Source organism: Lonchura striata, chromosome 31 (assembly GCF_050655825.1).
Source record: "Lonchura striata isolate lonStrDom1 chromosome 31, ASM5065582v1, whole genome shotgun sequence".
NCBI classification, from domain to species: Eukaryota; Metazoa; Chordata; class Aves; order Passeriformes; family Estrildidae; genus Lonchura; species Lonchura striata.
Window position 1 is genome coordinate 1,294,659 of NC_140733.1, and position 141,048 is coordinate 1,435,706.

The 141,048-nt window shown below is 50.1% G+C and overlaps 9 protein-coding genes across 9 annotated transcripts; 3 read left to right on the forward strand and 6 right to left on the reverse strand.

Moving 5' to 3' along the window:
- Nucleotides 1–19,852: 19,852 nt before the first annotated feature.
- LOC146764727 (olfactory receptor 14I1-like) lies at nucleotides 19,853–21,089 on the reverse strand. Its single transcript, XM_085563627.1, has 2 exons — nucleotides 20,560–21,089; nucleotides 19,853–19,897 (listed from the first exon to the last, which is right to left on the reverse strand). The coding sequence occupies exons 1-2, from the start codon at nucleotides 20,998–21,000 to the stop codon at nucleotides 19,853–19,855; spliced, it is 486 nt and encodes a 161-aa protein (XP_085419753.1). The 5' UTR covers nucleotides 21,001–21,089.
- Nucleotides 21,090–48,897: 27,808 nt separating this feature from the next.
- Nucleotides 48,898–76,469, reverse strand: LOC144248414 (uncharacterized). The gene is given in 3 exon segments (XM_077790588.2): nucleotides 48,898–51,549; nucleotides 63,453–63,455; nucleotides 69,174–76,469. Coding segments are annotated over 3 exon segments (2,322 nt in total). The 5' UTR covers nucleotides 70,322–76,469; the 3' UTR covers nucleotides 48,898–50,378.
- On the forward strand, nucleotides 60,352–61,260 carry LOC144248408 (uncharacterized). The gene has a single exon (XM_085563696.1). The coding sequence runs from the start codon at nucleotides 60,460–60,462 to the stop codon at nucleotides 61,258–61,260; it is 801 nt and encodes a 266-aa protein (XP_085419822.1). The 5' UTR covers nucleotides 60,352–60,459.
- A 16,860-nt stretch (nucleotides 76,470–93,329) lies between the features above and the next one.
- Nucleotides 93,330–93,986, reverse strand: LOC146764728 (inositol 1,4,5-trisphosphate receptor-interacting protein-like 1). Its single transcript, XM_085563702.1, has one exon. The coding sequence runs from the start codon at nucleotides 93,738–93,740 to the stop codon at nucleotides 93,330–93,332; it is 411 nt and encodes a 136-aa protein (XP_085419828.1). The 5' UTR covers nucleotides 93,741–93,986.
- Nucleotides 93,946–94,485, reverse strand: LOC146764729 (inositol 1,4,5-trisphosphate receptor-interacting protein-like 1). Its single transcript, XM_085563701.1, has one exon. It carries the CDS (start codon nucleotides 94,483–94,485, stop codon nucleotides 93,946–93,948), a length of 540 nt encoding a protein of 179 aa, XP_085419827.1.
- A 482-nt stretch (nucleotides 94,486–94,967) lies between these two features.
- Nucleotides 94,968–95,768, reverse strand: LOC146764730 (uncharacterized). Its single transcript, XM_085563697.1, has one exon. The coding sequence runs from the start codon at nucleotides 95,766–95,768 to the stop codon at nucleotides 94,968–94,970; it is 801 nt and encodes a 266-aa protein (XP_085419823.1).
- A 16,594-nt stretch (nucleotides 95,769–112,362) lies between these two features.
- Nucleotides 112,363–118,319, reverse strand: LOC146764731 (uncharacterized). The gene is given in 7 exon segments (XM_085563628.1): nucleotides 112,363–113,387; nucleotides 113,390–113,503; nucleotides 113,882–113,903; nucleotides 114,116–114,354; nucleotides 116,273–116,386; nucleotides 117,976–118,069; nucleotides 118,284–118,319. Coding segments are annotated over 7 exon segments (1,644 nt in total).
- Nucleotides 118,320–127,909: 9,590 nt separating this feature from the next.
- Nucleotides 127,910–132,725, forward strand: LOC146764732 (uncharacterized). Its single transcript, XM_085563698.1, has one exon. The coding sequence runs from the start codon at nucleotides 131,928–131,930 to the stop codon at nucleotides 132,723–132,725; it is 798 nt and encodes a 265-aa protein (XP_085419824.1). The 5' UTR covers nucleotides 127,910–131,927.
- Nucleotides 132,726–132,821: 96 nt separating this feature from the next.
- LOC144248413 (inositol 1,4,5-trisphosphate receptor-interacting protein-like 1) lies at nucleotides 132,822–134,068 on the forward strand. The gene is made up of 3 exons (XM_085563629.1): nucleotides 132,822–132,913; nucleotides 133,009–133,600; nucleotides 133,685–134,068. The coding sequence occupies exons 1-3, from the start codon at nucleotides 132,822–132,824 to the stop codon at nucleotides 134,066–134,068; spliced, it is 1,068 nt and encodes a 355-aa protein (XP_085419755.1).
- Nucleotides 134,069–141,048: the final 6,980 nt, after the last annotated feature.

Here is a 141,048-nt window from a genome sequence, read left to right on the forward strand (position 1 = left end):
GCAGGTTTTGCTCTGCAACATCAGTCTGCCCAGACTCTGCTCGGTGTTTCACAAATGGAGAAGACAATGGATATTGTGCCAAGCTTCCTTTCAAACAGCCAAAACTGCAACTGCATGAGAGAAAAAAAGAAAAAAACAGAGACTATATTCACCAATTAGTGCAGAACCAGTGTCCCACTGTTTTGACCTCCACTGTTATTAATTTTGTACATTGAGAGGCAAAGCTGGGCCTAAAGCTTCCATCTCTCCGTTCCTGATGCCATTTGACTCCAGCCTGGACTCCCCCTGATCACACTGCCTGCTGTCCACGTGGGGCTGGGGATGCTCAGCCTGGAAAGAGGAGACCCTGGGGAGGCCTCAGTGCAGCTCTGCAGCACTGCAAGGGTGCCACAAGAAAGACTGGGACAGAGTGTTGCACAGGGCCTGTGGCACCAGGACAAGGGGGGACGGCTTTCAGCTGCAGGAGGCTGATTGAAGCTGGATCTGAGGAAGCTGCTCTTTGCCACTGAGGGTGCTGAGGCACTGGCCCAGGCTGTGGATGCCCCATCCTTGGGAACAGGGCTCTAAGCACCATGCTCTGGGGGAACGTTGCTAAGCATGGAACCAAAGGCTCTCTAGCTCAATGGTCATGTCACAATCCATGTCCCATCTGGAACTGCCAGCAGCCAGCAAGCAGCACAACACAACCGCTGGCCCTGGGCTCAGCACACGCTGCACGCTGCTCCTGCTGCTCCTGTCACCCTTCTTGTTCCTGCCCAGATACCTCATCTCTTCAGTCTCCAAAGCTGCCTAAGGCCTGGGTTGTGTCATCCATCCCTGCAGGATGCTGACATTTGTCCTGAGGAAGGTACGGTGCCATTCCATGGAGGTGGATCCCCCCAGCTGCCCGGGTGGGCTGGAGTTCTGGGGGGATGGGGTGGGACAGGGACCCCACTCTGAGGTTTTGCTACCTCTGCAGGCTGTGACAGGCAGAGAGGACAAGATGGAGGTGGACACACAAACTGATAGAGAGGAGAAGATGGAAGTGGAGGGAGAAAAGACAGGAGAGGAAGAGATGGAGGTGGACACCCCAATTGATACGGAGGAGGAGATGGAGGTGGATGGAGAGCAGACTGGAGAGGAAGAGATGGAGGTGGATGTGGATGTGGAAGAGGAGATGGACGTGGACATGGAAGAGTACACCGAGGACATGGACATAGATGAAAAAGATGAAGAGGAGGCCATGGTCCTGGGATGAAGACCGATGCCAGCAGCAGGACAGGCATGTGGTCCCCACAGGCACAGTGGGTTCCCTGCAGCCAGGCTGGGGCGGGGCTGGGCTGGGTGGTCTCTGCTCAGGCCCGTGGTACCCAGTGCATTGGATTCTGGTGGCCATGCCCAGCCTGTCCTGTGCTTGCTTTGGGCCACACAAGCCCCATGGCAGTGCCTGGGGCCCAGCCCCCAGACCCAGCCAGCCTCAGCTCTGGCAGCAGAGTCCCGCTGTGCCAGCCTGGGGACACACGGAAGAGCCCTCTGTGCCTGACTGCAGTGACCATGGCACCTGCTTTTCTTCCTGACTGATGGAGATACCGGACAGAGATGGCACCCTTTTGTACATAGTTTTTAGAGTTTGTTGTTGCCTTTAGGATATAGGTTTTAGGGCTTTGTTTTGTCTTCTGTAAATACATTTCAGATATTGTTGTTATATATGTTCTTAGGTATATACCTTCTATAAACTGTTGTTATTACAAATATTCTTACAAATCTGGATGTGTTCTGTGTTTTCATCGCTGTTCTTCTGTAAATAAACAACCGTGATTTTTCCCACCCCAGTTCTCTTTCCATTTGCTTCAGGCACCGGCTGTATTGGCCAAGTTGCGGTTTCCACTTGCTCCAGGTTCCCAGGGCTGGAGGTTCATGGAGGAGCTGGCACAGCCACCCCAGGAGGGGTTGTCCCACTCAAAGGGTCCCACTGACAGAGGTCACTGTCTCCTTGCAGTCTCTCTGGACACACTGGGTAGCTGCAGGGGCAAATCCCAGCGTGCCCTGTCCCATGGGATCCCATGTTGGGACTCAGTGTCTCAGCCAGGGTGAGCACTGCTTGTGGCCCTGGGCTCAGCATGGCAGGCCTGGTGCTCACACCAGTGCAGACTTGAAGCTGGCCGTGCACAGCTCCGTGTTTCTCCCAAAAATATCACTGCTGCAGCACCTGGGGTTCCCCAGTGCTCGGCTTTTTATCCCCACTGCATGGAGGATCACATGGCAAGGCAAAGGATGGATCCCATGTGGCATCCAAGCTGCCCTGATCCAGGCTGGGCACAGCCTGATGAACAATGAACACATCTCGCAGGGATATGGAAACGTCCCCTGAAAACCCAGTTCAGGGAGAGCCTGAGCTCTTTTGTGGCTCTAGGCAGGAAGAAGCTCAGGATCTCCCAGAGAGGCTCAGCAGGCAGTAGGATTGTTCCTGCATCTCGCTCTGGAAATGCCAGTGGCTCAAGTGAGAGCTGTGGGAATGATTTAGAATGCACTGAGAGGGGCCACAGTCCTGCAAGGCTCTTACATCAGGAGCAAAGAGCAGCCTGGAGGCTGGGGAAGGCTGGAGCTGTACCACTGTGTGCTCATCCCTCACCTTCATGGGGAGCTTCCCCCAGAGTTGCTATGTACCACTTTTATGGTTCTCCTGTTGGGTGTATTTTGGAGCAGCTGTTATCTGTGGCTTTTTACGGTGATCCCGTGGAAAGCAGCCACTTGCCTGCTGTGATGAACTCAAAACTAATACTAATACCTCATTCCCTTTGGTTTTATTTGGCTTTTTAAATCTATTTGTTTGATTGGTTTGCGTGGGTTTGTTTGTTTCTGGGTTTTGTCTGTTTTGGTTTGAGTTTTTTGTTTGCTTTTTCATAAGACTCAGGTGAAGTTGGCAAAGCCAAAGTCAAGAGAATGTACATCAGGCTTGACTTTCCAGAAATTACTTTTGGCTGGGTTTAATGGAAACCTCCAGGCTCAGGATCACCAGTACTTTGGCAGGTTTTGCTCTGCAACATCAGTCTGCCCAGACTCTGCTCGGTGTTTCACAAATGGAGAAGACAATGGATATTGTGCCAAGCTTCCTTTCAAACAGCCAAAACTGCAACTGCATGAGAGAAAAAAAGAAAAAAACAGAGACTATATTCACCAATTAGTGCAGAACCAGTGTCCCACTGTTTTGACCTCCACTGTTATTAATTTTGTACATTGAGAGGCAAAGCTGGGCCTAAAGCTTCCATCTCTCCGTTCCTGATGCCATTTGACTCCAGCCTGGACTCCCCCTGATCACACTGCCTGCTGTTCACGTGGCGCTGGGGATGCTCAGCCTGGAAAGAGGAGACCCTGGGGAGGCCTCACTGCAGCTCTGCAGGACTGCAAGTGTGCCACAAGAAAGATTGGGACAGAGTGTTGCACAGGGCCTGTGGCACCAGGACAAGGGGGGACGGCTTTCAGCTGCAGGAGGCTGATTGAAGCTGGATCTGAGGAAGCTGCTCTTTGCCACTGAGGGTGCTGAGGCACTGGCCCAGGCTGTGGATGCCCCATCCTTGGGAACAGGGCTCTAAGCACCATGCTCTGGGGGAACGTTGCTAAGCATGGAACCAAAGGCTCTCTAGCTCAATGGTCATGTCACAATCCATGTCCCATCTGGAACTGCCAGCAGCCAGCAAGCAGCACAACACAACCGCTGGCCCTGGGCTCAGCACACGCTGCACGCTGCTCCTGCTGCTCCTGTCACCCTTCTTGTTCCTGCCCAGATAGCTCATCTCATCAGTCTCAAAAGCTGCCTAAGGCTTGGATTGTGTCATCCATCCCTGCAGGATACTGACATTTGTCCTGAGGAAGACACGGTGCCATTCCATGGAGGTGGATCCCCCCAGCTGCCCGGGTGGGCTGGAGTTCTGGGGGGATGGGTTGGGACAGGGACTCCACTCTGAGATTTTGCTACCTCGGCAGGCCGTGGAAGGCAGAGAGGACAAGATCTTGGTGGACACAAAGACTGATAGAGAGGGGAAGATGGAAGTGGAGGGAGAAAAGACAGGAGAGGAAGAGATGGAGGTGGACACACCAATTGATAAGGAGGAGGAGATGGAGGTGGATGGAGGACAGACTGGAGAGGAAGAGATGGAGGTGGATGTGGATGTGGAAGAGGAAATGGATGTGGACATGGAAGAGTACACCGAGGAAATGGATGTTGATTAAAAAGATGAAGAGGAGGCCATGGTCCTGGGATGAAGACCAATGCCAGCAGCAGGACAGGCATGTGGTCCCCACAGGCAGAGTGGGTTCCCTGCAGCCAGGCTGGGGCGGGGCTGGGCTGGGTGGTCTCTGCTCAGGCCCGTGGTACCCAGTGCATTGGATTCTGGTGGCCATGCCCAGCCTGTCCTGTGCTTGCTTTGGGCCACACAAGCCCCATGGCAGTGCCTGGGGCCCAGCCCCCAGACCCAGCCAGCCTCAGCTCTGGCAGCAGAGTCCCGCTGTGCCAGCCTGGGGACACACGGAAGAGCCCTCTGTGCCAGACTGCAGTGACTATGGCACCTGCTTTTCTTCCTGGAGTGATGGAGATCCCGGACAGAGATGGCACCCTTTTGTACATAGTTTTTAGAGTTTGTTGTTGCCTTTAGGATATAGGGTTTAGGGCTTTGTTTTTTCTTCTGTAAATACATTTCAAATACTGTTGTTAGATATGTTCTTAGGTATATACTTTCTATAAACTGTTGTTATTACAAATATTCTTACAAATATAAATGTGTTCTGTGTTTTCATTGCTGTTCTTCTGTAAATAAACAACCGTGATTTTTCCCACCCCAGTTCTCTTTCCATTTGCTTCAGGCACAGGCAGTATTGGCCAAGTTGCGGTTTCCACTTGCTCCAGGTACCCATGGCTGGAGGTTCATGGGGGAGCTGGCACAGCCACCCCAGCAGTGGTTGTCCCACTCAGAGGGTCCCACTGACAGAGGTCACTGTCTCCTTGCAGTCTCTCTGGACACACTGGGTAGCTGCAGGGGCAAATCCCAGCGTGCCCTGTCCCATGGGATCCCATGTTGGGACTCAGTGTCCCAGCCAGGGTGAGCTCTGCTTGTGGCCCTGGGCTCAGCATGGCAGGCCTGGTGCTCACGCCAGTGCAGACTTGAAGCTGGCCGTGCACAGCTCTGTGTTTCTCCCAAAAATATCACTGCTGCAGCACCTGGGGTTCCCCAGTGCTTGGCTTTTTATCCCCACTACATGGAGGATCACATGGCAGGGCAAAGGATGGATCCCATGTGGCATCCAAGCTGCCCTGATCCAGGCTGGGCACAGCCTGATGAACGATGAACACATCTCGCAGGGACATGGAAAGCTCCCCTTAAAACCCAGTTCAGGGAGAGCCTGAGCTCTCTTGTGGCTCTAGGCAGGAAGAAGCTCAGGATCTCCCAGGGAGGCTCAGCAGACAGTAGGATTGTGCCTGCATCTCGCTGTGGAAATGCCAGTGGCTCAAGTGAGAGCTGTGGGAATGATTTAGAATGCACTGAGAGGGGCCACAGTCCTGCAAGGCTCTTACATCAGGAGCAAAGAGCAGCCTGGAGGCTGGGGAAGGCTGGAGCTGTACCACTGGGTGCTCATCCCTCACCTTCATGGGCAGCTGCCCCCAGAGTTGCTATGTATCACTTTGATGGTTCTCCTGTTGGGTGTATTTTGGAGCAGCTGTTATCTGTGGCTTTTTATGGTGATCCCGTGGAAAGCAGCCACTTGCCTGCTGTGATGAACTCAAAACTAATACTAACTCCTCATTCCTTTTGGTTTTATTTGGATTTTTTAAATCTATTTGTTTGATTGGTTTGCGTGGGTTTGTTTGTTTCTGGGCTTTGTCGGTTTTGGTTTGAGTTTTTTGTTTGCTTTATTATAAGACTCAGGTGAAGTTGGCATAGCCAAACTCAAGAAAATGCACACCAGGCTTGACTTTCCAGAAATTACTTTTGGCTGGGTTTAACTGCATCCTCCAGGCTCAGGATCACCAGTACATTGGCAGGTTTTGCTCCGCAACATCACCTTGCCCAGACTCTGCTCGGTGTTTCACAAATGGAGAAGACAATGGATATTGTGCCAAGCTTCCTTTCAAACAGCCAAACCTGCATCAGCAGGACAGAAAAAAAGAAAAAAACAGAGACTATATTCACCAATTAGAGCAGAACCAGTGTCCCACCATCTTGCCCTCCACTCTTATTAATTTTGTACATTGAGAGGCAAAGCTGGGCCTAAAGCTTCCATCTCTCCGTTCCTGATGCCATTTGACTCTAGCCTGGACTCCCCCTGATCACACTGCCTGCTGTCCACGTGGGGCTGGGGATGCTCAGCCTGGAAATAGGAGACCCTGGGGCGGCCTCACTGCAGCTCTGCAGCACTGCAAGGGTGCCACAAGAAAGACTGGGACAGAGTGTTCCACAGGGCCTGTGGCAACAGGACAAGGGGGGACGGCTTTCAGCTGCAGGAGGCTGATTGAAGTTGGATCTGAGGAAGCTGCTCTTTGCCACTGAGGGTGCTGAGGCACTGGCCCAGGCTGTGGATGCCCCATCCTTGGGAACAGGGCTCTGAGCACCATGCTCTGGGGGAACGTTGCTAAGCATGGAACCAAAGGCTCTCTAGCTCAATGGTCATGTCACAATCCATGTCCCATCTGGAACTGCCAGCAGCCAGCAAGCAGCACAACACAACCGCTGGCCCTGGGCTCAGCACACGCTGCACGCTGCTCCTGCTGCTCCTGTCACCCTTCTTGTTCCTGCCCAGATACCTTCTATCATCAGTCTCCAAAGCTGCCTAAGGCCTGGATTGTGTCATCCATCCCTGCAGGATGCTGACATTTGTCCTGAGGAAGGTACGGTGCCATTCCATGGAGGTGGATCCCCCCAGCTGCCCGGGTGGGCTGGAGTTCTGGGGGGATGGGGTGGGACAGGGACCCCACTCTGAGGTTTTGCTACCTCTGCAGGCTGTGGCAGACAGAGAAGACAAGATGGAGGTGGACAGACAGACTGATAGAGAGGAGGAGATGGAAGTGGAGGGAGGAAAGAGAGGAGAGGAAGAGATGGAGGTGGACACACCAATTGATACGGTGGAGGAGATGGAGGTGGATGGAGGACAGACTGGAGAGGAAGAGATGGAGGTGGATGTGGATGTGGAAGAGGAAATGGATGTGGACATGGAAGAGTACACCGAGGACATGGATGTTGATTAAAAAGATGAAGAGGAGGCCAAGGTCCTGGGATGAAGACCAATGCCAGCAGCAGGACAGGCATGTGGTCCCCACAGGCAGAGTGGGTTCCCTGCAGCCAGGCTGGGGCGGGGCTGGGCTGGGTGGTCTCTGCTCAGGCCCGTGGTACCCAGTGCATTGGATTCTGGTGGCCATGCCCAGCCTGTCCTGTGCTTGCTTTGGGCCACACAAGCCCCATGGCAGTGCCTGGGGCCCAGCCCCCAGACCCAGCCAGCCTCAGCTCTGGCAGCAGAGTCCCCCTGTGCCATCCTGGGGACACACGGAAGAGCCCTCTGTGCCTGACTGCAGTGACCATGGCACCTGCTTTTCTTCCCGGACTGATGGAGATCCCGGACAGAGATGGCACCTTTTGTACATAGTTTTTAGAGTTTGTTGTTGCCTTTAGGATATAGGTTTTAGGGCGTTGTTTTTTCTTCTGTAAATACATTTCAAATACTGTTGTTAGATATGTTCTTAGGTATATACTTTCTATAAACTGTTGTTATTACAAATATTCTTACAAATCTAAATGTGTTCTGTGTTTTCATCGCTGTTCTTCTGTAAATAAACAACCGTGATTTTTCCCACCCCAGTTCTCTTTCCATTTGCTTCAGGCACAGGCAGTATTGGCCAAGTTGCGGTTTCCACTTGCTCCAGGTTCACAGGGCTGGAGGTTCATGGGGGAGCTGGCACAGCCACCCCAGCAGTGGTTGTCCCACTCAGAGGGTCCCACTGACAGAGGTCACTGTCTCCTTGCAGTCTCTCTGGACACACTGGGGAGCTGCAGGGGCAAATCCCAGCGTGCCCTGTCCCATGGGATCCCATGTTGGGACTCAGTGTCCCAGCCAGGGTGAGCACTGCTTGTGGCCCTGGGCTCAGCATGGCAGGCCTGGTGCTCACACCAGTGCAGACTTGAAGCTGGCCGTGCACAGCTCCGTGTTTCTCCCAAAAATATCACTGCTGCAGCACCTGGGGTTCCCCAGTGCTTGGCTTTTTATCCCCACTGCATGGAGGATCACATGGCAGGGCAAAGGATGGATCCCATGTGGCATCCAACCTGCCCTGATCCAGGCTGGGCACAGCCTGATGAACGATGAACACATCTCGCAGGGACATGGAAAGCTCCCCTGAAAACCCAGTTCAGGGAGAGCCTGAGCTCTTTTGTGGCTCTAGGCAGGAAGAAGCTCAGGATCTCCCAGGGAGGCTCAGCAGGCAGTAGGATTGTGCCTGCATCTCGCTCTGGACATGCCAGTGGCTCAAGTGAGAGCTGTGGGAATGATTTAGAATGCACTGAGAGGGGCCACAGTCCTGCAAGGCTCTTACATCAGGAGCAAAGAGCAGCCTGCAGGCTGGGGAAGGCTGGAGCTGTACCACTGGGTGCTCATCCCTCACCTTCATGGGCAGCTGCCCCCAGAGTTGCTATGTATCACTTTGATGGTTCTCCCGTTGGGTGTATTTTGGAGCAGCTGTTATCTGTGGCTTTTTATGGTGATCCTGTGGAAAGCAGCCACTTGCCTGCTGTGATGAACTCAAAACTAATACTAACTCCTCATTCCCTTTGGTTTTATTTGGATTTTTTAAATCTGTTTGTTTGATTGGTTTGCGTGGGTTTGTTTGTTTCTGGGCTTTGTCGGTTTTGGTTTGAGTTTTTTGTTTGCTTTATTATAAGACTCAGGTGAAGTTGGCATAGCCAAACTCAAGAAAATGCACACCAGGCTTGACTTTCCAGAAATTACTTTTGGCTGGGTTTAATGGAATCCTCCAGGCTCAGGATCACCAGTACATTGGCAGGTTTTGCTCCGCAACATCACCTTGCCCAGACTCTGCTCGGTGTTTCACAAATGGAGAAGACAATGGATATTGTGCCAAGCTTCCTTTCAAACAGCCAAACCTGCATCAGCAGGACAGAAAAAAAGAAAAAAACAGAGACTATATTCACCAATTAGAGCAGAACCAGGTTCCCACCATCTTGCCCTCCACTCTTATTAATTTTGTACATTGAGAGGCAAAGCTGGGCCTAAAGCTTCCATCTCTCCGTTCCTGATGCCATTTGACTCTAGCCTGGACTCCCCCTGATCACACTGCCTGCTGTCCACGTGGGGCTGGGGATGCTCAGCCTGGAAATAGGAGACCCTGGGGAGGCCTCACTGCAGCTCTGCAGCACTGCAAGGGTGCCACAAGAAAGACTGGGACAGAGTGTTCCACAGGGCCTGTGGCAACAGGACAAGGGGGGACGGCTTTCAGCTGCAGGAGGCTGATTGAAGCTGGATCTGAGGAAGCTGCTCTTTGCCACTGAGGCTGCTGAGGCACTGGCCCAGGCTGTGGATGCTCCATCCTTGGGAACAGGGCTCTGAGCACCATGCTCTGGGGGAACGTTGCTAAGCATGGAACCAAAGGCTCTCTAGCTCAATGGTCATGTCACAATCCATGTCCCATCTGGAACTGCCAGCAGCCAGCAAGCAGCACAACACAACCGCTGGCCCTGGGCTCAGCACACGCTGCACGCTGCTCCTGCTGCTCCTGTCACCCTTCTTGTTCCTGCCCAGATAGCTCATCTCATCAGTCTCAAAAGCTGCCTAAGGCTTGGATTGTGTCATCCATCCCTGCAGGATACTGACATTTGTCCTGAGGAAGGTACGGTGCCATTCCATGGAGGTGGATCCCCCCAGCTGCCCGGGTGGGCTGGAGTTCTGGGGGGATGGGGTGGGACAGGGACTGCACTCTGAGATTTTGCTACCTCGGCAGGCCGTGGAAGGCAGAGAGGACAAGATCTTGGTGGACACAAAGACTGATAGAGAGGGGAAGATGGAAGTGGAGGGAGAAAAGACAGGAGAGGAAGAGATGGAGGTGGACACACCAATTGATAAGGAGGAGGAGATGGAGGTGGATGGAGGACAGACTGGAGAGGAAGAGATGGAGGTGGATGTGGATGTGGAAGAGGAAATGGATGTGGACATGGAAGAGTACACCGAGGAAATGGATGTTGATTAAAAAGATGAAGAGGAGGCCATGGTCCTGTGATGAAGACCGACGCCAGCAGCAGGACAGGCATGTGGTCCCCACAGGCACAGTGGGTTCCCTGCAGCCAGGCTGGGGCGGGGCTGGGCTGGGTGGTCTCTGCTCAGGCCCGTGGTACCCAGTGCATTGGATTCTGGTGGCCATGCCCAGCCTGTCCTGTGCTTGCTTTGGGCCACACAAGCCCCATGGCAGTGCCTGGGGCCCAGCCCCCAGACCCAGCCAGCCTCAGCTCTGGCAGCAGAGTCCCCCTGTGCCAGCCTGGGGACACACGGAAGAGCCCTCTGTGCCTGACTGCAGTGACCATGGCACCTGCTTTTCTTCCCGGACTGATGGAGATCCCGGACAGAGATGGCACCTTTTGTACATAGTTTTTAGAGTTTGTTGTTGCCTTTAGGATATAGGTTTTAGGGCGTTGTTTTTTCTTCTGTAAATACATTTCAAATACTGTTGTTAGATATGTTCTTAGGTATATACTTTCTATAAACTGTTGTTATTACAAATATTCTTACAAATCTAAATGTGTTCTGTGTTTTCATCGCTGTTCTTCTGTAAATAAACAACCGTGATTTTTCCCACCCCAGTTCTCTTTCCATTTGCTTCAGGCACAGGCAGTATTGGCCAAGTTGCGGTTTCCACTTGCTCCAGGTACCCATGGCTGGAGGTTCATGGGGGAGCTGGCACAGCCACCCCAGCAGTGGTTGTCCCACTCAGAGGGTCCCACTGACAGAGGTCACTGTCTCCTTGCAGTCTCTCTGGACACACTGGGTAGCTGCAGGGGCAAATCCCAGCGTGCCCTGTCCCATGGGATCCCATGTTGGGACTCAGTGTCCCAGCCAGGGTGAGCACTGCTTGTGGCCCTGGGCTCAGCATGGCAGGCCTGGTGCTCACACTAGTGCAGACTTGAAGCTGGCCGTGCACAGCTCCGTGTTTCTCCCAAAAATATCACTGCTGCAGCACCTGGGGTTCCCCAGTGCTTGGCTTTTTATCCCCACTGCATGGAGGATCACATGGCAGGGCAAAGGATGGATCCCATGTGGCATCCAAGCTGCCCTGATCCAGGCTGGGCACAGCCTGATGAACGATGAATACATCTCGCAGGGACATGGAAAGCTCCCCTGAAAACCCAGTTCAGGGAGAGCCTGAGCTCTTTTGTGGCTCTAGGCAGGAAGAAGCTCAGGATCTCCCAGGGAGGCTCAGCAGGCAGTAGGATTGTGCCTGCATCTCGCTCTGGACATGCCAGTGGCTCAAGTGAGAGCTGTGGGAATGATTTAGAATGCACTGAGAGGGGCCACAGTCCTGCAAGGCTCTTACATCAGGAGCAAAGAGCAGCCTGCAGGGTGGGGAAGGCTGGAGCTGTAGCACTCTGTGCTCATCCCTCACCTTCATGGGCAGCTGCCCCCAGAGTTGCTAAGTATGACTTTGATGGTTCTCCCGTTGGGTGTATTTTGGAGCAGCTGTTATCTGTGGCTTTTTATGGTGATCCCGTGGAAAGCAGCCACTTGCCTGCTGTGATGAACTCAAAACTAATACTAACTCCTCATTCCTTTTGGTTTTATTTGGATTTTTTAAATCTATTTGTTTGATTGGTTTGCGTGGGTTTGTTTGTTTCTGGGCTTTGTCGGTTTTGGTTTGAGTTTTTTGTTTGCTTTATTATAAGACTCAGGTGAAGTTGGCATAGCCAAACTCAAGAAAATGCACACCAGGCTTGACTTTCCAGAAATTACTTTTGGCTGGGTTTAACTGCATCCTCCAGGCTCAGGATCACCAGTACATTGGCAGGATTTGCTCTGCAACATCAGCTTGCCCAGACTCTGCTCGGTGATTCACGAATGGAGAAGACAGTGGATATTGTGCCAAGCTTCCTTTCAAACAGCCAAAACTGCAACGGCATGAGAGAAAAAAAGAAAAAAACAGAGACTATATTCACCAATTAGTGCAGAACCAGTGTCCCACCATCTTGCCCTCCACTCTTATTAATTTTGTACATTGAGAGGCAAACCTGGGCCTAAAGCTTCCATCTCTCAGTTCCTGATGCCATTTGACTCTAGCCTGGACTCCCCCTGATCACACTGCCTGCTGTCCACGTGGGGCTGGGGATGCTCAGCCTGGAAATAGGAGACCCTGGGGAGGCCTCACTGCAGCTCTGCAGCACTGCAAGGGTGCCACAAGAAAGACTGGGACAGAGTGTTCCACAGGGCCTGTGGCAACAGGACAAGGGGGGACGGCTTTCAGCTGCAGGAGGCTGATTGAAGCTGGATCTGAGGAAGCTGCTCTTTGCCACTGAGGCTGCTGAGGCACTGGCCCAGGCTGTGGATGCTCCATCCTTGGGAACAGGGCTCTGAGCACCATGCTCTGGGGGAACGTTGCTAAGCATGGAACCAAAGGCTCTCTAGCTCAATGGTCATGTCACAATCCATGTCCCATCTGGAACTGCCAGCAGCCAGCAAGCAGCACAACACAACCGCTGGCCCTGGGCTCAGCACACGCTGCACGCTGCTCCTGCTGCTCCTGTCACCCTTCTTGTTCCTGCCCAGATAGCTCATCTCATCAGTCTCAAAAGCTGCCTAAGGCTTGGATTGTGTCATCCATCCCTGCAGGATACTGACATTTGTCCTGAGGAAGGTACGGTGCCATTCCATGGAGGTGGATCCCCCCAGCTGCCCGGGTGGGCTGGAGTTCTGGGGGGATGGGGTGGGACAGGGACCCCACTCTGAGGTTTTGCTACCTCTGCAGGCTGTGGCAGACAGAGAAGACAAGATGGAGGTGGACAGACAGACTGATAGAGAGGAGGAGATGGAAGTGGAGGGAGGAAAGAGAGGAGAGGAAGAGATGGAGGTGGACACACCAATTGATACGGTGGAGGAGATGGAGGTGGATGGAGAACAGACTGGAGAGGAAGAGATGGAGGTGGATGTGGATGTGGAAGAGGAAATGGATGTGGACATGGAAGAGTACACCGAGGACATGGATGTTGATTAAAAAGATGAAGAGGAGGCCATGGTCCTGCGATGAAGACCAATGCCAGCAGCAGGACAGGCATGTGGTCCCCACAGGCAGAGTGGGTTCCCTGCAGCCAGGCTGGGGCGGGGCTGGGCTGGGTGGTCCCTGCTCAGGCACGTGGTACCCAGTGCATTGGATTCTGGTGGCCATGCCCAGCCTGTCCTGTGCTTGCTTTGGGCCACACAAGCCCCATGGCAGTGCCTGGGGCCCAGCCCCCAGACCCAGCCAGCCTCAGCTCTGGCAGCAGAGTCCCCCTGTGCCATCCTGGGGACACACGGAAGAGCCCTCTGTGCCTGACTGCAGTGACCATGGCACCTGCTTTTCTTCCCGGACTGATGGAGATCCCGGACAGAGATGGCACCTTTTGTACATAGTTTTTAGAGTTTGTTGTTGCCTTTAGGATATAGGTTTTAGGGCGTTGTTTTTTCTTCTGTAAATACATTTCAGATATTGTTGTTAGATGTGTTCTTAGGTATATACTTTCTATAAACTGTTGTTATTACAAATATTCTTACAAATCTAAATGTGTTCTGTGTTTTCATTGCTGTTCTTCTGTAAATAAACAACCGTGATTTTTCCCACCCCAGTTCTCTTTCCATTTGCTTCAGGCACAGGCAGTATTGGCCAGGTTGTGTTTTCCACTTGCTGCCGGTCCCCAGGGCTGGAGGTTCATGGGGGAGCTGGCACAGCAACTCCAGGAGTGGTTGTCCCACTCAGAGGGTCCCGCTGACAGAGGTCAATGTCTCATTGCAGTCTCTCTGGACACACTGGGTAGCTGCAGGGGCAAATCCCAGTGTGCCCTGTCCCATGGGATCCCATGTTGGAGCAGGGCTGAACCTGCGTTGTCCTGCAGAGCCTCATCCATGGCTATTCCTTGGTTAGCCCCAGTGATAGTAAAAGGGTTTTTAAATCTTAGGGATTTAGGTTTAACAGGAAAAATAAGCTTAGTAGGCCCTGGAAAATTAAATACCCTATGCACCAGAAGATCTTGTACTCACTAGAACTGCACCTGTGTATCTCGTACATGATAAATGATAGAATAGTTAGATGTGACGATTGTTTAGTAATTAAATATAATTACTCTTTAATCATTAGAATAATAATGAGAAACTGTGGTCAGGGACCTAAGAAAGATCACAAGAAACTCATGTCAATGTATATAATAGAACAATATAATTTTAATAATAAATATGTGAGTTATGTAACGATAGAATATAAAATACTTTCAGCTCGAAAGCCATGTTGGAGTCAGATTTGGGTCTGTACCCCTGACTCCCAGCGCTCTTAGTAAATCACCTGCATATAATCATATCCCGTGATTATGTGTGTTCCAGAACGCTAACACCCAGGCCAGCCAGGGTGCACTGGGCTGTGGGCAACCCCTGTTCCTGGGCATCCTGAGGGGCTGGAGCAGCCTGGAGGCAGCCTCAGCACAGGGGCCTTGGTCCTACATGGACCGAGATTTCCTTTGGTGCCACGTCCCCGCCCCAGACCACTGTCCTCAGCCTCAGCTAGCTCTCCTGCAGGGTGAGTAGGGCGAGTGGAAGCACCCTCTGCTGTACCCGGCTGGGCTTTGGAGAGTGCTTTGTGGGTCCTGAGGTCGCTGCTGATTCCAACGGCGAGGAAATGAGTAGAGACACTCGTTGGGGGCAAAAATCCCTCATCCAAGCCCTGGCACTCAGAGCAGCTGAGGAATGGAGTCACATCCAGGGGTGTCCCCAGGGCTCAGGACTGGGGCCAGGTCAGTGAAATCTCTTTATTGCTGATCTGGACGAGGCCATCGAGGGCACCCTCAGGCAGTTCCAGGTGAGCCCAGGCTGGGTGGGAGTGTGGCTGTGCTGGAGGGCAGGAAGCTCTGCAGAGGGATCTGGACAGGCTGGAGCCATGGGCCCAGGACAATGGGATGAGGTTCACCAAGGCCAAGGGCAAGGTCCTGTCCTGGGCTCACCACCACCCCAAATCCCTGGCCGTACCCTGCCCCTGATCCCCACAGCCTGTCCTGTTCCCTTCATCCCTGCATTGCCAGGGACTTTCTGGGACAAGGGTGCTCTGCTCTGGGGATGGAGGGAGGGCCAAGTGCCACCACTGGAGTGGGAACCACAACTCATCAGGTTTGTGTCCTTTCCGGTCAGGAACTGGTGAGACTCAGAGGCACAGAAAGTTTCTCTTCATGGCCAACAGACCATGGTTGAACAGGACACAATTTAATAACAATCACGCTCTTCCGCGAGCTATGTGCAATGTCCCAGAAGAGTCTGATGAGTCTACCATCCACAAGTGATTTTCATGCTAGAATGAATTTCCGACAAACGTGGTTCTGTGATAGATATAAACACAGTTAGGTTCTTGTATCAGGATGCTCATCCTGAAGTGGGGGAAAAACAGCTCAAACAATTCCTGATTTGCAAAGCTGTCAGTGGTGGATGGAGAAGGGAGGTCAGGCTGCTTTTGGTGCTGAGGAAATGCTGAAATCAGCCTGACTCATTTCATCTCCTCCTGGCCTGGCTGATCTCCCCTCTTTCCCCTTACACCCATTGGCTTCTGTCTCCCACCAGGCCCCCGGTGAAGAGCCTGGCTCTGTGTTCTCCATCCCCTCCTTGCTGGCACTGCCAGGCTGGGATGAGGAGCCCCTCAGCCTTCCCTGCTCCGGGCTGGACAAGCCCAGCTCCCTCAGCCTCTGCTCACAGCCCAAGGGCTCCAGCCCCACCTTGGAGGCTCTTCCCTAAGCCTGCTCCAGCTGCCAGACATCTTTCCTGCCCTGGGGAACCCAACCCAGGCCACAGGGACCTGGATAATCCACATCCTTGATGTCCTGATCACTCAGCCCTGGCCCCTTGTCCCCATGTCAGGCTCTGGGGTGGATCCTGTGGAACATCCTTTGGTGGAGGCTGTGGCTCCAGGGGGACCGGGGGGATACCAGGGGACAGGGACCCCACTGGGCATGAACAGCATTGGACTTGTTGGGAGAAACTGTGAGGGGGAGCTGGGGTGGAATGACCAACCCAGTGACCTCACAGAGCCCACCTGGGACGTCACACAGCCCCTCTGGGATGTCACAGAGCCCCTCTGGGATGTCACACAGCCTCTCTGAGATGTCACAGCCCATTCTGTAATGTCACACAGCTGGTCTCTGATGTCACAGCCAACTCTGTGATGTCACAGTCTGCTCTGCAATTTCAAAGCTCTGTCCTGTGATGTCAAAGCCTGCTCTGCAATGTCACAGAGATGGCCTATGATGTCATAACTTCTTGATGGTCTCACATAAACCACTCTATGATGTCATAGACCATTCTGTCATAGATTACTCATGAGATGTCATAGCCCACTCTTTGACCTCATATGACCAGATGATAAATTGTCTTCACCAGGTGAGCTGACACCTGGAGCTTGTTCTCCAAATCCCAGGCCTATGGAAACCACACAATGCCCATTGTGGGAGAAGGGGAACTGGAAGTTCACCAGCCTCAGTGTCCTGCCAGCTCAGCCAAGCCCACAGGAACATTTGGGTCCACGACCACCAGAAACCACCAGAGAGACCCCCAGGACAGAAGAACACATGGGTAAAGGGGAGGGGAAATATGTTAATGATTCTGGGCAAATGATTATCAGATGTGTGTTTAGTCCAGCACAATCAATGAATATGTGTGCAAAATACAGAATATGAACAGAAACTTTCCTGTACCCAGCATGCTCGGCTTTGGGGGGAGCTATCCCCCGTGCATCCAGCTGAATAAAGAATGCTGCTTCTTAATGTTGCACTGGTGTTAAGGAGTTTTCTGTTTTACTGAATTTTTGGTAACACTCCCACTCCCAAGGAAAGCTCTGTCTGCTGCTGCTCACAACCAGAGAAGGGCTGGTGGCAGATGTGGGGGTCGGAGGCTGCCTGGGGCACAGTGACCATGAAATAATCAAGTTTTAAATGATCTGTGACAGAAGGAGGGGCAGCAACAAAACTTCCACACTGGAATTAGGAAGGGCAGCCTTGGGCCTATTTAGGATGCAGATTTGGGGAGTACCAAATCAGGTACTGATTTTTTAAGGGAAACAGCCTTTAAAAATAAAGGGGTTCAGGAAGGATGGACACAGTTCCAGAAAGTAATCTTATGGGGGAAGGAGCAGCCTGTCCCAGTGTTGGAAAAGACGAGTTGGTGAGGAAATTTACTGTCCTGGCTGCCCATAGAGTTTTTGTGGTAATTCGGGGGGAAAAGGTACTGTCAACTTAGCAAGTGTTTAAGGGTGTTGTTAGGTCATTCAGAAAAAAAGGAATGAGATGAAAGCTCAATTAGAACTTAACCTGGCCACTTCTGTTAAAAGAACAAAAAATGTGTTTATAAAAAATATTATAGCAAACGGAAGGAGAAGGAGAAGTTCTACTCTTTATTGATTCAGTGGAGAATATAGTAACTGAAGATAAGGAAAAGGCCAAACTACTTAACACCTTGTTTGTCGCAATTTTCAACATATGAACAAGTTGTCCTCAGGACAAGAGTTCTCCTGAGCTGGTAGATGGGCACAGGGAGCAGAACAGCTCCCTGTAATCCAGGTGGAAGCAGCTGCTGACCTGCTGAGCCACTCAGATGCTCACAGGTGGATGGGATCAGATGGGATCCATCCTAGGGGGATGAGGGAGCTGGTGGATGAGCTCCCCAAGCTGCTCCCCATCATTTACCATCAGTCCTGGCTCACCAGGGAGGTCCCAGAGCACTGGAGGTGCCAGTGTGAGCCCCTCCCCAAGAAGGGCTGGAAGGAGGATCTGGGAAGCTCCAGGCCTGTCAGCCTGACCTCGGTGCCCAGCAAGGTTATGGAACAGATCACCTTGAGAGCCACCACAGGGCACCCACAGGATGGCCGAGGGGTCAGAGCCAGCCAGCGTGGATTTAAGAGGGGCAGGTCCTGCCTGAGCAACCTGATCTCCTTTTATAACCAGGTGACCCACCTGTGGATGTGGGAAAGGCTGTGGATGTTTCCATCTGGACTTCAGCAAAGCCTTGGACACTGTCCCTGACAGCATTCCCTGGAAAAGCTGCAGCCCATGGCTTGGGCAGGTTCCCTCCTGGCTGGGAGATGGAAGAGCTGTCTGGAGGCTGGGCCCAGAGAGGGGTGGGGATGGTGCTGCACCCAGCTGGTGTCCAGTCCCTGGTGCTGTCCCCAGGGATCTGTGTTGGGCCCAGTCCTGTTTAACATCTTCACCGATGATCTGGGTGAGGGGATCGAGCCCACCATCCCCAAATTTTCAGATGACACCAAGCTGGGTGTGAGTGTTGATCTAGTGGAGGGCAGGACAAGAAGACACAGCCTTCAGCTGCACCAGGGGAGGTTTGGGCTTGACAAGAGGAAGAAGTTCTTCACAGAAAGGGTGAGTGGGCATTGGAATGGGCAGGCTAGGGGGGAGGTGGCAGAGTCACTGTCCCTCTCCAGTGGCACTCAGTGGCATATCTGGGTGACAAGGTGGTATTAGGGCATTGGTTGGACTTGATGATCCCAAAGGTCTTTTCCAGCCTATTTGATTCTGACATCCTGTGATGACTGGGACACTCTGGGGCCATTGTGACCCTGCAGGGCCTCGTGGAACTAAGAGGACCATGGTGACACTGTGCAGCCCCATAGAACCAGGGCTCCATTGGGTGCTCTGGGGCCCAATGGAACCAGGGAGTCCCCGTGACACTGGGTCCTGGTGGAACCACAGAGGCCATGCTGACACTGCGGGGCCTCGTGTGACCGAGGGGTTTCACCACTGTGACACTGCCAAACCAAGGAGAGCATTGGGAGAGTCCGGGGCCCAGTGGAACCAAGGGGCCGTTCTGACACTGCGGGGCCTCATGGAACCAAGGGGACACTGTGACACTGCAGGACCTTGTGTAACCAAGGGGCCACTGTGACACTCTGGGGCCTCAGGGATTTTGGAAGGCCGTTGTGACACTGTGTGGCCTCGTGGAAACAAGGAGTCCATTGTGACACTGAGGGGACTTGTGGAAGCACAGAGAGCATTGTGACAGTGTGGGACCTCCTGTGACCATGGGGCCTTTGTGACACCCTGGGGCCCCCATGGAACCAAGGGGCCACTGTGAAACTGCGGCACTAAGGAGAACATTGTGACACTGTGAACCCCATGGAACCAAGGAAAACATTGTCACATTTTGGGGCCCCATGGAACCAAGGACAATTTTGCAGATGACACTAAGCTGGATGTGAGTGTTGACCTGTGGGAGGGTAGAAGGGCTCTGCACAGGGCCCTGGACAGGCTGGATCCAGGGCCCAAATCCAACAAGGTGAGGTTTAACAAGTCCAAGTGCCGGGTCCTGCACTTTGGCCACAACAACCCCTGCAGCGCTACAGGCTGGGGACAGAGGGGCTGGACAGCAGCCAGGCAGAAAGGGACCTGCAGGGACTGATGGACAGCAGGCTGGACATGAGCCAGCTGTGTGCCCAGGTGGCCAAGAAGGCCAATGGCTCCTGGCCTGGATCAGGAATGGTGTGGCCAGCAGGAGCAGAGCTGCTGTGCCAGCACTGATCTGCCCCAGCTCTGCACACAGACATTGCTGCTGCAGCTCCAGAGAAGGCAATAAAAGAGCATCTCTGCAGAAAACTCTGCTGGGAGATTCTTTAGTTTCTTGAAAGCCACCGAGAGCGCATTGACACAGTCTGCGGCTACAGGGAAGGTGGAGAAAAACAAAATGACAAATGGCGCAAAAATTACATTTATTGTGGACAATATTTAAAAAAGTAAAACACAGGAAAAAAAATCCCCACAACTAATTTGACAAGAAGTACTAAAGATGACTTTTGTTACAAGTGATTTCAAGAAATTGGCCAGCATTTTAATGTTTCTGAAAGTATTCAGTCACCAATGTCCACACTGCAGTCTTGAGATCCTGGTTCCTCAGGCTGTAGATGAGGGGGTTCAGGGCTGGAGGCACCACCGAGTACAGAACTGACAGGGCCAGATCCAGGGATGGGGAGGAGATGGAGGGGGGCTTCAGATAGGCAAACACTGCAGTGCTGACAAACAGGAAGACCACGGCCAGGTGAGGGAGGCAGGTGGAAAAGGCTTTGTGCCGTCCCTGCTCAGAGGGGATCCTCAGCACAGCCCTGAAGATCTGCACATAGGAGAAAACAATGAACACAAAACAACCAAATGCCAAACACACACTAACAGCAAGAAGCCCAAGTTCCCTGAGGTAGGATTTAGAGCAGGAGAGCTTGAGGATCTGTGGGATTTCACAGAAGAACTGGCCCAGGGCATTGCCATGGCACAGGGGCAGGGAAAATGTATTGGCTGTGTGCAGCAGAGCACTGAGAAAGGCACTGGCCCAGGCAGCTGCTGCCATGTGGGCACAAGCTCTGCTGCCCAGGAGGGTCCCGTAGTGCAGGGGTTTGCAGATGGACACGTAGCGGTCGTAGCACATGATGGTCAAGAGGGAATACTCTGCTCCAGTAAAGAACAGAAAGAAGAAGATCTGAGCAGCACATCCTGTGTAGGAGATGTTCCTGGTGTCCCAGAGGGAATTGTGCATGGCTTTGGGGACAGTGGTGCAGATGGAGCCCAGGTCGCTGAGGGCCAGGTTGAGCAGGAAGAAGAACATGGGCGTGTGCAGGTGGTGGCCGCAGGCTACGGCGCTGATGATGAGGCCGTTGCCCAGGAGGGCAGCCAGGGAGATGCCCAGGAAGAGGCAGAAGTGCAGGAGCTGCAGCTGCCGCGTGTCTGCCAGTGCCAGCAGGAGGAAGTGGCTGATGGAGCTGCTGTTGGACATTTGCTGTGGCTGCACATGGGCACCTGTTCATGGAGAAAGGACAGGGACAAGTCAGGAGAGGCTGCTTGGAGCCAAACCTGGGCCATTCCCCGCAGACTGTCCTGCTGGGACTCACCCACCTTTGTTCCTGCTCTGGGAAAACCTTCACCCAGGTCCCTGCCTGATCTCCAGTTGTGCTGGCTGAATGTGCCAGGAGCAGCAAGGGCTGTGTGTGGGGGCTCTCGAGGAGCCATCCCTGCCCTGCTGCCCTGGGTTTGTGGCCCTGTGGCAGAGGGACAAGGCTGGATATTCAGGATTTGTCACAGAAGTTTCTCTTACTGCAGAAAAGCTTGCTAGCATCTGCACTCCCAGGTCTAAGGAATGGCAGGAGTTGATTTAAGGAATTGTTATCCTACCCACACAACATTCCTGGCTCTCTGAGGTCAGAAATCCCCAGCATTCCTGCTGCACTCAGAGTTTGCCACTGAGAGATGTGAGAGGCAAAGGATTCCCTGTGCCTGAGGGAAGCTGAGGGGCTGGATGGGTTTGTTCCCCCAGCACTGCTCTGCTCAGCCCCCTCTGCTTCCCTGAGCATCTCCCTGGGCCTGGACATCCCCTCCTGAGAGGTGCCTTGTCCCTGCCAGCGCTCACAGAGCCCATCCCACCCTGTGTGGCCTCGGCCCGGCCCTACAGAAACCTGCCTGTGTGCAGGGCCCTGGCTGGGGCAGGCTCTGTGTGCAGCTGGGCAAGGGCAGCTCAGGAGAGCCCTGCTGGGCCCTGCAGAGGTGATGCTGCTGCTGCCCAGGGCTGAGGAGTGGCTGAGGGCCCTTTGGGAGGCTCCCAGCAGAGACACTGACCACCCAAAGTCACAGTTCTGGAGTCCCTGTAAATGTTCAAACATTCCTTTGATGATCCTGTGTGTCCCTTTCAACCCAGAATGTTCTGTGATTCTGGGATTTCAATTCCTGTTCTGCTTCTCTCATCCCTCTGTTGTCTATAATCAAAAGAGAAAGAAAAGAACTCTTGCAACAGTGTTAGAGCAGTAAAAACCAGACCTTTATTGGAAGCTTCCAGGTAGCCCAGGGGCACACCCAGCCTCTGATTACAACAATTCATTGAGGTTAATTAATTAGAATATTTAAGAAGAACATCCAATAGGAGATTCAGTTGCCCCAGTTACATAACCCAGGCTCAATCCACTGGAGTAGGTCCAAAGGCTTTTTTGCCTTCACATATTTTGTGACTGCTCACATTCTGGTCAAAACTTAAAATGCTCTTATTGCAGGCCTTCTTCCTCATAATAAGACTATACAGTATTTCAGGAGTATATTTAGACAGTCAACTTATTCTAGTAAAATCCAAGAGATAGGTAGAAAACACTAGAGACAGCTAAGGATTATAGTTATATAAGTACAAATTAGTAGTTTAATAGAGCTAATTGAGAGTTTAATAGAGTTATGTAAGGATTATAGATTTATAACTATATCATACCAATTTACAGACCTATGGATATATGAAAAATATATAAAAAGCAAAAATACTTTTTGTCATCACCCCAAATTTCCAACCTTCTCCAAGCAGGAAATTGAAAACACTCTCAGGAAATCTCATGATCATTACAGCAATCCCAGGCTTACCTTCTTTGGGAAGTGTCCTCCGGAGCTGTGCCCAGGCTGGTCTGGAGCTGGGAGCAGCCCTGCCCCAGCCAGCCCCTCTCAGCAGCAGCACCTGCCCTGCTCAGGGTGGCTCCTTCCCCCCACAGCTCCTGGCCAGCGCTGGGAGCAGCTCCAGGGCTGGCTGAGAGCTGTCCCTGGCAGGCAGCAGAGTCCCTGGCCCAGCACAGCGCCCTGGGCTGCAGGACCCTGCTCTGCAGGACAGCCCTGGGCACCCCTGGCTGCTCTGCACAGGAGATGAGCAGAGAATGCACTCACAGGGTCTGTGGGCATTGGCATGTTCCAGCTTTAGGAGATCTCTCCAGGAGCTGCAGCTGCATTGTCCTGCAGCCAGAGGTTCCTGTGCCAAGGGCTGGCAGTGATTCTGCCCCAGGCGCTTGTCAGCCCCTTCCCAGCCCTGACTGATTGAAGCTCTCTGTGCCTCTGTGCTGTGCCCGGGCTGGCTGCAGGCAGTGCCCCAGCCCTGCTGGGCTGGGAGAAGAGCTGCTCAGCAAGGGCAATGTGCTTTTGAAGCTCTGCTTGGTTACCAGGATCACCCTCTGTGCCAGGAGCCTGGCCCAGCTCAGCAGCACAGACACAGCACAAGGACTTTAATGACCCTCTGGGGCTTTGTGCTCAGCCCTGAACATCAGGCCCTGAGAGGGAGCTGCAGAAACCTCTCCAGAGCTCCAAGTCAGAATCCAACTCCAAAGTTTCTTGGACTTTTAATGGGTCCCTCTGAGGGACACAACTGAGAAAGTGTCCCCAGGCCCCAGGCAGAGCAGAGAACTGGAGGCACTGATGACAGGTGGGGACAAAAAGAAGCCAAGTCTTGGTGCCCTGGAGCACAGCAGGGTCTGTGCCACCAAGGGCTGTGAGGAGACACCTTGTCCTGAGGCCCTGGGGCCTCCTGGCACAGCCCCAGCCAGGCTGGGCACTGTCAGCCCCTGGTCCTGCCCTCAGCATCCCCCCATGCCCACATCCCAGTGGGGTCAAGGATCTGCTGGAAGGAGTCCCTGGGGAGCCTTGGTCAGGAATGGCCCTGGGGGCTCGTTCATGCTCCCAGGGACTGTAGGTTTTTCAAAGGACTTTGGCTTTTGCTTTTGCCTTGGAGTCTCTGACAGCTTTCTTCAATCATGGCCTCCAATATTCTGCCGTAATTAATCCCTGGAGAGGCTTTGTCAGTAACAACACTCAGTGGGGCCCATTAATTCTTCAAGGTACTTCAGTTATTTGAAGGTACTTAGTGTCTGCCTTTTGCTACAGACTCTGTGAGAGGTTTGTGCAATCATGGCCCCAATTATCTGCTTTAATGAGTTCCTTGAGAACTTTGTACTGACACTCAGTGGAGCTCATGAATACTTTGAGATTCTTAACTTTTGTAACGTACTTTGGATTTTCCTTTCCACATTGAGAGTTCTTTGTGCCATTTTCAGTCTCTGAGAGGTTTTTGTGCCATCCTGGCCTCCAGTTCTCTCCTCCAAGGACTTCATGAAGAGTCTGTGGTATAGATTGACCTTTGTGGGTCCCATTAATGCTTTAGACTCCAACGACTTTGGGGTTTTCCTCTGACTTTGACTCCGGGAAAGGTTTCTGCAATCTCCTCTCAGTCCTGAGGTTCCAGGGCTCAGCTCCAAATGCACCACGGGGCTCATTAGGATCAAGCAAGTCCTGACAAACCATTGCTCTGCATGCATTTCTCTCTGCTCTTGTGCAGTTTTTCAGGAAGTTTCTGTAGTGGTTTTGGTTCACCATTTTGATATTTCTCAGCCAATGCATCAACTATTTTGGTGTGTTCAGTGTTGGCTAATTACCAGTGCACTCACTAGAATATATTTACTCATTTCCTGCTATAAGATAGGATTGGGAGAAAGGCAAAGAAGGCTCAAAATATTAAAAGGGTATAAATAAAATTGTATTAACAATAACTAAAGAGGGAGTAATAAGAATTAGAGGAAAACTTTCAGAACACTTCCTCTCTCCATACAACCTGACAATGTAAAGAGACAACACATAAAATTTTCCATCACTTTACCACATCTAAAATAGTCTTTCTTCACTTCACTGAGGCAGAGAAGTTCTTCTTGTTAATGTTATGGAGACTTCTCCACAAGAAAACAGTTATCTCATGGCTTTTCATTTCCACAAATAGCAGCTGCCTGGAGAAATCTGCAATCGTGAACTCCCTCCCATCTTTTCCCACCTTTTCCCACAGCTGTGCTTATGGGCCATGCCCAGTTATGGGATATTAGTTTCAAGATGAGCTGTTTAAGAGCAGAGGTTCTCTTCATCTCTTTCGGAAATCATCTTCATCTCTGGGAACAGAGATCTTCTTCTCTCCCTGAGGGCACAGGGTCTCATCACTGTTCTCCCTTTCTCTGTTCAAAATTCTCACAGGAGATCACAGCTACTTCGACATTTGCTTACTTTAGCATGGAGGCCTTTGCTGAAACAAGTCATCGCCTCATACTTTTCAATGCATTATATGGAAAAATAGAATCTGATCTATCAATGACATCCTTCTCCATAGCTTTAGCAGAGGATTCCAGCCCCAGGATTAAGGCATTTCGTCATCCCTCCCATCTGGGACTCAACTTCCCCTTCTCTGCCCTCGGTGTGTTCATGCTGCTCCTCTGTGTGCCTGCCCTGTGTCCTTTTCTCTCACTGGAGGGAGGATGGCAGCACTGGCAGAGTCAATATCTCCCGGGGCTGCAGATGGTTCCGAGAGCCTGGCCGGGCTCGGTGCTTGCGGCCGGAGCTGTTTTGCCATGGAGGTTTCTGCAGCGGCTGCGCTGGGGCTGTGTCAGGCTGGGCCGCGCTGGGGCAGGGCCAGGATCTCAGCAGCCAGGCCAGAGCCCAGCAGCAGCACGGCCGGGGCCGATGGCTTCTCCTGCCCTGCCCGCCGGCTGCGGGCGAAGCCCAAGGGCGGCAGAGCCTTGGCCGAGCCGGCCCGGCCCGGGGCTGCTCCTGGGGCCCGGCGGATCCTGGCCGGGCCCGGGCTGGCGGCGGGGCAGGGCTCGGCAGGGCCAGATGTCAGCACCCGCAGCCACGGCCCGGCCTCGGCCCCGCGGCCTCCCCTGCCCTGCCCGGCAGCCGATGGCGCCTGGCGGCTCCCTGGGAAGGGGCCCGGCCCCACGGCAGGAGCCGCCCGGCCCCACGGCCGAGACGGGGCTGGGCCGGCCTCGGCACCTCTGTGGGGCCAGAAGGGAGAGAGACCCAGCCAGGCTTTCTCATCTCTAACTTGTCCATATGTAGTGGTCATGTGCCCAAGGGCTCAGAACCCCTCCTTGGGAGATATCTGGGCTCTCTCCAAGGTGTTTTCAAAAGAAAACATGCAGCTCATAGTCTAAGAAAAGCACCAGAGGACAGGGCCAGCCTGACCTGTCTGTCCTGGTTACTTTTGTCTGGGAAAAATCCTTGGATATTCAGAATTTGGGAGGCCAAATTCTAATTTTGGCCATGGCCCTTGGACATGAAGGCCAGTTCTTTTCCACAGGAATGAAGGAATAGTGTGCCAATGTTTCCAGGAGGAAAGAGAGGTGACCACCAGAGGCCAACCAGAGCTGTCAGATTTTTTTCTGAGAGATACCCTTGCATATAGGAATTTTTAGGGAGAATACCAGTTTTGGCAATGAGCATCTGAAATGAGGAACAGTTCTTTTCCACAGCAAGGAAAGCACAGAGCTCCACTGCTCCAGGAGCTGATGAGAGGCAGACCTTGGCATTCCAACATCAGCCACACCTGTCAGGTGGCCCCTGGCAGGCCAAGCCAGCCAGACCTGCTCCATGTTCCCTCGCTTCCATGGGGTCCCTTGCTTCCAGGAGGCCCTGAGGTGTCACAATGCCCCCTTGGTGACACAAGGCCCTGAAGGATCCCAATGGTCTCCATGGTTCCATCAGGCCCCACAGAGTCATAATGGTCTCTGGGTCCCTGAAGCCCCGTGGTGTCACCATGGCCCCTTTGCGGTGGTGTGTCTTTAATTTGATTTTTGTTCAATATCTGTTTTCCCCCCCCCCATCCCTAATCTCCTCTTCTCCCCAGTTGTCAGTATTCCCTAGCTCTCCCCTAACCCCCTCATCTCCAAGTTGTCAATCCTCCCTTTCCCTGGAACCTTCCCTGTCATTCCTCCTAGCCCCCACCTCTGCTTCCAGAGAATTCCCTGTCTGTTTAGTGAGGCTCGAAACCCTATTGCTTATTTTGTGTTATTCCACTCCCCTGCTTCCCCTGACAGGTTTGTGATGGGTTAATTCTGCCCTAAACTCCTCCCCTGCTATTCCCTCATTGGTTGCTCTTCCTACACCCGTCTCCCTGAATTCTTCTATAAAAGCTCTGCTCCCGCTCCCGAGGGGGTCTTGGGGCTCACTGAATAAAACCATCCTGTTCATCCCCAAGTCCCGTGTCGCCTCCGTCTGTTGCCGCACCACCGACTGGGACTGCAGAGCTTCGCAGGAGGAGCGGCCGCCCGTTCTCTTCCCTCTCGCCGCCCAGCACGGCACCGCTCGGGGTATCGCGGCGAGGGGAAGTGCATGCCGCGCAACAACACCCCTTGGTTCCATAGGCTCCAGTGGTGCCACAAGGATCCCCTTGGTTCCATGAGGTGCCCACAGTGTCACAGTGATCTCCATGGGAAGGAAAGCACTGAGCCCCAGTGTGGCAGGGGCAGCCAACAGAGGCCAAGGCCAGCCAGGCTTGATGGTACTGGCAGATTTTGGCTGGGAGCAACCCTTGGATATAGGGAATTTGGGAGGTTGGATCCCAGTTTCAGATATGGACACCTGGAGAAGGACAGTTTTTTCCACAGGAAAGAAAGCACAGAGCCCAAGTGTTTGAAAGGCAGAAGAAGAAAGAGGTGGCTCCTGGAAGTCTCAGGCAAACAGACCTGTTCTTCCAGACAGCTTTTTTCATGGAGGAATCCTTGCATACATGGAATTTGGGAGGAGGAATCTCAATTTTGACCAGGGACACTTTGAGAAGAAGGACAATTCTTTTCATTGGAATGAAAGCACAGAGCCCCAGTGTTTCAAAAGCAGATGAGAGGCAGCCCCCAAGAGGCGAAGGGCGCCCCGACCTGTCTGTCCTGGCAGCTTTCACTTGGGAGCAATCCTTGGATGCAGAGTTTTGGAGGAGGAATCCCAATTTTGGCCATGGCCCATGGAGGAGGAGAGTTCTCTCCCATAGGAAGGAGAGCCCAGAGCCCCAGGGCTTCAGGGCAGGTGAGAAGCAGCCCTCGACATGCCAAGGTGGCCAGGTGGTCCCCAGGAGGCCCAGCCAGCCAGACCTGGTCCGTGCTCCCTTGGTTTGGTGGTGATGCCTTGAGAGGCTGCCTAGAACAGAGCTAGGCAGTGTTAAAGGAATAAAGCAGGTATTTATTAAAAGGTCTTCAAGGGATACACCTTGGGCAGTACAAGAGCCTGGCCCTGGCTCCATCCTAGGTGGAGTCCAGGTCACGAGTTTTCACTGGGGCAAACAGGGAGATTTGATCTGGCAGGATGTGTAAAACAATCTCCTGTAATATCTACCTGTTCTCACACAGAGCACTTGGCTGCAGGGACACATTCCCATCGTTCCTGCCCAGGTTTCAGGATTCAAACACTACTGTCCTTCCCAGGAGCTGTTCCTTCAGCTGCCTCGGGAGGCCTTTTGGCCTCTGGACCCACACTCCGGCTCCATTATTAGCACTGCTGGATCCAAACCCTTTATCTCCACCAACAGCAGTGATTTCAGGTGGATCTCCTTTTTTCCCCCAATTGTTTTAAACACTAGCAATATCAATAATTGTGCTACCCTGTCATGGGGTTGAATAATCCAATCTTGTTCGCTATCCTTTAACCAAATTACTTCATTTACCCCTTGATAATCTGCATCAGTTCCTCCTCCCATGACATGAGCACTTTGCAAGGCCAAGCTCCAGTGAGCAGTTATCAAACCAAAGTGTCCTGGAGGAATCTGGATTCCTGTTCCTGTATTGTTAACTCTCATTTGCTTCTGATTTATCCTGACTAATTCCAGTGGATGAAGGTCCAGCCCTGCAGCCTCTGGGCTGGCCCTGCCAGGGCCATCACACCCAGAACAATTTCCCAGGCAGTCCCAGTCTCACTGCCCAGGGCTGTATTTGCACACTGGGAGCAGCCGTGCACAGCCAGGGGGTTTCCATTTCCCCAGGGGCCATTGTTAAGGGCATGGAGCACATCTGGAGATGGGTTCTCCATGGGGACAGGTTCCCAGCACTCATTTTTAACTGCTCTTTTAACAACCCCTTCTCCGCCTCCTCGTCCTCGTCCTCCTCTTCGTCTTCCTCCTTCTTGTTCCCATCCTCGTCCTCATCCTCGTCCTCATCCTCATCCTCGTCCTCATCCTCATCCTCCTCCTCATCCTTGTCCTCCTCCTCCTCCTTTTCTTTATTCTCCTCCTTGTCCTCCTCCTCTTCCTGTTCATCTTCCTTCTCCTCCTCATCCTCCTCATCCTCCTCCTCCTTGTCCTCCTCATCTTCATTCTTTTCCTCATCCTCATCCTCCTCCTCTTCGTCCTCGTCCTCCTCATTCTTCTCCTCCTCCTCCTCATCCTCCTTGTCCTCATCCTCATCCTCCTCCTCCTCCTCCTCCTCCTCCTCCTCTGAGTGTGGTTCTCAGGATTCAATGACTCTAGGATTCCAGGAACCTGGAACTCTGGGATTCCATGGCTCTGTGACCCCATGGATGGATTCAGGACTGTCTCCAGGGCCACAAGGGAACGTTGGTGCCAGCGGGAGGGGCTGCAGTGCAGGGGCACCAAGAGCTGACAGGCAACTGCAGCTGCTGCTGCTGCTGCTGCTGCCGCTGCTGCTGCTGCTGCTGCTGCTGCTTGTGGGGGTGCTGCTGGCAGGGGCAGGGCCCTGGTGTGGTTGAGCGTTGCCATCTCATCCTGGGAGCTCCTGGAAGCTCAGGACAGAGCCAGGACTTCTCCCCAGGTTGGCACTGCACTTGAGGACAGACACAAAGAATGGAAAGTGCCCATGGAGTGGTTCCGAGCTGGTCTGTGGGAAGGATGAGGGAGGGAGGATGAATCCCCTGCCCAAGACTGCCAAGGGAAGGCTTTGGGAGGGAAAGGAAGCCTTGACCTGACATTAAGTCCTTCAAGGACTCAGTTGCCCACGCTGAGCAGGATTTCATCAGGCTTTGTCTCATGACAGTGTCAGGGTCAGAAGTGGTGGGAGGAGCTGAAAAGCAGGGCCATGTATTCCCTCCCCCCAGCCCATTTGGGAACATTTGGGCAAGGTCTCCATTGTCTGCCTGCAGCCAGCTTGGGGGCCCTTCCTCTCCTCCTCCTGCTTGGGGGACTGGGCTTGGTTTCTTCTGCCATCTGCAATGCTGAGTTTCTCTCTCCTCAAACCTGGCTGCTCAGGTTTGTGTCCCTGTGTCTCGCACCTTCCTCCTCTTCCTCCTCACCACTTGCTCATGGAGCCTCTTTGGGCAGCTGGACTGGAACGGGCAGCAGCAAGCGAGCCCTGAGGAGCACCTCTGGCCTCCAGCCTTTCTGCAGGGCTGGCCAGAGCCTTCCTGCCAGGGGCGAGCCTCTTTCCTGTCTCTTCCCGAGGCAATATAGTCTGGATCTTGGCTCTGTCCTCCTTTCTTTCTCTTTCAGGGAAGGATCAGCCATGGCTGAAGGAATCTTCTGTAGGTACCTGGTGCTGATGGCCATTGTCAGCATCAACCAGCCCCCTGGAACGAATGGGATTTCTCCTGAGGATGATAAAGGAATTGTCCAGAGGATGAAGGAGCAGGAGGTGATCCTTTGGCAGCACCAGCTGCACTTGGAGGAGGAAATTGCAGACCTGGAAGCCAGACAGGAGTGTCTGGCATGGCCTCTGTGGGAACTGGAGGGAAAGATCCAATGGCACACATGCACAGTGGTTTGTGGGACATCACAGAGCGCTTTGTGACATCACATAGCTGTCACTGTGACATCACAAACAGCTATGTGACCTCACAGTTTCAGTGGGACATCACAGAGATGTCTGTGTGACATCACAGAGAGGCCGAAGGCCTTTCCCAAAGCACTGGGGCAGGTGAGGCAGGAGAGCTGGGAGCAGCTGCCTCAGCTCCTGAAACCCTGACAGACCAAGGGGCTGCTTTGCCCAGCGCAGCTTCAGCCACTGCCCCCTTCTCACCATCCAAGGATCCTTGGTGAGCACTGCGAGGCCTCAGTCAGGCTCCACATTCTTTTGGCCTGTTTGGAACAAAAGTGTGTGAAAGGCCACCCTGCTGCCACAGGGCCCAGAGGCCAAAGGCCTGTCCCGCAGCACTCGGGCAGCTGAAGTGGGAGGCAGGAGAGCTGGGAGCGGCTGCCCCAGTGCCTGAAGCCCAGCCAAGTTCCAGCGACTGTGTTCCCCAGCCCCACGCTGCCTGCACGGCTTCAGCTGCTGCCCCTCCTTACCAGCGAGGGATTATCCCTGAGCAAGAGGAGGGCCCTCAGAACCTGGCGGCGCATCTCTGTGCACTCACTCAGCAAGTGCCTCGACAAGAGATCCATGATGCTGTCACTGCATGCGCTCAAGTCCAGGCAATGCAGGACCTGAAAGGCACAGGGCAGTGACAGGGGACCCGGCCGGCAGGAGCCCAGAACCGCACAGGGCGGGGACCAGGCAGCAGCGCAGGGCGTGGGCACCGTCCCAGGCAGCTGCGGCTACGAGAGGGCAGAGAGCTGGGAGGCAGTGCCGGCCTTCAGACTCACCTCCACAAGGAATGCCAGGGCAGGGAAGTTCCAGTATGGCATCTCTTTGCTGAGAAACTCAAGGAGACAGCATAAGATGCTTTTGCACAAGCAGGTGGATTCATTGTGCATCTCTCTGCAAGGAGGAAAATGGCACTAAGATGTGGCAGCAGCTCTCTGGCCTCAGAGAGAAACAGACAACTTTCCAAGGCATGGCCTGAGAAGTCTGAGAAGATCAGAGGAAAGAATGAAAATCATTCTTATCTTAACATGCTGCACCTGGTATTGTGAACATAAGGAATATGTTACGGAGATTTGTCTACCAAAGGGTGTTTTCTTAATTAACTAATGGAGATAGTGATTAGACTAGAAAACCAATTAAATCTACCTATATCATAACTATCTATAAGAACAATGGGTTTCCTAATGAAGTTAATTATTGATCAGACTTCTGCAATACATGGAGTCAGTAATAATGATTACCCAGCTGGGGGCCTGCCCCTACGACACTATGACCCTGAGCCAGGGTGGGGGGAAGCCCCTCCCAGGACAGACTGACGCAGTTCTTGTCTTTACCCCCCACCCTGCAGGGGGACCTGGGCCCTTGGAGATGTGGCTGCTACTGGGCAGCCTCCTCTCCCAGCCTTTCCCAGTCTGCTTGGCCGTCCCTCGTGCCTCTGGCCCACAGCCACAGGGACTGAGTGGAATACCCCAGACACAGAGCACAAATGCCGGGAGCAATGGGGAGAAGGGGGTCTCACCTGGCCAGCAGACCCACGGCATAAATGTGCGTGTCAGCACAGTGCAGCGTGTCCCAGCCACGCTTGCGTTCCATTGACACCACCACATCCTCATAGTCCATTTGGCACAGCAGGGACTTCAGCGTCCTCACTGCAAACCTGAGTGCAGAGCAAAGCCCGGGTCACACTGGGAACCTGGCTTTGCTCTGAACTGGCTCCTGCCCTGGCTGTGTGGCAGGGACAGAAGGACTGGGATGGAACACTATTTGGGGCTAGTGGCAAGGCCGTGTTATTCCTGGCATCCCTTCCAGAAGGTATCGACCTCCTCTGGCATCTCTTTGGTGCTGAAGAACACTTGGAAGAGCAGATGCACAAATAACTGTGGGAAATGCACCATCACTATATCTGGGACACAGGACTCCTGGAGGATTTTCCATATCACCACAGTTGCCTGCAAAGGACAAAGCCCCCCAAGACAGCGCTCAGTGCTGAGGTGTTCGTGTGGCAGGGCCTGAGCACGGGAGGGAGAGGCCCAGAGAGACACAGGGGGAGCACCAGGCCTGGTGGCCCTGAAGCTGCCCCGAGGCCAGGTTTCGGCCCAGTGCCTGAGGCAGGGAGACGCCGTGGGGGAGGGAGGATGGAGAACTACTGGAGAGGTGACCTTGGGGCCAGCAAAGGCAGAAACTCACAGCCAGGACAAAGACACCCATTTTGTCCCCATCGGAGGTGCACGTGCTGTGCTCTGGCCAGCTCCCCAGCACATCCAGGAGTATCTGCTGTGCCAGCTCTGCAGTCCAGGGTGTGCACATGAAGCTCTTCCACATGGCCATGGCAGCTCTGTGGGGTTAGAGATCTGTCTCAGGGGATCTCAGACACAGCACCATGGCCTGGGCATCTCTAGGGGCCTGGGTTGACCACCGGCTCTGTCTTTTCCCACTGCCCCTCTCCAGCAGCAGCCAGACAGCCCAGCCCTGTGGGGACAGGCCCCTGAGGGGCAGCGAGGGAGCATGGCAGCAAGGTCGGGGCTGACATGCCAGGGCTGGCAAAGGGAGCAGCCAGAGGGCCCTGGGACTCTCTGTTGGTCAGACACCTGGGACAGGCTGTGCAGGCTGATGGGCTGGGGATCCCTGAGCCCTCTGGGCAGGTGGGCCCCGTACCTGTCACAGGATGGGGCCACACACAGAAGTGCCATTACTGCGTCATTTGGCTGCGCTTCTGTGAGATACAGCAGGGCGTTGTCCAGCCTATGCTCAGCAGAATCATTGGCCATGAGCCACTGGTGGATGTACCTCACCATGGCGGGCACCTGGAGAAGGCACAGGGAGACTTGGAAAGCTGCCAGAGGGATCAGCGTTCCCAGGGTCCCCAGAGAAGTGCTTCCCTTCCCGCCGCACTGCGATGGCCTCAAAGGCTCACAGGGCCCAGCACTTTGGCTTGGGAAGCCGTGTGACTCATGGGGGAATTGAAGCCTGGCCACAGCTGCCTACTTGCTCTGCTCTGGAAACACCCCTCTGCACAAGCAAATCCAGCAGGGCGGCACTGGTCTCATGTCCGAGGAGCTCTGAGTAGGCTCTGAGGCCAGGGCCCATGGCGCTGGTCTCTTCCTCCCGAATTCTCTTGATGAATTTGCAAACGAGCTGTAGGAGAAGGGCAAGAAGCCATGGAGTGCTGCAGGTGTGCTGCTGGGCTGAGCAGTGCCAGCAGGCCCAGCCCAGGTGGGGATGGCTGCAGGTACCTGCGCTGTTCTGCGGAAGCGGCCACGGGTGCGTTCCTGCTCTCGTGTGCGCTGCATGGCTGCACCTGGCAAAGAGCGAGCGCAGCCCGAGCTGAGGGGCTGCGGGAGAGGCCGGAGAACACAGCCCAGCCCTGCGCTGCCCAGGCAGGGACAGCCCCGGGATGCCCCAGGTGGATGGAGCATGGCCACTGTGGGGTGTCTGCCCTGTAGTAGATAGGGACAGGCGAACAGAAGATTTTGGGATGTGACAGAAAGAAAGACCCCCATCCCCCTCTCACCCTGCAACATATTATCCATTACCCCAAAGAATGTAACCACACCTAACCCAGTAGTTTTCCACTCCTGACTAACCCTAGAGACCCTGCCAACCCCCCCCTGACGTAGCAGAGTCCCCCAAGACTATTTAAACCTATGAGATAAGATAATAAAGGCTTTTGACCGTCCACCACATTGGTGTCCTGCGTGTGTCGTTAGCCCGAGTGGCCCAGGGGAGACTGGGCTGCCGTGCTGTTCCTTAAAACCAGGTCGCCGTTGCCTCCCATGAAGGCAAGATATCTGGTGCTGAAACCCGGGAAAAATTCGCTCGGGCAGCGGGTGTCGCCTGGACAAGAGCAGCGGCCAGACCGGTGAAACCATGTTCTCGGCGAGGGAGACGTCCCAGGACCCGCGATCATCATGGATGCCATCGCCAGGGTCGTAAGTGAGGTTCATAAGCAATGGGGAATTGAGTGTAAGCCCAAAGACTTTTATCTTGCTATAGCAAGGCTGCTTGAGCTTGGGGCAATTGAACGCCCTGTGGAGGTTTTGCATCCAGAAATATGGGAAAAATGCACAGCCATGCTGGCCGAGGACACGAAATCCTCAGGCAGCAGCAAATGCCTTAAGGCATGGGGCAAAGTCGAGAAAGCCCTACGCAAAGCAATAGAAGAGCAAGAGACATGGAGCGCGGCGCGTACGTGTTTATTGGTTACACCCAAGCTAGGCGTAGGAGCGGCAACGCAAACCGCCCCTGAGGGTAATCCGCCCAGGAGCGGGGATCCGGGGGGGCCCAGCGCGTCACCCCCCTCCCCGGACCAGAGCCCAAATCCCCCCACAGAACCTTCCCAAAAATCCGCGGCTTCCCCGTCCGCCCCACCGCCACCGGTCGGTGGCCCGCTGCCAGAAGTGCAGTGGCGCGCAGCGTTCTGTTGGCGGAGGCTGGCGGGGGAAGCCAGAGGTGCGGGAGCTGTGGCTCGGGAGGAGATCCTACCCACGCCACCTCCATACCCCTTTGAAAATGGCGCCAGCAGCCAAGGGGAGGGGCGGGGCGCGGGCAGTCTCGGCACGAAGAGCCCAGAGGCGCGGAGTTTTGCTAATGCGCATGTGCGGGAGAAAGAGAAGGAGAGCAGCAGAGGGCTCGGAGCCAATTGGCAGCCGCACCTGACGCCGCTACCATGTAAGGGAGAAACCCCCCTCTGCAGGAGGCAGGGCGAGCCCGGGGGGCGGCAGCAGTGCCACCCCCGGGGGGAGGAGCGGGGTCGGAGCCGCGCAAAACGGCACCGAGCCCCAGAAGTTTGCTGGCATTCGACTTCCAACTCGGAGTCCGGCAGCAGCTCCGGCAGCTCAGAAGAGCTGACGGAAGCTGGCTAGGACTCTGAGATGGAGGAAACAGAGCCAACGCAATTTAAAACAAAACCGAGTAAAGCTTTAAGCCGCACCGAAAAGCAGCCACAATACGAACCAGCCCAGTTTACCGACTGGGGAGAAATAAAAATAGCCTGCGCTGAATGGTCCCCAGCTGGCATGGCAGCCCGCCGCGGCGCCTCCACCCCAAATACGCCCGAGAAGAGCCTGTTGGGGCTGCAGGAAGAAGGGGCACCTCACCAAAGACTGCAGGTCCCAGCCCCAGGGAAACAGGAGAGAGAAGGGGTGTGCGGGCCGCACTCAGCCTCCTCCCGCCGCGAACGCAAGGCAGCCCATCTATGCCAACCCCCAGTGAGATGGGGTGCCCTTATACCCCATACCCCCACAGGAGGCAGCCAGCTTCATACCCTCACCAGCAAATTTCGCAACACAGCCTGCGGTACCTTCGTACCCACTACCGCCGCAAGCAGCGCCTATGCCGCAGAGTCAGCAAGAGACGCCCCAGAACGGGACCCCTGGGTAGCCCTGGCCATGAAAATAGGGAAGGAGCCACCGAAGGTGTGGGGGACGTGACACCTTTATGGCAGTCAGGACCCCCACGTCATAGGGCTTCAGTTTTAGGCAGACACAGGAGCAGACTGCTCAGTTTTTCCCCAAGCACTGTAGCCCCGACACTGGCAATGCAAAGAAGTCCCCCCAGTGAACGGAGTGAAAAAGCCGTCCCGAGCTTGGAAAAGCACCCAATTAGTAGCTATAACGCTTCATACAAAAAAAGAAAAAAACACAACCCACCCCAAAACCTTGCCCCCAAAAGTCACCGACACCCCGGCTAGCCATACAGATGCCTTCCAGATAAGCTGCACAGCCAAGTCCGATCCAAACCCAATCTTTCGTATACTAAAAGCTACCTTTCTAACCCTAAACGAAACCAAACCAAACCTGACTAACTCCTGTTGGCTTTGTTATGATGTTAAACCCCCTTTCTACGAAGGCATTGCTTTAGACACCCCCTTCAGTTACTCCACAGCCGATGCCCCCCACCAGTGCAGATGGGACACTCCCCGCAGAGGAATCACCCTGAGTTAAATCACAGGACAGGGCAAATGTTTTGGCAATGCAACTTTAGCAAAGCAAAAAAGCAACTTCTGCACTAAAGTTGTCAAGCCCACAGAAAGACCAATAAGTAGGTGGTCCCATCCGCATCTAGAATGTGGGTTTGCTAGCGATCCAGAGTGAGTCCTTGTGTGTTCCTTGCCAAATTTAATTACTCTATTGACTTCTGTGTCCAAGTTCTGATTGTTCCTAAGGTCCTGTACCACTCAGATAAAGAAGTGTACCACCTTTTCGAAGAACCTGACAAACTCCACAAAAGAGAAATAATCACAGGTATAACTATCGCAATGCTGCTCGGCCTGAGAGCAGCTAGCACAGCCACGAGTGTCTCAGCCATCGCAACCCAACAGCACGGACTCTCTCAGCTACAAATGACCATCAACGAAGACCTGTAGAAGATCAAGAAATCCATCTCCTATCTAGAAAAATCAGTCTCTTTGCTTTCAGAAATAATTTTACAGAATAAGCGAGGACTAGACCTCTTGTTCATGCAACAAGAAGGACTGTGTGCAGCTTTAAAAGAGGAATGCTGCTTTTATACAGATCATACAGGAGTCGTTAAAAACTCCATGGCAGAACTCCAAGATAGACTGGCTCAGAGAAAGAGAGACAGGGAAACCCAGCAGAGCTAGTTCGAATCTTGGTTCAATCAATCACCTTAGCTCACCACTTTAATTTCCGCCCTGGTAGGTCCATTGGCAATACTGCTTTTAGCTGTTACCATAAGACCATGCCTGCTAAACAAGCTAGTCTTGTTTGTTCAGGCCCGTCTAGAACGGGCGAACATTCTGTTCGTGGGCCAGCAACAAATGCTGTAAACCAAAAACTGCGAACACAGTCAGTTGCAAAAGCCTTCGAAACTCACCTTGCGAGAATTACTCAGGTTTACCAAACCCCTTTTTTCATTACCAAGTTACAAGTTTGTACCTCACTCCAGTGCCTATATCTACAACTACCTCATTTTATTTATAAAAAGGAGGGGAGAGATGTAGTAGATAGGGACAGACGAACGGAAGATTTCAGGATGTGACAGAAAGAAAGACCCCCATCCCCCTCTCACCCTGCAACATGTTATCCATTACCCCAAAGAATGTAACCACACCTAACCCAGTAGTTTTCCACTCCTGACTAACCCTAGAGACCCTGCCAACCCCCCCCTGACGTAGCAGAGTCCCCCAAGACTATTTAAACCCATGAGATAATAAACGCTTTCGACCGTCCACCACATTGGTGTCCTGCGTGTGTCGTTAGCCCGAGTGGACCAGGGGAGACTGGGCTGCCGTGCTGTTCCTTGAAACCAGGTCGCCATTGCCTCCCATGAAGGCAACACTGTCCGGGCTGCTCTTCCGTCCTGTCCATGGACATGTCACCAGAGGATGGGATGGGATGGGATGGGATGGGGCCAAGCTGGCTGAAGGCACCGGCCTTGCGGCCTGGCTCTGCCACTCACCCTCCTGTGGTGGATGGAACACCACCACCTCTTCAGTCTCCTGTGCTGGGGCAGCTGCAGGGTCGCCTTCTTCCTCCTCCATCCAGGTCAGCTTGGGCACTCTCAGGGCTCCCTGCCCCGTGTCACTGACTGGATTTCTGGCTATCCTCAGGAGAGATGCCTTGGAAAACTCTGGGGTACCAAGTCCCACGCTCTGCCCTCAAGGGTACCTGCAGAATTGAAGTCTCGGAAGGCCGCAGGCTACTGAGTCCTGTGGTCTGGCCTCGAGGTCAGCTGCAGGAACAATGCCTCAGGAAAGCTCCGGGTCGGACAGGAACGAGCGCGCTGTGCGGGGGCTCCTCACAGCACCGCTCTGTCCCGTCCTGTCCCTTCGCCTGCTCTGAGCACTGAGGCGTGCTCTTGCCACTTCCAGCTCCTATGTCAGCATGTGTCACAAAGGGCCCTTGGACGCCGGGCTCCATTCCATGCCGCATGTGTCACAAAGGGCCCTTGGACACCGGGCTCCATTCCATGCTGCATGTGTCACAAAGGGCCCTTGCACGCACTGCCCCCTGCGCTGGGGCTGCCCCCTGCCCACCCAAAGTGGCCCAGGTTGGAAGGAATCCCTGGCCTCAAGTGTCTGAGACAGCCCAACAGGATCTTTAGGAATGGCTCAGCCCATCAGCAAACGCTGCCCTGCTCTGCGGGCTCAGGGCAGCAGAAGGAGCCCCCAGGGCTGCCGACGCAGCCGCGCTGGGAAGGGCACAGGGCCTTCCACAGAAGCTGGCACGGCTTCCTCAGGACACGTCCTGGCTCGTGGCCATCCCAAACCCGCGAGTGTGACACGGACAAGGAACTGTGGGCCAGGGCAGGAATGCTGCTCTGAGCCCTGGGGCCCGGGGAGCACTGACACCAGCAGGTGAGGCAGAGTCCCTGCCCAAGCAGACCTGCCACCCCCGAAGCCCTGGCAGGGCTGGTGCCATCTCCTGCCCCAGAGACCTGTGCCCCTGGGGGGCTTCTGTGCCAGAGGGAGCCAAAGCCCAGGGGCACTGGGGACTGTGCTCCTGCCTGCAGGGGCTGTTGGCAGGAACACCTGGAGCAACTGCTGGCAACAATGAGTAGATGGCAAAATGGTTAACCCTGCCCCGGGATAGAGATCTAAGTGGCCATTAGAGTACAGCTCTCCCCTCTTGTTCCCTGCAGCAGAATCAGGACCATGAACAAAAGCAGTCACAGATATTCTTTCTGGGCCCTATAAGCAAAGCTGTGCCAAACCACAGATGCTGCCTTCAAACAGACTCAAATTCCAGCCTAGACCTCTCACCTCCCGGACAACTCATTCTCCAACACACCTTCAACACCAACAGCCTGCAAACACCACACAGAAGCCCTCAACATCCCGCCAGGACCCTCAGCTGTCCCTGTTCCTGTCCCTGTCCCTGTCCCGGTCCCTGTCCCTGTCCCGGTCCCTGTCCCTGTCCCTGTCCTTGTCCCTGTCCCTGTCCTTGTCCCTGTCCCACCCTCCCACAGATGCCCTGGTTCCCTGATATGCCATGGGATGGCACTCAGGAGGATCTGCTCCAAGGCCTTCCCCGGCAGCAAGCTCAGGCTGCCAGGCCTATGGATCCTGGATCATCCTTCCCACTGAGCCTTCCATTGGCACGGCTCTTCCATTGGCACATCTGTGCTCAGCTGGGACTACTCCGCTCACCCAGGGCTCCTGGTAAAGGATGGAGAGCAGCCTGGCAAGCTCTTTCTCCAGCTCCCTCTGTGCTCTTGGGGAAGGTAGAACCTTCCACAGGAAAGCAACTGCTGCCACAAGGAGTGGGTGGCATCAGGCACCTCTGGGGAAGCCCCTCAGGAATGCTGTATCCTGAGGGAACACTGTTGGCCTTGACCTGTTGGAACCTGCAAAAGCTTCAAATCAGCTGCCTCAGCTTCCAGGGCCTCTCTTGGCCAGCATCCGGACGTGGATGCAGGACGGCTGCCAGGTACTGCTGGGACCCAGCGGGACAGGACTGGCTGTCTCGTGCCCACGCAGCAGCCCTGACACAGCCAGGGCCATCCCGAGAGCAGACAGACGCTCACAGGCCAGCAGAGAGGAGCGAGGAGCCCTGGGCTCCTCTCAGGGTACCTCAGCTGGGCTCGCTCCACAACACGTCCCCATTGGAAGGCCTGCTGATGCCCAGCTGCCAGAAATGCCTACCTTGCACTCTCCAAGATGCACAGGGAGAGCCAGTGAGCAGGGCACTTGGGAGGCAAACCTTCCAAGCCTTTTCTGAGGCCTGGCACACACCAAGATCAGCCAAGACTCTCCACCACACTGCCTGGCCAAAGGGGGACACTTGGATCTGCTTCACTGGGAGCTCTCTGGGAAGCACTTTACTTGAGAAGCAAGCCCCTGTCCTCCAAAGGCATTTCCCCAAATGTGCAGCTTTTCTGCTCAACACCAACACACCCTTAAGAAACGCTGGCAAGGCTGAAGGCCTTCATGTCCTTTCAGGACAGGCACTCCAGCTGTAGCTCCTATTCCCCCAAGTGCGTTTCCAGGTGGAGGTTCAGAGGTGCAGCCCCAGGCCCTCTACAAACACAAGCTGCTCACTGCCTCTTCACCTGCCCCAACTCCTGCCTGCACTCACGGCACCCAAACCAGGCTGTTCCCGACGAGACCTGTCTTGGTTTGAAAAGACAGGAGTCTGTGAAGGAAGGCAGAAGCCTCCCATGAAATTGAAAAGGTAAACCTCCTTGCTACCGAATTACCACAATTTCAAAATTAAAAGGCTCTCAGGCAAAGATATGGGAATGGGATTAACAATTCTTTACTAGGAAAAAAACTACAAAAAAAAAAAATTTGTACAAACAAAACTACTAATAGAGTCAGAAACCTGACACGCTGAGGAGTCAGGGTACTGGTAATAGTCCAGTTAAATGATGGCTGCTCCTCCTAGAGTGGCAGATGAAATGCTGCTGGAGCGGAGATCTGCAGAAGGGTTTAGTTTTCTCTGAGGTCTGGTGCTGGAGTGGATGGGCCTGGTCTTCCTCTGGGAATCCAGCAGGGAAGAAGCTGCTCCTCTGGGAATCCAGCAAAGAGGCTGTTGTGATGGCCAAAAAAATTGTATGCATGTAGGGAGCCTTGGCTCCTCCCTCTGGGTGGAGCATCTCACAATGGGATGATGTAACTTTACCAGTCATGCAGTGAGTCATTCAATGGTCCATAAACAGAAGATATCTCCCCCGAGGGAGACATTGTTCTCTGAAGAGATAAGAAAACTGCCAAACCTCCAACAGATGGCAATAGAATACATGCTTATCTTGCAAATCAGGACATTATCCACCCCTTATTCTATTTCCATCTGCATCACAATGAAATCTTACACCCAGTTCTCACTTAAGACCAGGTTTCTCTGTGGTACACAACCAGTTTCCCCATCTTTCTGCATTACCCACCAAGTGTAACCAGGTCCTTGAGAAAAAACAATCCCACGGATGGGTTTGTCTTTGCCTGTGGTGGGATTAATCCAAACAGTTTTCCCTAAAATACCTTTCATATGTACTACAGGGACCTTATCTCCATCTACTGTGTATAAGGGTTCTGACTGGGCAGGACCAGCTCGATTGATGGACCCTTGGGTGTTGACTATCCAGGTTGCTTTTGCCAGGTTAATTTCCCAGTTTCTAAATGTTCCCCCACCAAGTGCCTTTAGGGTAGTCTTAAGGAGTCCGTTGCACCGTTCAACTTTGCTGGCAGCTGGAGCATGATAGGGAATATGATATATCCATTCGATACCATGTTCTCTGGCCCAGGTGTTGATAAGGCTGTTCTTGAAATGGGTGCCATTGTCAGACTCAATTCTCTCAGGTGTGCCGCGTCTCCACAGGACTTGCTTTTCTATGCCTAAGATGGTGTTCCGGGCAGTGGCATGAGGTACAGGGAAAGTCTCCAGCCATCCAGTGGTGGCTTCTACCATGGTCAGCACGTAGCGCTTGCCTTGGTGTGTCTGGGGCAGTGTGATGTAGTCAATCTGCCAGACCTTCCCATAGCTGTACTTGGACCACCGCCCACCATACCAGAGGGGCTTTACCTGCTTCGCCTGTTTGATGGCAGCACAGTTCTCACAGTCATGGATATCCTGAGAAATATTGTCCATGGTTAGATCCACCCCTTGGTCTCGTGACCACTTGTAGGTGGCATCTCTGCCCTGATGACCTGAGGCATCATGAGCGCATCGAGTCAGGAACAACTCCCCCTTATGGTGCCAATCTAAGTCTATCTTTGACACCTCTATTCCTGCTGCCTGATCTACCTGCTCGTTGTTTCGGTGCTCCTCATTAGCCCGACTTTTGGGGACATGGGCATCTACATGACGGACTTTCACCGTCAGCTTTTCCACCCGAGAGGCAATGTCTTTCCATATATCAGCAGCCCAGATTGGCTTTCCTCTACGTTGCCAGTTGGCCTTCCTCCACCTTCCCAGCCAGCCCCACAGAGCATTGGCTACCATCCATGAATCAGTATAAAGGTAGAGCTTTGGCCACTTCTCCCTTTCAGCAATATCCAGAGCCAGCTGAACGGCCTTGAGTTCAGCGAGTTGGCTTGATCCACCTTCTCCTCCGGTAGCTTGTGCAACTTGGCGTGTGGGGCTCCATACGGCTGCTTTCCACTTCCAGTTCATCCCTACAGTGTGACAGGAGCCGTCAGTGAAAAGAGCGTAGCAGGTCTCCTCTGCTGGTAGTTGGTTGTATGGTGGAGCTTCTTCAGCCCTTGCCACTTGTACCTGCTCCTCATCATCAGTGAGACCAAAGTTTTCACCTTCTGGCCAGTTCGTAATTATCTCCAAAATCCCAGGGCGATTCAGGTTTCCAATACGGGCGCGTTGAGTGATGAGGGCAATCCATTTACTCCATGTGGTGTCAGTGGCATGGTGGGTAGAGGGAACCTTTCCTTTGAACATCCACCCCAGCACCGGTAGTCGGGGTGCCAGGAGGAGTTGTGTTTCTGTGCCAATTACCTCCGAGGCAGCTTGAACTCCTTCAAATGCAGCCAAGATTTCCTTCTCTGTGGGAGTGTAGTTGGCTTCAGACCCTCTGTAACTTCGGCTCCAGAATCCCAGTGGTCGGCCTCGAGTCTCCCCAGGCACTTTCTGCCAAAGGCTCCAGGACAACCCATGGTTCCCGGCTGCAGAGTAGAGCACATTCTTGACCTCTGGTCCCGTTCTGACTGGGCCAAGGGCTACAGCATGAGCGATCTCCTGCTTGATCTGGGTGAAGGCTTGTTGCTGCTCAGGGCCCCAGTGGAAATCATTCTTCTTTCGGGTAACCAGATAAAGAGGGCTCACAATCTGGCTATACTCAGGAATGTGCATTCTCCAGAAACCAATGGCACCTAGGAAAGCTTGTGTTTCCTTTTTGCTGGTTGGTGGGGACATAGCCCTGATCTTGTTGATGACCTCAGTGGGAATCTGGCGCCGTCCATCTTGCCATTTCACTCCCAGGAACTGGATCTCTCGGGCAGGTCCCTTGACTTTGCTCTTCTTGATGGCAAAGCCAGCTTCTAGTAGTATCTGGATGATCCTCTCACCTTTCTCAAACACTTCTGCCGCTGTGCTCCCCCACACAATGATGTCATCAATGTATTGCAGGTGTTCTGGAGCCTCACCCTTTTCCAGTGCAGTCTGGATCAGTCCATGGCAGATGGTGGGGCTGTGTTTCCACCCCTGGGGCAGTCGGTTCCAGGTGTACTGCACGCCCCTCCAGGTGAAAGAGAACTGAGGCATGCATTCTGCTGCCAGAGGAATGGAGAAAAACGCATTAGCAATATCAATGGTGGCATACCACTTTGCTGCCTTGGACTCCAGCTCGTACTGGAGTTCCAGCATATCCGGTACAGCAGCACTCAGTGGCGGAGTCACTTCATTTAAGCCACGATAGTCCACAGTCAATCTCCATTCTTGGTCAGATTTGCGCACAGGCCAGATGGGGCTGTTGAAGGGTGAGTGGGTTTTGCTGACCACCCCTTGGCTCTCCAGCTCCCGAATCATTCTGTGGATGGGGATCACGGCATCTCGATCCGTCCGATACTGCCGGCGGTGCACTGTCGAGGTCGCAATTGGCACGCGTTGTTCTTCCACCCTTAGGAGTCCTACTGCAGAGGGGTTTCCTGACAGTCCAGGCAAGGCGTTCAATTGCTTAATGTCTTCTGCCTCTACAGCGGCTATTCCAAAAGCCCACCTGAGTCCCTTTGGGTCTTTGTAATAGCCGTTCCGGAGGAAGTCTATGCCTAGGATACACGGAGCATCTGGGCCAGTCACTATAGGATGTTTCTTCCACTCCTTCCCAGTCAGGGTCACCTCGGCTTCCACCAGAGTCAATTGTTGTGATCCCCCTGTCACACCAGCAATGGAAACAGGCTCTGCCCCCACATGTCCCGATGGTATCAGAGTACACTGTGCACCAGTATCAACTAAAGCATCATATCTTTGTGGCTCTGATGTGCCAGGCCATTGGATCCACACTGTCCAGAAGATCCGGTTTTCCCGTGCCTCTCCCTGGCTAGAGACAGGGCCCCTCTAACACTGGTTATCATTCCTTTCCTGGGCATACATACTAGAGGTCCCTTCAAGGGGGTCTGACAGATCGTACCCACAAGCTTGGTCACGGGAGGTTGAGGCTACCTTCACTTTGGTGGAACTCCCCTGGTTAGAGTTTCCCTCCTTAAGTTGATGGACCCATGCTGCCAGGACAGAAGTGGGTTTCCCATCCCATCTCCCCATGTCTTCCCCATGGTCACGCAGGAAGAACCACAGATTAGCCCTTGGGGTGTACCCTCTCTCTCTAGCTGGGGATTGTTGGGCGTTGATTCTGGGGCCCGTGACTCTCACGGGTGCTGTATTAACCTTCCTTATCTCCTCCCTCATCTCCTCTTTAAACTCCTTAATCACAGCTGAGATATGAGCCTGCATTGGGCCATTAATCATACTCTCATAATTCCTAAGTTTGTTGGCAACAGAACCCACTGTCTCCCGGTGGGCGTCAGCATTGATTGTTGCAATGAAGGTGGTGTATTGAGATGGCCCAAGATTTGCCAGACTCCACAGCATTTGTCCCGTACACCTGACCTTGTCAGGGTCATTATTGTGTCGTCCATCCCTCCCAAAGAGTACCTCCAATGCTGCCACTTCCCTCAGCTGTTGGATCCCTTCCTCGAGGGTCTTCCAGCGCATTCTATGATGGTGCTCTTGCATTCTCTCTCTGTGGACAAACCTCTCCCTGACACTCATTAAGAGCCGCTCCCAGAGAGAAAGGGACCCTGGTTCCCTTACAAAAATCTGATTTATACCCGAGTCCTGGGTCAAGGGTCCCAAGTTCCTTGCCTCATCACCGTCCAGCTGCATGCCTGTACCCATAAGATCCCAAACCCGGAGTAACCAAGTAGCATAAGCCTCACGCCCTCATCGCACAATGTCTTTATGCAGATTACAAAGACTTTCGTACATCAGGGACTTGGTGATGATAGCAATCTCTGGCTCCCCTGTGGGTTGTGAGGTTCCTCCATTCCTGTCCCTATCTGCAGGGTGCTCTGCTTTCACCTTAGACTTCCTTGTTTCTACCGGGGCCACTGCTGCTGGCCGTGACTGCCTTTGTGGTTCAGCTGGAACCTGGACAGTTGTAACATCTGTGGGTTCCACAGCTGTACTATTAGACTGTCCCTCCTCAAGGCAAAGGGCCGGTTTCTCACCAGCTGGGGAAATGCACTCCTTCAGCATCTCTCGTATCTCCTTAACCAGAACCCTCACCCAATCTGGGCGGTTCATTTCTGAGGTGGGCTGTGGGGCAGGGTCAGGCTCTGGAGCAGCAGCATCTCGAGTCTGTGGTGTAGCTGTGAGGGTAGTTATCCAGGTTAATCTTCCCTTATCTCTGAATGCTAAATATAACAGGACTATCAGCAACACCACCCATTGTATGGTATCATTAGCACTTAGAAAGGATCTTAACTCTTTGAGAACTGGTGGAGCAGACCCAAAAAGATGGTTAAAAGGTTGGGAGAAAGTTTGCCCAGGCGCTATTTCCTCGCAGTAGGTACCGTTATTAAAGTAACCCCAAAAACATACAGTTAACGTGTGATAGCTATGAATCCATGTACCTGCCTTCCAGAGGAAATTAAAGATCCATGAATTCCTCACCCAATTAACCCAGAAGCCAAACTTGATAACAGACACCGTAGCCTTAGTTATAGGACCCATTTTTAGATAAGGGTCTGCAAATGGGAAAAGTATAGCTACGATCACATGCCACCCAAACCAAGGTAAACTAGACCACATGGTGATGCTGAAGATGTTTTTACACGCAACAAAAAACCAAATTACTTAAGAACTGTTAATCCTTTTTCCCTCTCAATGCCCTCGAGCCCCACGTTGATGCGCCAAAATCTGTCTAAGTTCGACAAGACAGGAATCTGCGAAGGAGGGCTAAAGCCTCCTCTGCAATGGAGAAGGTAAACCCCCTCCCTCCGAATTACTAGGAGTTTTAAATCAAAAGACTCTCAGGCAAAGATATGGGAATGGGAGTAACAATTCTTTACTAGGAGAAAACTAGACAACAATTTAAAAAGGCAAATGCAATCGGTACAAACAAAACCAGTGAAAAAGTCCAGAACCTGAGGATTCGGGGTGCCAGTAGCAGTCCTGCTGGGACAATTGCTCCCCTTGCAGTGGTTGATGAATTGCAGCTGCAGTGGTGATCTTTTGAAGGGTATAGTTTTCCTCTGAAGATCTGGTGGCAGTGGGGACGGTCTTCCTCTGCGCCGGGGTTGCCTCCGAGCTCCGCCGCTGCCGCCTCCCCGGCTGTTTTGCTGCGAGATCCCGCGAAGAAGAGAGAGAGCGCTGCTTCTCTGGGAATCCCGCGAAGAGAGAGAGAGAGAGCTGCTTCTCTGGCAATCCCCCAAAGTAAAGAGCTGCTCTGTCCCCAAAAAGGTACCCCCTTATATCCAATAAAAGAGTGCTTGGCTTCCCCCTCTGGGTGGAACATCTCACAATAGGATGGTGTTATGTTACCAGCCCTGCATTGAATCAGTCAATGGCCCACTAATAAACCATTACCTCTTAGGAGCAAAACCAGTTCCTGGAAAAGATAACAAAACCTGCCCAACAGGTTTGCCTTCAACAGATGGCAAATAGAATACAAGCTTATCTTATAACCCAGGACAGATGGACAAATCCTGGCTTGGGGGAAAAACAAAGGGTGAGCACCTTGGTCCTGCTGCCCAAGTCCAGCTCGAGAAGTCACCACCCTGTTCACAGTTGGATGGGCCCAGACTCTGCTCATCTCCAGAGTCCCCCACTCCTCCAGGCTGCTGGGATCCCCCAGCTCCAGGATTGGCCATTGCTGCTCTCCCCACTCCGATGCCAATTGGAACCCCAAAACCAATGTCCCCCCCCAAACTGTTACCACTGCCCCAGCCAGTACAGAGATCGCTACAGGAACCCTTCACAAGTCTCCAAAGGGGCATCTGCGTCTCACCTTTGGGGCAATGCAAGATCCAAATATCCCTTTCCCTGCAAAAAAAACTCCCAGAAATCCCCCAATGGATTTGGGGTGAGCTCCCCCTCCCCACTTACCTACAGGATCTGGGGGAGTCAATGCTGCCCTGACCAGGGGAGCTGCAGACTCGGCAGAAGGGCAGGCAAACCGTGTGGATCTGCTGCGGTTCCTCCTCTTCCTCCTCCTGTTCCTGTTCCTTCTTTTCCCTAACCTCCTCCTCATCTCTCTCTCCTCTTCCTACTGCTCCTCCTCCCTGACCACCCCAAATCCCCCTTTCCTACCCACCTCTCCCCCATGGCTGCAGCACCAGCGTTTGGGTAGAGGGAACCTCCCATGAGCCCCCCAGGTATGGGCAGGGGGCTTGGGGACCCACCCAGTGCAGATCCATTCCCCCCTCCCAGAGCCTCACGGAAATCACTCCAGGGATCAAGCGATGGGGACACTAAGGGATCCCCATGGAACCACCCATTTTTGATCCCATCCCCACCCTTCCCTCCCCACTCCCATTGTTCCCCCAACCCAAAGACCCCTCCCAACTCAATCTGAGGGTCCCATTCCTCTCCTGGTCGGAATCCTCTTTTCTCCTGCTCTCCCACCCCTTCCCCATTGTGCCTCCAGCTCTACCTCTCACCCCTGGGCTTGGATTTGGGGATCCAGGCCCCTCCTGTTCAGTTTGGGGATCACATCCCCCCTTTCCCTCAATTCAGGCAGCTCCTGGCAGCTTTTTCCTGGGAGGAATCCCTGAGTTTTGGGATATTTAGGATGTAGCTTAGGAGGAGGACAGCTCTGTTGGGCTTTCCCCTCCCTGTTGTGGCCCCTCAGCTGTCCCCAACACCCTGGGGGTGTTGGGATTTCCCTCCTAGGGACAAGGATGTTTATCCCCTTCCAGGAGCCCAGTGCCCACCTGGGGCTCCAGGTCAGGGGTCCTTGAGCAGCTGCCCCAGAACCTCCACCAGGGTCTCCCAGCGCAGCCGGAGCCGCTCGGCCTGGGCTCCCCAAAGGCCTCAGCAAGGTCCAAGTCCTGCCCAGGAACCCTCAACTCCCTCAAACCCAGCATCCCCCACATCCCCTGCAAGTTCCTCCCATGGCACCAGCCATGGCCATGTCCCTACTTGTCACTGGCCATGTCCCACCATGTCCTCACCCATGGCTATCTCCCCACCATGTTTCCATCCCTGTCACTGTCCCCCATGTCTCCATCCATGCCTGTGTCTCCCCATGTCCCTAGGGAATGGCCCTGTCCCCCTCCATGTCCATGCGTGCCCATGTCACTCTCCATGTCTAATCCTTTTTCTCTTTTTGAGCCTGGTCTTATAAGCTCTCAGAGATAAGCATTATACCCTTGATAGCTCAGCTACCTCAGGTGGCATAAAACAAGCAGGATGGCTCATGTGACAGTGTTGGGAATAAAAAGTTTTAATAAAAGTCAAAAATGAAAAAGCTTTTTACAGAGAAAAGCCAAGTCAGGGCAAGAGGTTCTTGCTCTTGCTAAAACACTTCACAAAAGCAATTAACTTCTTTTGTTCTCTTCTTTTCTAGGGAATTGCTTAGGTGGGACTTTTTGGCTCCTGTCCAATTAGCTACCCTTAAGTTTGAGGTGAAGTCCACAAGGTCCTATAAGGTGTCTTTCAACCAAATTGAGGAGATAAACACCTGGCCTTTTGTCCTTTTTAAGGGAACAAAAGGTTAACTTGTTTACTCTGTCAACAGAGGGCACATTCTTACACGTGTCCCACCATGTCTATGTCCTACCATGACCACATCCACTAACTTAGTTCAATGTCTATTTTTACTTCAATATTGGATATTTTAAAGGGATAAAGAGAAATGAAAACAAAATCAAGGCCAAAAGAAAAAGACTTCCATGTCCATGCCGGCTGAGGATCCACGTGCTTGGGTGGAGGGAAGAACCTTTTTGGTGGAGTTTCTACCCCACTGTCTCCAAAATCTTGGTCTTTTCCCCAGTTTTTCCACCATCTGGCTGCAGAAGACACCCTTGGGCAATAGGAAATCAAAATCGTGGAATCCCTGAAGTTGGAAAAGACCTTGTCCTGGTTCAGAGCAAATTTGGGAGAGAACCTCCAAAGGGATTCCTCTGGAAAGCAGATTCAATTGGCTCCTCCCCCAGCCAGTTTGGTAAAAATACCTCCTTGGAGAAAAGTCGAAAAAACTGTTTTTTAAAGAATAAAACCTAAACAATATTAAACAATAAAACCTCTTGCTGCTCTAAAAGAGAGACAAACTCAGGAAGTCCCTCCGTGGGTTGTAGCTCAGCTCACTCAGTCTCTTATCAGTCCCTCCGGTGCTGGAAATGCCACAGTCCAGGCCTGGCCCGCTGGGCCACAGGTGTGAGCTGCCGGTGCTCTTCTGGGTGTTCAGGCCAGAGCAGGTTTAAACAGGTCCAAAGAAAAGGGAAAAACAGCCACAGTCCAGGGAACTTCTCTGCCACAGCTAGCTAAAACTAATTAACAGCAAAGGAGAGATCTGTACCTCTGTCTGTCCATCTGCAGACAACCCGGCCCAGGAGCAAGAATGTGGAGGAGTGAGTGCAGTTTCTGAAAACAAACTCTGCCCTTCTCTCCCTCCTTTGCTCTCGGAACAAGTCTTAAAGGTGCAAAAATTATAACTCACTATAAACAGAACAGACAACTGGAGATACAAGCATCATATAGTCAACCTAGGACATACCTCCAAGACCATTCAGTATTCCTTGATGCCACCAGAAGATAGGATTGAATGCAAAAGATTTTATGGAGTTGGAAGTCATTAAATCTGCTCTCCCCAAGGAATTCCCATTGTTGGTCTGTGCCCCAGTGGATGTTCCTGCCACTGGGTTTATCTAGGTGCCCAGAGGGAACGAGGAAGATGTGGAGCCTCCCAGTCAAGAGTCTTCCCAACACAGATAACCAGGCCCATAGATCACCAAGACTGCCCAATGAAGGTCACTGAGGATCATCCAACATGGATCCTCCCATAGGGAATGGAGCTGGGAGGAGCATAAGAAGCTCTTCCCACCTTTGGGGAACTCACAGGGCTCCCCCCCTTAGTGGCGCCTCCTTTGGTGTTTGATCAAGGCTGATCTCTGTGAGAAGCTCTTCCCACACTTCCCACACTCGTAGGGCCTCTCCCCGGTGTGGATGTGCCGGTGCTCGGTGAGGTGGGAGTTGTGCTTGAAGCCCTTCCCGCAGTCGGGGCAGCGGTAGGGCCTCTCCTCGGTGTGACTCTGCTGATGTACGAGGAGACTGGAGCTGATCTGAAACCTCTTCCCACACTGGGAACACTCGTAGGGCTTCTCCCCGCTGTGGATGCGCTGGTGCTTTCTCAGGTCTGAGTGCCACCCATAGCTCTTCCCACATTCCAAGCAGGTGTAGGGCCGTTCCCCAGTGTGGATCACCTGGTGCCGAATCAGGCCTGAGCTTTCCCTGAAACTCTTCCCACATTCCCCACACTTGTAGGGCTTTTCCCCAGTATGGATCTTTTTGTGTTCCGTAAGCTGGGAGTTGAGGCTGAAGCTCATCCCACACACCCCACACTCGTAGGGCTTTTCTCCAGTGTGGATCCTCTTGTGTCTCCTCAGGCCAGAGCTCTGCCTGAAGCTCTTCCCACATTCCCCACACTCATAGGGTTTTTCCCCAGTGTGGATCCTCTGGTGTTGCATCAGGTAGCCCTTCTGGCTGAAGCTCATCCCACATTTACCACACTCATAAGGCCGATCCCCAGTGTGGATTACCGAGTGCTGTATCAGGCTGCTCCTCTGGCTGAAGCTCTTCCCACATTCCCCACACTCAAAGGGCTTTTCCCCAGTGTGGATCCTCTGATGTTGGATCAGAATGGAGTTCTGGCTGAAGCTCCTCCCACACTCCCCACACTCAAAGGGCCTCTCCCCGGTGTGGAATCTCTGGTGAAGTCTCAAAATGGAGCTCCACCTGAAACACTTTCCACATTCCTCACACTTGTAGGGCCGTTCCCCAGTGTGGATCACCTGGTGCTCGATCAGGTGGGAGCTCCGGCTGAAACCCTTCCCACATTCCAAGCACTTGTGGGGCTTCTCCCTGCCACGAGGCTTCTCCACCAGCTCTGAGCTCTGGCTGGATCTCTGCCCACCTTCCTGGCTCAGGGGGGCTCTTTCCTCCCTGCAGCTCCCTGGGCTGGGTTTGCTGCCACTCCTTGTGCGGGATCTCCAGGGCTTTTCCTCCTCCTCCATTTCCTCCATTTTCATTCCTCCCCGGGAATGAAAAATCCTGGTCTGGGGGAAAAAAAAAAGAACAGAGCATCTTGGACTGGGAGTTTCTCCTGTCCCCACTTCATCTCACCAAGTCATTGGGCATTGTGTGTCTATAAGAACCTCCAAAACACCAAGGTTCAGCATAAAAATCCTCAAAACTTTAAGACACAGATCAAAACCTCCCCAAACATCAAGATTCAGTAAAAAATTCCTCCAAAACATAAAGATTCAGCCCCTAAAAAAAATAAAGCACCAACATTTAACCCAATAAAGCTGAGAAATGCCGTGATTCACCCCTGTGAAAATCGTGGAACCCCTCAACAGTCACGTGCTGCATGTGGGGTGACAATGCTCCTGGGGCTGAGGGGAGGCTATAGATACAAGGAGGTATGGAACCTTGTGGTGATCCTTGTTTCTGCTCCTCCTCCTCCGGTGTCCCTATTCTTCCTCACACTCCTCTTCCTCCTCCTATTCCTCCTTCTCCTGCACAATCCCACCCTCTCCTGCCACCTGCATCCTTTGACCATTCTGTTCCTCAAGCCTGCTTCTCCTTCCCTTCTCCTCCTGCCCCCAGGCCCAGCACCCACTGCCGGCTCCCTCTTCCCCCCAGCCCCACCGCATCCCAGCGCAGGGGCAGGGATGGAGCTGGGGCAGGTCGGGCTGGGGCAGCGCTGGGCTCTCGGCCGCTCCCGCCCGCACTCGGTCCCCACTGCAGCCGCTCCCGCCAGGACAGCGCGGGGGGGCCCGGCCTTGGCGCTGCCCCACTCCCACCTCCCCAAATTCCCCTCGCGGGGCCATGGGGCCGAGGGGGGGCGCAGGTGGGTCCCGGTGGGGAACGCGGGGAGCTGCGAGTCTGCCTGGCAACTGGTGAGTCATCAGCGCCGCGGGCTCTGATTGGCTGAGCTCTGCCCGAGCCCTGGGGCTGCAGCACAGAGGGGACACCCTGCTCCAGGGGGGATGTCCCACAAACGGGGGACCCCATGGAAGGAACCACAGGAAAGTGTCTTTACAAACAGATGCTCTAAAGCTGCTCGGAGATAGGGCCAGGCAACTTTTTTATGTAAGGAAGTGACAGGAGAAGACATCGGTTTCAGAAAATTTTATTAATTGATGACACAGACTGCTGCTCAGCCAAGGTCCTGCTCTATTCATGAACTTCCAGAAGAACAACAAAGACTTAACAGAGCCATTAATATCGTTTGCTATATGAAAGTGGGGTGCATATTAATGGTGTATGTAGTAGGTGGACTGGGATATCTGTAGCTCTCAAGTACTTCAGCCAATTAGGAAAGAGAGAGTGAGATGTGGCCAGGAGAATTAGGATGAAAAGGAGGGCTGTGTCCTTCAACAATTGGAGAGATCCCATGGGAAATGTCCCATGGCCTCTCCCAGTTTTAGAAATGAAATTACTTTTACAGTACTCCTCTGTATTCTTTGTGGACAGAATCGTCTGGTGATGTCAATTTTCCCGCACACCCTGGGGCTCATCCCGAATTCCTTCCACCCTCCGGGGCGGCGGGCAGGGAGTGCAGCTGAAGGTGCCTCACCCACTTTGGGTGATCGGCTCCCTTGGCTGGCAGTGGCACTGGGGATTGATTTGGGACCCGGGAGTGACCAGGAGACAGATGAGTGACACATCAGGGGGTCTGTGAAGAGTCAGCAGGGAGAGAGCACTGAAAATCTCATCAGTGAGTGCCCTGGGATCCTCGGGGAGTGAACATGGCAGGGCACCCATGGAGGGGAGAAAAGGGAAAGCCAGGGACGGTCCTGGCCAAAGTGATGATTATCCCAAAATGTCTCTGAAGGGTCCCCTGGGAGAATGTTGAGGTAGTTTGCATATTTCCCCAGAGGTAATTAAGGACATGGACACCCAAGGGGGGCAATAAGGGAAGGGGAGAAGGGATTTGGACAACAGGGGATGGATGGGGTTGGTGTGCTGGGAAGGGATCGGGTGAAGAGAAGTGTGCAGGAATATGGTTCAGGTAAGAAGCAGCAGGAGGAATCTATGTGGTAAGAAAAAGGATGATGGAAAAGAGGAGAAAGAGAAAAATACAGAGGACTGAAATGTTTTTCAGCAGGGTCTTATCCTCACATTTGCCAGCTGATCCAGATCCTTTCCATCCCCGGTTTCCAGGAGAGGAAAAGCAGGAGGTCAGGATGCCAGGGGTTTCTCTGCGGTGGCAGCGGCAGCACCGGGCGCAGAGGTGCGGCACCGGGAGCACGGGCTGGGGCCTGTGGGGAGCTGCGGGGCCGGGCCGGGGCTGTGGGGCAGCCGGGGCTCAGCGCCGGGCGCTGCCTGACCCCACCAGCCCCGGGCAGGGCCGGCAGTGGCCCCCGGCCCCCAGGAGGCTGTGGGACGCTCCGGCCGCTGCCCGGCCCCGGGGAGCTGCCGGCCCTGCCCGCCGGGGGGGCCGCCTTTGGACACTGCGGCAGGACAGGCACCGGCTCTGCCACACGGGCTGGGCAGGGACCCTGAGCACAACGGGGAACACAAAGGAACAGCTGGGAAATGCAGAGTGCACATGAAGGATCAGGATTTTCTGTTCAGGATTTCGTTTGGGTCCCTGCAGAAAGGAAAGGTTTTGCAGAAAGCTCAGCAGCTCTCAGAGGATGAGCACCCACAGGCAGTGACCGGGGCTGCAGGAGTGGCACAAGAAGCCCTGCAGCACTTGGGCACAAAGGCACAGCAGCTGAAGGCAAGAAGGGATGAGCAAAAGGCCAAGCTGAAGGCAAAGGCCATGGCAGAGTTCCCTCAGCCCCTGAGGGATCAACCCCAGGGCCCAAGGGGGCCCCAGCACCCAGGGCATGACGGGGTCGGCCACAAGCACCTGGCAGAGGCATTGCCCTCCTGGCCAGGGCAGAGCCCACCCAAACAGCCCCTGGGAAGGAGTCAGGGCTCCAGCTGCAGCCCACAAGGACACTGCAAGCACAGACAGCAGCACCCTCAGCAGGAGCAAGTCCACCCCTGCATGGACATGGATTGTCAGGGCTCTCTGAGCTCCCATCCCACCGAGGACCCACCACACTGGAGCCCTGCACAACATTCAGGCTGGGTCTGCATCCAGAGGAAGCCTCTCCTGATGGACACATGGGCCTCTCCATCCACTCTGAATATTACACCTAAAGGGGGAAAATTGTAAAGGAGTGTTTTCATTATTAAGGGAATAAATGGGAAAGCTGAGCTGGTATCAATCATTTGTTCAATCACTATTAGGAGCTGTGGGGGATAGGTTTGAAATAAACTAATTTCTTTTTCTTCCTACTCTGATTGTAATTAACTAGGAAGGAATTTGATGGTGGCATTGTAATATTGTAAAAGGTGATACAGAGGCTATTGCTGCTGTACCTTTGTGTCAAATGTCTGGCAAGGCCTGTGCTGAAGGGAACCCAGAGGTGTGGGCAGCCCCAGGGAAAATTTGATGTGGAGCCTCTCCAAACTACTTGGAAGCAACCAGGACAAGTGGTGTCTAAAAGCAACACCCTGTTCCAGGGGAGGGAAGGAAGGGCTCACAGCCTGGTATGGAGTCCCTGCTAAAGGCAGGGCTCTTGGAGCCAGGGATGTCTCCCTACAGCACTCCTATCCTGCCAGTCAGGGAATCAGATGGCTCCAATGAGGAGGACAAGAACAAGTGGTAGACAAAGCCCCAGTGAAATGGCTGAATTTCCTGGCTAAAAATATCTTTTGAGTATTGGGGAAAAAAAAAAAAACAAATGGTAAATGGTGGAGAAAAAGGTTAAATATTTGGGAAATACTGGGACTGAAGATTCCTGGTGAATTGACCCAGAGAGGCACTGGGCAATCTCAGAAGTAACATTTCCCTGGACCAAAAAGGAGCTGAGACAATTTTGAGGATAAATAGGGAATTACACAGCCTGGATTGAGGATTCTCTGTTCCAGCCAGAACATTGTAGGACTTTTTAACCTCAGACAGCCTCCATGCTGTGGTATAGACAGGAGAAAGAGAGCAAAACTTGAGAAAATGAACAACCAAAAATATTGATGCCTCAGCTCTGTCTCTTCCAGACTCAGAAAAGAAATTGGAATTGTAGGTGAATGTTCAACAGGGCCATGCCAAAGGAATCCTTGGGCCAAAATGTTTCACCCAGTGGCCACAGTGGCCTCATTGTCTGCAGAATTGTGCAGCCACAGCTTCAGCGGGGACCCAGGACCAAAACCTGATGACAACAGGATCTCCAACTGTTCCAGTCTGCCATCAAGTTCAAGCTTTGATAACCAAAAGAGCCTCGCAATGGATGAGCAGTGCTCGGTTATTACAGTGTGAAACTTGTTCAGTGGCACAGGAGGATTCAGAACTGAGCACAGGGGAAGGGTTTAACCCAGCCTCCTGTTTGAACAGCCCACAGAGGGGGTGGGAAGAAACCCAGCACTGCATTCAAGTGACACAGCTCCAGACCCAGCCTGGGGGAGATTCAGGAGACATTGCCTGGCCTGAGGCAGAAAATGTCTTTGTGGATGGCTCTTCAAGGGCAGCAGAAGGGAAAAGAGTTCCAAGACACGCTGTTATTGAGGAAAGGGTATCAGACAAAGCGCAGGTTACCCCCATGGTCAGCTCAACCGGCACAGCTGTGTGTGCTTGTAAGAGCCTGGCACTGAAATGCCCTGAGCAGGAAGGCTTCAATATCTTCTGGTGACACCATCTCACCTAACAGGGGGGCAAAAGCAATTCTGACTGCTCAGCAACCACTGGATCACTTACTAAGGCATTTCTAAAAGACATCATTCCAATAAAAGGGACTGTGGAAGCCATAGACTCAGAGAGCAGAACTAATTTTGCAGGAGAGTTCCTCCAGGGGGTTATGGCAGCTTTAGGAATACAAATGGGACCTCCAGAACCCCTGGCACCCCCAGAGCTCAGGCTGGGTACAAAGAATGAATGGGGATAAAAAGAAACACCTTTAGAAGCTGGGGATTAGATAGTAATAGTTTCAGCAAGTTTTAGAATGGATTTTCTCAGTGAAGATGGAGTCTCCAGCACCCTAACTTTTGGCTATTTATGGAGAAGGCACTGCACATAACAGCTGAGGCTTCCAAAGTGGCTCAAAGTGCAGATGTCTGTTTAGAATGGTGAAGGACATAGGTATGATTCACTAGTAACTTTCAAATACCTGCTCTAAAGCTGGAGTTACTCAAAGAAGAGAGAACTACTTCAACACTTGTAAAGAAGCACCATTTTTTCCAAATCTAATTTTCACATGTAGCTGAATTTTTCAAGAATTGTGTTTTTTATCATACTATGAGTGCAAAACAATCTATAAGAAGTGTTTAAAAACAGATTGTTAACAGGAAAAAGTGATCAAAAGATCTATTTCCTCTTGTATTAACAATTGAAATATGACTGAAGAAGGGATCAACTCTGCAGTCCCCTGAACCAAACTCACAACTTCTTTAACAGCATGCTCAAAGTTTTCTATACTTCAAGCTTTTCTAGAAATTTCACTTTCTTAATTTCTGCTGTTTCTGTAGCCCCAGACCCTGTATAGTTTATACCAGCTGCATTCTACAGAAGGGATACCCAACTGAGGATACAAATTGCCTGCTGAATGGCCTTCTCTGACTCCATGCTGTTACTTTTGGCCTCAGATGGCACAGAAAATGCTCTCCAGTTGACTTGCTTCCAAATGCCAAAAAACCCCAACCCCCAAACTTTTAAACATAAAACAGAAGGAAAGCTTAATTATTTGAGTTAAAATAGCACTGCAAAACAGTTATTCACAAATATAGCAATAAAAGTGTTATAAAAGATGTGCCTCCTGATACATAAAGATATCCTGAAGAATGATTTTGTATTGTTTATATACATTCAAATTTAGTTTTCATCTTTTTTACTGAAAACTGCGTTTTCATAGACAAACAGAATTTTTTCCTATAACTGGATATCTGCCTGGCAGACATAAATGTTTCTGTCAAACTCACCATTCTGCCATGGATATCAGAAGACATCTTGGAGTGACATGGACAGGGTTTTGCTTCCTTTATTAATGTTTCCATTCTTTGGTTCTCACGTGACCTGTGTCATTTCTTTATTTAAATTCAGAAGCTCTTGCCAGAATACTCTTTCAACTTTGTTTGTAGTCGCAATGCAAGAGGTCTGCAACTCTTGCTTTAATTTGGGACAGGATTTATTTCTTCTTGTAACTGAAGACTAATGGCAGACATCACCTTCCTCATTTCTCCTGAAGTAATGCCTCAATTCTCTGTCTGGGTTAGCTGGCTAAATTATTTCCTTTCTAAATAGTCAGGTTCTGCTCTGTATAGAGAACTGTGACTTTCAGTGCTTAATATAAGCAAGCACTGAGAGGAGGGATGTACTGAGAAGACTATTTTCTGCGAGATACATATAATATCCTTTCTGCTCCATGTGTTCCTGCTGCAGCCTCAGTTGTAGCTGCAGGTCCAGAGTTTGATAAGGATTTAAAAAATGTTGGTCACCACTTAGGGTCGATTAGACTAGCAATGTCCAGAGGTTTAGAAATTGCATCCTGTAGAAAAGGAGTTTTTCCTCAAAAGCCTGTAAAATGTACAGGGTCACATAGACCAGAAACCTCATCTTTCCCTTATGTCAAAATGGCTCCTAGCTAAATTTCTGGGACCCTCTATGCTAAAATAAGAGAGGTTTGTCAAAGTAAAGCTAATAGTGGCAAAATTCCTTAGCCCAACAAATCAATTGAAATGTCAAGTGCAAATTAAGGATCAGAAAGGAGAGAAAGAAAATAAGAGGTAAAAATAGTCTAACAGAGGCTCCTGACTTAATCATATCAACAGCTGAAGTTAAAAGGTTAGCAGAGGTTGATCTGACTGTTAATGTTTTCTCATCATTTTGTTTATGAGAAAGAAGAAGGGAAGAAGCCTTCCATCCCTGGTATCAGGTTAAGTTCCTCTGCTTCAGTGGAACAACTCAGTACTCCAAATATAAAAGCTCCAAAGAAGCTCACACAAAGATGTTTGTCTCGAACTGTAATTGGAGTAGATCCATTTGTTTGTGTAATTGCCACCATGGTGGAAATCTGTGCTTCTCTATTTGTGCAACTGCAAATATTTTCTAGGAATGAACCATCTGAATTTTAATATCCCATAGATTCAGTGCAATACAGCATATTACAATATCTTGACCTTTTCAGTGTTCCATAAATTGATTGTCTGGTTGTTCCTGTCCCTCCTCGTTTACAGGCCTGGAAACCTTAGAAGAAGAGGTAACATGGCTATCTCTGAGTCGTATCTTTTATATTTATCAGCATTTCCAGAATCACACTTCTAGTGTCTTGAAGGCTTGACAGAAGTTACATACTGTGTGCCTGAGGTGCAGTAGCATATAAAATCATGCCAGAAAAGGCAGGGATGAGTGCCACAGGCGGGCTCACAAAGTTCACCACAGGTGGTCCTGTTGAAGGTCACATTGGTTGACCAGCATTGTTATAAAATTGTGATCTCTCCAGTGAGTTATTCTGACAGCCAGATAAACCCCAGCTAAGTAAATATCATGGACAACCTTCAACCAACCAAATGTAACTGTTTAATTAATGTGCTTTTCCGAAGTAAATTAAAAAGCAGAGGGAAAAGGCTTCTGGTCTTTAAAGGATGCATAAAGCAGAAAATGAAAGATCTGAATATGAAAGGGAGAGAATCCTCTTAAAGCTGAGGATACAGTGGTAAGAAAAATTATTATTCATTTGCAGACATCACCTCAAACTGATGGACTAGTGAAAAGAAGATACAAATTTTAATAACTGCAAATGTTGGAGTAAGATGCAGAGAAAGAGCAATTGCCACTTTTTCATTGCTTGTCTTCCATCAAAGAAGGGAGAGGGGAAATTCACATTTGGTAGTGTTTATTACAATTATTATGCCCTCAAAAAAAAAGAAAAAAAAAAAGCCGCCAACCCCACAATTATAGAACAAAACAGAAATGCTCTGAGGTGGCTCAAATTCTTCCTCTGAGACTAAACGCAGATATTTTTTCTCAAGATGCTTTTTCACTTCCAGATGTGCCTTCAGGTCCAACATGTGCCTTGAGGTAAATTCCTCTGCCTAGTGAGTGTGCAGCTGAAGAGGCTATTACTGTTTTGGTAGCTTCCTACAAGCATAGCTCAAGCCATCTCATCTGCCCCTTCCAGCAGCAGCAGAAAGAGGTGTTGAGGTGTTTTGTCTCAAGCGCAGAACAGAACAGGATGCAGATGACATGCATCACCTTTTGAAGTCTCACATCCAGTCTGGGGTAGGGGGAGTGCTGTGTGGCTGTGAGACAAACTACATAAGAGAGCCTGAAACGCAAAAAAAGACTTCAGTTCCTTTCTTCTCTGCATCGGGGCCATGATGAGTTCCATGACCGGGCTGGGACGGCGGGCGGGGCTGGCCTGTGATGCGCTCTGGGCTCTGTGACAGCACAGGGGCCGTGTCACAATGGGGGCAACTATAAAAGGCCCCAGGCCGGTGCCGCTGCCCCAGTAGAGCCTCGGCAAGCGGTGAGTACACAGCAGAGGGGAGAGGGGGCTGGAGGAGGGCTGGGACAGGAGCGCCGGTCCCCGGGGCTGCCCCGTCTCCAGGGCCCAGCGCCGGGCGCAGCGCCTTGCTGGGGCCGCGGGGCGCGCGGGGCAGCGGTGCAGCCTTGCCAGCTGCCGGGGGCCCTTTCCTTCCTGCCACCACATCCCTGCCGCTCCTGCCCCTCACTGCCTCCATTCCGGCCCCACTGAGCCCCTCCCGTGTGTCCTCCTGCAGACCATGGCTTTACTGTCACTGCTGTTTGTGCTTGTGCAAAGCCTGATCCAGTACCCCCAGCCAGCTGGGGATGGGCTGGATGAGGCCACGCGCCAGAGAATGCGGGAGCGTCAGGAGCTGCTGGACCGTGAGATGGCCCAGCTGATGCAGGAGCTGGAGCAGGGGCCCCTGCAGCAGCAGGATGAGGGCTGGGGAGCCATGCTCTTTGGTGCCCTGCAGCAGTGGCCATTCTGGGTTCTTGCTGGCATCCTGCTCCTCTTGGGCCTGTGGCTGGGCTGCAGGAGAAGGAGCTGTGAGGCCAGCAGCAGCAGCAAGGACCAGAGCTCCCGCAAGACCTTGGGAGATGAGAGAATAACTGAACAGGAAGAAGACACCGCTGATCCAGAGGAAGGTGAAGAAGACAGAGATATGACTCTGGAGGCAGAAAACAGCGGCACTGAAGATGACAGAGAAGGCAGTCCTGTGGCTGCAGATGATGGCAACAAGCATGATGCCATTGAAGACAATTATGATGTGAAGATGAAGGAGGACAGCGATGTCAACAGTGGCAATTATGATGTGAAGGAAGACAGCGATGTCGACAATGGCTATCACTTAAAGAAAGAAGGACAGAGTGATGGGGATATGCCAGGAGACACTACCACTGAAGGAAATGAAGAAGAACCTGGCAATGTTGCTGGAAATAAAGAAGATCTAGAGAAGCAAATAAAGAAAAAACTAAGGATGTACAGGTGGACCAAGACAAGGACACTGGAAAGGAAGAAGGAGAAGGAAATGAAGAAAAAAACAATAGTGTTACTATAAAGGCAGGCAAAAACACTGATGTAAATGAAGGTGAAGACAATGTAGATGGAACAGAAGAATACATGGATGTGAAGGTGCAGGAAAGCAGACGTGCCAATGACCAAAGAAGTAAAGACTGGACTGGGCAGGAAGATAGCAATCAATGTGGGAATGAAATTGCCCATAGTGGTTTTCCTGCACCTGAGGAAGTAAATAAGGATGTGATAGCAGAAGATGGCAATGATAGAAACAAGGATGAATAACAGGCTGATGTGAATGTGGAGGGAAACAAGAATAATGATAGACAAGAAGAGGAACAAGGTAATGTGGCTGCCAGTGAAAAAGGTGGCAGTGATGGTGGCAGGGAAGAAAATGCCAGTGGTGGAATTGAAAACAGAGAAGACACCCAAGATGCTGGGAATGAGAAGGACATCCTTTTAGTGGATGGTATAGAGTGGCCTGTGGAGGACCTGGAGAGAGGCTGCTCAGTGACAGCTGAGCTGATGGAGAGCTTCACGTGTGTCTTTGTGTACAGCGTGAGCAATAGCTTTGATCCGGTGCCTCGAGTAGCCATCGGGGTGGGCAGTGCCTTTGAGGGCTGGAGCCCCCATGAGTGGGATGGGGTGTACCGTGTGCTGGTCCCACTGAATCCCCCGCCAGGGCACACCTTCCACCTAGAGCCAAGCAGTGCAGGGCAGACGGCAGCAAGGACCTTCAGCGTCCGTGTGGAGCTGGTGTGCACGTGTGAGAGCGAGCAGCTGGGCGAGAAGCTGTTGTGCCTCCTGCACCACTCGCAGGAGGAGCTGCGGCGGAAGCAGAAGCGCAGCCTCCTGGAGACACTCTGCACCGGCTCCTACCTGGATGTGGAGAAAACCTCCCGCTGGTTCTTCCAGATGGTGAGATGCTCGTGGCTGCATGTGCCTCAGTCATACTCATGGCACTTGGTGTTTCAGCCCTGCAGCCGGTCCTGCCAATTCCTGCTGAGCAGAGGCAAGAGGACCCTGTCAGTGGAGATGCTTTTTTGGGTGTGCCAAGGGGACTGACATCTTTGTGGTCAACCAGCCCTTAGAGGCCCAGAAAGGCAACTCCGGTAACCTTGTGAGCAGTCAGCCTGCCAAGGCCAACATCCTCACAAGAACAGCATGGCCTGAGACATTCGCTGTGGCGGAGGCAAAATTCTTCCAGCACATTGCCAGGCAGATACCATGTAAGAGGTTGCACCTGAAATACCTGCAGCTCTTCACCTGCATGCTGAGCGGCACAGGTTTTTCCAACTCTAACTGGAAGACTCTGGTCATGCATGTGTTAAACATCTTACCGCCGGTCTACTGGCGCAGGAAGGAATTTCCACTGCGGCTGTGGGACATCATGGCATACATACAGCTCTGCCTGAAATGGAAACGCCTGGACCATTTTGTTCTAGGCAACGAGAAGCTTCCTGCAGAGATCAGCTTGCCGCCAGCAATGCAAAAGGTTGAGCCACTCAACCTCTTTGAGTACCTGGCCCGAGATCCAGATGCCCACAGAAAGGCAATGGAGGCTTATGCTCAGCTGCACTTTCACCTCTGGATGATGCTCTCCAACACTGAGAAGAATTCCCTGCACAAAGCTCTGATGGAGAAGTTCGCAGCTGATTGCTGTGACGTCGACGCTTTGTGATTGTTGTATTTGTCCGTGGCAATCCTGAAGCTGCTTTCCTGCTCCTGTGAAAGGAAGATGCTGCAGCACATGGTTTTGTTGTGCAGACACTTCCATGAGTGGCCTTGCCCTTCACCTTCCATTTACAACAGTGCTGTTGCCTAAGTCAAGGAGGCAGAAACGGGCTCCACCTGCACATCCTTGCAGAAGAACAACAGTGAAGCTGATGGAGGTTGCTTGGAATACCTCGAAGACAGCAACCTAGCCTATTAGGGACTTAATGTAGTTATTTAGTGAGTTGTAGTTTTAATTAGACTTGTTTCTTAGCATTCATTCCAGAGGCCCTTTAGTGTTGGCAGTATATAACTATTTTGCAAAGCTACCCTTAGTGTAGAGAAATAGAGTTTAGACTAGATTAGTTTAAACCCTTAGTTTAGAGAATTACCCTTAGTTTAGAGAATTCCCCCAGTTGCTTGTCTGCTTTTAAACAATACTTGAATATCTATGTTTGAGAAACTAATAGAAGAAGTTAAGTTTTTCAAATTGCCTGAAATGCGTCATTCTTTGTACGTAACCCTCTATATCTTTGAGAATGTCCTTCCTATACCTCTATCTGAAATAGACTCTTTGCAAACAGAGATGTTGGATATATTAAGTATGCTGTCTCTTGAGCATTTCCATAGAAATGCTTGAAGTTTGAAGTGAAAATGCCCTGAAATGCCTGAAATTTTGCAGCAGAGTACTCTTGAATTTTTTTAGCAATCTTTGGAAAGATTGCTGAAGTTTTCTTTACACAGTCACTTTTACAACTCCTAGGGAACAATTTAGTCCTAAAAGATTGAGCTACCCTTCAGTAATAGCTGCCCTTCAGCAATATCTACATATATATGTGTGAAGAAATAATAAAAGAAGAAAAATTTCTCAAATTGCCTGAAATCTGTCCTTCTTTTTATTTGACCCACCATTTATAGCAGAAAACAAAACAGGTCCTGATAGAGGCAGCTAATTAAAGGAAGAAGAAGAAGCTTCAACTTCTGAGTAAAAAACTACAAATGAACACAGTGATAGTTACAGCATGGTCACACTGTCTAGGTGTGCTCTAACCCTTGAGCTGTAGTGCAGCAAATTTGAGTAAAGTAGCAGTGTCTTCCGAAAAACAATCTATTTTCCCTCCATATCCAAACTAAAGCTGTCAATGTACCTGCCATTAAAGCAGTTAGTCACTTACATGGGGCTGCAGGGTAAAACATTGCTTGATCTGCTCAAGTCCCCCAACTTTTTCTGTGGCATTTAAATCCTGAGAAGATATAAATAACCTATCTTTATCAATTTGGCTGATATTTAGCTTTGAGCAGCATACTAATTCATAGTAAGGAGCAAAGTGCAAGAAAAAACAATACAAACAGTAGAAATGAAAATAATATGCAGGAAAAGAAAGGCCAGTCATGAAGCAGGTGAGAGCAGCCACCCCACAGTTTCCTAAAGCCCACAAAGATTTGCTCTAGGTGGCCAATCAAGCTTTTTGGTTCTTTGGCATATCTCAATTCTTCCTTGCTTCAGGTACTCTGTACTTCTCACCTCCTTCCACCAAGGCAGAAATAGGCTGTAATAAGTACTGCAACCCAAATCCTCTCAGTCCCCAAGTATTAGTGAATTACTATCCAAAATAAAAAGGCTGCTTTAACCCCCAGCTTGCTCAATGACAGTGCCTTCAGTCTAAGGAGCAAGGTACACCCAGGAGGATTCACAGCAATGACACAAGGTTCAAATGTCGTCATGGGCAGTCAATCTTCGCTTTGTGCTCTGTGAAGCATGGCCAGTGGGCAGCGATTTAATCTCTTCAGTCACCCCTGGTTAAAAGTGCACTGGTTTCCTCTTCTTTCTTTGCCTTTCAAGGTCTTCCAAGCCAGAAGCAAGGCAGAAGCTCACAGAAATCTTGAGGTAAGAAGCAGTGTCCTTCCAAGGATTCTGACCTTGCTATGGCTCACATACGAAGCAAATCAGCCCTGCAAAATAGGACTTCTCTGCATTTTCCATGTGGATCAGAATATTCGAAAATAACTGGAAAGCTTGCTCTTTCAGAGTCATGCAGGGCTTAGGCAATTTTTTCCATTAATGTATATTGACACTACTTACCATTTCATTATCTGTTCTCCTTGTAAAATAAGTTGTGTAGCTCTGAATTTGATTTCTACTGCTTATGCTTATTATGGCAGCATGGTTCTGTCACAGTGTTTCCAAGAGAAGAGATAATTGTAGAGAAAAATTTATGAGAACAATAGAAACTTCTAGGATGGACAAGCTCTCAGGCTCTGTTTCTTCAGTTCTGGAAATATTTATTATGATTACAGTGCATTAAAGACACAGAATTGTATGAGTATAGGGGAAAATACCCATAAGTACTTTTGTCACCATCTTTAAAAAGCCATTTAAAGTCATCACCATTCAACTCAAATTCTTTAAAATACTGGTTTACATATTTTAATTGTTGCTGGCAAGGAAAGTTTAGTGCTCATGATTTTTCTGTAAGGCTGCATCCTGACCACAGCTCATATAATCAATTTTCAGGCTCCTCATAATGTTTTCCTGAAGTATCCAAAGAAAAGAAATGCACCTCATACAGAAATGATGTGAAATACAATCTGACATCAAAATGACCTGAGGTACTGTTGTTCCCTAGAAATGAAATAAAATTTAAAACAACATAAAATACTTAAAGTATAGAAATGTTTCTGTATCTGGCAGGGCAAAGTAGCACAACCATCCCAGGAGGTTTGTTCTCATTTTCATTATCACTACTGTATAGTCCACACTTCAGAAAAAATAGCTCTGTAAATTTTGGTTTTGTAGTTTTTAGCTTTAAACAATTCCAGAAAAATTGGGGGACAAAGTGGGGAGTGTTTATTTTTTATTCAGTCTTTTCAGTGGTTATTTTTTTCAGTCCATTATCCTACTGTGGCTACATTATGTTCTTATGCTCAAATTTCCAGATTTGACTACATGTATTTAAAAACAACAGCAGAGGATTTTTTTATTAAAAGCATTAAAAACAACCACTTGAACCATGAGCCATTTTACCCAGCTCTGATACTGAATTTCTTTCCTTTGTCAGCTCTATACATATGTCAGAGATTGAGGATTTTTCTTTTTATGCACAAACTCTGTACAGTAATTGCATCTTCTATGGAACATCAAATCTTTTAGCAAAAAGACCATCGTACTGAAGGAATACTTGGTTATATAACTGGGAGATATAATCCAGAATAAGTGCTTGGCCCATGCAATAGTGACTGATATCTCAACATGTCAGAGTAAATGATGGAATTTAATTGTTAAACTTTTTCAACATGGAAAAAAATCCCACTGACAGTGATTGCTGTTGGTTTGATCTGTATCTTGGCAAACCCCCAGATTTTTAGTCAAGCAAAAACAAGAACAAAAAATTTAGTTTCCCCTGCAAATATTTAAGGATTTTTATTGCTCACAGAATACTGGAAAGTGACAACAAAAAAAAAGAGAGAAAAAGAAAAAAAGTGAGAGACACCTGCTTCTGTTAGTGACTCCTGCTTGCAAGTTTGTTACTCACACCATTGGAGGCAGGAGAGAATGAGCACCTGTCCCCAGGCTGAGGAACTTGTATGGCACTGCACAGTCCCTATCTCTGCACAGTGAGAAGGATGGCTGGGGCTGAAAAAAGCCCCATTCTATCTTTTTGAGGAAGAAAGGAAGGCAGCTGCAAGAGTTTTAGGAGTGGCTGACAGCTGAAAGTATGACTTGTGAAGATGCTCTTTGATGAATGTACAGCATACGTGGAGGAAAAATAAGTTTGCCAAGTGCAGACATCTTCTATTCTCTTATAGCTAAAGCTGCTTTGATCTCAACCTGACAAGCGATGTGTATATTATACCACTGAAACCACTTTAGTCTTTTCAACTCAATAAACAAATAGCCCAGGGACCTAAATGCGGGATGACCACGCTCCAGCACGGTGTGGGTGGAGGGAGGCAGAGATCTCTGAAGGTTGCTCTTGGGGAAAGAGGTTTATTGGGGGTGTAGGAAGGTCCGAGCCTCGTGCTCTCAGGCGTAGCATGTGGCCGGGTTTAAGAGGGCAGGGGAGGGGAGAGACAAAAGGAGGGTTTAGGAGAGGGGAAGCTCCAGGGGGGGAGGGAGAGGTTCTAAGAGGGGAGGAAGTTCTAAGAGAGGGGAGAGGTTCCAAGAGCGGGAAGAGGTTCCAAGCGGCTGCATGGCTTCTCGGAGCCCCCTTATCAGGGGCTCCTAGGTGGGCTGGGATAAGGCATGGGCCAATGGGGTTACAGACACTGATGTTTTAGGGGCAGGTACAGAGGTGCGGGATGAGCCACACATCTTCTGGGGGGTGAGATGGAACAGTCCATTTCACTCCAGGATTCATCCAAGGACAGAAGTGACATCCGGCTAGCTGGGAGAACTTTTCTCATCCTAGCTGTATTATTTATGAACAATCATATCTATCTATCATCTGCAACACTCTGAGTTGGATGCACTAGAGCAATACTATCAAGAGTTTCTCAGGAGCTCTAAGCAACAAAACAGCCTTTACTGGGAAATTTAGAAAAGCAGTGAAACTTTGGCAAACGTTTTAATATGGCATTCAATCAACAAAAAAAACTTCTCAAAGCATTGACTTGGCCCATTCAACTTCACAAACTCTGAGCCTGTTCAATTTTAAGTTAATCAATATTTGCAAGAGTACAGAAATAGAAGAGGTAAATACCAAAGGAGAGAACAATAAGATTACAGAGAAGCACACACTCAGCTACCAACTCCTGGATTCCAGCAATGTTCAGATGGAAATTCCAAGAGGAGGTAGAGTCAAGATGTGTGCTTGCCTTGTGGTCAGCCTTAAATACCCCTTGGTCTTCCTGGGCTCTTCCCCCAGGTGGGACTTGGGGTCATTTGGTCACTCAGGAGCTGGGCTGGGGCTCCAGAGGTGGCTGTGGAGCATTGCCTGTGCTGTGCCAGGGACTGGCAGACACTGCTGGGCTGGGATAGAGGCACTTGGGGATTGGGGTTCCAGGGCAGGGCAGGGCTGGGGTTCCAGGGCAGGGCAAGGCTGGACCTGCCCCTTCCTCCCCTACACATGAACTGTTTGCAGCCACCAATCTCCTCCAGTCTGTCACAACAGTCAATATTGGAGGTGAAATCCCAATATGGCCATTGCTATGGTCAGTTTCCATGGCAACCATCCCCAGCCCCTGTTGCTATGGTCAGTCCCTGGGCAGCTCCATGGAGACCCCATGCCAGGGGTGGTTGCCATGGACACCAGCTCAGGCCTGGAGCTCGTTGCCATGGCAACCATTGGCACTCCCATCCCCAGGGTCATGGATCCAGAACCACAGAATTGGCTGAGCTGGGAGGGACCCATCAGGATCCTCGAGTCCAACTGCTGGCCCTGCACAGGACACCCCAACACTGCCAGCCTGGGCCTGGCAGCGCTGTCCAAACGCTGCTGGAGCTCAGAGAGCCCTGGAGCTGTGACCCTTCCCTGGGGAGCCTGGACAGCCCCAGCAGCCTCTGGGCAAAAAGCTTTTCCTGAGATCCAACCTAAGCCTGCCTCGACTCGGCTGCAGCTGGTCCCTCCACTCCTGTCCCTGGGCACCAGAGTGAAGAGGTTCCCTCAGCCCCAGCCAGGGACCCACTCCCAAGGCTGCTGCCATGGCCACCAGGGCTGGCACCAGCTGGGATGCTCGGTTTCCACAGGCCGGGGTTCAGGAATGGCATTCCTCAATTTCCTACTGCTGCTAAAACCGCCCTGCCATTTGCTGCCCTCCCACCTACCATAGAAAGCACAAAATGCAAAGATTCCAGGCTGGAATAAGAACAATTTACTGGCAACAGCAACAAGATAAGGAACAAACAGAAACAGAAAAAATATTGACAACAGAAGGGATAAGAAAAACTGGTTACAGGGAAAACTACATCACCATCAATTGTATCTTCCTGGCCACGTGTTTCCTCCTGCATGGAAAGGACACCCGTCTCCTCAGGGAAAGAGAGAGATTCCCTTTCCTACCCCTGGCAATGACCTGAGGTGGGAGTGAATGTAGTGACAGGGCCATGGCCAGACCCTCATGTCCTTCAATCCCACATCAGGCCATTGGTAGGGGCAGGAAAAGGGACAGGTGTCTTCCCAGCATGGATCACAGGGAACATGGATCACCAAGGCTCTTCCCAACATGGTCCTCCAATGGGGGATGAAGCTGGAGCAGTGCACAAAGTTCTTCCTTCAGCTGGAGAATTTTCAGGACTTCCCTTACTGGTGGCTCCGTTGGTGTCTGGTCAAGTCAGAGCTCCATGTGAAGCTCTTCCCACACTGGGGACACCCATAGGGCCTCTCCCCAGTGTGGATGCGTTGGTGGCTGACAAGGTTGCACTTGTGCTTGAAGCCCTTGCCACAGTCGGGGCAGAGGAAGCGCCTCTCCTCAGTGTGAATCCGCTCATGCAGGAGGAGATTTGAGCTGCTGTGAAACGTCTTCCCACAAGTGGGGCACATGTAGGGCCTCTCCCCAGTGTGGATGCGCTGGTGCCTGATGAGGTGGGAGTTGTGCTTGAAGCCCTTCCCGCAGTCAGGGCAGTGAAAGGGCCTCTCATCCGTGTGAATCTGCTGGTGTCTGAGGAGATCAGAGCTGCTGTGAAACCTCTTCTGACACTCGGGACACTCGTAGGGCCTCTTCCCAGTGTGGATGCATTGGTGGATGATGAGTTCAGAGCTCCACCTGAAACCCTTCCCACACTCGTAGGGCCTCTCCCCAGTGTGGATGTGTAAGTGCCTGAAAAGGTGGGATTTGCAGCTGAAGCCCTTCCCACACTCCCCACACTCATAGGGCCATTCCCCAGTGTGGATCATCAGGTGTTGTTTCAGATTGTTGCTCCTCCTGAAGCTCTTCCCACACTCCAAGCACTTGTAGGGCTTCTCCCCATCAGGAAGCTTCTCAGGGACCACCAGCTCTGAGCTCTGGCTGAAGCTCTGCCCACCTTCCTGGCCCAGAGTGGGTCTTTCCTCCTCAGAGCATCCTGGGCTGGGCTTGCAGACCCTCCTCCTGTGAGATCTCCAGGGATTTTCCTCCCTGTTGGATTCTTGCGCTGTGGAGTTGCTCAAAATGGCCTCTTCCATGAGGTTCTGCTGCAGGGATTTGTCCTTCCTGGTCTCCATCCTTAGTTCCTGCACTGCGGGAGGAAGGACAAGGAGAGGATGGGATTTGCCTCCATGCCACAGGGAAGGGCAAGGAGATCCCCCCAGAGTATCTCCAGCAGGAGGGCACCGGCAGCGGGGCTGTCCTGCAGCTGGGGGCCAGGCTGGGCTGGGAGATGGAGCAGGAGAGAGGGGGAAAGGGGCACTGACTTCCTCCTCACCTGCCTCGGTGTCCCAGGGCATCTTCCTCTTCCTCGCAATCTTCTTCTCCATCTGGAAAATATTTGGGTATGGGAAATCCTGTTTTGGGAGGAAAACAAGGGATGAGCACAGTGAGTTTTGTACTGGTTTGAAGGCAAACCAGGGGGAGAGTCTAAGCCAGAATGACAATTGAATAAGAAAATTAAGATCAAGGCAATGATACAGAAACACTGGTTTAAACTGACAGAGTTAGGATTTAACCTGACACCGCGTTTGGTAGCTGTCAGATGAAATGGTGGCTGCAGACTGGATGGAGTGATGAACGTGATTCTGTCAAAGCAGTGATCCTGTAGAAGGGTCTGGTCTTCTTCTGAAGGTCCAGTGGTGCTTATGGAGCTCTTGTCCTCTGGGAATCCAGTAGGCAAGGTGGTCGTGGTGTTGCAAATGGTGAGATTATATCCAGGCAGGAATGCTTGGTTCCTCCCCCTGGGCGGAGCATCCCACAATGGGATGATGTAATTTTATCAGTGCTGCAGTGACACTCAATGGCCCATTAACAGAAGATGGACCCTGGAGGGCATTATCAGGGCTGAGCCATGGAAGAGATAAAGAACACTGCCCCACCTGTTGATAACAGTTTATGGAGATGGTGACTGAAAACACTTTTGGTTACATCTGACACTGAAACCTGAAACAGTGAGGCAATCCCTGCTCGGGGTGGGGGGTGAACACCCCCCCTTTACCCAAACTGGCTCAGGTGTAAAACCCCCACCCTGGGAAGGCCACGCACACAGGGGACAATGTCACACTTGCCCTGCTCCAGGGGAGATCTCTGTCCCTGTCACTCCCTTGCTCTCTCTTTTTCTTTCCATCTCTCTCTACCTCACATTTACTGTTCAATAAAATCCACTTTGGATTTGGTCTTGTTAGCACCTTAATTGGGGCAGAGGCATCTCTTTAACAATTTTATTATCCAGAATTGCAACATTATTTTGCACAGTGATTTCAGGGCTCTGTTGTCTGACCCCAAGTGCCTTTGACAACAGCATGGTTCCCTCCTCTGAGGAGTTTGTGGCTCTTTCTGGAGGAACACTTGGAAACTTGGATGCAGCTTCCTCTGAGTGACTTTTGGGAGAATTTATGAGGAAAATAGCTCTTGTGGGTGACCAGTTTAAAGAAAATATTTTGTTTTCCTTCTTTGAAAAGTCTGTTAAAATCACTGGAGGAAAGGGAACAAATGATACCAGTGAGACTGACAAGCATCATTCACCCCAAAGTGAGGAACACAAGGCTACTTAAATCCTACAAGAAGCCCAGCTCAAGTAGCTAAATTCCCAAATAACTCCTGAATTCATGGGCTTTGTGGGGAGAAGCATTATTTTCTTGGTCCCTGTCACTTTTGTAATAGCTACACAGACCTTTCCCTTCCTTTTATAATCTGTATTGGGCCAAATTTCCATGGTTTTTTTGGGTTTTTTTTTTTTTTGGAACCTGCCAGCATCTGAGCTGGAGCTGTGTTGGAACTGATGGAATTTGGAGTTGCCACAGAATTGCTTCTGTTTTTGGTCTATTAATGTTTGGGATTTGTTTGTGTTTCCATCAGAAATGACTTGTGGGAAGAGCAAATCTTCCTCAAGGCATTTTATGGAGGGTTAAATTTGATTTCTGCTGAGTTTGTTTTGTCAAGTGCTCAGGTGATGCTCAAGGGGTCTCTGGTTTTGGTTTGGCCCTAATTTACTCCTGATTTGTCTTTATCACTTAAAAACACATGAAAAATGACTAAAAAGAGTATTGACCAGAGATGACAGAAGTCCCACCAGTTAAGAAGTATTTGAGGTGGAATTTACTGTTTGGGAACATATACTGGAGGATTTGTGGGTTCTTGGGGCATATCTGGTAGTATTCTCCATATCTTTGCACTCCAAAAGCCAAGGTGGATTGGTCTGTCACCTCAAAGTGACTAAATCCTACCTCAAAATGGCTGTTTCCCACCTCAGTCCCATGCCAAAATTGCTCAATTCCTCAGCCTCCAGGATGAGATGGGGTTGGAAGGCGATCGGGAGAAGTGAGATCCAAATTTGAGGTTGTGGGGTCCGGATTGTGCGGGGCTGGGTGGGTGTGATTTATTTTGATAATAAGTAAAACTATCAGAATTATTGATTTCTGTCCCATTCATTTTCTGTCAGTTCTGGTTTGCTTTTCAGAGTGCTGCCTTCTCAGCTGATTTTGTTTGTGTCCTCCTGTCCCAGACTGAAAAGCAAGATGTGTTCTATTTGCCATCTGTATGGCAGCTGTCCTGTGTTAAGTGGGCAGTTTTTCCTTATCTCTTTCACAATCAATCCTCCCTCAGAGGAGACATCTGCTGATAATGGGCTATTGAATGTCACTGCATGACTGGTAAGAACTGTAACATCCCATTGTGAGATGTTCAGCCCAGAGGGAGGAGCCAAGCATTCCTACCTGCATCTAGTCTGGAGATTCTGGCCCACCAACACAGCTTTTTCTGGGCTGGATTTCTCAGAGGAACAGCTGCCTCTTCCTCTTCAGAGGAAGACACCCTTTTCTACAGGATCACTTCTCTAACAGAAGCACAGCTGACACTCCTGCAGGACTGCAGCCACAATTCCAATTGTATTGTGGCCAATACCCTGTCCAAAAACGGTATCAGGTTATATTCTGACTCTGCCAGTGTTATTTCAGTTTACTGCATTGTTTATTTTATAGTTCTATTTTCTTCCCTAATAAAAAACAGTTATTCCTGCTCCCATATTTTTACCTGAGAGCCCCCTTTAATTTCAAATCTATGACAATTCTGAAAGAGTCTTCATTTTTCCATTTCAGGGGAGGCTCCTGCCCTCCTTAGCAGACACCTGTCATTCCAAACCAAAACACCTCCTTTCTCTCCTGCCTTCCTTTGCCTGCTCTGTTCCTCTCTCAGTGCCTCCTTTGACCCAGGGCAGCTCCCACCAAAGACCCTGCCCTGATTTAATTCCCAATCCATGAGCTACAACAACCATGGGTGAAGTTAGGGAGGTTGGCAGTGAAATGTCACTTTAAGATGTTGCTCCACTTGGCTTTTGACTTTTCCATAAGAGCTTTGCCTTCAAGGGCAGGAACATCTTTTCCTGGCTGGGAACTGAAATTCCAGCCCCTGGGAGTGTGTGCCATGGATCCCAGAGGGGCATTCCCGAGGCTCTCAGGGTGCTGCTCCTGCCGTGCCTCCCAAGGAGCTGTGCAGGACAGGGGACAAGGTGCAGCAGCTGTGTTGGTGCTGCAGTGCCACAACAACCCCTGGTTCCAGGAGTTTCCACACTGCCAACAGCGGTTCCTGGGTTCCATGATGCCCTGCTGTGTCCCCATGGATATTTGATGTCAGGAAGTCCTTCAGTGTCACAATGGCCACCTCGCTCCATGAGCTTCTGCAGTATCCAAATGGCCTCCTTGGATGGGCAGTGTCACCATGGACCATTGGCTCCATGCAGCCCCGCTGGGTCACCATGGACTCCTTGGTTCCATGAGCTTCTGGAGGTGTCTCTATGGTCTCCTTGGATCCACAGTGTCACAATGGACCACTGGATCCATGTGTCCCTGCTGTGTCACTGTGGCCCTTTGGTTCCATGGGACCCCAGGGTCACAATTGACTCCTTGCTTCCATTTCACACCCTCAGTGCCAAAATGGCCCCTTCGTTCCATGGGGAACACAAAAGATTTATAGAAACATTGAGCAAATCCTGCTTAACACAGCTGGGAATATCTGTTTGCACTCCAAAGAGAGGTTAAAGGTAAGGCTGGCACCAGCAGCTTCCATCTGCAACAGAGATCCAGGGAAAGGACAGGGACAGAGAATTCAGCTGGGAGACTCAGAGAATTCTGCTTCCAGTGATCATTTCTGGTCACACTGTCCCTTGTAGAAAGGTGACACCATTCCAGGCAGCCTGTACTGAGCAGGTGGTTCCTGAGTGGGGTTTGTTGTTTAGGAAACCTGCTCAGGCTTTTCCATTCTTTCTTTCCCCAGAGACAAACTTCTCCTGGGCCTGTGTGCAGGCAGAGCCCTGAGGAGAGCAGGTGGGACACGGTGCAATGGGCTGGGACGTGGAGCTGCAGAGCTCAGGGACAAGGTTCTGCTGCAGGGCACAGGGATGTCAGTGCCAGGTGGGCGATGTCAGACATGGTGAGGCTGGGGGTGCGGAGCAGCTTGTCCAAACAGGGTCAGCCCTCAGGGGGCTCATTCTTCTACATGCCCAGACCTCCTAAGGAGACAGTGAGCATCAAGATCACCTGGGGAATGCTTTTATCAGCTCTTCTCTGAACTGGAAACTAAGAATACTCACTTAATTAAAGAAAAATGTCATGAGGTGCACTTTGAAATCCTCCTCCTTACAAGAACTCCAAACTGACTCCAACCAGCTGCACAAGCCCTGGAGATTTGCAGACCATTGAAGGAAGACAAAGCTCCCCTGAGGGCTTTCTGTATTTTGATGATCCCCAACATGGATTTGGGACTCTGTCCAGGACCCTCAGGCACTGAGAGAAGGCTGAAGAAGTTGCTCAAGGAGTCAGAAGCAGAACTCCAAGTCCCTTGGAGCATCACTGGGCCCCACTGAGGGCAGGGACTGCCAAAGGCTCCCAGGGACTGGTGAGAGCAGATCCTTGAGGCCAGGATTGCAGGGAGCCCAAGGCTCAGAGCAAGGAACTGCAATGCTGAGCAAGGCCTGGGCTGGCTGGGGGAAGCAGAAAGGCCAAGCCCTGAGCCCAGCCTGGCACAGCAGGGCCTGTCCCTCACGAGTGGCTTGGGGCTGTTTGTGGGGCAGGGGGATGTGAGGGGCAGCAAGGACAAATGTCAGAAACCTGTGTGACCCTGCAGATCATCATGGAACCAAGGGGCCAGTGTGACACTGTGGGAAGTTATGGAATCAAGGGGATCATTGTGGCACTGTTGGGCCCATGGAACCAAGGGGCCATTGTGACACTGTGGGGCCTCATGGAATCAAGGAGACCATTGAGAACTCAGAGACCCCAAGGAACCAAGGGTCCATGGTGACCTTGTGCAGCCACAGTGTCACAGAGGAGCCGTTGTGACACAGCGAGGACACACGGAGCCGAGGGGCCATTGTGACAGATCAGGGCTTCGTGGAACCACAAAGCCATTGTGACATTGCAAGGCCTCATGGAAGCATGGGGCCACTGTGACACTGCAGAAGCAAGGGGAACATTGTGACACTCCAGAGCCTCATGGAACCAAGGACACCATTGTGACACTGTGTGGTGCCAAGAAACCAAGGGAACATGGAACAGGTCTGGCTAGCTGGGCCTCCTGGGGAGCATCTGACAGGTCTGGCTGACCTTGGCATGTCGAGGGCTGCTTCTCATCTGCCCCTGAAGCACTGGGGTGTAGGCCTGATTTTTTAAGATTTTCTAAAACCTTCTGAGTTTACATTCTTGTAGCAAAATTTCTCACACAACTTTCTGTAAATAACTTATTGCTTTGCATTCCTTCATAGAGGAGGAGAAATTTGATGGATGGTAGTTTTGTCCAGTGTCATTGGAGAGGTGGTACTTTCATCCTCCAATTCACTGTCACCTTTGGAAAACTATAAATGTTGGAGTCAGAAATAAACTTCCTTTATTTTACCATCACAAACGCAAAGGTGACTGTCATGTTTTCTCATGTCCCATAGTGACATTGGGGCTCTGGGCTTTCCTTCCTATGGGAGAGAACTATTCTTCTCCTCCAGGGGTCTATAGCCAAAACTGGAATTCCTCCTCCAAACTTCCTTATCTTGCAAGGATTGTTTATAGATGAAATATGCCAGGAGAGACAGATCTGGCTGCCTTGGCTACCCACAGGCCACCTCTTATTTGCCTTTCAAACAGTGGGACCATGTGCTTTTCTTTATTATGGGAAAAAAAACATCCATCTCAACCAGGTACCCATGGCCAAAATTGGGCATCTGCCTCCAGAATTCCCTATATCCAAGGATAGCTCCCTGACAGAAGCTGCCAGGACTGAGAAGTCTGGCTGGCCTTGACTTCCTGAGGGCTGGCACTCATGTGCCTCTGAAACACTGAGACTGTGCTTTCCTTCCTAATGAAAAGAATTCATCTTCCTGTCTAGGTGTCCACGGCTAAAACTGAGATTCCATCTCCAAAATGTCCTGTGTCCAAGGACAGCCCCTAGATGAAAGTTGTCAGGAGAGATAGGTCTGGCTGGCTTGGCCTAAGGCTGGCCACATCTCATCTTCTTCTAGAACACTTGGATTTTGTGCTTTTCTTTCCTATAGGAAAAAAAAATCCATCCTGAGCAGGTGTCCATGGCCAAAACTGGGATTCCACCTCCAAAACTCTGTACATCCATTGATTGCTCCCAGTGAAATCTGCCAGGACAGACAGATCTGGCTGCCCTTGGCCTCTTGGGGAAGCCTCTCATCTGCTTTCAAAACACTGGGGTCAGTGCTTTCCTTCCAATGAAAAAGAACCATCCTTCTTCTCAAGGTGTTCATAGTCAAAATTGAGATTCCTTCTCCCAAATTCCATATATCCAAGGATCTCTCACATGACAAAAACTGCCAGGACAAACAGGTCTGTCTGGCTTGGCCTCTCAAGAGCCACCTCTCTTCACTTCTGCCTTTGAAACACTGGGGCTCTGTCCTTTCCTTCCTATGGAAAAGAACTGTCCTTCTTATCTACGCAGAAATGGCTGAAACTGGGGTTCCACTTCCCAAATTCACTATATCCAAGGGTTGCTTTCAGACAAAAGCTACCAGGACAGAGAAGTCGGGCTGCCTTAGGCCTCTGATGGCCGCCATTTATCTGCCCCTCAGACACCGGTGTTCTGTGCTTTTCTTCCTATGGAAGAACCATCCTTCTACTACAGGTGTCCATGTCTGAAATTGGGATTCCACCTATAAAATTCCCTATATCCAAGGGTTGCTCCCAGTCAAAATCTGCCAGTACTGTCAAGTCTGGCTGGCCTTGGCCTCTGGTGGCTGCCCCTGCCACACTGGGGCTCGGTTCTTTCCGTCCCATGGAGATCACTGTGACACTGTGGGCACCTCATGGAACCAAGGGGATCATTGTGGTACCACTAGAGCCCATGGAACACTCTGGGGCCATGGTGACACCGCGGGGCTTCATGGGCCCAGAGACCATTATGACTCTGTGGGGCCTGATGGAACCATGGAGACCATTCTGACTCTTCAGGGCCTGGTGTCACCAAGGGGGCCTTGTGACACCTCAGAGCCTCCTGGAACCAAGAGACCCCATGGAAGCGAGGGAACATGGAACAGGTCTGGCTGGCTTGGCCTCCCAGGGGCCACCTGACAGGTCTGGCTGATGTTGGAATGCCAAGGGCTGCTTCTCATCAGCTCCTGGAGCAAAGGGGCTATGTGCTTTCCTTGCTATAGAAAAGAACTGTCTGTGTTCAGATGCCCATTGCCAAAACTGGTATTCTCCCTAAACAATTTCCTGTATGCAAGGGTATGTCTTAGGAAAGAACAGCCAGCTCTGGCTGCCCTTTCACTGTGGTGGTCACCTTTCATCTGTCCCTGAAACACTGGGGCTCTGTTCCTTCATTCCTGTGGAAAATAAATGGTCTTGTCCATGGTCCATGGCCAAAATTAGAATGTGGCCTCCTAAAGTCTGTATATCCAAGGATTGCTCCCAGACAAAAGTGGCCAGGACAGACAGGATGGGTTAGCCCCCTCCTCTGGTAATTTTCACAGACCATGAGCTTAATATTTTTATTAGAAAACACCTTGCAGAGGGCCCAGGGATCTCCCAATGAGAGGTTTTGGGGGCTTGGGCACATGACCACTACATATGGACAAGTTACAGATGAGAAAGCCTGGCTGGGTCTCTGTCCCTTCTGGCCCCACAGAGGTGCCGAGGCCGGCCCAGCCCCGTCTTGGCCGTGGGGCCGGGCGGCTCCTGCCGTGGGGCCGGGCCCCTTCCCAGGGAGCCGCCAGGCGCCATCGGCTGCCGGGCAGGGCAGGGGAGGCCGCGGGGCCGAGGCCGGGCCATGGCTGCGGGTGCTGACATCTGGCCCTGCCGAGCCCTGCCCCGCCGCCAGCCCGGGCCCGGCCAGGATCCGCCGGGCCCCAGGAGCAGCCCCGGGCCGGGCCGGCTCGGCCAAGGCTCTGCCGCCCTTGGGCTTCACCCGCAGCCGGTGGGCAGGGCAGGAGAAGCCATCGGCCCCGGCCGTGCTGCTGCTGGGCTCTGGCCTGGCTGCTGAGATCCTGGCCCTGCCCCAGCGCGGCCCAGCCTGACACAGCCCCAGCGCAGCCGCTGCAGAAACCTCCATGGCAAAACAGCTCCGGCCGCAAGCACCGAGCCCGGCCGGGCTCACGGAACCATCTGCAGTCCCGGGAGATACTGACTCTGCCAGTGCTGCCATCCTCCCTCCCGTGAGAGAAAAGGACACAGGGCAGGCACACAGAGGAGCAACATGAACACACCGAGGGCAGGGAAGGGGAAGTTGAGTCCCAGATGGGAGGGATGAGGAGATGCCTTGATCTTGGGGCTGGAATCCTCTGCTAAAGCTGTGGAGAAGGATGTCATTGATACATCAGACTCTCTTTTTCCCTGTAAGGCATTGAAAACATAGAGAGATGACTTGTTTCAGCAAAGGCCTCCATGCTAAAGTAAGCAAATGTTGAAGTAGCTGTGATCCCATGAGAGGTTTGAACAGAGAAAGGGAGAACAGTGATGAGACCCTGTGCCCTCAGGGAGAGAAGACGACCTCTGTTCCCAAAGATGAAGATGATTTCAGAAAGAGATGAAGAGAACCGTTGCTCTTAAACAGCTCATTTCAAAATTAATACCCCATAAGCTGACAAGGGCCATAAGCACATCTGTGGGAAAAGGTGGGAGGGAGTTCATGATTGCAGATTTCTCCAGGCAGCTGCTATTTGTGGAAATGAAAAGCCATGAGATAACTGTTTTGTTGTGGAGAAGTCTCCATAACATTAACAAGAGGAACTTCTCTGCCTAAGTGCAGTGAAGAAAGACTATTTTAGAGGTGGTAAACTGACTGAAAATTTTAGGTTTTGTCTCTTTATATTGTCAGGTTGTATGGAGAGAGGAAGTGTTCTGAAAGTTTTGTTCTGATTCTTATTACACTTTCTTTAGTTATTGTTAATACAATTTTATTTATAACCTTTTAAAATTTTGAAAACACTTTGCCTTTCTCCTAATCCTATCTCACAGCAGGAAATGAGTAAGTATATTCTAGTGAGTGCACTGGTAATTAGCCACCAATGAACCCACCACACTAATTGAAGCATTGGCTGAGAAATCTCAAAATGATGAACCAAAACCACTACAGAAACTTCCTGAAAAACTGCACAAGAGCAGAGAGAAATTGAGGCAGACCCATGGTTTGTCAGGACTTCCTTGATCCTAATGAGCCCTGTTCTGCATTTGGAGCTGAGACCTGGAACCTCAGAGCCTGAGAGGAGATTGCACAAACCTTTCCCGGAGTCAAGGTCGAAGCAAAACCGCAAAGTGGTTGGAGTCTAAAGCATTAATGGGAACCACAAACGTCCATCTATACCACAGGCTCTTCATGGAGTCCTTGGAGGAGAGAACTGGAGGCCAGGATGGCACAAAAACCTCTCAGAGACTGAAAATGGCACAAAGAACTCTCACAGTGGAAAGGAAAATCCAAAGTACCTTGCAAAAGTTAAGAATCTCAAAGTATTTATGAGCCCCACTGAGTGTCAGTGCCAAGCTCTCAAGGGACTCATTAAAGCAGATAATTGGGGCCATGATTGCACAAACTTCTCACAGTCTGTAGCAAAAGGGGAACACCAAGTACCTTAATAAAACTGAAGTACCTTGAAGCATGAATGGGCCCCACTGTATGTTGTTTCTGAAAAAGCCTCTCCAGGGACTAATTAAAGCAGATAATTGGAGGCCATGATTGCACAAAGCTCTCAGAGACTCCAAGGCCAAAGGAAAAGGCAAAGTCCTTTGAAAAACCTGCAGTTCCCTGGGAGCATGAAGGAGTCCCCAGGGCCATTCCTGACCAAGGCTCCCCAGGGACTCCTTCCAGCAGATCCTTGAGGCCACTGGGATGTGGGCTCGGGGGGGATGCTGAGGGCAGGACCAGGGGCTGACAGTGCCCAGGCTGGCTGGGGCTGTGCCAGGAGGCCCCAGGGCCTCAGGACAAGGTGTCTCCTCACAGCCCTTGGTGGCACAGACCCTGCTGTGCCCCAGGGCACCAAGACTTGGCTTCTCTTTGTCCCCTCCTGTCATCAGTGCCTCCAGTTCTCTGCTCTGCCTGGGGCCTGGGGACACTTTCTCAGTCATGTCCCTCAGTGGGACCCATTAAAAGTCCAAGAAACTTTGGGGTTGGATTCTGACTTGGAGTTCTGGAGAGGTTTCTGCAGCTCCCTCTCAGGGCCTGATACTCAGGCCCTGAGCACAAAGCCCCAGAGGGTCATTAAAGTCCTTGTGCTGTGTTTGTGCTGCTGAGCTGGGCCGGGCTCCTGGCACAGAGAGTGATCCTGGTAACCAAGCAGAGCTTCAAAAGCACATTTCTCTTGCTGAGCAGCTCTTCTGCCAGCCCAGCAGGGCTGGGGCACTGCCTGCAGCCACCCGGGCACAGCACAGAGGCACAGAGAGCTTCAATCAGTCAGGGCTGGGAAGGGGCTGAGAAGTGCCTGGGGCAGAATCACTGCCAGCCCTTGGCACAGGAACCTCTGGCTGCAGGACAATGCAGCTGCAGCTCCTGGAGAGATCTCCTAAAGCTGGAACATGCCAATGCCCACAGCCCCTGTGAGTGCATTCTCTGCTCATCTCCTGTGCAGAGCAGCCAGGGGTGCCCAGGGCTGTCCTGCAGAGCAGGGTCCTGCAGCCCAGGGCGCTGTGCTGGGCCAGGGACTCTGCTGCCTGCCAGGGACAGCTCTCAGCCGGCCCTGGAGCTGCTCCCAGCGCTGGGGGCCAAAATCTGGGTGGTAGGAGACAGCTGGAAAGGGTTGGAAGTGTTCTCCTTGTGTGGTGTGATGAGGATGCTGCATTGTTCAGGACTGCTCCCAGCACGATACTTATCTCCAGAGCATTTCCAAGCAGATTATTCAGGGATCACAGCAAGGCAGGGGCTGCATAAATAGGAAAATTTGCCTTTTTTAATGTACTGCTATGTGTTGCCTGGATGTGAAATTTCTCTTACGTATTCATCTCTCAGTTCAGGTCGAAAAAAATAAAAAGGTTTTTTTCTCAGATCGGGATAAACAAGGCAGTGACAGAAATCAGCACAGGGCCCCTTAAAGGCAGCATCAGTGTCGCTTTCCCAGCCTCATCAGGGTTGTTCTGACATTGCCATCGGAACCGGCAGAGCCAGAGCTGCCCCTGGGCTGTGCCAGGTCTGGGAGGGGTCTGCAGGGCAGAGCTGAGCCCCCAGGGCTGGACTGGGCTCTTGCAGCTCTGGCAGGGCACAGCGCTGGGAACAGGGAAGCAGCTGCTGGCAGGGACAGCTCGGGGCACAAGACCCCGGGATAGGCAGTGAGGGGAAGTGCCCCCAAGCTGTGCTGGGATATTTAAAGTTCTCTCCAAACCCAGCTATTCCATGATTACTTTTATTACAGATCCCCATGCCAAGACAGGACATATGTCCAACAGCAGCTCCATCAGCCACTTCCTCCTGCTGGCACTGGCAGACACGCGGCAGCTGCAGCTCCTGCACTTCTGCCTCTTCCTGGGCATCTCCCTGGCTGCCCTCCTGGGCAACGGCCTCATCATCAGCGCCGTAGCCTGCGGCCACCACCTGCACACGCCCATGTTCTTCTTCCTGCTCAACCTGGCCCTCAGCGACCTGGGCTCCATCTGCACCACTGTCCCCAAAGCCATGCACAATTCCCTCTGGGACACCAGCACCATCTCCTACACAGGATGTGCTGCTCAGCTCTTTTTCCTTCTGTTCTTCCTTGGAACAGAGCTTTCCCTCCTGACCATCATGTGCTATGACCGCTACGTGTCCATCTGCAAACCCCTGCACTACGGGACCCTCCTGGGCAGCAGAGCTTGTGCCCACATGGCAGCAGCTGCCTGGGCCAGTGCCTTTCTCAATTCTCTGCTGCTCACAGCCAATACATTTTCCTTGCCCCTGTGCCATGGCAATGCCCTTGGCCAGTTCTTCTGTGAGGTGCCACCGATCCTCAAGCTCTCCTGCTCCAAATCTGACTTCAGGGAACGTGGGCTCATTGCATTTAGTTCCTGTTTAGGACTTGGATGTTTTGTGTTCATAGTTTTCTCCTATGTGCAGATCTTCAGGGCTGTGCTGAGGATCCCCTCTGAGCAGGGACGGCACAAAGCCTTTTCCACCTGCCTCCCTCACCTGGCTGTGGTCTCTCTGTTTGTCAGCACTGCAGTATTTGCCTACCTGAAACCCTCTTCCATCTCCTCTCGATCCATGGATCTTTCAGTGTCAGTTCTGTACTCGGTGGTGGCTCCAGCCCTGAACCCCCTCATCTACAGCCTGAGGAACCAGGAGCTCAAGGCTGCAGTGAGGAGACTGATGACTGGATGCTTTCACAAACATTAAACGGCTGGCCAATTTCTGCAAATCACTTGTAATAAAATTAATATTAGATACATCTTGCTGGTTTCATTTTGGAGGTCGTTTTTCCTTGTTTTACATATTAATGTTCTTAACAAATGTCATCGTCTGTGCCATTTCTGATTTTGTTTCTCTCCCCTTCCCTGTGGCCACAGACTGTGTCACTGAGGGGCTGCATCCTCTGTGGCTTTACAGGAACTAAAGGATCTCCCAGCAAAGTTTTCTGCAGAGATGTCCTTTTGTTGCCTTCTCTGGAGCTGCAGCAGCAATGTCTGTGTGCAGAGCTGGAGCAGATCAGTGCTGGCACAGCAGCTCTGCTCCTGCTGGCCACACCATTCCTGATCCAGGCCAGCAGCCATTGGCCTTCTTGGCCACCTGGGCACACTGCTGGCTCATGTCCAGCCTGCTGTCCATCAGCTCCTGCAGGTCCCTTTCTGCCTGGCTGCTCTCCAGCCACTCTGTCCCCAGCCTGTAGCACTGCATGGGTTGTTGTGGCCAAAGTGCAGGACCCGGCACTTGGACTTGTTAAACCTCACCTTGTTGGATTTGGTCCCTGGATCCAGCCTGTCCAGGGCCCTGTGCAGAGCCCTCCTACACTCCAGCAGATCAACACTCCCAGACAACTTGGTGTCACCACGGTTCCATGAGTCCCCAGAGTGTCCCAATGGTCTCCATGATTCCATGAGGCCTCCCAGTGTCACAATGTCCCTTTGGTTCCATGGGACCCCTTGGTGTCACAAAGTCCCTTGAATCCTTGGGCCCTGCAGTGTCACAATGTCACCGTGATCCCCCAAGGCCCTGCAGTGTCACAGTGGATCCTTGGTTCCATGAGGTCTGGCAGGGCAGCAATGCTCTCCTTGTTCCCAGAGTGTCACAATGGCCTCTTGGTCCCAAGGGCCACCATGGTGTCAAATATGTTCCCTTAATTCTACAAGTCCTTGAGGAGCAGCACGGGCCCCTTGGTTCCATATATTTATAGACTGTATTAGAAGGTGCTGGGGATCAATATCAATTGGACATTGCTGATATCAATCAATAAACAGGAAAAGAAAACTTAACAGGACAAAATAATTCTCTCTGCATTGTTTTCAATATAGTATATTCACTTTGAATAAACTTCAGAAATCTGTCTAATTCACCACAGAGGAATTGAGGACATGAATTATTCCCATAGGTTTTTCTTGTTCAGGTATTTAGAACATATATTTATGTGCCTTTTTCACGGAATTCCTGAACAGAGGAGCTCAAGAAAGAAGAGCCCTCTGGAGTAGTAAAATTCATCATCAACCTCCAAGTGGCTGAGGATGCATCCCCATCAGAGCAGGAATGAACAGAAATGGGCACAGCTTTGTGGCTGCCCCAGCTCTGGGATGGTGTTAGAGGGATGCCGCAGGAGACAAGACTCATGATATCATGATCATCAAGTCTCAGTTTATTGTAACAGATTACACAGTTTATATATGTTCGTTAATTAGCTCATACATATTGCAAAAGCCAAGCTCATGATTGGTTGCTATGTGACTTGTACTATTATCTTAAAACTATCTTTGTGAAAGATACATGCCTGTCTAGCTGGCCTTGCAGTTAGAACAGCTTAGTACTCCTTTGTTCTTCTCTATCTACTTCTACATACCAAGCAGTTTCAATATCCTGCTTTCTGCACACCATCTACTCTTCAGGGCCATGCGAACTTTGCAGCAGTCACGTAGCCCTCCCTATTTAGATTAATTTTACAGTATCATGTCCCTTGTCGTTCAACCATTCCTCTGTCAGGCTCTCTTCATCTCCCCCGTTTTCCTTTTGTACAAGAAGGTGTGCATTCAGCATTTTCTGCAAAAGCTGCTGCATCAAGCCTTGCAAGCAAGTAAACACACAGGGCAAAACAAGCAAAAGTATCACAATTATGCTTAGAACTATTATGCCATATTTGATAATGTCTCTTAACTATAGTCTGATCTCTAATCCTTTTAGCTATCTTTTTAAACCTAATCTATCTTCTACCTTTAACTGTTGAGTTAGCTCGGTCAATTTTCATATTTGCTTATGGATAGATGTAGAGTGATCAGATAAGTTCATACAGCACACTCCTTCAAATTCTTCACAACTATGACCTTGGGCTAGAAGAAGTAAATTAGTGGCAGCTGCTCTGTTTTGCAGAACTGCATGACAGATACTACTTATATTTGTGGCAAGCTCACTCAACATTTTAGATGGAATACTAATTTACCTTTTTGTCCAGTAGGCTAGGATTTTCAATTGTGTGAGAGCTTGCACTGAAGCAACTCGTGGGGTGAAAAATGAGGTTAGTATTACAGAAGTGCACCCCACTTCATATTTCTCATGTTTTTGATTGTTCTGTTTAACATGAAAGGAACAAACTTAATTCTAAATACAAACTATATTTATGATAAACTTAATGTTATGCTTTTGATTATCTAATTGATTGTCCCTCTTTTTCTTTTGCCATTGAAAAGCAATGGCAAAATGAACAGAAAAATCACAGGCATTACTAAAACTCATCAAAACTTAGCAAAAATGTCTATAACATAATTAAAAACACACTTATGAAAAAACTTAAAAGCTTACAATCTTCTGTGGGTGAAACACAAATCTTTGTACAATCCACTTTTGCTGTGCATCCTCTGATTTACTTGTGGAGAGATTAGTGTTCTCTTGAAATTGATAAGTTTAACATTCTTCAATGAAATCTATCCAGATTCTGCACCTGCTAAAACACAAACAAACTCAACACCCCCCACAGGGACTGGAGGGTCCTCTCTCAATTCTGTTTCCTAAAATTTGCATGAAGAAATGGAAATATCAACATCTTTATAATAAACATGAAAAAACATCAAGAACAAAACAATGCATATAGTAAAGAAACTAACAACAAAAAATCAATCAGATAATACACTATTAACATTACATATAAAATCACAGTTACCAAGTGCTACACTATCAAATTGTTATCCCAGAGTCTGCAGCAGCTGATAAACCTTAAAACAACAGAGATTTGGATAAAACATGTCCGGATCATGTTTCTCCAAAACTCCTTTTGAGGCTCAGCTGCCCTATATGGTCAAATTGTCAAGCCAAAAGGACTTGAATACTTTTTGATGCAGAAAACACCTGGGTCAATCACACCATCCACGTAGAGCCAGAGCTTGGCCAGAGCTCAAACTCTAATTGGAGGATATGTTTTAACACATTATAAAACAAAAGTCCTAGAAATAACAGTTATAAGTAAAAAACCTTATTATTAAAATTTTATCAAACTATTAAATAATTGAACCTGTTTAAAATCTCTTTCAAAACAAAAATTCTCTAAATACAACAAACCCTTTCTTCAGAAATCTGAAAATTTGAAGTCTGAAATTTTGAATTAAAATTTGGACGATGAATTTTTAAAGGAAGATGAATTGCAGCTGCATAAAAGATTGGATAAAGAAAACACATGAGTAGTTAAAAAATCAAAAACACAGGATCCTGAAAAAACATCTTGTAATCAATCACCTAAAGAGACAATAAAACATATGAAAACTGACTGTAAATACTATAACAACACCTTAATACCTTAATAATAATTCTTATCACAAAAATCAGACAACTCACATTTTATGATCAACCTATTAACAAGAAATGTTTAAAATAGTTTAAGACAATCCTTTTAAAGCACTCATATAACATTAGTAACAATCACTACTTATCGTTACTTACAAAAACTTAACAATCACTATTTATCTTATTATCTATAAAACTTAAAAATCACTATTACTTATATTATTATCTATAAAAACCCAAAGACGGAGATTACAAACTCAATACTAAAATTCCATCAGATGACATTTTCTCAACTCTTTGTTTGCAGAGACATTTTTGGTAATTAAATCATTACTAACATTTCTATCTTTATACAGTGATTTTTATCTATATCATATTTGAAATAACATTGATTCACATAATGTTCATCCTTCTTGGTATCTTGGAAAACACTCGGTCCTGCTGTACTTTTTCATTACGTCTTCTGACTCTTGTAAGAAATTGGGAAGATGCTGTTGAAATTTTTGTTGTAGTGTTGCGATCCCGCCACCGGCGGCGCTGCTGCTCTCGGCGTTGTCGCTGCCATGGCAACCAGGACTGTGCCGCCATCTCCGCTGCCATTGCTGGGCGCTGCGGGGCGATGAGGGGCGGCGCCGCCTCGCTCCCGTCCTTGTTGTGTCACCTTGTGGATGGGAGAAGAGACACCCCCGCCACGGCCGCGCCCCGCCTGCTCCGGCTCCAGCGCGGCTGAGCCCCAGGAACGCCCCTCTCCCCCCTTGCGCTGCTGCTCGGCAGCAAGGAGCCTTCCGTCTCTCGGCTGATGTCCGCTCCGCCCCGGGCTCGCCTCCGGCTCGGTGCTGGCCGGTCCCGCTCTGTCTGGCCCCGCGCCCGCTCCGTTCTACCTGATCCCCGTTCACACAAAGTGAATTTGGGATCCCAGTCCCGTTGCCATAAAGCAATTTGGATCTCAATTTCCAGCACCTCAATGCTACTAGTGTCTATGGGAGGTACAGGCATTTCAGAAGCAGAGATGGGAACGGGAAAATTTGTGAGAACCGGAGGGTTTGGCTCACTGGAGAGAAGCGAGGGTTTACATTCCTTATTTTTCTCCAGAGCTGTCCGTATCACTTCCACCGCCCTCTTTTCTGCCTGACACATTAACAATTCGTTATCAACCACACTCCAAAGTTTACTCATTTTCTTGCCCGGTTTATCCTCATCTAACACTAATTCCCACAACTTATCCCTATATCTTCTCCATTCTGAAAGTTCATGAACACTATGGGGGTTAACGAAAAAGCCGTAAGACTCAGCATGATGCAATAGCGAAGGGAGATCCTTATCTAAGTCAATCCCCCTAATCTGCCTTTTTCTAAGAGAAGCACTAAATAAATCATATGCTGCTTGCCTTTCCATGATTACGTCGGTACCGTTGCTGGCTCCTTCAGGCTTCGGCAGCACGTATCGGCTGAGCTCGCCGCTGCGGTCACTCAGGGCGCGGAGCAACGCGTTTCGGCTCTTTCACCGTCCTTCCAGCTGCAGGACCCGAACCCCAACACAGCACCTCTCTCGCCTTAGGCTCGGATCAGGTCCCTGCTTTCGGGAGCCAGTTGTTGGAGGGTGCCGCGGGGGACAAGACTCATGATATCATGATCATCAAGTCTCAGTTTATTGTAACAGATTACACAGTTTATATATGTTCGTTAATTAGCTCATACATATTGCAAAAGCCAAGCTCATGATTGGTTGCTACGTGACTTGTAATATTATCTTAAAAGTATCTTTGTGATCGATACATGCCTGTCCAGCTGGCCTTGCAGTTAGAACAGCTTAGTACCCCTTTGTTCTCTATCTATTTCTACATACCAAGCAGTTTCAATATCCTGCTTTCTGCACACCATCTACTCTTCAGGGTCATGCAAACTTTGCAGCAGTCACGTAGCCCTCCCTATTTGGATTAATTTTACAGTATCATGTCCCCTGTTGTACAACCATTCCTCTGTCAGGCTCTCTTCACCTCTCACCCCCCAGAAGATGTGTGGCTCATCCCGCACCTCTGTACCTGCCCCTAAAACATCAGTGTCTGTAACCCCATTGGCCCATGCCTTATCCCAGCCCACCTAGGAGCCCCTGGTAAGGGGGCTCCGAGAAGCCATGCGGCCGCTTGGAACCTCTTCCCGCTCTTGGAACTTCTCCCCTCTCTTAGAACTTCCTCCCCTCTTAGAACCTCTCCCTCCCCCCCTGGAGCTTCCCCTCTCCTAAACCCTCCTTTTGTCTCTCCCCTCCCCTGCCCTCTTAAACCCGGCCACATGCTACGCCTGAGAGCACGAGGCTCGGACCTTCCTGCACCCCCAATAAACCTCTTTCCCCAAGAGCAACCTTCAGAGATCTCTGCCTCCCTCCACCCACACCGTGCTGGAGCGTGGTCATCCCGCATTTAGGTCCCTGGGCTATTTGTTTATTGAGTTGAAAAGACTAAAGTGGTTTCAGTGGTATAATATACACATCGCTTGTCAGGTTGAGATCAAAGCAGCTTTAGCTATAAGAGAATAGAAGATGTCTGCACTTGGCAAACTCTTATTTTTCCTCCACGTATGCTGTACATTCATCAAAGAGCATCTTCACAAGTCATACTTTCAGCTGTCAGCCACTCCTAAAACTCTTGCAGCTGCCTTCCTTTCTTCCTCAAAAAGATAGAATGGGGCTTTTTTCAGCCCCAGCCATCCTTCTCACTGTGCAGAGATAGGGACTGTGCAGTGCCATACAAGTTCCTCAGCCTGGGGACAGGTGCTCATTCTCTCCTGCCTCCAGTGGTGTGAGTAACAAACTTGCAAGCAGGAGACACTAACAGAAGCAGGTGTCTCTCACTTTTTTTCTTTTTCTCTCTTTTTTTTTTGTTGTCACTTTCCAGTATTCTGTGAGCAATAAAAATCCTTAAATATTTGCAGGGGAAACTAAATTTTTTGTTCTTGTTTTTGCTTGACTAAAAATCTGGGGGTTTGCCAAGATACAGATCAAACCAACAGCAATCACTGTCAGTGGGATTTTTTTCCATGTTGAAAAAGTTTAACAATTAAATTCCATCATTTACTCTGACATGTTGAGATATCAGTCACTATTGCATGGGCCAAGCACTTATTCTGGATTATATCTCCCAGTTATATAACCAAGTATTCCTTCAGTACGATGGTCTTTTTGCTAAAAGATTTGATGTTCCATAGAAGATGCAATTACTGTACAGAGTTTGTGCATAAAAAGAAAAATCCTCAATCTCTGACATATGTATAGAGCTGACAAAGGAAAGAAATTCAGTATCAGAGCTGGGTAAAATGGCTCATGGTTCAAGTGGTTGTTTTTAATGCTTTTAATAAAAAAATCCTCTGCTGTTGTTTTTAAATACATGTAGTCAAATCTGGAAATTTGAGCATAAGAACATAATGTAGCCACAGTAGGATAATGGACTGAAAAAAATAACCACTGAAAAGACTGAATAAAAAATAAACACTCCCCACTTTGTCCCCCAATTTTTCTGGAATTGTTTAAAGCTAAAAACTACAAAACCAAAATTTACAGAGCTATTTTTTCTGAAGTGTGGACTATACAGTAGTGATAATGAAAATGAGAACAAGCCTCCTGGGATGGTTGTGCTACTTTGCCCTGCCAGATACAGAAACATTTCTATACTTTAAGTATTTTATGTTGTTTTAAATTTTATTTCATTTCTAGGGAACAACAGTACCTCAGGTCATTTTGATGTCAGATTGTATTTCACATCATTTCTGTATGAGGTGCATTTCTTTTCTTTGGATACTTCAGGAAAACATTATGAGGAGCCTGAAAATTGATTATATGAGCTGTGGTCAGGATGCAGCCTTACAGAAAAATCATGAGCACTAAACTTTCCTTGCCAGCAACAATTAAAATATGTAAACCAGTATTTTAAAGAATTTGAGTTGAATGGTGATGACTTTAAATGGCTTTTTAAAGATGGTGACAAAAGTACTTATGGGTATTTTCCCCTATACTCATACAATTCTGTGTCTTTAATGCACTGTAATCATAATAAATATTTCCAGAACTGAAGAAACAGAGCCTGAGAGCTTGTCCATCCTAGAAGTTTCTATTGTTCTCATAAATTTTTCTCTACAATTATCTCTTCTCTTGGAAACACTGTGACATAACCATGCTGCCATAATAAGCATAAGCAGTAGAAATCAAATTCAGAGCTACACAACTTATTTTACAAGGAGAACAGATAATGAAATGGTAAGTAGTGTCAATATACATTGTTAGGAAAATAAGGCCTTTTTGTTCATATAGAGTCTCTCATATTCACAGAATAGAGTTTTAATTAGAGTTTTTACTTGTCTGAACATGTTCTCATCTTGTCAGGCATTCCAGTGTCTATCTCATGCATTCCAGTGACTATCTCTCAAGGACGACTTCGTTACAAACTTTTTAGGGAGTTAAAACTGTTTTGAAAAAGCTGCTGCTAGGCACCCAAACACCTAAGCAAATAGATATGTTTCAAGGATAGTTCCGTTACAGACTTGGCAAAACATGTAAACGTGCCTAGAGATAACATTTCTTGTTTTTGAGGGAATTTCCAGGTCGCAGAGACAACCTTAAAGAAGACCACTGGCGCCACCAAGAGGCAGAGAACGACCACCTAACAACAGGGTGCGCCTGCGCAGAAGAGACACCGGAGCGTCACCAGAGCGTCACACATCCGGAAGAGACAACCCAATAAGTGGGGGGGAAACGGAGAGCTAGGCGCGGTAGTTGAAACGACTGCCGCCCAGCGCGCGCTGGTTTGCTTTCGCTTTCCGCTATTAATAAATCCTTTTAATTGGATTTGACAGCCTATTGTGCTCGTTTATAACATACATTAATGGAAAAAATTGCCTAAGCCCTGCATGACTCTGAAAGAGCAAGCTTTCCAGTTATTTTCGAATATTCTGATCCACATGGAAAATGCAGAGAAGTCCTATTTTGCAGGGCTGATTTGCTTCGTATGTGAGCCATAGCAAGGTCAGAATCCTTGGAAGGACACTGCTTCTTACCTCAAGATTTCTGTGAGCTTCTGCCTTGCTTCTGGCTTGGAAGACCTTGAAAGGCAAAGAAAGAAGAGGAAACCAGTGCACTTTTAACCAGGGGTGACTGAAGAGACTAAATCGCTGCCCACTGGCCATGATTCACAGAGCACAAAGCGAAGATTGACTGCTCATGACGACATTTGAACCTTGTGTCATTGCTGTGAATCCTCCTGAGTGTACCTTGCTCCTTAGACTGAAGGCACTGTCATTGAGCAAGCTGGGGGTTAAAGCAGCCATTTTATTTTGGATAGTAATTCACTAATACTTGGGGACTGAGAGGATTTGGGTTGCAGTACTTATTACAGCCTATTTCTGCCTTGGTGGAAGGAGGTGAGAAGTACAGAGTACCTGAAGCAAGGAAGAATTGAGATATGCCAAAGAACCAAAAAGCTTGATTGGCCACCTAGAGCAAATCTTTGTGGGCTTTAGGAAACTGTGGGGTGGCTGCTCTCACCTGCTTCATGACTGGCCTTTCTTTTCCTGCATATTATTTTCATTTCTACTGTTTGTATTGTTTTTTCTTGCACTTTGCTCCTTACTATGAATTAGTATGCTGCTCAAAGCTAAATATCAGCCAAATTGATAAAGATAGGTTATTTATATCTTCTCAGGATTTAAATGCCACAGAAAAAGTTGGGGGACTTGAGCAGATCAAGCAATGTTTTACCCTGCAGCCCCATGTAAGTGACTAACTGCTTTAATGGCAGGTACATTGACAGCTTTAGTTTGGATATGGAGGGAAAATAGATTGTTTTTCGGAAGACACTGCTACTTTACTCAAATTTGCTGCACTACATCTCAAGGGTTAGAGCACACCTAGACAGTGTGACCATGCTGTAACTATCACTGTGTTCATTTGTAGTTTTTTTACTCAGAAGTTGAAGCTTCTTCTTCTTCCTTTAATTAGCTGCCTCTATCAGGACCTGTTTTGTTTTCTGCTATAAATGGTGGGTCAAATAAAAAGAAGGACAGATTTCAGGCAATTTGAGAAATTTTTCTTCTTTTATTATTTCTTCACACATATATATGTAGATATTGCTGAAGGGCAGCTATTACTGAAGGGTAGCTCAATCTTTTAGGACTAAATTGTTCCCTAGGAGTTGTAAAAGTGACTGTGTAAAGAAAACTTCAGCAATCTTTCCAAAGATTGCTAAAAAAATTCAAGAGTACTCTGCTGCAAAATTTCAGGCATTTCAGGTCATTTTCACTTCAAACTTCAAGCATTTCTATGGAAATGCTCAAGAGACAGCATACTTAATATATCCAACATCTCTGTTTGCAAAGAGTCTATTTCAGATAGAGGTATAGGAAGGACATTCTCAAAGATATAGAGGGTTACGTACAAAGAATGACGCATTTCAGGCAATTTGAAAAACTTAACTTCTTTTATTAGTTTCTCAAACATAGATATTCAAGTATTATTTAAAAGCAGACAAGCAACTAGGGGAATTCTCTAAACTAAGGGTAATTCTCTAAACTAAGGGTTTAAACTAATCTAGTCTAAACTCTATTTCTCTACACTAAGGGTAGCTTTGCAAAATAGTTATATACTGCCAACACTAAAGGGCCTCTGGAATGAATGCTAAGAAACAAGTCTAATTAAAACTACAACTCACTAAATAACTACATTAAGTCCCTAATAGGCTAGGTTGCTGTCTTCGAGGTATTCCAAGCAACCTCCATCAGCTTCACTGTTGTTCTTCTGCAAGGATGTGCAGGTGGAGCCCGTTTCTGCCTCCTTGACTTAGGCAACAGCACTGTTGCAAATGGAAAGTGAAGGGCAAGGCCACTCACGGAAGTGTCTGCACAACAAAACCATGTGCTGCACCATCTTCCTTTCACAGGAGCAGGAAAGCAGCTTCAGGATTGCCACGGACAAATACAACAATCACAAAGAGTCGACGTCACAGCAATCAGCTGCGAACTTCTCCATCAGAGCTTTGTGCAGGGAATTCTTCTCAGTGTTGGAGAGCATCATCCAGAGGCGAAAGTGCAGCTGAGCATAAGCCTCCATTGCCTTTCTGTGGGCATCTGGATCTCGGGCCAGGTACTCAAAGAGGTTGAGTGGCTCAACCTTTTGCATTGCTGGCGGCAAGCTGATCTCTGCAGGAAGCTTCTCGTTGCCTAGAACAAAATGGTCCAGGCGTTTCCATTTCAGGCAGAGCTGTATGTATGCCATGATGTCCCACAGCCGCAGTGGAAATTCCTTCCTGCGCCAGTAGACCGGCGGTAAGATGTTTAACACATGCATGACCAGAGTCTTCCAGTTAGAGTTGGAAAAACCTGTGCCGCTCAGCATGCAGGTGAAGAGCTGCAGGTATTTCAGGTGCAACCTCTTACATGGTATCTGCCTGGCAATGTGCTGGAAGAATTTTGCCTCCGCCACAGCGAATGTCTCAGGCCATGCTGTTCTTGTGAGGATGTTGGCCTTGGCAGGCTGACTGCTCACAAGGTTACCGGAGTTGCCTTTCTGGGCCTCTAAGGGCTGGTTGACCACAAAGATGTCAGTCCCCTTGGCACACCCAAAAAAGCATCTCCACTGACAGGGTCCTCTTGCCTCTGCTCAGCAGGAATTGGCAGGACCGGCTGCAGGGCTGAAACACCAAGTGCCATGAGTATGACTGAGGCACATGCAGCCACGAGCATCTCACCATCTGGAAGAACCAGCGGGAGGTTTTCTCCACATCCAGGTAGGAGCCGGTGCAGAGTGTCTCCAGGAGGCTGCGCTTCTGCTTCCGCCGCAGCTCCTCCTGCGAGTGGTGCAGGAGGCACAACAGCTTCTCGCCCAGCTGCTCGCTCTCACACGTGCACACCAGCTCCACACGGACGCTGAAGGTCCTTGCTGCCGTCTGCCCTGCACTGCTTGGCTCTAGGTGGAAGGTGTGCCCTGGCGGGGGATTCAGTGGGACCAGCACACGGTACACCCCATCCCACTCATGGGGGCTCCAGCCCTCAAAGGCACTGCCCACCCCGATGGCTACTCGAGGCACCGGATCAAAGCTATTGCTCACGCTGTACACAAAGACACACGTGAAGCTCTCCATCAGCTCAGCTGTCACTGAGCAGCCTCTCTCCAGGTCCTCCACAGGCCACTCTATACCATCCACTAAAAGGATGTCCTTCTCATTCCCAGCATCTTGGGTGTCTTCTCTGTTTTCAATTCCACCACTGGCATTTTCTTCCCTGCCACCATCACTGCCACCTTTTTCACTGGCAGCCACATTACCTTGTTCCTCTTCTTGTCTATCATTATTCTTGTTTCCCTCCACATTCACATCAGCCTGTTATTCATCCTTGTTTCTATCATTGCCATCTTCTGCTATCACATCCTTATTTACTTCCTCAGGTGCAGGAAAACCACTATGGGCAATTTCATTCCCACATTGATTGCTATCTTCCTGCCCAGTCCAGTCTTTACTTCTTTGGTCATTGGCACGTCTGCTTTCCTGCACCTTCACATCCATGTATTCTTCTGTTCCATCTACATTGTCTTCACCTTCATTTACATCAGTGTTTTTGCCTGCCTTTATAGTAACACTATTGTTTTTTTCTTCATTTCCTTCTCCTTCTTCCTTTCCAGTGTCCTTGTCTTGGTCCACCTGTACATCCTTAGTTTTTTCTTTATTTGCTTCTCTAGATCTTCTTTATTTCCAGCAACATTGCCAGGTTCTTCTTCATTTCCTTCAGTGGTAGTGTCTCCTGGCATATCCCCATCACTCTGTCCTTCTTTCTTTAAGTGATAGCCATTGTCGACATCGCTGTCTTCCTTCACATCATAATTGCCACTGTTGACATCGCTGTCCTCCTTCATCTTCACATCATAATTGTCTTCAATGGCATCATGCTTGTTGCCATCATCTGCAGCCACAGGACTGCCTTCTCTGTCATCTTCAGTGCCGCTGTTTTCTGCCTCCAGAGTCATATCTCTGTCTTCTTCACCTTCCTCTGGATCAGCGGTGTCTTCTTCCTGTTCAGTTATTCTCTCATCTCCCAAGGTCTTGCGGGAGCTCTGGTCCTTGCTGCTGCTGCTGGCCTCACAGCTCCTTCTCCTGCAGCCCAGCCACAGGCCCAAGAGAAGCAGGATGCCAGCAAGAACCCAGAATGGCCACTGCTGCAGGGCACCAAAGAGCATGGCTCCCCAGCCCTCATCCTGCTGCTGCAGGGGCCCCTGCTCCAGCTCCTGCATCAGCCGGGCCATCTCACGGTCCAGCAGCTCCTGACGCTCCCGCATTCTCTGGCGCGTGGCCTCATCCAGCCCATCCCCAGCTGTCTGGGGGTACTGGATCAGGCTTTGCACAAGCACAAACAGCAGTGACAGTAAAGCCATGGTCTGCAGGAGGACACACGGGAGGGGCTCAGTGGGGCCGGAATGGAGGCAGTGAGGGGCAGGAGCGGCAGGGATGTGGTGGCAGGAAGGAAAGGGCCCCCGGCAGCTGGCAAGGCTGCACCGCTGCCCCGCGCGCCCCGCGGCCCCAGCAAGGCGCTGCGCCCGGCGCTGGGCCCTGGAGACGGGGCAGCCCCGGGGACCGGCGCTCCTGTCCCAGCCCTCCTCCAGCCCCCTCTCCCCTCTGCTGTGTACTCACCGCTTGCCGAGGCTCTACTGGGGCAGCGGCACCGGCCTGGGGCCTTTTATAGTTGCCCCCATTGTGACACGGCCCCTGTGCTGTCACAGAGCCCAGAGCGCATCACAGGCCAGCCCCGCCCGCCGTCCCAGCCCGGTCATGGAACTCATCATGGCCCCGATGCAGAGAAGAAAGGAACTGAAGTCTTTTTTTGCGTTTCAGGCTCTCTTATGTAGTTTGTCTCACAGCCACACGGCACTCCCCCTACCCCAGACTGGATGTGAGACTTCAAAAGGTGATGCATGTCATCTGCATCCTGTTCTGTTCTGCGCTTGAGACAAAACACCTCAACACCTCTTTCTGCTGCTGCTGGAAGGGGCAGATGAGATGGCTTGAGCTATGCTTGTAGGAAGCTACCAAAACAGTAATAGCCTCTTCAGCTGCACACTCACTAGGCAGAGGAATTTACCTCAAGGCACATGTTGGACCTGAAGGCACATCTGGAAGTGAAAAAGCATCTTGAGAAAAAATATCTGCGTTTAGTCTCAGAGGAAGAATTTGAGCCACCTCAGAGCATTTCTGTTTTGTTCTATAATTGTGGGGTTGGCTGCTTTTTTTTTTTTCTTTTTTTTTGAGGGCATAATAATTGTAATAAACACTACCAAATGTGAATTTCCCCTCTCCCTTCTTTGATGGAAGACAAGCAATGAAAAAGTGGCAATTGCTCTTTCTCTGCATCTTACTCCAACATTTGCAGTTATTAAAATTTGTATCTTCTTTTCACTAGTCCATCAGTTTGAGGTGATGTCTGCAAATGAATAATAATTTTTCTTACTGCTGTATCCTCAGCTTTAAGAGGATTCTCTCCCTTTCATATTCAGATCTTTCATTTTCTGCTTTATGCATCCTTTAAAGACCAGAAGCATTTTCCCTCTGCTTTTTAATTTACTTCGGAAAAGCACATTAATTAAACAGTTACATTTGGTTGGTTGAAGGTTGTCCATGATATTTACTTAGCTGGGGTTTATCTGGCTGTCAGAATAACTCACTGGAGAGATCACAATTTTATAACAATGCTGGTCAACCAATGTGACCTTCAACAGGACCACCTGTGGTGAACCTTGTGAGCCCGCCTGTGGCACTCATCCCTGCCTTTTCTGGCATGATTTTATATGCTACTGCACCTCAGGCACACAGTATGTAACTTCTGTCAAGCCTTCAAGACACTAGAAGTGTGATTCTGGAAATGCTGATAAATATAAAAGATACGACTCAGAGATAGCCATGTTACCTCTTCTTCTAAGGTTTCCAGGCCTGTAAACGAGGAGGGACAGGAACAACCAGACAATCAATTTATGGAACACTGAAAAGGTCAAGATATTGTAATATGCTGTATTGCACTGAATCTATGGGATATTAAAATTCAGATGGTTCATTCCTAGAAAATATTTGCAGTTGCACAAATAGAGAAGCACAGATTTCCACCATGGTGGCAATTACACAAACAAATGGATCTACTCCAATTACAGTTCGAGACAAACATCTTTGTGTGAGCTTCTTTGGAGCTTTTATATTTGGAGTACTGAGTTGTTCCACTGAAGCAGAGGAACTTAACCTGATACCAGGGATGGAAGGCTTCTTCCCTTCTTCTTTCTCATAAACAAAATGATGAGAAAACATTAACAGTCAGATCAACCTCTGCTAACCTTTTAACTTCAGCTGTTGATATGATTAAGTCAGGAGCCTCTGTTAGACTATTTTTACCTCTTATTTTCTTTCTCTCCTTTCTGATCCTTAATTTGCACTTGACATTTCAATTGATTTGTTGGGCTAAGGAATTTTGCCACTATTAGCTTTACTTTGACAAACCTCTCTTATTTTAGCATAGAGGGTCCCAGAAATTTAGCTAGGAGCCATTTTGACATAAGGGAAAGATGAGGTTTCTGGTCTATGTGACCCTGTACATTTTACAGGCTTTTGAGGAAAAACTCCTTTTCTACAGGATGCAATTTCTAAACCTCTGGACATTGCTAGTCTAATCGACCCTAAGTGGTGACCAACATTTTTTAAATCCTTATCAAACTCTGGACCTGCAGCTACAACTGAGGCTGCAGCAGGAACACATGGAGCAGAAAGGATATTATATGTATCTCGCAGAAAATAGTCTTCTCAGTACATCCCTCCTCTCAGTGCTTGCTTATATTAAGCACTGAAAGTCACAGTTCTCTATACAGAGCAGAACCTGACTATTTAGAAAGGAAATAATTTAGCCAGCTAACCCAGACAGAGAATTGAGGCATTACTTCAGGAGAAATGAGGAAGGTGATGTCTGCCATTAGTCTTCAGTTACAAGAAGAAATAAATCCTGTCCCAAATTAAAGCAAGAGTTGCAGACCTCTTGCATTGCGACTACAAACAAAGTTGAAAGAGTATTCTGGCAAGAGCTTCTGAATTTAAATAAAGAAATGACACAGGTCACGTGAGAACCAAAGAATGGAAACATTAATAAAGGAAGCAAAACCCTGTCCATGTCACTCCAAGATGTCTTCTGATATCCATGGCAGAATGGTGAGTTTGACAGAAACATTTATGTCTGCCAGGCAGATATCCAGTTATAGGAAAAAATTCTGTTTGTCTATGAAAACGCAGTTTTCAGTAAAAAAGATGAAAACTAAATTTGAATGTATATAAACAATACAAAATCATTCTTCAGGATATCTTTATGTATCAGGAGGCACATCTTTTATAACACTTTTATTGCTATATTTGTGAATAACTGTTTTGCAGTGCTATTTTAACTCAAATAATTAAGCTTTCCTTCTGTTTTATGTTTAAAAGTTTGGGGGTTGGGGTTTTTTGGCATTTGGAAGCAAGTCAACTGGAGAGCATTTTCTGTGCCATCTGAGGCCAAAAGTAACAGCATGGAGTCAGAGAAGGCCATTCAGCAGGCAATTTGTATCCTCAGTTGGGTATCCCTTCTGTAGAATGCAGCTGGTATAAACTATACAGGGTCTGGGGCTACAGAAACAGCAGAAATTAAGAAAGTGAAATTTCTAGAAAAGCTTGAAGTATAGAAAACTTTGAGCATGCTGTTAAAGAAGTTGTGAGTTTGGTTCAGGGGACTGCAGAGTTGATCCCTTCTTCAGTCATATTTCAATTGTTAATACAAGAGGAAATAGATCTTTTGATCACTTTTTCCTGTTAACAATCTGTTTTTAAACACTTCTTATAGATTGTTTTGCACTCATAGTATGATAAAAAACACAATTCTTGAAAAATTCAGCTACATGTGAAAATTAGATTTGGAAAAAATGGTGCTTCTTTACAAGTGTTGAAGTAGTTCTCTCTTCTTTGAGTAACTCCAGCTTTAGAGCAGGTATTTGAAAGTTACTAGTGAATCATACCTATGTCCTTCACCATTCTAAACAGACATCTGCACTTTGAGCCACTTTGGAAGCCTCAGCTGTTATGTGCAGTGCCTTCTCCATAAATAGCCAAAAGTTAGGGTGCTGGAGACTCCATCTTCACTGAGAAAATCCATTCTAAAACTTGCTGAAACTATTACTATCTAATCCCCAGCTTCTAAAGGTGTTTCTTTTTATCCCCATTCATTCTTTGTACCCAGCCTGAGCTCTGGGGGTGCCAGGGGTTCTGGAGGTCCCATTTGTATTCCTAAAGCTGCCATAACCCCCTGGAGGAACTCTCCTGCAAAATTAGTTCTGCTCTCTGAGTCTATGGCTTCCACAGTCCCTTTTATTGGAATGATGTCTTTTAGAAATGCCTTAGTAAGTGATCCAGTGGTTGCTGAGCAGTCAGAATTGCTTTTGCCCCCCTGTTAGGTGAGATGGTGTCACCAGAAGATATTGAAGCCTTCCTGCTCAGGGCATTTCAGTGCCAGGCTCTTACAAGCACACACAGCTGTGCCGGTTGAGCTGACCATGGGGGTAACCTGCGCTTTGTCTGATACCCTTTCCTCAATAACAGCCTGTCTTGGAACTCTTTTCCCTTCTGCTGCCCTTGAAGAGCCATCCACAAAGACATTTTCTGCCTGAGGCCAGGCAATGTCTCCTGAACCTCCCCCAGGCTGGGTCTGGAGCTGTGTCACTTGAATGCAGTGCTGGGTTTCTTCCCAGCCCCTCTGTGGGCTGTTCAAACAGGAGGCTGGGTTAAACCCTTCCCCTGTCCTCAGTTCTGAATCCTCCTGTGCCACTGAACAAGTTTCACACTGTAATAACCGAGCACTGCTCATCCATTGCGAGGCTCTTTTGGTTATCAAAGCTTGAACTTGATGGCAGACTGGAACAGTTGGAGATCCTGTTGTCATCAGGTTTTGGTCCTGGGTCCCCGCTGAAGCTGTGGCTGCACAATTCTGCAGACAATGAGGCCACTGTGGCCACTGGGTGAAACATTTTGGCCCAAGGATTCCTTTGGCATGGCCCTGTTGAACATTCACCTACAATTCCAATTTCTTTTCTGAGTCTGGAAGAGACAGAGCTGAGGCATCAATATTTTTGGTTGTTCATTTTCTCAAGTTTTGCTCTCTTTCTCCTGTCTATACCACAGCATGGAGGCTGTCTGAGGTTAAAAAGTCCTACAATGTTCTGGCTGGAACAGAGAATCCTCAATCCAGGCTGTGTAATTCCCTATTTATCCTCAAAATTGTCTCAGCTCCTTTTTGGTCCAGGGAAATGTTACTTCTGAGATTGCCCAGTGCCTCTCTGGGTCAATTCACCAGGAATCTTCAGTCCCAGTATTTCCCAAATATTTAACCTTTTTCTCCACCATTTACCATTTGTTTTTTTTTTTTTCCCCAATACTCAAAAGATATTTTTAGCCAGGAAATTCAGCCATTTCACTGGGGCTTTGTCTACCACTTGTTCTTGTCCTCCTCATTGGAGCCATCTGATTCCCTGACTGGCAGGATAGGAGTGCTGTAGGGAGACATCCCTGGCTCCAAGAGCCCTGCCTTTAGCAGGGACTCCATACCAGGCTGTGAGCCCTTCCTTCCCTGCCCTGGAACAGGGTGTTGCTTTTAGACACCACTTGTCCTGGTTGCTTCCAAGTAGTTTGGAGAGGCTCCACATCAAATTTTCCCTGGGGCTGCCCACACCTCTGGGTTCCCTTCAGCACAGGCCTTGCCAGACATTTGACACAAAGGTACAGCAGCAATAGCCTCTGTATCACCTTTTACAATATTACAATGCCACCATCAAATTCCTTCCTAGTTAATTACAATCAGAGTAGGAAGAAAAAGAAATTAGTTTATTTCAAACCTATCCCCCACAGCTCCTAATAGCGATTGAACAAATGATTGATACCAGCTCAGCTTTCCCATTTATTCCCTTAATAATGAAAACACTCCTTTACAATTTTCCCCCTTTAGGTGTAATATTCAGAGTGGATGGAGAGGCCCCTGTGTCCATCAGGAGAGGCTTCCTCTGGATGCAGACCCAGCCTGAATGTTGTGCAGGGCTCCAGTGTGGTGGGTCCTCGGTGGGATGGGAGCTCAGAGAGCCCTGACAATCCATGTCCATGCAGGGGTGGACTTGCTCCTGCTGAGGGTGCTGCTGTCTGTGCTTGCAGTGTCCTTGTGGGCTGCAGCTGGAGCCCTGACTCCTTCCCAGGGGCTGTTTGGGTGGGCTCTGCCCTGGCCAGGAGGGCAATGCCTCTGCCAGGTGCTTGTGGCCGACCCCGTCATGCCCTGGGTGCTGGGGCCCCCTTGGGCCCTGGGGTTGATCCCTCAGGGGCTGAGGGAACTCTGCCATGGCCTTTGCCTTCAGCTTGGCCTTTTGCTCATCCCTTCTTGCCTTCAGCTGCTGTGCCCTTGTGCCCAAGTGCTGCAGGGCTTCTTCTGCCACTCCTGCAGCCCCGGTCACTGCCTGTGGGTGCTCATCCTCTGAGAGCTGCTGAGCTTTCTGCAAAACCTTTCCTTTCTGCAGGGACCCAAACGAAATCCTGAACAGCAAATCCTGATCCTTCCATGTGCACCCTGCATTTCCCAGCTGTTCCTTTGTGTTCCCCGTTGTGCTCAGGGTCCCTGCCCAGCCCGTGTGGCAGAGCCGGTGCCTGTCCTGCCGCAGTGTCCAAAGGCGGCCCCCCCGGCGGGCAGGGCCGGCAGCTCCCCGGGGCCGGGCAGCGGCCGGGGCGTCCCGCAGCCTCCTGGGGGCCGGGGGCCACTGCCGGCCCTGCCCGGGGCTGGTGGGGTCAGGCAGCGCCCGGCGCTGAGCCCCGGCTGCCCCACAGCCCCGGCCCGGCCCCGCAGCTCCCCACAGGCCCCAGCCCGTGCTCCCGGTGCCGCACCTCTGCGCCCGGTGCTGCCGCTGCCACCGCAGAGAAACCCCTGGCATCCTGACCTCCTGCTTTTCCTCTCCTGGAAACTGGGAATGGAAGGATCTGGATCAGCTGGCAAATGTGAGGATAAGACCCTGTTGAAAAACATCTCAGTCCTCTGTATTTTTCTCTTTCTCCTCTTTTCCATCATCCTTTTTCTTACCACATCGATTCCTCCTGCTGCTTCTTGCCTGAACCATATTCCTGCACACTCCTCTTCACCCGATCCCTTCCCAGCACACCAACCCCATCCATCCCCTGTTGTCCAAATCCCTTCTCCCCTTCCCTTATTGCCCCCCTGGGTGTCCATGTCCTTAATTACCTCTGGGGAAATATGCAAACTACCTCAACATTCTCCCAGGGGACCCTTCAGAGACATTTTGGGATCATCATCCCTTTGTCCAGGACCCTCCCTGGCTTTCCCTTTTCTCCCCTCCATGGGTGCCCTGCCATGTTCACTCCCCGAGGATCCCAGGGCACTCACTGATGAGATTTTCAGTGCTCTCTCCCTGCTGACTCTTCACAGACCCCCTGATGTGTCACTCGTCTGTCTCCTGGTCACTCCCGGGTCCCCAATCAATCCTCGGTGCTGCCGCCAGCCAAGGGAGCCGATCACCCAAAGTTGGTGAGGCACCTTCAGCTGCACTTCCTGCCCACAGCCCCGGAGGGTGGAAGGAATTCGGGATGAGCCCCAGGGTGTGCAGAAAAACTGACATCAGCAGAGGATTCTGTCCACAGAGCAGAGAGACGAATCTTGTAAAATAATTTATTTCTTAAAAATGGGAAAGACTAGGGGACCGTCCTCATGGGATCTCTCCAATTGTTTGAGGACACAGCTTCCTTTTCATCCTAATTCTCCTGGCCACATCTCCCTCTGCTTTCCCCATTGGCTGAAGTACTTGGGAGGTACAGACTTCCCAATCCACCTATTACATACCCACCTTGATATACTCCATGCTTTCATATAGCAAACGATATTCATGGCTCTGTTAAGTCTTGTTCTTCTGGAAGTTCATGAATAGAGCAGAACCTTGGCTGAGCAGCAGTCTGTGTCATCAATTAGTAAAATTTTCTGAAACCGATGTCTTCTCCTGTCACTTCCTAACATAAAAGTTATTTGGCCCTATCTCCGAGCAGCTTCAGAGCATCTGTTTGTAAAGACACTTTCCTGTTGTTCCTCCCATGGGGTCCCCCGTTTGTGGGACATCCCCCCTGGAGCAGGGTGTCCCCTCTGTGCTGCAGCCCCAGGGCTCGGGCAGAGCTCAGCCAATCAGAGCCCGCGGCGCTGATGACTCACCAGTTGCCAGGCAGACTCGCAGCTCCCCGCGTTCCCCACCTGGACCCACCTGCGCCCCCCCTCGGCCCCATGGCCCCGCGAGGGGAATTTGGGGAGGTGGGAGTGGGGCAGCGCCAAGGCCGGGCCCCCCCGCGCTGTCCTGGCGGGAGCGGCTGCAGTGGGGACCGAGTGCGGGCGGGAGCGGCCGAGAGCCCAGCGCTGCCCCAGCCCGACCTGCCCCAGCTCCATCCCTGCCCCTGCGCTGGGATGCTGTGGGGCTGGGGGGAAGAGGGAGCCGGCAGTGGGTGCTGGGCCTGGGGGCAGGAGGAGAAGGGAAGGAGAAGCAGGCTTGAGGAACAGAATGGTCAAAGGATGCAGGTGGCATGAGAAGGTGGGATTTTGCAGGATAAGGAGGAATGGCAGTAGGAAGAGGAGTGTGAGGAAGAGCAGGCACACAAGAGGAGGAGGAGGAGGAGGAGCAGAAAGAGGAAGCAGCAGAAGGTTCCACCACTCCTTATAAGTGCAGCCTCTCCCTCAGCCCAGGATCGCTGCTCCCCCCACATGCAGCAGGTGACTGTGGAGGGGGATCCACGATTTTCACGGGGTGAATCTTGGTGTTTCTGAGTTTTCTTGGGCTAAATGTTGGTGCTTTGGTTTTATGTGGCAGCTGAATCTTTATCTTTTGGAGGAGGATTTGCTGAGCTGTGGTGTTTGGGGTGTTTTTGTTCTGTGTCTTGGAAGTTTATGGGATTTTTGGGCTGAATCTTGGTGCTTTGGAGGTTCTTACAGACACAAGATTCGCAATGACTTCCTGAGATGAACTTGTGCAAGGAGGAACCTCCAGTCCAAGGTGCTCTCCTCTTGTTTTTTCCCCAAACCAGAATTTGTCATTCCCTGGGCTTGGCTGGATGGAGGAGGAGGAAAAGCCCCGGAGATGCTGCAGGAGGAGGAGCTGCAAACCCAGCCCAGGGAGCTGCGGGGAGGAAAGAGCCCCCCTGAGCCAGGAAGGCGGGCGGAGATCCAGCCAGAGCTCGGAGCTGGTGGAGAAGCCTCATGGCAGGGAGAAGCCCCACAAGTGCTTGGAATGTGCGAAGGGTTTCAGCTGGAGATCCAGCCTGATCCAGCACCAGAGGATCCACACTGGGGAACGGCCCTACGAGTGTGGGGAGTGTGGGAAGAGGTTTCAGAGAAGCTCCACTCTCCTCAGACATGAGCGGATTCACACAGGGGAGAGGCCCTTCCGCTGCCCTGACTGTGGGAAGGGCTTCAACCGCAACTCCAGCCTCACCGTGCACCGGCGCATCCACACCGGGGAGAGGCCCTACGAGTGTGGAAAGTGTGGGAAGAGCTTCAAAGACATGTCTGGCCTGATCCAGCACCAGGTTATCCACAATGGGGAACGGCCCTACGAGTGCTTGGAATGTGGGAAGAGCTATGGGTGGAGCTCAGACCTGAGAACACACCAGCGCATCCACACTGGGGAGAGGCCCTACGAGTGTCCCCAGTGTGGGAAGAGGTTTCGGACCAGCTCCGATGTCCTAAGTCATGAGCGGAGTCACACTGAGGAGAGGCCCTACCACTGCCCCGACTGTGGGAAGGGCTTCAAGCACAACTCCGACCTCACCGTGCACCGGCGCATCCACACCGGGGAGAGGCCCTACGAGTGTGGGAAGTGTGGGAAGAGCTTCACACAGAGATCAACCTTGACCAAACACCAATGGAGGCACCACTAAGGGAAGCCCTGTGAGTGCCCCGAGTGAGGGAAGAGCTTGGAGTGAGGGAAGAGAGCGAGGGAAGAGCTTGGTGTGCTCCTGCAGCTCCATTCCCCATGGGAGGATCCAGGCTGGATGATCCCCAGTGACCCCTGTTGGGCAGAGCCCTGGTGTCCCCGTATGGAGAATAAAACAGAGAGAAAAGCAATGGAGCTGATAAGGGGGCCCGATATCTGAGGCCTGACTGAGCAGAAACTGTGGGAGACACAGACACAGTTTAATGCTCCCTGGGCAAGAAGAGGGGACAGTGGGGGGTGGCAGGGGTGTGACAGAGGGGATGAGGGGGTGACAAAGGGACAGAGGGGACATCAGAGCCCTCAGGAGGGGACAAAGGGGACCCTGGGAGGACACAGGGACCACCGCAGGAGGCCACAAGTGCCACCAGGTCCCTGACACCTCCCCTGTCCCCTCCCCAGGTGTACCCGTACCAGCTAGAGTCACTGGTGAATGTGGTGCCACCCTGGGTGAGGTGGCAGCCACCGTGACCGGGTTACAGAGGGACAAGCAGCAGCTCATGTCCCCAGAGTCCCTGCACGGGAACCTGAGGAACTTCACCTGGAGTCTCCATGAGACCCTGGAGCAGGGCGGTGTCACCTCCCTGGGCCACCGTGGTGTCCCCTCCCTGGGCCGGGCCCTGGCCGTGCTTGGGGCCACCCCAGGGGCCACCTGGGCCGATGTGAGAGCTGCGGGCTGGGCCTGGCAGGAGTTGGTGGTCAGGCTCGAGGACAGCCGGGCCCTGCTGGCCTGGGATGCCACCGAGCTCCGCGACGCCCGCTGGGACGCGGCCATCGCTGCCATCCGGGCCGGGGACCTGCAGAACGTGGCCACCCGCAGGAGGACAGCTGGGAGCAGCCTGGTGGCCACAGCCCAGCAGCTGAAGGTGGCCCTGGGCAGGGAAAAGAGGGCCTCAGCAGGGCTACCCACAAGGCCAGGTGGCTGCGGCCACCAACGAGGCCGTGGGAGAGGCCGTGGTGGCCAGCAGCCAAGCCATGGTGGCCACCAGAAGGGGACATTGGGCACAGGTGGCCCTGGGGCCGCTGGAGCGCTTGGTGGAAGAGTGTGAAGGAGGCAGGTGGTTCCCTGAGGAGCTGCAGCGCCGGCTCAGGGACATCGAGGCCATCCTGGAGGGGACAAAGAAGGCGTCCCCCGATGTCCCTGAGGCCTTGGTGGCCAAAGTGGCCAAGTTTGAGCAGCTGTGGGATGCCAGTGCCTGCCTGGGCAAGGATCACCTGCTGGGGACACTTGGGGACATCCACGACCTCCTCTTGAGTCCCTGTGGTGGCTCCGGCGGCCCCGGTGGCCCAGCAGGCGCGCCCTGGCCCAGCGGTGCCAAAAAGCCGTGGAGGATCTCCCGAGGCTGCTGCAGCGATGGCACCGCTCTGATGCCATCAGGGACAGTGACATCCTGGTGGACAGCGCTGGCGTCACCAGTCCCCTCCTCGCGTGGGATCTGAGACCAATTCGGAGAATTTTCTGGGAATTTTCATGGGCATTGTCCCACATGCTGATGGGAGTTTCTGGGATGACGTTACCAGCCGCACCTGGGGCCATTGTGAGAGCACTCAGAAGGCTTTTGCATTCCCCTGCTGCCTTTTGCATTTTTCTGCTTTTTCTATTGGGTTTGGCACTTCTCTATTGCCTTTTGCAGGTTCCTATTGACTCCCAGCATTTTGCTGAGGTGCTCATACTGATATTGATTATTGATAATTCCTTGCAGCTGCTCGTTGGCACAATAAAATCTCAGAGTTTGCATGGACAAGTCCAAGGCAGTGTGAGCTTTCTGCCAGGATTTGGGAATCCTTTACGAATCCAATTCTCACATCCCTGGGCCCCCCCGGTCCCGGCGCTGTTCCCGGGGGTCCCGCGGCTCTGGGGGGTCAAAGGGGAGGGGGCGGAACCCCCGTGATGGGTGGGGGGCACAAAGGGGGGTCCGGGCCCGGTGCTCGGGGGGGTCGGGGGCACTGAAGGGGTGCGGATGCGGTTTTTGGGGGGTCCCGGTGCTCGGTGAGGGGGGGTCAGTGCTCAGCAGCGGGGGCTGTCCAGGGACCCCCCCGGCCCCCCCAAATCCCAGCTGGGTGTGAAAAACAAAGTTCACTAAGGGATTACTAAACAAAGTTTAATCAGGGGTAAAAAAGGGTTTTGGGGCTGGCCAAAGAACTCGCCCTCAACTTAACCCTTCGTTCTCCGGATCCGGTTCCACTGCAGGGCCACGAACACACTCCTGAGTTTTGACATTATTCAAACACTCCCGGGAGGTTTGTGTGTCCCAGGAACTCGTGTTTGGGTCTCACCTCTGACTTGTCTGCAGGACATTCTGTAGATTAAGTCGATGTTTTTGATTTCTTCTCATGGTTCCATGCTGTTGTTTCAGGCCCCCTGATAAATTCATAAATTCTTCTGAGCTTTGTGTCACTGGTATCACCTGGTGAGGCTGGTCCACAGATGTGGGAAACAACTGAATTGTTTTACACCTGAGTCAGTCACACAAAAGCATTTTAACATTACATAGTCTCTATTCCAGTATTTATTATTGATCTATTTAATGTTTATCTATTTTTAATATATTAAGGCCTAAGATATAATATCTGTTTATTACTCTAGCAGTAAATTTGTTATATGCTGCACACATAAACGGATTGATTTTATTGTACCAGCGAGCAGCTGCAAGGAATTATCAGTAATCAATATCAATATCAAGTACCACAGCAAAATCCTCGTGCTCAATAACAACGTGCAGAAGGCAATACAGAATTTCAAAAGCTGATTATTCTATTGTCATTTATAACCCGGCTCTGCTGCAAGGCACCGAGGGGCTCATTCAGCCCCTGACCCACCGCCACCCCCATCAGTGTCCCCAGAGCGTCCTCAGAATGTCCCCAAGTGTCCCCAGTGACGTCACCCCAGGAACTCCCATCAGCATTTGGGACAATTGCAATGAAAATCCCCAGAAAATTCCCCGAATTTGTCTCAAATCCCGCGTGGGGAGGGGAGGGGGGAGAAGTGCCAGCAGCGATGTCCCTGATGATGTCACCGTCCCCGATGACGGCACAGTGGTGACATCGCTGTCCCTGCAGCAGCCTCGGGATGTCCTCTGTGAAAAATGCATATTTTATGGTTGGCTTTTTGCAGGTATTAAATTGAATAGGATTTGCATTATGTTACATTGATTAGTAGTGCTGTATTAACATTTTAATGGTAGGGTAAATGTAGATTTGTGGTTAAAACGGAGCTTTTGTGGTTAAAACAGAAACTCTGTGTGTGGGAAGAAAGGAATGCGGTACTTGCACTGGGCTGGCAGTCGCAGGACACCAAAATCTTCCAGAGAAAAAGAATTTACAGCTTATTGTAAATGCAGGCGGGCCGGGGGGAAGAAATGACGATGCCTGACTCCAGCTCAGAAGGATGAATGGTTTCTTTATTACAACTATACTAATATAGATTAATATACTGTTTAAAGGAGATACTAAAACTACAAACCTGCTTTTTCTATTAATATACTGTTTAAAGGAGACACTTAAACTACAAACCCGCTTTTTCTAACTCCCAAATGTAACTCCTCACAACTCGTGACCCTCTCTGAGATTCCAGCCCCAGGTGGGTTGGATTGGCCCCAGGCTCAAACGATCCTCACCAGAACCCAACCCAGCAACCACCCCACAACAATTTGGGTAACAAATTGTTAAACAATTCTCCAAACACGTTCCACATGCTAAAACAAGGAGCAGAAACAGAAATTTTCTCTTTCATTTCCCTCTGTGCTCCTCTGTGGAAAATGCTGGGAGGCAGAGCAATGTGCTGCCACAAGGGCTCCCTGATTAAAGGAAATTCACTCTCCGTGCCCCGCTCAGCCCTGCGGGCGCCGCGGGATTGAGAAGAGGCTGCCACTGCTCCGGGCTCTGTGGCTGGACAGGATTTATGCATCATGCATGAGATCGATGAATATGCAACAGGCTGCTGCTTTTGGGTTATTCCTTGTTCAAGGCGTGGTTTTGGCAGCTCAGTGCCCAAAACATCCGGGCGGCCGTAATCCCTCGCTTTTTATTGTCTTGTCACTGTCCTGACCTCATTGTCCACATTGTTATTGCTCTGATTTTATCGCTGTTTTTTTACTAACTGTTTTATTACTAATAAACTTTTACAATTTAAAAAACCAACTGACTGGTGTTTTCCACAGTGCCCAAAAACATCCAGATGTCCAAAATTCTTCACTTTATATTGTCTTGTCATCTTCCTGACCCTCATTGTCCAGATTCTTATTGCTCCGATTTCATTGCTATTTTTATAACTATTTTGTTACTAATTAACTTTTTGAATTAGTAAATTTTTAAATTTCAAAAACCAGCGAGTGGTGCTTTTCACAGTACCCAAGAACTCCTGGATGTCCAAAATTCATTTTTTATCATCTTGTGGTGTTCTCATCCTCATTGTCCACATTTTTATTACTCTGATTTTATTTACTTTTTTTATTTTTACTCACTATTTTATTACTAATAAACTTTTAAAATTTAAAAAACAACTGATTGTTATTTTCCACAGTGCCCAAAAGCTCCTGGATGTCCAAAATTCTTCATTTTTTATCATCTCGTGGTGCTTTGACCCTCATTGTCCAAATTTTTATTACTCCTATTTATTGCTATTTTTATAACTATTCTATTACTAATTAACTTGTTTGAATCAGTAATTTTTAAAATATTTTAAAGAACCAGACTGGCATTTTTCACGGTGCCCAAAAACATCCGGGCATCCAAAATGATTTTCTTTTTATCGCCTTGTGGTTGTCTAAATGTCATTGTCCAGATTTTGATAACCCTGATTTTATTTTGTATTTTAATTTTATTATTTTTATTATTTTAATTTTTTATTTTATATTTTTAATAACTATTTTATTATTAATAAACTTTTAACATTTCAAGAACAACTGATCGGTGTTTTCACAGTGCCCAAGAACACTCCTGGGTGTCCAAAATTCTTCATTTTTTATCATCTTGTGGTGTCCTGACCCTCATTGTCCACGTTTTTATTGCTCCGATTTTATCGCTATTATAATTATTATTTCATTACTAATTAACTTGTTTAGTTATTTATTACTAACTAACTTGTGTAATAATTAGTTTATTATTAATTAACTTGTGTAATTAGTGATTAGTTTGTGATTTTACAGACCCGCGATCGGCGCTTTCAGAGCTCGCGGCGAGCGGGAAACGTTACACGGGAAAGAGCTTTGGATCGATTCCTGTGTGATACTGATCAATAATCAATAATCAATAACTAATGCTGGATCGATTCCTGTGGATTGCTCAATAATCAATAATTAATAAGTAATACTGGAACTATTAATTTGTGATATTGATTAATTAATAATAAATAATTGACATTGGATTGATTCCTCTGTAGCATTGATTAATAATAAATAATAATGAAGAGTGGATAAAAGTTTCTGTAATATCGAGTGATTAATAATAATTACTAATATCTAATAACATAGACTGATTCCTTTGTGATATTGATTAATAATTTATAATTTATATTGGATTATTTTATTTTTAACATTGATTAACACTATTGGATTTGTTACTTTGTAATATTAATAATAATAATATAGGATCGATTTCCTTGTAATATTGATTAATAATAAATAACTAATAACATAGGATTAATTTATGTGTAATATTGATTCTTAATAATCAATAATTAATAATTAAGATTGGATAGACTTATCTGTAATATTGATTAATTAATCCTTAATAATTAATAATAGATCAACTTATTTTTAGTGTTGATTAATTAATAATCAATAGTTGATATTGGGTCTATTTCTTTGCAATGCTGGTAATAATAAAGAATTAGTAATTACTACTGAATTTATTTCTCTGCAATATTGATTAATTAATAATCAATAGTTGATATTGGATAAATTTATTTGTAATGGTTAATAATTAATAATTAGTTATCAATAATCAATAATCAATAAATAATATTGGATTGATTTCTTTGTAATATTGTGAAAAATGCCGATTGAATGATGCACTGCTATTGATTATTGATAACTCCCTGCTATTGATTATTGATAACACCCTGCTATTGATTATTGATAACTCACTGCTATTGATTATTGATAATCTGCTATTGATTATTGATAACTCACTGCTATTATTGATAATCTGCTATTATTGATAACTCCCTGCTATTGATAATTGATAACTCCCTGCTATTGCTCATTGATAACTCCCTGCTATTGATTATTGATAATCTGCTATTGATTATTGACAACTCACTGCTATTGATTATGGATAATCTGCTATTGATTTTTTATAACTCACTGCTATTGATTATTGATAATCTGCTATTGATTATTGACAACTCACTATTGATTATTGATAACTCCCTACTATTGATCATTGCTAACTCTCTGCTATTGATTAGGATGTGTGGAGATGAAGGAACAATGGGAAAGGAAATCTCCTTTTTTTTCCTTTTTTTCCCCATTTTTTTCTCCTTTTTTTGCCCCTCTCTCTCCCGTGACAAAAGCGAAGATTTGATGAAAAATCGATAAAATGGGAAACGGAACTTTTTAAAAATTGCTTTTTAAAAAAAATCCAGTGAACAATTGGAGCTGGGTAATTGGTTCTTTAATGACTTTAAATTTGTGCTTTGGGTTTTTTAATCAATGCTTTAAAAAAGAACCTTAAAATCCAAACTGGAACAAACTCCTCCAGTGCCACCAACCCCACCGGTGTCCCCAATGTCCCCAAACTCCCCAAATGTCCCCAAACCTCCCCAAATGTCCCCAAACTCCAAATGTCCCCAAATATCCCCAAACCGCCCCAAATGTCCCCAAACTCCCCAAATGTCTCCAAATCTCCCCAGATGTCCCCAGATGTCCCCAAACCTCCCCAGACCTCCCCAAATGTCCACCAGGCCCATCCCCGCCATGTTCTCCATGCTGGGCCTGGTGGCACCTGTGGGGACATTGGGGACGCGTCACCGACACACCCGGGTGGCACCGACACCTCCGGGTGGCACCGAGCCCATCCTGGTGGCTCTGGCCACCCCCCGATGTCCCCAGCTCTGCTCCTGATGTCTCTTAGGAGATCCCAGTCCTGTCCCCAGTGTCCCAAACCCCATCCCCGGTGTCCCCAACCCCGTCCCAGCTGTCCCCAGCCATATCCCAGCTGTCCCCAACCCCATCCCAGGTGTCCCCATCTCAGCTGTCCCCAACCCCATTCCTGAAGTCCCCAACCCTGTCCCCAGTGTCCCCAGCTCCAGTCCTGGTGTCCCAAGACCATCCACACTCCATCCCTGATGTCCCCAGGTGTCCCCAACCCCATCCCTGATGTTCTCAAGTGTCCCAAACTCCGTTCCTGATGTCCCCAGCTGTGGCCAAACCCTGTCCCTGATGTCCCCAGGTTTCCCAAACTCCATCCCTGATGTCCCCAGGTGTCCCCAAACCTGATCCTGATGTCCCCAAGTGTCCCCAAACCCCATCCCTGATGTCCCCATGTGTCCCTCACCCGCCACCACCACAGTGACCTGGTGTGGCACGTCCCAGCCGGGCTCCAGGGTGGTCACCAAAGTGTCCCCCTCAGTGTCCCCCTCAGTGTCCCCCGGGCGTGGCCGGGTGTGTCCATGGGCGCGGTGCTCCCAGCGGATTTCCACGTCCAGCGGGAAGAAGCCGACGGCGTCGCAGCGCAGCTCGGCCGGGAGCCCCAGGGACAGCCGGGACGGCAGCAGGGACACCCGGGGAGGGGCTGGGACACGAGACAGTGAGCTGGGGATACTGGGAGGGACTGGGAGGGACTGGGACATACTGGGAGGGACTGGGAGGGAACTGGGAGGGAACTGGGACATACTGGGAGAAGACTGGGACATACTGGCAGGGAACTGGGAAGTACTGGGAGGGACTGGGACATACTGGGAGGGACTGGGACATACTGGGAGCCCCGGCCCCGCCCATTCCCGGCACTGACCAATCACGTGCAGCCGCAGCACCTGCTGCACCTGCCCTGGGGCGCGCTCACGGAGCAGACGAAGGCGCCGTTGTCTGACACCGAGAGCGGCGGCAGCTGCAGCGACACCTCCCTGGTGCCCCCCGGCGGCTGGGAGGACCGAGGAAACGTTCGGCCTCAGCGGCGCCCCCCGGCGGCTGGGAGGATCGTGGCCGTTCTGTGCCCAAAAACCCCCAGAACCGCCCCCCCAAAAAAAACCCAAAATGCTCCCAAAACCCACAAAAATCACCTGCTAAACCCTCCCAGAAACACACAAAAAAAGTCCCGAGAAATCACCCACAAAACTCCCCCAAAAAAACCCAAAAAATGCCCCCAAAACCCCCAAAAATCACCCACCAAACCCCCCCAGGACCTCCCAAAAAACCCCAAAAAATGCTCCCAAAACCTTCCAAAAAACCATTCAATGCCCACAGCGCCCCCTAGCGGCCAGGAGGATCGAGGCTGTTCCGTGCCAGTGGCGCCCCCAGGTGGCCGGGAGGACCAAAACCACCCACTGCCAGTGGCGCCCCCTAGCGGCTGGGAGGACCAAAGCAGTTCCATGCCCACAGCGCCCCCTGGTGGCCGGGAGGACCAAGGCTGTCCATTGGCGCCTCCCAGTGGCCAGGAGGACTGAGGCCGCCCACTCCCAGCAGCGCCCCCTGGCGGCCGGGAGGACCCGACACCCCCCCCCGCTCGGTGGCGCCCCCCGCTGTCCCCGCAGGGCTCTACAGCCCCTCCCCTCCCCTCACCTGCACGGTGCCGGGGGGGCTCCCGTGGCCCCCCAGGAACAGCAACACCCCCGGCACGGCCTCGGTGCGGCGGGCGGCGGCCGAGTCGAAGGCCAGCAGGCGCCGCATGGCGCCGAGGCGGTGCCGCAGCCACTGCAGCATGAAGGGCTCGGCCGGGGGCGCGAAGGCGCAGTGCAGCCACCCCGGCAAACCCAGCAGCGCCCACGTCTGCGGCGTCCGCATGGACACTAACAGGGACACTGAGGGGTGGGACAGGGCGTCAGTGGTGTGGGGACATAGGGGACAACAGGGGAACATTTGGGATGTGGGGACATCAGGGATGTGGGGGGACATTGGGGACACTGGGGACATCGGGGACAATGGGGATGTGGGGGGACATCAGGGATGTGGGGACAACAGAGAGACACTGGGGGCATGGGGACAGTGCGGGGGCATAGGAGACATTGGGGGACATGGGGACAATGTGGGGACATTGGAGACATTGAGATATTTGGGCCAATGGGGAGGGGACACTGGGGACATCAGAGACATCGGGGATAATGGGTGGACACTGAGGACATGGGGAAATGCAGGAGTATAAGGGACAAAAGGGGGACATCAGGGATGTGGGGATATTTGGGGGGACACCAGGGATAACGGGTGGACATTGGGGACATCAGAGACATCGGGGACATTGGGGACATTGGGACAGTGGGGGGACAATGGGGACAATGGGGACAATTGGGATGTGGGGTGTCCTGGCTTGTAAGATAAGCATGTATTCTATTTGCCATCTGTTGGAGGTTGGGCAGTTTTCTTATCTCTTCCAAGAACAATGTCTCCCTCTGGGGAGATATCTTCTGTTCATGGATCATTGAATGACTCACTGCATGACTGGTAAAGTTACATCATCCCATTGTGAGATGCTCCACCCAGAGGGAGGAGCCAAGCATTCCTACCTGCATAAAATCAGCACTTTTTGAGACACTGGCAGACACTTTGCTGGATTCCCCGAGGAGCAGCTTCTTCTCTGCTGGATTCCCAGAGGAAGACCAGGCCCAACTACTACCAGACCTTCAGAGAAAACTCCACCCTTCTAGAGATCACCACTTCAGCAGCATTTCATCAGCCACTCCAGGAGGAGCAGCCACCATTTAACTGGACTATTACCAACACCCTGACTCCTCAGGGTGTCAGGTTTCTGACTCCATCACTAGTTTTGTTTGTACTAACTGCATTTTTTTTAATTTAATTTTTTTCCTAGTAAAGAACTGTTATTCCCATTCCCATATCTTTGCTTGAGAGCCTTTTAATTTTGAAATTGTGGTAATTCGGAGGGAGGGGGGTTTACATTTTCCATTTCACAGGAGGGTCTTCCCTTCCTACACAGACTCCTGTCTTTTCAAACCAAGACATTGCATCAGCCCGTTCAGGGAAAACGGCTAAAGATGTCTCTAGAACTTCACTGCTGCTTTTGTAACTCTGGGTATACCACCTGAAGTAAAGGCAATGGCCCAGCTTATACTTCCTGCTGAGTTGCTACCTTTTTTGCCTTTGGGGAATTATGCACAAAACAGGTATTCCTCATTCCTCAAAAGGCCAATCTGTCACTGAACATGGCTCCCTCAAGCGTCTCCTGGTACAATAGAAAGGGGGGCCAGAGAGGACAACCCTTCTGAGAGACTGCAGAAAGCCTTTTACGTGTTCAACTTCTTGAAATGATCTTTGATGGACCCCAACCCCTGATTGTTTGACATTTTAATTGTAATTCACAATTGCAACAAAAGGAAAAATCCCTTGCCTTAGTGAAGGATCCAGGATCTGGTAAGATATTGGGGCTTTATCCTTAGGTCACCTGATGTCACCTGGTGTCACCACTGAGTCAGGAACAAGAGTCAGGTGACACATAAAATCTAACTCTCTCCAGGAGACTAATACTAATTTTATTAGGAACCCATTTCTTTTTATACACTGCTCCAACACCGGTAGACCTGACTGGTCCTTTAATCAACACACCTCACATGATTGGCTAATTAAGGAAACACCCTTTATTAAACATCTTATAAGAAAACAACTGTTCAAAACACCAGCTGCAAGATTGCTTTAATTCTTTCTCTCAGCCTTCTCAAAACTCCCCAGAACAATTCCTAGGAAAGTTTACCTGGCTTTCTCTCTGACCAGGCTGGGGTAGAGGTTTTGCTTGCATGTCCACAGAGAATGGTTCCAAGTGGATTCCAGCAAACAATGTGAAGGCGTTTTGAGATTCTTTGACTGCATCACTTGAAGATTCACCTTGAACATCAACATTGGAGGAGAACCCTTGTGAACAGGACCTTGCCACCACATCAGCACCTGTTTAACCTCTAACAGACTTATGCCCTTGGGAAAATGGTTATGATTATCCAGTGGTATCAGGGCTTACAGGGCTAGATCAGCTTCTGGGGGATTGGAGACTTGGTGGATGGATAATAAATTTAGTTAAAATAGGCTTATATGTATTAGGATTATATTATGTATTGTTATGCTTATTCCTTGTATTTTATATTGTGTGAAAAAATGAATAGAAAAATCACTTAAGAATGTATTTCTGTTTGAACAGATAGGGGGAGGTATGGGGAACAAACCAGAAAGTACAGTGGAACTGATAAAGGGGCCTGATATCTTCTTCTTCTTCTGCCTGATTGAGCAGAAACCATGGGAGAGACAGACACAGAGAAATTCTCCCTGGGCAAGAAGTGACCAAGAAACATATTGTGAGACATAGTGATAAAATAATGTTACCAGATGATGTGATGTCATAAAGAAGTGTAACCAATGGGAAATTGTTACCAAAAACAGAGCCCTATATAAGCACCATACAAGTGAAACTCTATATAAACACCTGGTACACTCAATAAAATTGGCTTCTGATCCCAACTCAGATGCCCCCGACTCTCCATCATTGATAACCCCTGGTCTGGGTGATCCCTGTTGGATGGGGGGAAGGTGTTGGAGAGATTTCTTTCCCTTCTCCTGCTGTGATTTGGATGGTAATAAATTCCCTCCCTGTGCCCGGGCTGGGACTGTTTTGCCAGTGCTGGTGCTCGGGGCGGGATCTCTCCCGATCCTTTTCCTACTCCCGCCTTCCCTCAGCCAATCAGAGACAGCGCGGCTGATGACTCACCAGTTGCTGGGCAGACCCGCAGCGACCAGGGGTCCCGGCCGGACCCGCCCCGCCACGGCCCAAATCCTCCCAAATCCTCCCAAATCCTCCCAAATCCTCCCCAATCCTCCCCGAATCCTCCCAAATCCTCCCCAATCCTCCCCGAATCCTCCCAAATCCTCCCCGAATCCTCCCCGAATCCTCCCCGAATCCTCCCCAATCCTCCCCGAATCCTCCCAAATCCTCCCCAAATCCTCCCAAATCCTCCCAAATCCTCCCCGAATCCTCCCCGAATCCTCCCCAAATCCTCCCAAACCCTCCCCAAATCCTCCCAAATCCTCCCAAATCCTCCCCGAATCCTCCCAAATCCTCCCCAATCCTCCCAAATCCTCCCCGAATCCTCCCCAAATCCTCCCCAATCCTCCCAAATCCTCCCCGAATCCTCCCCAAATCCTCCCCAAATCCTCCCGAATCCTCCCCGAATCCTCCCCAAATCCTCCCCGAATCCTCCCCAAATCCTCCCAAACCCTCCCGAATCCTCCCTGCCCCATCACAGGGGGTCCTGTGCAAGGCCACGGGGAGCGGCTGCGGCCGCCGCTGGCTCAGGAGCTCTGTGGGCAGGAAAGGGGGTGACACTGGGACCGGGGGTGCTCGCAGGGCTTCCCTTAATGGTGCCTCCTTCGGTATTGGGTCAAGCGAGAGCTTCTGGAGAATCTCTCCCCACACACAGGACACTCACCGGGCCTCTCCCCGGTGTGGATGTGCCTGTGGGTGACGAGGCTGGAGCTGTGCTTGAAGCGCTTCCCGCACTCAGGGCAGCAGAAGGGCCTCTCCTGTGTGTGAATCCACTGATGCACTGAAGCATGGACAGACAACTCCTCAACTAATTAAAGCTGGAAAGAAGGGTATTTTATTGCAGTGCTGGACACACATGGAATCATTTCCAAATACATGTGCAAGGAGTTGCAGACTCCTGCTTTCTATTTATACAGGAAAGGTTTTACATATCCAAGCTGTTTCTAAGGACACATAATACATAATCATTACCTGCCCGCTTCGTATTATAATCAGCTGAATATCCATTACGGCTGTGCAATCGTGTTTCCTTAACTGGGTCTTTGGGATTTTGAAATAAGGGAGTGGGTGTAAGGGAGGAAGAAAGCTGTCCGCCTCAAGGTAAACTCTTCACCCATGGCCAGTTTGCAGGACTTTTTGATCTGCTGGTCACGGTAGCCTCTCCTAACTGCTGATTATTCTTAAGGCAAGATATTTCTATGGTCTCTGCTCCTTCGCAATTCCTACATCTATCCCTGTCACTCCTAGCTTTACTTTTCTAATATATTTGCTACTCTTTAACTAAGGCATGTGATTTTTGCTAGCTAACTTGGCTTCTTAACTAATTTTAAAATCTTAACTAAAATACGAAATCTTCTACTATCTCAGTTATATTCCCAGCTGTCCCCTTGACTCATCCACAGTTTTCAATTATCCTAAATACATTTCCAGCTGATCCTTGGCTCATTACGATGAGATTGGAGCTTCTCAGAAACCACTTCCTACACTTGGGACACTCATAGGGCCTCTCCCTGGTGTGAATCTTGTGGTGCTGATGAACATGGAGATCCACCCAAAGCCCTTCCCACACTCCCCACACTTGTAGGGCTGATTGATTCCCCATCTGGATCACCTGGTGCCAGATCAGGTCTGATCTCCGGAGCTCCAGCTGAAGTCCTTCCCACATTCCAAGCACTTGTGGAGCTTCTGACCGCCATGAGTCATCTCTACCATCTCTGAGTGCCAAATGGATCTCTGGCTGCCTTCTAGGCACAGAGGGGCTCTTACCTCCTCACAACTCCCAGGGCTGGGTTTGCAGCCCCTCCTTGTGTGGGATCTCCAGGGCTTTTCCTCCCCATTGGGTTCCCATGCTGTGGAGCTGCTCAAAAAAGCCTCAAAACAGAGGTTCTGAGCAGCGATTTGTCCTCCCAGGTCTCTGTCTGCAGCTCAGTGCCTGGGGTAAGGAAAGAAAAGAAGAGGAAGGGATGTGGGAGGAAGAAGGATAGAATGAGAAGAGAAAGGAGGGTGGACAAGGAGAGGATGGGATTTGCCTCCATGCCAGAGGGAAGGGGAAGGAGATCCCACCAATTCATCCCTGGCAGGACAGCGTTGGCAGCAGCGCTGTCCTGCAGCCAGGGGCAATGTTGGGCTGATAGGTGGAGCAGAGGAGAGGGGGAAAGGGGCAGTGACTTCCTCCTCACCTGCCTCAGTGTTCCATGCTATCTTCCTTTACCTCACAGCCTCCACCAGCTCCACCTGCACAAAGGTTGGGATGGACAAATCCTGGCTTGGGGGAAAAACAAAGGGTGAGCACCTTGGTCCTGCTGCCCAAGTCCAGCTCGAGAAGTCACCACCCTGTTCACAGTTGGATGGGCCCAGACTCTGCTCATCTCCAGAGTCCCCCACTCCTCCAGGCTGCTGGGATCCCCCAGCTCCAGGATTGGCCATTGCTGCTCTCCCCACTCCGATGCCAATTGGAACCCCAAAACCAATGTCCCCCCCAAACTGTTACCACTGCCCCAGCCGGTACAGAGATCGCTACAGGAACCCTTCACAAGTCTCCAAAGGGGCATCTGCATCTCACCTTTGGGGCAATGCAAGATCCAAATATCCCTTTCCCTGCAAAAAAAACTCCCAGAAATCCCCCAATGGATTTGGGGTGAGCTCCCCCTCCCCACTTACCTGCAGGATCTGGGGGAGTAAATGCTGCCCTGACCAGGGGAGCTGCAGACTCAGCAGAAGGGCAGACAAACCGTGTGGATCTGCTGCGGTTCCTCCTCTTCCTCCTCCTGTTCCTGTTCCTTCTTTTCCCTAACCTCCTCCTCATCTCTATCTCCTCTTCCTACTGCTCCTCCTCCCTGACCACCCCAGATCCCCCTTTCCTACCCACCTCTCCCCCATGGCTGCAGCACCAGCGTTTGGGTAGAGGGAACCTCCCATGAGCCCCCCAGGTATGGGCAGGGGGCTTGGGGACCCACCCAGTGCAGATCCATTCCCCCCTCCCAGAGCCTCACGGAAATCACTCCAGGGATCAAGTGATGGGGACACTAAGGGATCCCCATGGAACCACCCATTTTTGATCCCATCCCCACCCTTCCCTCCCCACTCCCATTGTTCCCCCAACCCAAAGACCCCTCCCAACTCAATCTGAGGGTCCCATTCCTCTCCTGGTCAGAATCCTCTTTTCCCCTGCTCTCCCACCCCTTCCCCATTGTGCCTCCAGCTCTACCTCTCACCCCTGGGCTTGGACTTGGGGATCCAGGCCCCTCCTGTTCAGTTTGGGGATCACATCCCCCCTTTCCCTCAATTCAGGCAGCTCCTGGCAGCTTTTTCCTGGGAGGAATCCCTGAGTTTTGGGACTTTTAGGATGTAGCTTAGGAGGAGGACAGCTCTGTTGGGCTTTCCCCTCCCTGTTGTGGCCCCTCAGCTGTTCCCGACACCCTGGGGGTGTTGGGATTTCCCTCCTAGGGACAAGGATGTTCATCCCCTTCCAGGAGCCCAATGCCCAGCTGGGGCTCCAGGTCAGGGGTCCTTGAGCAGCTGCCCCAGAACCTCCACCAGGTTCTCCCAGTGCAGCCGGAGCCGCTCGGCCTGGGCTCCCCAAAGGCCTCAGCAAGGTCCAAGTCCTGCCCAGGAACCCTCAACTCCCTCAAACCCAGCATCCCCCACATCCCCTGCAAGTTCCTCCCATGGCACCGGCCATGGCCATGTCCCCACTTGTCACTGGCCATGTCCCACCATGTCCTCACCCATGGCTGTCTCCCCACCATGTTTCCATCCCTGTCACTGTCCCCCATGTCTCCATCCATGCCTGTGTCTCCCCATGTCCCTAGGGATGGCCCTGTCCCCCTCCATGTCCATGCGTGCCCATGTCACTCTCCATGTCTAATGCTTTTTCTCTTTTTGAGCCTGGTCTTATAAGCTCTCAGAGATAAGCATTATACCCTTGATAGCTCAGCTACCTCAGGTGGCATAAAACAAGCAGGATGGCTCATGTGACAGTGTTGGGAATAAAAAGTTTTAATAAAAGGCAAAAATAAAAAAGCTTTTTACAGAGAAAAGCCAAGTCAGGGCAGAGGCTCTTGCTCTTGCTAAAACACTTCACTAAAGCAATTAACTTCTTTTGTTCTCTTCTTTTCTAGGGAATTGCTTAGGTGGGACTTTTTGGCTCCTGTTCAATTAGCTACCCTTAAGTTTGAGGTGAAGTCCCCAAGGTCCTATGAGGTGTCTTTCAACCAAATTGAGGAGAGAAACACCTGGCCTTTTGTCCTTTTTAAGGGAACAAAAGGTTAACTTGTCTACTCTGTCAACAGAGGGCACATTCTTACACGTGTCCCACCATGTCTGTGTCCTACCATGACCACATCCACTAACTTAGTTCAATGTCTATTTTTACTTCAATATTGGATATTTTAAAGGGATAAAGAGAAATGAAAACAAAATCAAGGCCAAAAGAAAAAGACTTCCATGTCCATGCCGGCTGAGGATCCACGTGCTTGGGTGGAGGGAAGAACCGTTTTGGTGGAGTTTCTACCCCACTGTCTCCAAATTCTTGGTCTTTTCCCCAGTTTTTCCACCATCTGGCTGCAGAAGACACCCTTGGGCAATAGGAAATCAAAATCGTGGAATCCCTGAAGTTGGAAAAGACCTTGTCCTGGTTCAGAGCAAATTTGGGAGAGAACCTCCAAAGGGATTCCTCTGGATGGCAGATTCAATTGGCTCCACCCCCAGCCAGTTTGGGAAAAGTATCTCCTTGGAGAACAGTGGAAAAAACTGTTTTTTAAAGAATAAAACCTAAACAATATTAAACAATAAAACCTCTTGCTGCTCTAAAAGAGAGACAAACTCAGGAAGTCCCTCCGTGGGTTGTAGCTCAGCTCCCTCAGTCTCTTATCAGTCCCTCTGGTGCTGGAAATGCCACAGTCCAGGCCTGGCCCGCTGGGCCACAGGTGTGAGCTGCCGGTGCTCTTCTGGGTGTTCAGGCCAGAGCGGGTTTAAACAGGTCCAAAGAAAAGGGAAAAACAGCCACAGTCCAGGGAACTTCTCTGCCACAGCTAGCTAAAACTAATTAACAGCAAAGGAGAGATCTGTACCTCTGTCTGTCCATCTGCAACAACCCGGCCCAGGAGCAGGAATGTGGAGGAGTGAGTGCAGTTTCTGAAAACAAACTCTGCCCTTCTCTCCCTCCTTTGCTCTCGGAACAAGTCTTAAAGGTGCAAAAATTATAATTCACTATAAACAGAACAGACAACTGGAGATACAAGCATCATATAGTCAACCTAGGACATACCTCCAAGACCATTCAGTATTCCTTGATGCCACCAGAAGATAGGATTGAATGCAAAAGATTTTATGGAGTTGGAAGTCATTAAATCTGCTCTCCCCAAGGAATTCCCATTGTTGGTCTGTGCCCCAGTGGATGTTCCTGCCACTGGGTTCATCTAGGTGCCCACAGGGAACGAGGAAGATGTGGAGCCTCCCAGTCAAGAGTCTTCCCAACACAGATGACCAGGCCCATAGATCACCAAGACTGCCTAATGAAGGTCACTGAGGATCATCCAACGTGGATCCTCCCATAGGGAATGGAGCTGGGAGGAGCATAAGAAGCTCTTCCCACCCTTGGGGAACTCACAGGGCTTCCCCCCTTAGTGGCGCCTCCGTTGGTGTTTAATCAAGGTTGATCTCTGTGAGAAGCTCTTCCCACATTTCCCACACTCGTAGGGCCTCTCCCCGGTGTGGATGTGCCGGTGCTCGGTGAGGTGGGAGTTGTGCTTGAAGCCCTTCCCGCAGTCGAGGCAGCGGTAGGGCCTCTCCTCGGTGTGACTCCGCTGATGTACGAGGAGACTGGAGCTGATCTGAAACCTCTTCCCACACTGGGGACACTCGTAGGGCTTCTCCCTGCTGTGGATGCGCTGGTGCTTTCTCAGGTCTGAGTGCCACCCATAGCTCTTCCCACATTCCTCCTGTCCCCACTTCATCTCACAAAGTCATTGGGCATCGTGTGTCTATAAGAACCTCCAAAACACCAAGGTTCAGCATAAAAATCCTCCAAACTTTAAGACACAGATCAAAACCTCCCCAAACATCAAGATTCAGCAAAAAATTCCTCCAAAACAAAAAGATTCAGCCCCTAAAAAAAAATAAATCACCAACATTTAACCCAATAAAGCTGAGGAATGCCATGATTCACCCCTGTGAAAATCGTGGAACCCCTCAACAGTCACCTGCTGCATGTGGGGTGGCAATGCTCCTGGGGCTGAGGGGAGGCTATAGATACAAGGAGGAATGGAACCTCGTGGTGATCCTTGTTTCTGCTCCTCCTCCTCCTGTGTCCCTATTCTTCCTCACACTCCTCTTCCTCCTCCTATTCCTCCTTCTCCTGCACAATCCCACCCTCTCCTGCCATGTCCATCATTTCACCATTCTGTTCCTCAAGCCTGCTTCTCCTTCCCTTCTCCTCCTGCCCCCAGGCCCAGCACCCACTGCCGGCTCCCTCTTCCCCCCAGCCCCACAGCATCCCAGCGTAGGGGCAGGGATGGAGCTGGGGCAGGTCGGGCTGGGGCAGCGCTGGGCTCTCGGCCGCTCCCGCCCGCACTCGGTCCCCACTGCAGCCGCTCCCGCCAGGACAGCGCGGGGGGGCCCGGCCTTGGCGCTGCCCCACTCCCACCTCCCCAAATTCCCCTCGCGGGGCCATGGGGCCGAGGGGGGGCGCAGGTGGGTCCAGGTGGGGAACGCGGGGAGCTGCGAGTCTGCCTGGCAACTGGTGAGTCATCAGCGCCGCGGGCTCTGATTGGCTGAGCTCTGCCCGAGCCCTGGGGCTGCAGCACAGAGGGGACACCCTGCTCCAGGGGGGATGTCCCACAAACGGGGGACCCCATGGAAGGAACCACAGGAAAGTGTCTTTACAAACAGGCGCTCTGAATCTGCTCGGAGATAGGGCCAGGGACCTGTACATAAGGAAGTGACAGGAGAAGCCATCAGTTTCAGAAAATGTTATTAATTGATGACAGACACTGCTGCTCAGCCAAGGTCCTGCTCAATTCATGAACTTCCAGAAGAACAACAAAACCTTAACAGAGCCGTGAATATCATCTGCTGTACAATAGTGGGGTGCATATTAATGGGGGTATATAGTAGGCGGATTGGGATGTCTGTACCTCTCAAGTACTTCAGCCAACACAGAAAGGGAAAGGGAGATGCAGCCGGGAAAATTAGGATGAAAAGGAGGCTCTGTCCTCTAATACTTAGAGAGAGCCGATGGGGAATGTCTCATGGCCTCTCCCTTTTATTAGTAATGAAATTATTTTACAGGACTCCTCTCTCTGGTTTGTGGACAGAAACCTCTGGCAATGTCAATTTTCCCGCACATCCTCGGGCTCATCCCGAATTTCTTTCACCATCCGGGGCGGCGGGCAGGGAGTGCAGCTGAAGGTGCCTCACCCACTTTGGGTGATCGGCTCCCTTGGCTGGCGGGCGGCACCAGAGATTGATTGGGGACCCGGGAGTGACCAGGAGACAGACGAGTGACACATCAGGGGGTCTGTGAAGAGTCAGCAGGGAGAGAGCACTGAAAATCTCATCAGTGAGTGCCCTGGGATCCTCGGGGAGTGAACATGGCAGGGCACCCATGGAGGGGAGAAAAGGGAAAGCCAGGGAGTGTCCTGGCCAAAGGGATGATGATCCCAAAATGTCTCTGAAGGGTCCCCTGGGAGAATGTTGAGGTAGTTTGCATATTTCCCCAGAGGTAATTAAGGACATGGACACCCAGGGGGGCAATAAGGGAAGGGGAGAACGGATTTGGACAACAGGGGATGGATGGGGTTGGTGTGCTGGGAAGGGATCAGGTGAAGAGGAGTGTGCAGCAATATGGTTCAGGTAAGAAGCAGCAGGAGGAATCTATGTGGTAAGAAAAAGGATGATGGCAAAGAGGAAAAAGAGAAAAATACAGAGGACTGAAATGTTTTTCAACAGGGTCTTATCCTCACATTTGCCAGCTGATCCAGATCCTTTCCATCCCCGGTTTCCAGGAGAGGAAAAGCAGGAGGTCAGGATGCCAGGGGTTTCTCTGCGGTGGCAGCGGCAGCACCGGGTGCAGAGGTGCGGCACCGGGAGCACGGGCTGGGGCCTGTGGGGAGCTGCGGGGCCGGGCCGGGGCTGTGGGGCAGCCGGGGCTCAGCGCCGGGCGCTGCCTGACCCCACCAGCCCCGGGCAGGGCCGGCAGTGGCCCCCGGCCCCCAGGAGGCTGCGGGACGCCCCGGCCGCTGCCCGGCCCCGGGGAGCTGCCGGCCCTGCCCGCCGGGGGGGCCGCCTTTGGACACTGCGGCAGGACAGGCACCGGCTCTGCCACACGGGCTGGGCAGGGACCCTGAGCACAACGGGGAACACAAAGGAACAGCTGGGAAATGCAGAGTGCACATGGAAGGATCAGGATTTTCTGTTCAGGATTTGGTTTGGGTCCCTGCAGAAAGGAAAGGTTTTGCAGAAAGCTCAGCAGCTCTCAGAGGATGAGCACCCACAGGCAGTGACCGGGGCTGCAGGAGTGGCACAAGAAGCCCTGCAGCACTTGGGCACAAAGGCACAGCAGCTGAAGGCAAGAAGGGATGAGCAAAAGGCCAAGCTGAAGGCAAAGGCCACGGCAGAGTTCCCACAGCCCCTGAGGGATCAACACCAGGGCCCAAGGGGGCCCCAGCACCCAGGGGATGACGGGGTCGGCCACAAGCACCTGGCAGAGGCATTGCCCTCCTGGCCAGGGCAGAGCCCACCCAAACAGCCCCTGGGAAGGAGTCAGGGCTCCAGCTGCAGCCCACAAGGACACTGCAAGCACAGACAGCAGCACCCTCAGCAGGAGCAAGTCCACCCCTGCATGGACATGGATTGTCAGGGCTCTCTGAGCTCCCATCCCACCGAGGACCCACCACACTGGAGCCCTGCAGAACATTCAGGCTGCGTCTGCATCCAAAGGAGGCCTCTCCTGATGGACACAGGGGCCTCTCCATCCACTTGGAATCTTACACCTAACGGGGGAAAATTGTAAAGGAGTGTTTTTATTATTAAGGGAATAAATGGGAAAGCTGAGCTGGTATAATTTGTTCAGTTCCTATTATGAGATATGGAAGATAGGCTTCAAATAAACTAATTTCTATTTCTTCCTACTGTGATTGTTATTAACTAGGAAAGAATCTGATGGTGGCATTGTAATATTGTAAAAGGTGATACAGAGGCTATTGCTGCTGTACCTTTGTGTCAAATGTCTGGCAAGGCCTGTGCTGAAGGGAACCCAGAGGTGTGGGCAGCCCCAGAGGGAAAATTTGATGTGGAGCCTCTCCAAATTAGTTTGAAGCAACCAGGACAAGTGGTGTCTAAAAACAACACCCTGTTCCAGGGGAGGGAAGGAAGAGCTCACAGCCTGGTATGGAGTCCCTGCTAAAGGCAGGGCTCTTGGAGCCAGGGATGTCTCCCTACAGCACTCCTATCCTGCCAGTCAGGGAATCAGATGGCTCCAATGAGGAGGACAAGAACAAGTGGTAGACAAAGCCCCAGTGAAATGGCTGAATTTCCTGGCTAAAAATATCTTTTGAGTATTGGGGAAAAAAAAAAAAAAAAACAAATGGTAAATGGTGGAGAAAAAGGTTAAATATTTGGGAAATACTGGGACTGAAGATTCCTGGTGAATTGACCCAGAGAGGCACTGGGCAATCTCAGAAGTAACATTTCCCTGGACCAAAAAGGAGCTGAGACAATTTTGAGGATAAATAGGGAATTACACAGCCTGGATTGAGGATTCTCTGTTCCAGCCAGAACACTGTAGGACTTTTTAACCTCAGACAGCCTCCATGCTGTGGTATAGACAGGAGAAAGAGAGCAAAACTTGAGAAAATGAACAACCAAAAATATTGATGCCTCAGCTCTGGCTCTTCCAGACTCAGAAAAGAAATTGGAATTGTAGGTGAATGTTAAACAGGGCCATGCCAAAGGAATTCTTGGGCCAAAATGTTTCACCCAGTGGCCAGAGTGGCCTCATTGCCTGCAGAATTGTGCAGCCACAGCTTCAGCGGGGACCCAGGACCAAAACCTGATGACAACAGGATCTCCAACTGTTCCAGTCTGCCATCAAGTTCAAGCTTTGATAACCAAAAGAGCCTCGCAATGGATGAGCAGTGCTCGGTTATTACAGTGTGAAACTTGTTCAGTGGCACAGGAGGATTCAGAACTGAGCACAGGGGAAGGGTTTAACCCAGCCTCCTGTTTGAACAGCCCACAGAGGGGCTGGGAAGAAACCCAGCACTGCATTCAAGTGACACAGCTCCAGACCCAGCCTGGGGGAGATTCAGGAGACATTGCCTGGCCTGAGGCAGAAAATGTGTTTCTGGATGGCTCTTCAAGGGCAGCAGAAGGGAAAAGAGTTCCAAGACACGCTGTTATTGAGGAAAGGGAATCAGACAAAGCGCAGGTTACCCCCCATGGTCAGCTCAACCGGCACAGCTGTGTGTGCTTGTAAGAGCCTGGCACTGAAATGCCCTGAGCAGGAAGGCTTCAATATCTTCTGGTGACACCATCTCACCTAACAGGGGGGCAAAAGCAATTCTGATTGCTCAGCAACCACTGGATCACTTATTAAGGCATTTCTAAAAGACATCATTCCAATAAAAGGGACTGTGGAAGCCATAGACTCAGAGAGCAGAACTAATTTTGCAGGAGAGTTCCTCCAGGGGGTTATGGCAGCTTTAGGAATACAAATGGGACCTCCAGAACCCCTGGCACCCCCAGAGCTCAGGCTGGGTACAAAGAATGAATGGGGATAAAAAGAAACACCTTTAGAAGCTGGGGATTAGATAGTAATAGTTTCAGCAAGTTTTAGAATGGATTTTCTCAGTGAAGATGGAGTCTCCAGCACCCTAACTTTTGGCTATTTATGGAGAAGGCACTGCCCATAACAGCTGAGGCTTCCAAAGTGGCTCAAAGTGCAGATGTCTGTTTAGAATGGTGAAGGACATAGGTATGATTCACTAGTAACTTTCAAATACCTGCTCTAAAGCTGGAGTTACTCAAAGAAGAGAGAACTACTTCAACACTTGTAAAGAAGCACCATTTTTTCCAAATCTAATTTTCACATGTAGCTGAATTTTTCAAGAATTGTGTTTTTTATCATACTATGAGTGCAAAACAATCTATAAGAAGTGTTTAAAAACAGATTGTTAACAGGAAAAAGTGATCAAAAGATCTATTTCCTCTTGTATTAACAATTGAAATATGACTGAAGAAGGGATCAACTCTGCAGTCCCCTGAACCAAACTCACAACTTCTTTAACAGCATGCTCAAAGTTTTCTATACTTCAAGCTTTTTTAGAAAATTCACTTTCTTAATTTCTGCTGTTTCTGTAGCCCCAGACCCTGTATAGTTTATACCAGCTGCATTCTACAGAAGGGATACCCAACTGAGGATACAAATTGCCTGCTGAATGGCCTTCTCTGACTCCATGCTGTTACTTTTGGCCTCAGATGGCACAGAAAATGCTCTCCAGTTGACTTGCTTCCAAATGCCAAAAAACCCCAACCCCCAAACTTTTAAACATAAAACAGAAGGAAAGCTTAATTATTTGAGTCAAAATAGCACTGCAAAACAGTTATTCACAAATATAGCAATAAAAGTGTTATAAAAGATGTGCCTCCTGATACATAAAGATATCCTGAAGAATGATTTTGTATTGTTTATATACATTCAAAATTAGTTTTCATCTTTTTTACTGAAAACTGCGTTTTCATAGACAAACAGAATTTTTTCCTATAACTGGATATCTGCCTGGCAGACATAAATGTTTCTGTCAAACTCACCATTCTGCCATGGATATCAGAAGACATCTTGGAGTGACATGGACAGGGTTTTGCTTCCTTTATTAATGTTTCCATTCTTTGGTTCTCACATGACCTGTGTCATTTCTGTATTTAAATTCAGAAGCTCTTGCCAGAATACTCTTTCAACTTTGTTTGTAGTCACAATGCAAGAGGTCTGCAACTCTTGCTTTAATTTGGGACAGGATTTATTTCTTCTTGTAACTGAAGACTAATGGCAGACATCACCTTCCTCATTTCTCCTGAAGTAATGACTCAATTCTCTGTCTGGGTTAGCTGGCTAAATTATTTCCTTTCTAAATAGTCAGGTTCTGCTGTGTATAGAGAACTGTGACTTTCAGTGCTTAATATAAGCAAGCACTGAGAGGAGGGATGTACTGAGAAGACGATTTTCTGCGAGATACATATAATACCCTTTCTGCTCCATGTGTTCCTGCTGCAGCCTCAGTTGTAGCTGCAGGTCCAGAGTTTGATAAGGATTTAAAAAATGTTGGGCACCACTTAGGGTCGATTAGACTAGCAATGTCCAGAGGTTTAGAAATTGCATCCTGTAGAAAAGGAGTTTTTCCTCAAAAGCCTGTAAAATGTACAGGGTCACATAGACCAGAAACCTCATCTTTCCCTTATGTCAAAATGGCTCCTAGCTAAATTTCTGGGACCCTCTATGCTAAAATAAGAGAGGTTTGTCAAAGTAAAGCTAATAGTGGCAAAATTCCTTAGCCCAACAAATCAATTGAAATGTCAAGTGCAAATTAAGGATCAGAAAGGAGAGAAAGAAAATAAGAGGTAAAAATAGTCTAACAGAGGCTCCTGACTTAATCATATCAACAGCTGAAGTTAAAAGGTTAGCAGAGGTTGATCTGACTGTTAATGTTTTCTCATCATTTTGTTTATGAGAAAGAAGAAGGGAAGAAGCCTTCCATCCCTGGTATCAGGTTAAGTTCCTCTGCTTGAGTGGAACAACTCAGTACTCCAAACATAAAAGCTCCAAAGAAGCTCACACAAGGATGTTTGTCTCGAACTGTAATTGGAGTAGATCCATTTGTTTGTGTAATTGCCACCATGGTGGAAATCTGTGCTTCTCTATTTGTGCAACTGCAAATATTTTCTAGGAATGAACCATCTGAATTTTAATATCCCATAGATTCAGTGCAATACAGCATATTACAATATCTTGACCTTTTCAGTGTTCCATAAATTGATTGTCTGGTTGTTCCTGTCCCTCCTCGTTTACGGGCCTAGAAACCTTAGAAGAAGAGGTAACATGGCTATCTCTGAGTCGTATCTTTTATATTTATCAGCATTTCCAGAATCACACTTCTAGTGTCTTGAAGGCTTGACAGAAGTTACATACTGTGTGCCTGAGGTGCAGTAGCATATAAAATCATGCCAGAAAAGGCAGGGATGAGTGCCACAGGCGGGCTCACAAGGTTCACCACAGGTGGTCCTGTTGAAGGTCACATTGGTTGACCAGCATTGTTATAAAATTGTGATCTCTCCAGTGAGTTATTCTGACAGCCAGATAAACCTCCAGCTAAATAAATATCATGGGCAACCTTCAACCAACCAAATGTAACTGTTTAATTAATGTGCTTTTCCGAAGTAAATTAAAAAGCAGAGGGAAAAGGCTTCTGGTCTTTAAAGGATGCATAAAGCAGAAAATGAAAGATCTGAATATGAAAGGGAGAGAATCCTCTTAAAGCTGAGGATACAGCGGTAAGAAAAATTATTATTCATTTGCAGACATCACCTCAAACTGATGGACTAGTGAAAAGAAGATACATATTTTAATAACTGCAAATGTTGGAGTAAGTTGCAGAGAAAGAGCAATTGCCACTTTTTCATTACTTGTCTTCCATCAAAGAAGGGAGAGGGGAAATTCACATTTGGTAGTGTTTATTTCAATTATTATGCCCTCAAAAAAAAAGAAAAAAAAAAAAAGCCGCCAACCCCACAATTATAGAACAAAACAGAAATGCTCTGAGGTGGCTCAAATTCTTCCTCTGAGACTAAACGCAGATATTTTTTCTCAAGATGCTTTTTCACTTCCAGATGTGCCTTCAGGTCCAACATGTGCCTTGAGGTAAATTCCTCTGCCTAGTGAGTGTGCAGCTGAAGAGGCTATTACTGTTTTGGTAGCTTCCTACAAGCATAGCTCAAGCCATCTCATCTGCCCCTTCCAGCAGCAGCAGAAAGAGGTGTTGAGGTGTTTTGTCTCAAGCGCTGAACAGAACAGGATGCAGATGACATGCATCACCTTTTGAAGTCTCACATCCATTCTGGGGTAGGGGGAGTGCTGTGTGGCTGTGAGACAAACTACATAAGAGAGCCTGAAACGCAAAAAAAGACTTCAGTTCCTTTCTTCTCTGCATCGGGGCCATGATGAGTTCCATGACCGGGCTGGGACGGCGGGCGGGGCTGGCCTGTGATGCGCTCTGGGCTCTGTGACAGCACAGGGGCCGTGTCACAATGGGGGCAACTATAAAAGGCCCCAGGCTGGTGCCGCTGCCCCAGTAGAGCCTCGGCAAGCGGTGAGTACACAGCAGAGGGGAGAGGGGGCTGGAGGAGGGCTGGGACAGGAGCGCCAGTCCCCGGCGCTGCCCCGTCTCCAGGGCCCAGCGCCGGGCGCAGCACCTTGCTGGAGGCGCGGGGCGCGCGGGGCAGCGGTGCAGCCTTGCCAGCTGCCGGGGGCCCTTTCCTTCCTGCCACCACATCCCTGCCGCTCCTGCCCCTCACTGTCTCCATTCCGGCCCCACTGAGCCCCTCCTGTGTGTCCTCCTGCAGACCATGGCTTTACTGTCACTGCTGTTTGTGCTTGTGCAAAGCCTGATCCAGTACCCCCAGCCAGCTGGGGATGGGCTGGATGAGGCCACGCACCAGAGAATGCGGGAGCGTCAGGAGCTGCTGGACCGTGAGATGGCCCGGCTGATGCAGGAGCTGGAGCAGGGGCCCCTGCAGCAGCAGGATGAGGGCTGGGGAGCCATGCTCTTTGGTGCCCTGCAGCAGTGGCCATTCTGGGTTCTTGCTGGCATCCTGCTCCTCTTGGGCCTGTGGCTGGGCTGCAGGAGAAGGAGCTGTGAGGCCAGCAGCAGCAGCAAGGACCAGAGCTCCCGCAAGACCTTGGGAGATGAGAGAATAACTGAACAGGAAGAAGACACCGCTGATCCAGAGGAAGGTGAAGAAGACAGAGATATGACTCTGGAAGCAGAAAGCAGCGGCACTGAAGATGACAGAGAAGGCAGTCCTGTGGCTGCAGATGATGGCAACAAGGATGATGCCACTGAAGACAATTATGATGTGAAGATGAAGGAGGACAGCGATGTCAACAGTGGCACTTATGATGTGAAGGAAGACAGCGATGTCGACAATGGCTATCACTTAAAGAAAGAAGGACAGAGTGATGGGGATATGCCAGGAGACACTACCACTGAAGGAAATGAAGAAGAACCTGGCAATGTTGCTGGAAATAAAGAAGATCTAGAGAAGCAAATTAAGAAAAAAACAAGGATGTACAGGTGGACCAAGACAAGGACACTGGAAAGGAAGAAGAAGGAAATGAAGAAAAAAACAATAGTGTTACTATAAAGGCAGGCAAAAACACTGATGTAAATGAAGGTGAAGACAATGTAGATGGAACAGAAGAATACATGGATGTGAAGGTGCAGGAAAGCAGACGTGCCAATGACCAAAGAAGTAAAGACTGGACTAGGCAGGAAGATAGCAATCAACGTGGGAATGAAATTGCCCATAGTGGTTTTCCTGCACCTGAGGAAGTAAATAAGGATGTGATAGCAGAAGATGGCAATGATAGAAACAAGGATGAATAACAGGCTGATGTGAATGTGGAGGGAAACAAGAATAATGATAGACAAGAAGAGGAACAAGGTAATGTGGCTGCCAGTGAAAAAGGTGGCAGTGATGGTGGCAGGGAAGAAAATGCCAGTGGTGGAATTGAAAACAGAGAAGACACCCAAGATGCTGGGAATGAGAAGGACATCCTTTTAGTGGATGGTATAGAGTGGCCTGTGGAGGACCTGGAGAGAGGCTGCTCAGTGACAGCTGAGCTGATGGAGAGCTTCACGCATGTCTTTGTGGACAGCGTGAGCAATAGCTTTGATCCGGTGCCTCAAGTAGCCATCGGGGTGGGCAGTGCCTTTGAGGGCTGGAGCCCCCATGAGTGGGATGGGGTGTACCGTGTGCTGGTCCCACTGAATCCCCCGCCAGGGCACACCTTCCACCTAGAGCCAAGCAGTGCAGGGCAGACGGCAGCAAGGACCTTCAGCGTCCATGTGGAGCTGGTGTGCACGTGTGAGAGCGAGCAGCTGGGCGAGAAGCTGTTGTGCCTCCTGCACCACTCGCAGGAGGAGCTGCGGCGGAAGCAGCAGCGCAGCCTCCTGGAGACACTCTGCACCGGCTCCCACCTGGATGTGGAGAAAACCTCCCGCTGGTTCTTCCAGATGGTGAGATGCTCGTGGCTGCATGTGCCTCAGTCATACTCATGGCACTTGGTGTTTCAGCCCTGCAGCCGGTCCTGCCAATTCCAGCTGAGCAGAGGCAAGAGGACCCTGTCGGTGGAGATGCTTTTTTGGGTGTGCCAAGGGGACTATGACATCTTTGTGGTCAACCAGCCCTTAGAGGCCCAGAAAGGCAACTCCGGTAACCTTGTGAGCAGTCAGCCCGCCAAGGCCAACATTCTCACAAGAACAGCATGGCCTGAGACATTCGCTGTGGCGGAGGCAAAATTCTTCCAGCACATTGCCAGGCAGATATCATGTAAGAGGTTGCACCTGAAATACCTGCAGCTCTTCACCGGCATGCTGAGCGGCACAGGTTTTTCCACCTCTAACTGGAAGACTCTGGTCATGCATGTGTTAAACATCTTACCACCGGTCTACTGGCGCAGGAAGGAATTTCCACTGCGGCTGTAGGACATCATGGCATACATGCAGCTCTGCCTGAAATGGAAATGCCTGGACCATTTTGTTCTAGGCAACGAGAAGCTTCCTGCAGAGATCAGCTTGCCGCCAGCAATGCAAAAGGTTGAGCCACTCAACCTCTTTGAGTACCTGGCCCAAGATCCGGATGCCCACAGAAAGGCAATGGAGGCTTATGCTCAGCTGCACTTTCGCCTCTGGATGATGCTCTCCAACACTGAGAAGAATTCCCTGCACAAAGCTCTGATGGAGAAGTTCGCAGCCAATTGCTGCGACGTCGACTCTTTGTGATTGTTGTATTTGTCCGTGGCAATCCTGAAGCTGCTTTCCTGCTCCTGTGAAAGGAAGATGGTGCATCACATGGTTTCGTTGTGCAGACACTTCCATGAGTGGCCTTGCCCTTCACCTTCCATTTGCAACAGTGCTGTTGCCTAAGTCAAGGAGGCAGAAACTGGCTCCACCTGCACATCCTCGCAGAAGAACAGTGAAGCTGATGGAGGTTGCTTGGAATACCTCGAAGACAACAACCTAGCCTATCAGGGACTTAATGTAGTCATTTAGTGAGTTGTAGTTTTAATTATACTTGTTTCTTAGCATTCATTCCAGAGGCCCTTTAGTGTTGGCAGTATATAACTATTTTGCAAAGCTACCCTTAGTGTAGAGAAATAGAGTTTAGACTAGATTAGTTTAAACCCTTAGTTTAGAGAATTACCCTTAGTTTAGAGAATTCCCCTAGTTGCTTGTCTGCTTTTAAATAATACTTGATTATCTATGTTTGAGAAACTAATAAAAGAAGTTAAGTTTCTCAAATTGCCTGAAATGTGTCATTCTTTGTACGTAACCCTCTATATCTTTGAGAATGTCCTTCCTATACCTCTATCTGAAATAGACTCTTTGCAAACAGAGATGTTGGATATATTAAGTATGCTGTCTCTTGAGCATTTCCATAGAAATGCTTGAAGTTTGAAGTGAAAATGCCCTGAAATGCCTGAAATTTTGCAGCAGAGTACTCCTGAACTTTTTTAGTAATCTTTGGAAAGATTGCTAAAGTTTTCTTTACACAGTCACTTTTACACACTCCTAGGGAACAATTTAGTCCTAAAAGATTGAGCTACCCTTCAGTAATAGCTGCCCTTCAGCAATATCTACATATATATGTGTGAAGAAATAATAAAAGGAGAAAAATTTCTCAAATTGCCTGAAATCTGTCCTTCTTTTTATTTGACCCACCATTTATAGCAGAAAACAAAACAGGTCCTGATAGATGCAGCTAATTAAAGGAAGAAGAAGCTTCAACTTCTGAGTAAAAAACTACAAATGAACACAGTGATAGTTACAGCATGGTCACACTGTCTAGGTGTGCTCTAACCCTTGAGCTGTAGTGTAGCAAATTTGAGTAAAGTAGCAGTGTCTTCCAAAACACAATCTATTTTCCCTCCATATCCAAACTAAAGCTGTCAATGTACCTGCCATTAAAGCAGTTAATCACTTGCATGGGGCTGCAGGGTAAAACATTGCTTGATCTGCTCAAGTCCCCCAACTTTATTCTGTGGCATTTAAATCCTGAGAAGATATAAATAACCTATCTTTATCAATTTGGCTGATATTTAGCTTTGAGCAGCATACTAATTCATAGTAAGGAGCAAAGTGCAAGAAAAAACACTACAAACAGTAGAAATGAAAATAATATGCAGGAAAAGAAAGGCCAGTCATGAAGCAGATGAGAGCAGCCACCCCACAGTTTCCTAAAGCCCACAGAGATTTGCTCTAGGTGGCCAATCAAGATTTTTGGTTCTTTGGCATATCTCAATTCTTCCTTTCTTCAGGTACTCTGTACTTCTCACCTCCTTCCACCAAGGCAGAAATAGGCTGTAATAAGTATTTCAACCCAAATCCTCTCAGTCCCCAAGTATTAGTGAATTACTATCCAAAATAAAAAGGCTGCTTTAACCCCCAGCTTGCTCAATGACAGTGCCTTCAGTCTAGGGAGCAAGGTACACTCAGGAGGATTCACAGCAATGACACAAGGTTCAAATGTCGTCATGGGCAGTCAATCTTCACTTTGTGCTCTGTGAAGCATGGCCAGTGGGCAGCGATTTAATCTCTTCAGTCACCCCTGGTTAAAAGTGCACTTGTTTCCTCTTCTTTTTTTGCCTTTCAAGGTCTTCCAAGCCAGAAGCAAGGCAGAAGCTCACAGAAATCTTGAGGTAAGAAGCAGTGTCCTTCCAAGGATTCTGACCTTGCTATGGCTCACATAGGAAGCAAATCAGCCCTGCAAAATAGGACTTCTCTGCATTTTCCATGTGGATCAGAATATTTGAATATAACTGGAAAGCTTGCTCTTTCAGAGCCATGCAGGGCTTAGGCAATTTTTTCCATTAATGTATATTGACACTACTTACCATTTCATTATCTGTTCTCCTTGTAAAATAAGTTGTGTAGCTCTGAATTTGATTTCTACTGCTTATGCTTATTATGGCAGCATGGTTCTGTCACAGTGTTTCCAAGAGAAGAGATAATTGTAGAGAAAAATTTATGAGAACAATAGAAACTCCTAGGATGGACAAGCTCTCAGGTTCTGTTTCTTCAGTTCTGGAAATATTTATTATGATTACAGTGCATTAAAGACACAGAATTGTATGAGTATAGGGGAAAATACCCATAAGTACTTTTGTCACCATCTTTAAAAAGCCATTTAAAGTCATCACCATTCAACTCAAACTCTTTAAAATGCTGGTTTACATATTTTAATTGTTGCTGGCAAGGAAAGTTTAATGCTCATGATTTTTCTGTAAGGCTGCATCCTGACCACAGGCATATAATCAATTTTCAGGCTCCTCATAATGTTTTCCTGAAGTATCCAAAGAAAAGAAATGCACCTCATACAGAAATGATGTGAAATACAATCTGACATCAAAATGACCTGAGGTACTGTTGTTCCCTAGAAATGAAATAAAATTTAAAACAACATAAAATACTTAAAGTATAGAAATGTTTCTGTATCTGGCAGGGCAAAGTAGCACAACCATCCCAGGAGGCTTGTTCTCATTTTCATTATCACTACTGTATAGTCCACACTTCAGAAAAAATAGCTCTGTAAATTTTGGTTTTGTAGTTTTTAGCTTTAAACAATTCCAGAAAAATTGGGGGACAAAGTGGGGAGTGTTTATTTTTTATTCAGTCTTTTCAGTGGTTATTTTTTTCAGTCCATTATCCTACTGTGGCTACATTATGTTCTTATGCTCAACTTTCCAGATTTGACTACATGTATTTAAAAACAACAGCAGAGGGTTTTTTTATTAAAAGCATTAAAAACAACCACTTGAACCATGAGCCATTTTACCCAGCTCTGATACTGAATTTCTTTTCTTTGTCAGCTCTATACATATGTCAGAGATTGAGGATTTTTCTTTTTATGCACAAACTCTGTACAGTAATTGCATCTTCTATGGAACATCAAATCTTTTGGCAAAAAGACCATCGTACTGAAGGAATACTTGGTTATATAACTGGGAGATATAATCCAGAATAAGTGCTTGGCCCATGCAATAGTGACTGATATCTCAACATGTCAGAGTAAATGATGGAATTTAATTGTTAAACTTTTTCAACATGAAAAAAAATCCCACTGACAGTGATTGCTGTTGGTTTGATCTGTATCTTGGCAAACCCACAGATTTTTAGTCAAGCAAAAACAAGAACAAAAAATTTAGTTTTTAGACCTGCAAATATTTAAGGATTTTTACTGCTCACAGAATACTGGAAAGTGACAACAAAAAAAAAGAGAGAAAAAGAAAAAAAAGTGAGAGACACCTGCTTCTGTTAGTGTCTCCTGTTTGCAAGTTTGTTACTCACACCATTGGAGGCAGGAGAGAATGAGCACCTGTCCCCAGGCTGAGGAACTTGTATGGCACTGCACAGTCCCTATCTCTGCACAGTGAGAAGGGTGGCTGGGGCTGAAAAAAGCCCCATTCTATCTTTTTGAGGAAGAAAGGAAGGCAGCTGCAATAGTTTTAGGAGTGGGTGACAGCTGAAAGTATGTCTTGTGAAGATGCTCTTTGATGAATGTACAGCATACGTGGAGGAAAAATAAGAGTTTGCCAAGTGCAGACATCTTCTATTCTCTTATAGCTAAAGCTGCTTTGATCTCAACCTGACAAGCAATGTGTACATTATACCACTGAAACCACTTTAGTCTTTTCAACTCAAAAAACAAATAGCTCAGGGACCTAAACGCGGGATGACCACACTCCAGCACGGTGTGGGTGGAGGGAGGCAGAGATCTCTGAAGGTTGCTCTTGGGGAAAGAGGTTTATTGGGGGTGCAGGAAGGTCCGAGCCTCATGCTCGCAGGTGTAGCATGTGGCCGGGATTAAGAGGACAGGGGAGGGGAGAGACAAAAGGAGGGTTTAGGAGCAGGGAAGCCCCAGGGGGGGAGGGAGAGGTTCTAAGAGGGGAGGAAGTTCTAAGAGAGGGGAGAGGTTCCAAGAGTGGGAAGAGGTTCCAAGTGGCCGCATGGCTTCTCGGAGCCCCCTTATCAGGGGCTCCTAGGTGGGCTGGGATAAGGCATGGGCCAATGGGGTTACAGACACTGATGTTTTAGGGGCAGGTACAGAGGTGTGGGATGAGCCACACATCTTCTGGGGGGTGAGATGGAACAGTCCATTTCACTCCATGATTCATTCAAGGGCAGAAGTGACATCCGGCTAGCTGGGAGAACTTTTCTCATCCTAGCTGTATTATTTATGAACAATCATATCTATCTATCATCTGCAACACTCTGAGTTGGAAGTACTAGAGCAATACTATCAAGAGTTTCTCAGGAGCTCTAAGCAACAAAGCAGCCTTTACTGGGAAATTTAGAAAATCAGTCAAACTTTGGCAAACGTTTTAATATGGCATTCAATCAACAAAAAAAACTTCTCAAAGCATTGACTTGGCCCATTCAACTTCACAAACTCCGAGCCTGTTCAATTTTAAGTTAATCAATATTGGCAAGAGTACAGAAATAGAAGAGGTAGATACAAAAAGAGAGAACAATAAGATACAGAGAAGCACACACTCAGCTACCAACTCCTGGATTTCAGCAATGTCCAGATGGAAATTCCAAGAGGAGGTAGGGTCAAGATGTGTGCTTGCCTTGTGGTCAGCCTTTAATACTCCTTGGTGTTCCTGGGCTCTTCCCCCAGGTGGGACTTGGGGTCATTTGGTCACTCAGGAGCTGGGCTGGGGCTCCGGAGGTGGCTGTGGAGCATTGTCTGTGCTGTGCCAGGGACTGGCAGACACTGCTGGGCTGGGATAGAGGCTCTGGGGGGATTGGGGTTCCAGGGCAGGGCAGTGCTGGGGTTCCAGGGCAGGGCAGGGCTGGACCTGCCCCTTCCTCCCCTACACATGAAATGTTTCCAGCCAACAATCTCCTCCAGTCTTTCACAACAGTCAACATTGGAGGTGAAATCCCAATATGGCCATTGCTATGGTCAGTTTCCATGGCAACCATCCCCAGCCCCTGTTGCTATGGTCAGTTTCCATGGCAACCATCCCCAGCCCCTGTTGCTATGGTCAGTTCCCATGGCAACCATCCCCAGCCCCTGTTGCTATGGTCAGTCCCTGGGCAGCTCCATGGAGACCCCATGCCAGGGGTGGTTGCCATGGACACCAGCTCAGGCCTGGAGCCAGAATCTGTTTCCATGGCAACCATTGGCACTCCCATTCCAAGGCTCATGGATCCAGAACCACAGAATTGGCTGAGCTGGGAGGGACCCATCAGGATCCTCGAGTCCAACTGCTGGCCCTGCACAGGACACCCCAACACTGCCAGCCTGGGCCTGGCAGCGCTGTCCAAACGCTGCTAGAGCTCAGAGAGCCCTGGAGCTGTGACCCTTCCCTGGGGAGCCTGGGCAGTGCCCCAGCAGCCTCTGGGCAAAAACCTTTTCCTGAGATCCAACCTAAGCCTGCCTCAACTCAGCTGCAGCCGCTCCCTCCACTCCTGTCCCTGGGCACCAGAGTGAAGAGGTTCCCTCAGCCCCAGCCAGGGACCCGCTCCCAAGGCTGCTGCCATGGCCACCAGGGCTGGCATCAGCTGGGATGCTTGGTTTCCACAGGCCGGGGTTCAGGAATGGCATTTCTCAATTTCCTGCTCCCACTCAAACCCCGCAGGCACTCATTGCCCTCCCACCTTCCATTGAAGGAAAAAAGGGAAAGATCTCAGGCTGGGATAAGAACAATTTACTGGGAACAGCAACAAGATAAGGAACAAACAGAAACAGAAAAAATATTAACAACAGAAGGGATAAGAAAAACCAGTTACAGGGAAAACTACATCACCATCAATTGTATCTTCCTGGCCACGTGTTTCCTCCTGCATGGAAAGGACACCCTTCTCCTCAGGTAAAGACAGAGAGAGAGAGTCCCTTTCCTGCCCCGGTAATGACCTGAGGTGGGAGTGAATGTAGTGACAGGGCCATGGCCAGACCTTCATTTTCTTCAATCCCATATCAGGCCATTGGTAGGGGCAAGGAAAGGGACAGGTGTGTTCCCAGCATGGATCACAGGAAACATGGATCACCAGGGCTCTTCCCAACAGGGTCCTCCAATGGGGGATGAAACTGGAGCAGTGCACAAAGCTCTTCCTGCAGCTGGGGAATTTTCAGGGCTTCCCTTACCGGTGGCTCCGTTGGTGTTTGGTCAAGTGAGAGCTCTGGGTGAAGCTCTTCCCACACTGGGGACACACGTAGGACCTCTCCCTGGTGTGGATGCACCAGTGCCTGACAAGGTGGCAGTTGTGCTTGAAGCCCTTGCCACAGTCGGGGCAGAGGAAACGCCTCTCCTCGGTGTGAATCCGCTCATGCCGGAGGAGATGGGAGCTGCTCTGAAACCTCTTCCCACAAGTGGGGCACATGTAGGGCCTCTCCCCAGTGTGGATGCGCTGGTGTGTGACGAGGGTGGAGTTGTGTTTGAAGCCCTTCCTGCAGTCAG

What these genes read in the sequence shown, in the direction of transcription:
- LOC146764727 (XM_085563627.1), bottom strand. Translation starts at nt 21,000, where the DNA reads ATGTCCAACAGCAGCTCCATCAGCCACTTCCTCCTGCTGGCACTGGCA. An exon ending in ACATGGCAGCAGCTGCCTGG is followed by an intron (nt 19,898 to 20,559) that starts GCCAGTGCCTTT and finishes CCTTCCCTGTAG; the next exon opens with CCGCAGACTGTGTCAATGCG.
- LOC144248408 (XM_085563696.1), top strand. Translation starts at nt 60,460, where the DNA reads ATGGCTTTACTGTCACTGCTGTTTGTGCTTGTGCAAAGCCTGATCCAG.
- LOC146764728 (XM_085563702.1), bottom strand. Translation starts at nt 93,740, where the DNA reads ATGCTGAGCGGCACAGGTTTTTCCAACTCTAACTGGAAGACTCTGGTC.
- LOC146764729 (XM_085563701.1), bottom strand. Translation starts at nt 94,485, where the DNA reads ATGGAGAGCTTCACGTGTGTCTTTGTGTACAGCGTGAGCAATAGCTTT.
- LOC146764730 (XM_085563697.1), bottom strand. Translation starts at nt 95,768, where the DNA reads ATGGCTTTACTGTCACTGCTGTTTGTGCTTGTGCAAAGCCTGATCCAG.
- LOC146764732 (XM_085563698.1), top strand. Translation starts at nt 131,928, where the DNA reads ATGGCTTTACTGTCACTGCTGTTTGTGCTTGTGCAAAGCCTGATCCAG.
- LOC144248413 (XM_085563629.1), top strand. Translation starts at nt 132,822, where the DNA reads ATGACCAAAGAAGTAAAGACTGGACTAGGCAGGAAGATAGCAATCAAC. An exon ending in GTTTTCCTGCACCTGAGGAA is followed by an intron (nt 132,914 to 133,008) that starts GTAAATAAGGAT and finishes GAATAATGATAG; the next exon opens with ACAAGAAGAGGAACAAGGTA. An exon ending in CCCGCTGGTTCTTCCAGATG is followed by an intron (nt 133,601 to 133,684) that starts GTGAGATGCTCG and finishes TGCCAATTCCAG; the next exon opens with CTGAGCAGAGGCAAGAGGAC.